Source organism: Alosa alosa, chromosome 2, assembly GCF_017589495.1.
Source record: "Alosa alosa isolate M-15738 ecotype Scorff River chromosome 2, AALO_Geno_1.1, whole genome shotgun sequence".
Lineage (NCBI taxonomy): Eukaryota > Metazoa > Chordata > Actinopteri > Clupeiformes > Clupeidae > Alosa > Alosa alosa.
The window spans coordinates 3,781,870-3,891,869 of NC_063190.1; the positions used below are offsets into that span (position 1 = coordinate 3,781,870).

At 42.0% G+C, this 110,000-nt stretch overlaps 7 protein-coding genes across 16 annotated transcripts in view; 5 read left to right on the plus strand and 2 right to left on the minus strand.

The window, feature by feature from the left end:
* Positions 1–3,689: 3,689 nt before the first annotated feature.
* On the plus strand, positions 3,690–33,863 carry mcama (melanoma cell adhesion molecule a). 2 transcript variants are annotated; one of them, XM_048267609.1, is made up of 16 exons: positions 3,690–4,024; positions 24,214–24,338; positions 24,595–24,820; positions 24,909–24,979; positions 26,289–26,376; positions 26,569–26,748; positions 27,149–27,276; positions 28,066–28,210; positions 28,654–28,769; positions 28,997–29,138; positions 29,298–29,428; positions 29,597–29,738; positions 30,243–30,275; positions 31,281–31,410; positions 31,717–31,831; positions 32,024–33,863. In XM_048267609.1, exons 1-16 carry the CDS (start codon positions 3,964–3,966, stop codon positions 32,042–32,044), a joined length of 1,854 nt encoding a protein of 617 aa, XP_048123566.1. In that variant the 5' UTR covers positions 3,690–3,963; the 3' UTR covers positions 32,045–33,863. The 2 variants fall into 2 exon arrangements, with proteins under 2 accessions (XP_048123566.1, XP_048123574.1); XM_048267617.1 differs by having other exon boundaries at positions 3,691–4,024; positions 32,019–33,863.
* Positions 33,864–38,829: 4,966 nt separating this feature from the next.
* Positions 38,830–43,127, plus strand: rsph4a (radial spoke head component 4A). The gene is made up of 7 exons (XM_048267629.1): positions 38,830–39,033; positions 39,228–39,456; positions 39,640–39,939; positions 40,032–40,481; positions 40,866–41,010; positions 41,698–41,815; positions 41,916–43,127. Exons 1-7 carry the CDS (start codon positions 38,933–38,935, stop codon positions 42,145–42,147), a joined length of 1,575 nt encoding a protein of 524 aa, XP_048123586.1. The 5' UTR covers positions 38,830–38,932; the 3' UTR covers positions 42,148–43,127.
* Positions 43,128–43,179: 52 nt separating this feature from the next.
* napaa (N-ethylmaleimide-sensitive factor attachment protein, alpha a) lies at positions 43,180–47,111 on the minus strand. The gene is made up of 11 exons (XM_048267636.1): positions 46,919–47,111; positions 46,483–46,562; positions 46,270–46,386; positions 46,071–46,117; positions 45,766–45,843; positions 45,462–45,517; positions 45,267–45,351; positions 45,075–45,179; positions 44,879–44,947; positions 44,597–44,647; positions 43,180–44,399 (listed from the first exon to the last, which is right to left on the minus strand). Exons 1-11 carry the CDS (start codon positions 47,014–47,016, stop codon positions 44,298–44,300), a joined length of 888 nt encoding a protein of 295 aa, XP_048123593.1. The 5' UTR covers positions 47,017–47,111; the 3' UTR covers positions 43,180–44,297.
* A 1,608-nt stretch (positions 47,112–48,719) lies between these two features.
* Positions 48,720–61,601, minus strand: znf541 (zinc finger protein 541). Of its 5 annotated transcripts, XM_048267660.1 has the most exons (17): positions 61,321–61,601; positions 60,725–60,871; positions 60,196–60,331; positions 59,836–60,061; positions 58,632–59,747; positions 58,441–58,499; positions 57,811–57,922; positions 57,492–57,656; positions 56,965–57,304; positions 56,432–56,486; positions 56,192–56,334; positions 55,614–55,717; positions 54,521–54,596; positions 52,330–52,418; positions 52,009–52,122; positions 50,520–50,659; positions 48,720–49,032 (listed from the first exon to the last, which is right to left on the minus strand). In XM_048267660.1, the coding sequence occupies exons 5-17, from the start codon at positions 58,836–58,838 to the stop codon at positions 48,882–48,884; spliced, it is 1,755 nt and encodes a 584-aa protein (XP_048123617.1). In that variant the 5' UTR covers positions 58,839–59,747; positions 59,836–60,061; positions 60,196–60,331; positions 60,725–60,871; positions 61,321–61,601; the 3' UTR covers positions 48,720–48,881. The 5 variants fall into 5 exon arrangements, with proteins under 5 accessions (XP_048123617.1, XP_048123625.1, XP_048123637.1 ...); XM_048267668.1 differs by lacking the exon at positions 60,196–60,331 and having other exon boundaries at positions 58,632–59,742; XM_048267680.1 differs by lacking the exon at positions 60,196–60,331 and having other exon boundaries at positions 58,683–59,747.
* An 843-nt stretch (positions 61,602–62,444) lies between these two features.
* Positions 62,445–71,562, plus strand: ehd2a (EH-domain containing 2a). 2 transcript variants are annotated; one of them, XM_048267700.1, is made up of 12 exons: positions 62,445–62,559; positions 65,275–65,504; positions 65,659–65,835; positions 66,637–66,734; positions 66,928–67,340; positions 67,448–67,612; positions 67,720–69,825; positions 70,303–70,327; positions 70,593–70,646; positions 70,780–70,854; positions 70,995–71,088; positions 71,272–71,562. In XM_048267700.1, the coding sequence occupies exons 2-7, from the start codon at positions 65,287–65,289 to the stop codon at positions 68,368–68,370; spliced, it is 1,722 nt and encodes a 573-aa protein (XP_048123657.1). In that variant the 5' UTR covers positions 62,445–62,559; positions 65,275–65,286; the 3' UTR covers positions 68,371–69,825; positions 70,303–70,327; positions 70,593–70,646; positions 70,780–70,854; positions 70,995–71,088; positions 71,272–71,562. The 2 variants fall into 2 exon arrangements, with proteins under 2 accessions (XP_048123657.1, XP_048123650.1); XM_048267693.1 differs by lacking the exon at positions 62,445–62,559 and adding an exon at positions 63,907–64,116.
* A 4,905-nt stretch (positions 71,563–76,467) lies between these two features.
* Positions 76,468–93,029, plus strand: akap10 (A kinase (PRKA) anchor protein 10). 4 transcript variants are annotated; one of them, XM_048237714.1, is made up of 15 exons: positions 76,468–76,672; positions 78,573–78,620; positions 79,608–79,793; positions 81,675–82,253; positions 83,173–83,271; positions 83,614–83,698; positions 83,799–83,922; positions 84,619–84,755; positions 84,984–85,128; positions 85,393–85,563; positions 86,021–86,130; positions 88,420–88,502; positions 88,749–88,801; positions 89,043–89,138; positions 91,627–93,029. In XM_048237714.1, the coding sequence occupies exons 1-15, from the start codon at positions 76,651–76,653 to the stop codon at positions 91,630–91,632; spliced, it is 1,944 nt and encodes a 647-aa protein (XP_048093671.1). In that variant the 5' UTR covers positions 76,468–76,650; the 3' UTR covers positions 91,633–93,029. The 4 variants fall into 4 exon arrangements, with proteins under 4 accessions (XP_048093671.1, XP_048093673.1, XP_048093672.1 ...); XM_048237716.1 differs by having other exon boundaries at positions 88,423–88,502; XM_048237715.1 differs by having other exon boundaries at positions 86,024–86,130.
* A 599-nt stretch (positions 93,030–93,628) lies between these two features.
* Positions 93,629–110,000, plus strand: part of LOC125312264 (transmembrane protein 211) — a 99,667-nt gene continuing 83,295 nt past the window's right edge. The window contains exon 1 of the mRNA XM_048270717.1: positions 93,629–94,500. Within this exon, the coding sequence (XP_048126674.1) occupies positions 94,186–94,500 (315 nt within the window). The 5' untranslated portion in view covers positions 93,629–94,185. The remainder of the gene's footprint in view (positions 94,501–110,000) is intronic.

The following is a 110,000-nucleotide window of genomic DNA, read 5'->3' on the forward strand; positions in this document are numbered from 1 at the left end:
CATCAAATAATGCGACTGGCTAGTGTCAGTCGTAAACAGGATGGGTCCTGCCTCGCCTAGTGTTGTTTTCATGCTGCTAAGTGTCTAGAGGGAACCTTCCAAACTGCTTAGAGTACATCCTGGAGAAGCAATGCCTTTCTGTGGCTGAAAATGCACTGAAAATGTTTTTTGCTTCCACAAGCGAATGAAAAAAAAATCAATAAAATGAATTGCTAATGACTGATTTGCATTAGGTTAAAAGCGGTTAGGGAATGAATAATGGATTCCACCACCTCAAACTATCACACCACCACCAAAGGTCCCTATGATCTTCATTGGCATCACATTGTAGTTTTCCTGCACTTGATGAAGTGCTAATTTGAAACGTAGGAATTTCTGTACATCTACAGCCAACCGCTTTCTCTCTCTCTCTCTCTCTCTCTCTATATATATATATATATATATATATATATATATATATATATATATATATATATATATATATCACATTTCACAAGTTGGAATCTCAGTTGTGGTGCCAAAACAGAAACATAAAATCAGAAAACACAAGCATCAACTTTTTCCTTATTGACCAACAAAAAAGGTGTGAAAGGAAAGAAGTGCGAGGGGAAGCATCCTTATTTTAGCCCATGACTCATAGTCTGCTGTGTGTGAGCATGGCCTGCAGGTTGGGTTTAAGGTGACTGCCCAGGTGGAGCCGACAGGTGCCTGTGGGTACGCAGTCTTCCTTTGTGTGCAGAAGAATACACATTCCTGGCTCCCTAGCGCCCTCCCCATCCCCATCCATGGGTCTGTGCTGTGGGGGGCCTCAGTGAAGCAGACACCAGCCTCTCCGCCTAAGATGCAGGGGGAGATCCCAGGACAGATAGCGTTAGCTGCTTTTGGCAGAGGCGATGCTTCTCCAAGAGCCACCCTTGCCTTAGTACTCCTTTCATTATTATTTACAAGAAAGCATGACCAGAGAGAGAGAGAGAGAGATAGAGAAAGAGCGAGATTACCATGACGACTAGCCACCACTGGCATAACAAGATAGAGGGAAACAACCGAGACAGAGACAGGCTCCAAAAGACTTGGAGCTCTTCTGATAAACATTACAGATGGCAAGAGGGATGTGGCTTAACACCCGAACATCTTCAAAGTCCCATCATAAGATATGGGCAAGTTTCCCATCCATGGATTAAGCCTAGTCTCAGACTAAAGCAAAACTTCAATGAATATCTCCACTGAAAAAAAGCTTTCAGTCTAGAACTTGGTTTAATTCATGCACAAGAAAATGGCCTTATATTCTTTAATGTCTGCTTTAGCTATTACGGGTGATGTAATAAGAAATTTATACAAAATTCAACTTTTTTCACTGCTATGGAAAAAAACTTGTTTGATTATGCATTTTAGTGTGACTCACAAGTGTGGACATAGTTTATGTATGTGCCCTCTGGCCTACAGGCATTTTGTTTGTGACATTTTCTGGTTCCCTATTTCTGTCTCAGACTTTACAGGTCAAGGTGCACGCTGCATGTCTCTTGAGACTCAGATTCTAACTGTGCGCAATTTTAAGTATTCAATACTGTCTGCAAAAACCACACGGAGAGTATTTGCCTTGAAAAAGAAACTGGTTGCATGAACTATCGTTTGCAGCAGGTATCTTTCATTTTGCTTCAAAGAAGCTTGACTCTCTGACTCTCTCTCTCTCTTGGATATCCATACTTTTAGAATGTTTAAGATCTTGTCTTGGCTGTTTAAAACCTCCTGGAACATTTCCTTCAACAGTTGTAGAGACACATAAATAAGCCAGGAGAAGAGTTGCACTCTAAAAACTCTAGGAGAGCTCATTACTGATTAAACAAATGGAATTGAACAGAGATTCTGTGTGACTTCTCCTTTTGATGAATATCACAGTTCTACAGCATGCATGCATTTGGGATAAGGTCTGAGATAGACTTGCACAGTATGAATTATCATATATCTTCACATAAATATTTGGCCTTTTGTAGAACAGTCCGTTAGAATTGTCTCCTTATAAAATTTGATGACGAATCACGATTACATTTCAGTATTTTTTTTTTCTTTCAAGTCAATCAGCAAACCTGACTCTGTGTTGGGCTGAGGTGGTCCTTTGGTCGTCCCCCCTATAAAGCAATCTGTGTGTGTGCTAATGGTGTTTGTCCTCTAAATCCTCCTTGTCACCCCTTCCTATCTAGCTAACAGCTCTGTTTGCTCTCTCCTGACACTACACTGAGATAGACAAATGAACAACGGTGGGATGCAACAGTGAAAGCCAGAGAGGAGAGGAGGAAGAGATTAGGAAAGAGAGAGATACGAGTGGAAAAGAGAGGGATGAGGTCAATTTGAGATGGAAAATTAATTAAATGAGGTTCATTTCTAATTTCTCACTAGCGAGAGGATGAGAGAGCGAGAGAGAACATGGAAGGGACTCTGTTCTCACTGGCGAGAAGATGAGTGAGAGAGAAAGAGAGAGACAGAGTATGAGAGAGAGAGAGAGAGAGTATGAGACAGAGAGAGAGAGAGAGAGAGAGAGAGAGAGAGAGAGAGAGAGAGAGAGATCTGGCCTCCATGCCGACTTCAAAGCCTTTTTTCCACTGCTGGCTTATGATCCTTCTCAGCTTCCTCTGAAGAGCCAGACTCAGAAGGCACTGATTGTGTACCCACTGCCTCTCCACTCTACTGTCCTGGATCCAAGCTGCGGGCTGTCCTCCACCCACAACCTTGCCAAGCATTGATGATGAGGGTCTTTATTTCATACAGGTGAACAAACATACTGGAGTGCTGACGAGTCAATTGACAGACCCCACTGAAGTGAAACGAATGAAACAAATGTGTTCCTCTGTGACCTCAGTCTCACTATATCCCCACCGCAAGTATGCGCATTATTCTGCGCACGCATTATGGCTCAGTGGGATAAGGAAATGTTTTTGTTTTAATGGTAACCAAATTAAAGGCAACAACTAAAACCACAACGTGTATAATTTTAACAAAAGAGAAGTTTTTGTTTCACTATGCATTTTTTTAACAACTGATACACCCACCCACAATCCTCGGCTTCCCCTTTTAAACAGAATCTCAGCACTGATATCTGGCTTACTGTGGAGGGGAAAGTTTAAAGGCTGAATTTGAAAAATGGCAGTTCCCCCCTTCCAGTGTAACTTAATATTCCCCGCGATTTTGCATCCCAGGCAGAGGGAATGATCTATGGCAGCCGGCCTGGTTAGACAGCTGGAGTGGCAGAGCCCGGCAGGCAGCCCTCTGCTGCAGCTGTTAGCGAAGGTGACAGCAGAGTGGTGAAAACAGCAGAGGTCGTTAACTACCTGCGAGCCCATACTCTTGTTTGGAGAAGCCCCCATGCGGGATTCAGGCAATCTCCTCTGGAGCAACACACAACAAAAGCTTTACTTATTTGCTTATTTATCTCTTAATCTATTTTATTCTGGTTCAAGGGATGGCTTGGTCCGAGACCAATATTTTAATACAATATACACTCTCTAGTCGACCATAATCATCCTATAAGCCTATAATCATAATCTTAAACTCATAATCAGGCCTTAATCCGTAAACGCCTTTTTTATTTGTTTGTATGTGGGGAAAGATGTATGACCCGGCAGTGTTGAGAGGAGGTAGGCTAACTGGTCATGTCCATCAGAGAAACACAATGAATTTTCATTTGCACCTCTCTCAGCCATTGCCTATTCCGAATATTTTTGGGGCAGAGTGGGGGGTACACGCTGGATAACAGAGGGGAGGGGAGTGATAATTGCAAACCCACCCCTCTCCTCCTCTTCCCTCGTGGAGACAGTACAATAGCCGGCAGACCAGCAGTTCGACTCCCCCTCTCCCCCCGTCCACGTCTCTAAACCACCCACCTACTCACTCAGGCAAAGTCTGTCTAGTTGCGTCCCTGTGCGCGGAGTAAGAACGCTTCATTCCAGTGACTGGTACGCTGCGGAAAGCATGGCTTGCCGGAAAGATACGCTCTTGCTCGTCATTTTGCTCTCTCTCGTGACTTTTTATGGTAAGTAAAATGTTCTTTTGTTATCAAACCTTTAGGATTTAATAATATAGAAACTTCAGAAAGAACTCTGCAGTGTGCTGTTGCGCTCGCACTGTAGCAGCGGGATGCTGACTGTTCAACAATATTGTGTTGTATTTTCTTGATCAAGAGAGTACAAAGCTACTGAAATATGTTCATTTCTGTGAAATTTATGAGCGAATTTTGAAAAGCAATTTAAACACGGCAAGACGGAGACGAAGCGCATCTCTCGCCTTTTCAATGTGGTGTTTTTAAACATGCCATAGTGTCAATGGAAGTTGATGTGATCTTTACAACGAACAGAACGTTCAGTAAAGAGGAAAGTTGATACTCATAGAACTGTCTATTACCATCTGATCTGAAGTAAAAATGTATACAACCTTATCACACTGCACCATCAGTAGGCTATACGTTTTAATCAAAAGGGAGTTTCACCAATAACTGGTTTGCCTCTACCTGCCTCTGTCTTGAGTCTTTCCTTATATCTGAATATCTTGTGCAGGACTGGACAAGCTCTGTTATGGGTTTATTTCTAGGATAAAATATTTTTCAACAAATTTGGCTCTTGCACTTGAACACTCTATAAACTCTCAAATGTGGTGGAGTAAATGAAGCAATCCCTTTTTCACACTCAGAATGAAATGCTGTATTGAGTGTAACCATTATTGGCACTTTAAAATAACAACAGTATGCCTAGTTGCAAAATTGACAGATATTGCATGACAAATCCCAAGTAATAATTATCAGAGAAAGCTCCAAGGGCATTTTATGTCTTTTTCCTTTTTTATCATTCAGCTCAGTTGTCCTTGTTTGTGTAGCCCAGGCCTGGAGATGCTTATCATTCAGACTTCACGTCCCCCCATCAACCTGCCGTATTGATCTGATGAGAGTTTTTTTCCACGTGATGATCTCTGTAAGCCCTGTGAGGAGCCCCTCCTCTCTGCCCCTTCCTCTAAATTAGGTCCCGTCCCCTCCTGCTGACCCCCACTCCCAGCTCCCACCCCCCTCACAGACGGAGCTGTCTGTTTTGGGATTATTGACTAGTTGGAGCCTGGACCGTCCATACGGATAATACCCTCCTGGGGATGATGTAACCTACCTATTAGTATCTGTACGTTTATGTAAGAAACTGCCCTACACCTATAACGGAGAGATGTTGGATGGGCCGAAGAAAACCACATTGACGCTGTCTTAATTCAATTTGAGATTCAATACCAGTGTCCTACGCTAATAACCAGTTTTCAATGTGTGATTAAGATAGAGGTAAACAAGCATAGCCCACAGACAGACTGAGTGAGAGAGGAGAGGGAGCTGATAGAGGCATTCATGCTCTACTCTTAGGCCAAACTCATGGCTTGCAGTGCAGACACCAGGATGCCAGAAATGACATGCGTCTGAGGAGGCAGAGAGCGAGACACAGCTCTAATAATGCATCTGATGGAGGCCAGATTAGGCTTCCGCTGGCCGGGCATATTAATGTGTCCACCGCCTCCGTCCCACCATATTATGCATATTGAGTTCAAGTTCAGAGGAGAACCAGTCTGGCCCAGTGACAAAAGGGTTTTGCTGGAGACTTCCTGCCTCCGAGAACAGCCTTTGACCTCCACTGAGGACAGCACAATTAGAGTGCTGTTTCCCCCATGAGAGAACTCATAGCAGACCTTTCCTCTCAACCACCAAAATAAAGATTGCTTTGCATGATGGACTTTGTTGTCAAGGACAGATGAGACTATAGCTTAGCTGTGTCTGAAAGGTGTGCTGCATGTCATGCGGGTTAAAATGGAGGAACTTGACCTATTATGTAGCTACCCACTAGTGGTCATTGGGGTGCTGGCTTCTTATTCAATTTTTTATCATATCTTAGCACAGAGAATGTATTCTAGTATTCTAGAAACAGTAAAACCTTCCTCCACTTCTAATACATATGATGATAAACATTTGAATTTATTAACAGCTGACAGAACACTGCACTGACTGTGTTGAAAAATAGATTTAGCTCAAGTGGTGATGTCAATAGGGGGCAGCAAAAGGGCGACTCTTAATGGGCTTGGTACCTCTGCCTGAGATAGCGGTGAGGGACCAAAGATCAGGCCTGTTACCCTGTTACTCATATCTGAAACCATTTGCGGTGGGAACTCAGAGCAAAATTCATATTCTGTTCCAGCTTGAGAGAGACAAAAAGTCATTGTAGTTGCCGGGTTGCATAATGTGGGAACGTTTCTGATAATATCATGCCACACTGTACCTTTTTCTGTGTTTTCCACAGTCTGGGGGCCGACAACTGTGCAAATTGGGGGATTTTCTTGGTGGCTGTTCAGAGGGAGCAGCTGGGATTCTTTGTCTACGCAGCATTTCTGCATTAGGCCCAGGGAGAGCCATGCGTGTCGGGCACAAGCACTCTGTGTGCTCTCATGCTGGTGCCCCAATGGCTGCTAGAGCACACAACCTGTCTGTTTGGCGCAATCAAAATACCCCATTCGCGCTGCATCAAATTCATTTTCTATCGCCGCCTTTGACGCATTTCTTATTGCACACGCAAGACTTGGCTTGATCTCAGTAATCTCAAATGTGCTTCTAAAATTACCTAGGAATTTAGCACCCAGGAGCCAGCCAGGGAAAGGGGGTCATAGTTGGTAGGGGCACCTGGCCCTGTTGCTGTTTTAGCCACCTCCCTGGATAATCAGGAAGTTTTCATTTCCCATTCTGTCTCAAGGGCTGGCTGGCCACGACAGGACTCATTCCAGGGCCCGCTTGATCACAGCGGCAGACGCACCTTGTTAGGGCCGAGACCTTGCTGTGCTTAACCTGCTGGACGGTGATGCAGGCAGACAGGGGCTAGACGAGCGAGCCCGTCCACGGGGCTCAGCCTTGAAGTCGCCTGCTTAAGGGCGAACCAAAACAAAAGGCCAGGGGTCCCCTTAAGCACCGCCAGCCGCGCTGAATAGGGGGCTGATTGGTCGGAGGTAATCCGAGGTGTGTCTGTCTGAGACAGGCAGACAGCCTCCCGTAAAGGATGAAGGCCCAGATCTTATCTCTCTGACTAGGCTCTTATCAGTGCTGCGGAGGTTGAGCTGTGATTTTGCTCTTGCCTTGCCCTCATCGCTTATTGCAATCCCAGCCCCTGAGCTGCGTGCAATAAGGGGCCCCTCTGTCAATAAATTGTTGCTGTCTCATCTTTGCAATAAAAATGATGCATTGAGATTTGGGATGGGGCCTTGGACCGTCAGGAGGCCTAGCTGTCCTTGCAGCAAAGCATCTGAATATGATTGGATATTCTGGGTTGGGCTGTCTAACTGATATTTATGGCTGTAAATACAAGGTATGGTCTGAGGCAGAGATGAGGATTTTATCTAATTTTTGTCTCGTTGTGTTTGGCACTAATGTCAGGGTTTCAGCTTCTGTGCGGTGGTGATGTAGAAGGCACCTTATTAAAGTCAGAAGTGCAGACTGTGGTAATTGGGCAAGAGAATGAATAACAGTCATCCAGGTCCAGTGGGGAGAAAGGGGGTAGAATTTAGCTATTATGGACTGATGCCAGACACCTCTTTCTCTCTCTCTCACACTCACACACACACACACTCTTGCACACAAAAACAGCTCTACATAAAGGACAGTGGGGGACATGCAAAAATGGAATCCTCACAGACACATATCTCCTTGTGTTAGTGGTAATTTCAAACAGATTCACAGGAAATTGTTTTAGCAGTGACAATAGTGCATGTGTTGTGAAAATGCACTGTACTGCACACTGCACAATGCACTGTAAGCGAAAAGACATGAAGCTGTTGAAATATAATTGCTTAGTGGTGACAGAAGGTGCATTCACTAAAATATACCTTCATCGTTTTGTTAAATCACCATCCAGTGTATTGATTAAGGCTGAAGTCTACGAGTCGTGCGACCTATTGTGGTGCCTCAGCATTGTTCGATTTTTCTGCTGAGCGTTTTATGCGGCGTGACTGTATTTTTAATGTGGAATATTAGATGGCCAGTGAGAGTCCAGTCATATCGGACGGGGGCCCATCTGTGGGGCACATGGCACTGTCGCGGGCCAGGCTCTCAGCCCTGGCACCAATCCCAGCGACGCGAGAGGGGGATTTGAAAAGCTCTCAGATACTGTCCTCTCAGAGAGAAAAATCTCCCGCTGAATCAGCCCCGCCAATCCTCTTTTTTTTCTTCTTTTTTTTCTGGTTCCCTCCGTTTGGCCCAGATCTCTCCCACACCCCCAGAGCAGAGCTGCCCGCAGCAGCAGCAGACAGCTGCGCACACCTGGCCCCCCGACTCCACTAAGTCCACGGGCAGATGTGGGTGTTTTTGCGCGCGGCGGACAGGGCCGGGGCGCCCTGCTCTGGTTACCAGAAATCGTACACCACAATGCCCACAGCCACAGCTCCTCCTCCTCCTCCTCCTCCACCCAGACAACCCACCCACCCCCACACCCTCCGCAGTCTTCAAGGCAACCAGCCTCCTCCTTCAGCACTCACATGCTTCAGTGCCCAAATATCCCCCCCCCCCTCCCCTCTCTCCCTCCCCTCCCCTCCCCAATCCTTTCTTCCCATTCTGGGGCCCATAGGCTCTGAGGAGTTCACATGTTTTTGGTAGCCGGAGTAAACATTATTGATTAGCGTGAGGCAACTGAGGAAGAATAAAAAGTCGGTTTTGTTTTGACACACCCACAGTAAGAGAGTGAGGGAGGGAGAAACAGGGGCAGAAGAGAGAGAGAGAGAGAGAGAGAGAGGGAGAGAGAGAGAAACAGGAGTAGGAGTCAGAAATAAAAAAATAAAAAAACAAGAGATAGGGGGATGGTTTGCTGGGTGTGTGGGTAGATGGCTGCAGGTGTAGGAGGAGGGCAGAATAAGAATCATCACGAGTAGATGAGCATTTATGATTCATACTGCCTGTGCTTGCAGAGCTGCATATGAAATGTTTATGTCATTGCCCTTCTAGCTTATTATTTTTTACCGCTGCGTTTTATTGTGTGAGCAGAAGAGCTGTCCATTGTGTGGTGAGTGTATGGGATATGGCCAGCACATGACCCATTGTCTTCTCTGAGCAAGAGATCCGTTTCAAAGGGTTGTGTAATTTGATGCAAAGAATGTGTCATGATTTAAGCCCTTTGCCTCAAGTCATTTTCTGAGACCTATTGTAGCAGAAATGGCAATGTTTCATCATTTTACAAAGCATACGTCAACCAATAATGTCAGCCATTCAGATTTTTTTCCACTATCTATATGTCCTGAGAGCAAACCATCCCCCTTGACCGCCATGTTTGGGGATATTATCACCATCTATTTTGTTTCTTAAAATCAATTATTTTTTGATACATGATTTGAATTAGCTTACATATATTCCAAACAGTAGTGTATATTTTGTTTAACATTAAAGTTGAAGATTTGCTGTTGAGGCAGTTTATTCTTCTTTAAATATCCGAATACACAATGAAATCTGGTAAATTACCTCATGGACTGCAACCAGTCCATGGTTGGAGAAGAGTACCAGTCCAACAGGAGAAGAGTACTCACAAACCAAAAGCAGACCAGTGGCTACCATTTCAGTCTGAAACTCTTAAATGTTCCTCTAAACCATGAAATTGAATTGGCACTAACGCCCGTGGTAGCATGCCATCCTCTGAAAAGAAAAAATACATCAACTTTATGTTAGTCTTGGTTCGGATGGTTGGGTTTCACTGTGAAACCACATTGAGTTGTGGTCGTTATGGGTGGACTAAGGGAGAGTTTGCTCCATGACAGTGGTGCCCTGGTAAAACAGTGGGAGTGGCTCCATAGCCAAGCCAGGACACGGGCTGCTTTTGTTGGGTGGGTAGAGCGGGCACAGCCCCCCTCCCCTGTGGACACAGGTGAACTGAATCGTCCGCAGAGGAAGCCTACGCTCCTTCTGGGCATACCGCCAAGCCGCTGACACCACCGGCCCTCAACCAACACACTCACATGCCCCCAGCAGATCTGATCTGGCCAAGCACAAAGGCTCCATGAGCGCAGACACAGATACGTAGTGCATATGCACATGCATATTCATGTGTTTACCCCCACGAAAGAAGAAAATAAAACAGCTGTTGCTCTGAATCGAGGTTCTTTGTGTTTGTATTTGATGTATTCATTCACATTCCTCTATGGCCATGTGGAATGCTATCTACACATATCTATGAACAGTTATTATTATATTCAATTATGTATTCACAGAATTCTAAATTCTGTATCACCTAAAATCTGTACTGTTATGCACAATGAATTGACAGGCAGCATCCCACACAAAGATAAAAATGGAACATTTCAAGAGCATGGTCTTAACCATTCTGCAGGCCAGATAGATTTTTATTCATCATAGCAAATGTGAATAAATAGAAAAAACACTGCGAAAACATTTGGGAGGATGTCTTATATATCCAGCAAAAAAATAATGGTGGTCAAGTGTTTGGAATTCACAACCACTCATATTATATTTGGATCCACTATCAAAACAAATGAATGAGTTTCCATATCGCCTTTTGTTCCAGGGTGAGAAAGAGATGGTGATGACAAAAAGCCAAAGTAAACAAGTCTTTGGTTTATATAATCTACTCAGGCCCTAGTGCATGGACTGAGAGGGAGTAAATGAGAGAGAGAGAGAAAGAGAAAGACAGCAAAGCAGATTGATTACTATAAAGTTACACTAACATGTTCAGCTGTCATTACTGTCCCAATTAGAAACAGAAAGCAAGCATCACAACAGATCCGTTTCCAGTCTTTCTGACTGGCTCCATGTTATTAATCATACAGCTTCAAGAATTGTTTCTTTTGGATGGAAAATTCTTAAATAAACCGATAGTTTCTTGGGGTTAGAAAATAAAGGATTGAGCTATAATGTCAAACAGGAGGAATGTAGCTGATTATGTAGGATCTAAGGATAAGACCAAAATAGTTCTGAGATCATGATCGCAATAAAGTCACTCTTAGGTTTCACAGATATTTTCGTTTTTCCTGAAAATTAAAACCATGCACTGTAACACATCAGGCACAGTAAATATGCCCAGACTCATAGGAGCATCTTGACATGTCTAGCTTTGCCAGGTAATAAAAACGGAACAAATTGACCTGATTCACTCAAAGGCTGTTGTTCTCGAGAACACTGCTTTTTTGTAGTCAAAACCCAGACAGACATTACTTTTTTTTTGGTTGTTGCACCTGGAAATTATTGCCGATCCAGCATGAGCCTCACAGCCCAGTAGATGAGGGCAGAGGACCTGAGGCGAATGCCAAACAATACACAGCCTAATTTAGCCTCATCAATCATAATAGCCCTCTCTCTCTAGATGGCCTTTTGTCTGTGACATTTCAGCCCTGCGTATATAGAAGGACCCCCATTTCGGCACATGATTTAATCACGGTAGCGCTAAAGCGCTTGAAGGCCAAAGTGTTTCTCCTGGCTGCCTTTAAGAGCAGAGAGCCATTTCAGAGTGTCATCAGATCCCCCCAGCTGTCTTCCAGGTTTCATATCACTGCCTCCACCCTTGACAGCATGGTCCTGAAGGAGGCCCTTGTGTTTTTGGACGCGGCCCCTCGGGACACTGAGCGATTGTGTGGACCCAGTCTTGTCCACCCTTCTCCTTCACACGGCCACACAGGCTACTCTCTGACCTCTGAATGCCCACTCCAGCTTATATCTGTGAGGCAAAAAGCTTTGTGTTTACCAAGCAAATGGAGTCACAAGTACCGACATAGAAAGGGGTGACAATGCATCATGTGTGATTGAGACTGTGCAGAGGAGAAGAGGGCTCTCTGTAGCTTATCTTGCATAAACTATGTAGAGTGAATCTTTACGTTACAGTTATCAACATGAGCACTCTCTCTCTCTCACACACACACACACACACACAGTCTCTCTATCTCTCTCTCTCATGCTCTCTGTCTGAGCACCTGTTTGTGTTGGGGTCCAGTCGTGACGACTGATGTATTTATATGTGATGCATTTAACCCCTCACCCTGGGCCTGTGCTTACTAAACTCCCACTCACCAGCCTCACACTCCCTCGTGGCCGAGATTAATGACCTGTCCGTTAAAAGACTTGTCTGCACAGTCTCCTTGTCTGGTGGCCACAACAACAGCTGAAAGTCGGAAAGTGTTCTTGGTGACTTTGCCATTTTCCCTCCCACCCCGTATTGATTTTCATTTAGGGCTAATGCAGTCCTGGGGACCCAGGAGCCAGGTATTGCAGTGGCTGCGAGCCTGCGAATGGACATTTGATTGCTGAGCACATTGTGACCGGCTGTCAGCTCACTCGCTAACCTCTCCCTCGAGTGCGCATCTAATGCTGCCTTTTCCGAGCTGATCATTTTAAATTGGCCTCCATTTTGACTATAGGCCTCTCTGGAAGCCAGCCCTGGCACACAGCCTCATTTCGGTGCGGGTGCGTGCCTCACCAAATGACTGGGTCCCTCTGCACCCCCCCTAACAGCACACCTTTACTGTGGCTTGTTAAACGGTCCGTAACCTCCTTGGCCGCCATCTCATTTCCTATCATTAAGCCCCCTAATTAAAGCCGCCTCATTCCCACACATTCATCAAGACACATGCCACATTCTTTTTTTCTGTCACTTGGTGAGGGCATGCTGTGGAGAGTGGACAGTTACTTTTCTGTTTCTGCCTTGTCTGTTCCTGCTATGCTCAGATGTCATGTTCTACTTTATATTGAGTTTGGCTGACACTTTTTGACCAAAGCGACTCCCAACAGGGGAAACATCAAGCACAAGTGATGATAATGATGATAAGGACATGTTGGTGCAGCACTAAGTACTTCCATACAGTCAAGTGTCAGTTCTAGTCAGGTGGTAAGCGTGCCGTGACATGGTAGATTCATGGTATTGCAAGAGTGCATTAGACAGAGAGAGGGAACAAGAAGAGCTATTTTTCAATTTAATTCAATATACTAATTTTACTGCACAGATGTCATGACCCAGAGAGGGGGAAGTGTCGTTTGTATTTTAATGCATCCTAAATGACATATTCATCATGATGTGATGTCAGCATGGAGCGACTGATGGATGGCTATAATAAAATCACAGCAGCAGCTGCGTCTCTCTAGATTTAGCCTTGATGTACATGAAATCGCCCTCTGTAGTTGATCAAAGATGCATTTCAGTGTTGAGACAAGAGGCGAATTATTGTCATATTTGGCCTTTCCAGACTGAATCGTGCCAAGAACACAGTTGTCCGCCCCAACAGGACGGATCCATACCCTGTACTTCCCCTGAATTAATGCGCTGATACAACGGAAGAGTTTTTGCTTACACAAGCTCGATTAGCCTACTTTCCTTTCAGATGAATGGGCTGTACAAATTCTGGCATATGCAAATGTGTCAGATTCCAAACTGCTGAGAATCAGTTAATGTTTCAGAAGCGATTACACTGTGTCCTCTGCAAGTAGACAACAAAATATTGATGGCAGAATTTCTGAACATGTTTTTAAAGTTCATCTTTACTTTGTGTGTATGGCTTTGCACAACCATGTCATATCGATATAACCACAATGTCATTAGGTACTGTATCTACACTCAGGGCAGTACATGAGCAAAACACAAGGGTATTTACAGTGTGAGTCATTCCCAATGAGACTGAGCTGTGTTGCTTTATTGATACAGGTTGACCCCCCTCTGAGCACACATGATAATCAGCTTTTGAAATATTCATGCCTCCTGAGGCATGTCACAGACAGCCACCATCTCAAGGCTACCTCATTTAAGCGCAATGACATGCAATTATGTCCACAAACAACTGCAGGACTGGGGCAAGTATTCTCAGGTGTGGCATCCCTGGCACCTGTATCCACCTCACACAGGCACAATTAGACGAGGAATGCGGGGGAGGACCAGTGAGCGCTGTAAATAGTAAACAAATAGGAGAGGGCATTGAGGTCTAATGGGAGGGAGATGACTCAGCGTTTCCCCCTGCAGGGCCGGAGGAGCATTGGCACAGCAGGTGCCCCTCCACCCCCAACCGGGTGGCATCTGCTCTCCCAGCTGACACCAGGAACTGTAATATTGACAGGCAGAGATAAACTAACAAGCACCGGGCCCACAGGGGAACTGAGGCGTGTAATCATCGGTAGAGAAAAAACAGCCTGGCCCCATGAGTTCACCAGACGGTACTACACAATGGCACCAGAGAGACACCAGTCTGCTAAAATGAAGCCATTTTGTGTTCTTTATGGCGAGGTAAAGCCAAGAAAGCCCAAAAGTATTACATTTAAGAGATTGCTGGTCATTTTCTAACTCAAATATTGTAATAACAATCCTAAAACTTACCAGGACGATTAATATTAAAGTTAGATTAATGTTATACAATGTTAAAATGTTAATTAATGTTATACAAAGCTGAGCTTTGCCGTAAAAAGAGTTCCCCCTCAACAAAAGCAGATTGAAATAGCAAATGTCTCTGAAGACCCACAAGAAAGACTGAAGACACAGAGATGTCTGCAGGCCTCTGGAAAAAATGCCGGCCATTCTCCACTCTTCCCATTCCCAGTGTCTTTTTCTCCAGCTCAGCCTTTGGCTTGTTTCCAGTTCAGCCGGGCAGAGAGTGTGGTTGACACTGGGATTGACAGGCCCGAAATGAATTGGCCAGACTTCACACGATCGCCCCCCTTGACAGGGTGCCCACCATGCCTAGGCTGCCTCTCGCAAAACAAAAGATTTCTGCACATCCTCGAGCATATAAATGAATCGCCCGACCAAATCACTTCATTTCACAGACATGCCAGTGACGCCCATTTTAACACATTCATTAGTCGTGTGGCTTGTATTTGGCGTTACCCCTAATTTGTAAATACTGCTTCAAGTGGAGAGTTTTCACAGTTCCTGACCACTGAACATTGAGTAGGTTAGGGTACTAAAACTCTCCACCCTGGAGAAAAAATATTCACTGGGTCAAAGATCAGGAGATGCCTTGCAGATACTCCTCCACTAAAGAAACTAATGTTTAGATATGTGTGGATAATGTATAGAGAAGTGATCTACCTATATGTTTTTAACAAAGAACTGCCTGTTGATTGTTGATGGGAACTCAGTGGCCTTCTCTTTAGGTCGTTTTGGCCCACAGATCAAGGCAATTGGCTGTTAACTTTGAACTCAATATTTCAAAGAGACACTTAAGTATCAAGGCGTCCTCCTCCTATGTCTAGTTATGAGATGCTGTTAAAAGATCAGCATTGAAATCAAAGTGGCCACAAGTGTAAGCGCTGATCTATCGGGATGATAACAGCTTTCGGACAGAAGTGATTCAAACCCCCCTCAGCACTTATAAAAAAGAACGCTCTGTTCAAGATATTCGGGCGAGCAGCTTAATTCAATAACCCTAGTAAATGATGTTTAGTTTCTATCTTTGGAGCAGGAATGCAAGACCTGAACATGGCCTCTCATTTCTTTTCCATTTTTCTATCCCATGTCCAAGTAAAACAAACACTAACTGATGAACAAGACCTAGAAGCCAAGGAGCCAATCAGGACCCAAATCACTCAAGTTTAGCTATTGACCGTTATGCCTCTCATGACTTTTGTCTTATGTGCAAATATACACTGTTCACTGTTATGTGGATGATACTCAACTTTACCTCGTTCCCACCTGATGACTCTAAAACTTGTGTTGCCTGCCTGACCCAGGGGTTACAGGATCTGGACCTTGCTATGATCCAGATCTATGTCCCCTCTGGCCTGCTGCAATCCTCTGATGAGCGTCTGCTATGTCGGCCTTCCTTTAACAATAAGAGGTCACAGTCATGACTCTTTCCTCGTTGGTGGATTTACCTAATGCTCTTCGTTCAGGCGATAGTTTTGGGATTTTCAAAAAGCGCCTGTTTTTCTTGTTTCTAACTAATAGATTTTTGCGGTCGCGGTTTGTGTATGTTTATGGTTATTGTTTTTCGCTTTGGACAAAAGCATCTGAGTACCATGTATAAGCTTATACCATTAGTATAAGCTATTTACCAGTTGCTGCTGCACAGATCTAAATGTGCGGTATGTAAGTGAAACTGGAGAGTTGCCAAGTGAGGGACAATGTCCAGCCCAGCCCCGAACTCCTGCTGCCGAGGTCAGGGGACCCCTGAAGATTTAACGGCCCCCTCTCAGAGGGACCTACACTTGGGGGGGATAAACTACATGCCCTGACAGGTTAAGAGGAAGGGCAGGATTTGTTGTGGGCACAGGTGCCTGAGACAGAGGATACAAAACAAGGGATGCGCTTGTTAGTCATGGTGTGTGGTCCTACTCGTTGTACCCCCCCCCCCCCCCCTGTCCAGTGCCCGGCTCTTGCAGGAGCCCTTGTCCAATACCCTGTCACGTCAGTTGACAAATGGCCAGGCAACAGGTGTCAGCGAGAGGAGTTCCTCTTGCCCAGCTGCGACCGTCCTTCACAGGGGGACAGTGAGAGACGGTCCCATTGTTTGCAGCTGTGCATGTCAGTGTAAAGCCACCTCCGGGATCTGTGCTTTAACCTCCAGCCCCCAGTTCTCCCCCTGACTGCTGACTAGCCCAGAGACGTTGCCAGAGCACAGCAGTCACTGAAGGTCTTTTACAAAGTCTTCAAGGTGCTGCAAGCTGGTGCTGTTAATGTTATCATGATTCAGCGAGACTTGTGTCCACCCACTCTTCCTTCTGTCAAGAAAGGTACACAGAATAATCTAGGATGGCCATCTGGTTATAACTCTCCTATTTGTTAATACTGTGTTGAAAGTGAAGTCTAAAAGTACTCCTAAAATAAGTTTAAAACTTTAAAAAATAAACTTCTTGTTATTGTAGTGTGAACATAAGTCACTTTGGATAACAGTGTCTGCTAAATAACATAACCCTCAGATCAGTTTGACCTTTTAAAAAATATATAACTTACAGTAGTTTGCAGATCATTAAACACAAGTATCGTCTTCATTCAGGAGATCAGTCTCAGAAGAGAATCTCGATTTGACTAGAACGGAGGCTAATCTCTCAGCAGTGTCTCCATTCTTTTTTGATTTGTTTGTTTCTGAAAAAACAAACATGAGACAGTAACACTGCCATGCCTGTGCCTGGAGGCTAGAGTGTCACAGCACAGCACAGTCGTGGGGACTGGAGGTTGTTTGGGAGGCTCTGTTTTGATTAGAAACATGGGTGGTTTGTTGTGAAAACAGATGGGGCCCCACAGTCCTGTCGTATCGGCATGTGCTGCCCCGAGCCTGAGCCTGAGCCCGAGCATGCGGTGAGGAGCAGAGCCCGGGGACGGTAGGCTGTGTGGGCGTAACGGGAGAGCTGCACCAGGCGCTCATATTTGTTTAATTGCTTTCACCTTGGGCTACTGCGATTGACATCACGAGCCACTGAAGGAGAAAGGAGTATATAAAAGAAGCAGCAAAGCTGTTTCACAGACCAGCTCGCACCACGGCCAAGGCCAGTAGATCACAAACGGCTGAAGGATTTATGATACCTTCAGCAGTTTAGAGAGTGACCACATCACACCGCAGCCCTTGCCCATAACATCTCCTCCACTTTGGTTTCAGCCTGCCCTCATCCAACGGAAATGAAGTCTCTTTTTCCTGTCCGCAGTGATCCCAGTGCACTGGAGATATTAGGAGCCAGACCCGCTGAGTGAATTCCAGGCTAGAGAAAAAAAAAGAGATGAAATCCCGTGGCGTTAAGGCCTCTCATTAGCCAACAGACAGCCATGATGCCTGGGCAGGCGAAGCAGCGAGAGGAGAGGAGGGAGGAAATAGGAAGAGCCTCTGCCTCATTAGCGCCAAAGTGCACCTGTGATCACTTTGCTATTCTCTTTGAGGGCATTGGGCCCCCGCAGCATGGGGCTGGGTGGTGATGGGGTGGAGTGGGTGTGTGTATGGTGGAGTGGGTCGGGTTGGGTTGGGTGGGTGCTGGTGGAGCCACTCGCTTGTTCGCTCGCTCGCTCGCTTGCTCACTCGCACAGGCCCATTCACGGCGGGGCGCACATCTCTCCACCCCCACGACTGTACATTCTGTCTGATGGGCGCGATGAAAGGCGGCGAAGGGATGTAGATCGGCAGCTTTGTTGTCGGCTTGTTAAGGGGCTTGGGCGCGAGATAGAAGGGGGTAGAGAGAGAGAGACATAGAGAATGAGAGAGAGAGAGAGAGAGATAGAAAAGAGGAGTGGGGGGAGCGCTTCTGAAGAGTGCCAGCTTTGACACACCCTCGGCAGGCGCTGGCACTGCGCCAAGGAGATCACAGAGGTGCTGGTCTGCCAACGGGGCCCGAGGGTGGGCCCTGAGCGAGGAGTGTCTCCTGGGACACGGAGGCATGGCGCAGCGACGCGGGGGACCCTTGGAGTTCCATCACACACACACACAGACACACACAGAGAGAGAGACGCACTACCCCATACAATAAACATGATATGCTGTGACTGTACATGCGGCTGACTAGCCTTCCCTTTGTGCCGAGCTGAGGCGGCTGATGTTTCTGCTACCAGAGGGGCTGCACCGTCCACCATCCACCCTCCACCCTCCACCCCGGCACCGTCCACCCCATCCATCACTCTGGCAGGCGACCGCAGCGTCGGCAGACAAGGGCCCCTTTTGTTAAGCGTGCTGTCATGGGAGCTGATGAGAAGCAGGCAGGCTTTTCATAGTGCTATAATAACAGCAGCGGAGTGTTTGATTTGCTATAGGTTTGCGCCATGGGCCACGTCTCTGCTGACCTTCACTGGGTAATGTCAGGGCGTCGCTGTGAAATTCCGAATCCAGATTAGTCCTTCTTTAAGGGCAAATACAACATTCATGGTCCTGGCTTTACCTGACTTTTTGCCAGTAGTTACTATGGACCCTTATGATATGGTTCTTGAACAGGCATACACATATAACAATGCAATTAAAATTGAGTTGAATGAATTCCCTTATTATCCTATGAGTGTAGCTGTAAATGTTATGATTTTAACTTTAGATTTCTAAAATATGAGTAATATTTCTTAGATTCTTACCATCCAAGACTCTAATTGGCCTGTTGGTCTGTTCTTGTTTTACCAGGCAGGCAGTCTATCATTAATAAATCTAGTGCATTAATATTATTTCAGTCACACTCAGTGTATTGCCAAAACCCTTCAAGTCCAGGAGAGGAAGCAAAGACTCCACATGAGAGTATGTAAGATATACAAGTGTAAATAAAACATTCATTTACTTCTTTAAGGGGAGCCAAAAGGGAAGATGGTGAAAAATTAATGCATGAGTCTTTAGATGCGAGAAAACCACTGGGGATAATTACAGGAGTCAATGGGCCTCAGATTTGTCAGCAGCTGAGTGTGGTAAATAGGAAATTATCTGGGAATTAAGACGATGCATTTTAATGAAACGCTTTTTACAGCATGCTGATGTACCATCAATTAAATGCATGTAGTTTTCTTTGAGGGCTGTGCCAGTGTGACAAGAGGACCCACACACAAAACACAACGCCTGCATAAAATAACCATGCGTTATCTCTCTCTGTGTATGTATAGTTTTAATTTGTCTTTGTTTGTGTATGCATGCATGGGTGCATATATTTGTATGTGTATGTGTCTATTTATGCGAGTGAACAGGCCATGCATACGTGTGTGCATTTTCTGTGTGGTGTGTGTGTGTGTGTGTGTGTGTGGTGTGTGTGTGTGTGAATGCATGTGTGAATTCGGGGGACTTCTGTCTGGGACTTGTGATAGAGGCCCTGCCCAGGCCCATGCTCACAGTGGTGGCTTTGAGGGATTTGCATGTTTGATGTTGACCCTCTATGGGAAAGAGCAAACTTTGCCTGCCTATGTGAAAGAGTGTCTGCGGAAGAAAAGGAAGGCCCTCCTCGGGGGGATTTGTGCCAGTTCGTAGCTCTCAAAGACGAGCTGAGATCGACGGGGTCACAAGGGACTAATCTCCCGCCAGTAGGAGAATGTCTTTTCATCAAAGTGTGAGATAAGCCCTAAGCGCTATATATCCGCCACATGTTTGTGTGATTCTAACCTGTATGATCATGTTTGTGCTGTTTGTATGTGAGTGTGTGTGTCTCTTTGTGTGTGCCACAGTCTGTGAGGGTGTTTGTTTGTGTGGGGGTTGAGTGTGTGTGTGTGTGTTGGGGGGCGTTAGGGAGGTAGTCTGCTGGGACCCTGGTGGCTTTGATCTCAGGTGCGTTCTGTGAGGCACCATCCAGGTGATGCGGGAGATCAGAGCATTTCAAAGAGCAGGGGCTCACAATGCTGCCAGCCCATCACAGAGCTTTACATGGCGAGCCACCCAGTAGCCACCTAACCTTTCTCTCCCTCGAGCCTCACAAATGCCACCAGAGCCATCTTCCTAGAAGAGAAAAAGAAAGAGAAAAAAGGGGTAAAAGGCAAATCGAGTGAAGCTGGAAGTAAGGATGAGCGATGTTTCAAAGAAGAGATCTTTTTAATGTGCCCTTATAATCAAAGAATTGATCAACACCAGCCTGTAGTGATTAAGAGGAGCCTTTAGAGCTTAGAATAGATTTTGAATGGTGTGGCTCCAGATGCTCTCCTCATTACTGGGGCAAGTAGGCCTGGTCCATTTACTTACTCCTAGCAGCAGTAGGAGAGGTGACCACAACGCCTGGTACATTAAAATGTAAAATTCTTGGAAACAGACTCTTTCGGAAGGGTTGTTCCTGTAATTCTCACTACTCTACATGGGTGGTTCCAAGCAGTATACTGTATGTGTGCTCTCTGTCAAGAGACACCATTGACAGCCTATGTATGTTGAGTGCCCCAAAACTATACAGCCTTGATGTACCACCCTTTTTCTGAACACACACCGAAACTACTTTCAGATTCCTTGTTCACGCTTCAACCTTGTTAATTGAATGCTCAGTAAATCTTGTTTTTATTGCCCGTAGAGCTTGGCTGCCATAGATAGACAGACAGACAGGGGTGAGGAGAAAGATGGAGAGACTGTTTGTTTCAAGGCCCTCCGTTTTATTTACTCTGTCGAAGATGTGGGAGTTCTGCGGCCAGGATGAGGAACAGCTGGAGATCTAATTGGGCTCAGCTGGGAGAGGAACGGGAGCCGATTCTTGCTTTGTTAGACCAATGTTGTGACTATGACACTTACAGGCCACTGCTTTTGTCTGGCTATTAGGGTCACGGTGACACACACTGTAGATACAGGCCGCTGTGACCATGCTATGGGGTGTGTCCCATTGTTCCGGCTATTCTATTGTTTACCGCCGAAACAGAAGAAGAAGAAGAAGCCCATTTTCTCCTTCTTTGAACAAAGCGTCTCTGACTTTATGGACGCTGCGACTTGGAAGAACAGAGCCAACTCCTGATGCGTCTCGCTGCGGCACGTCCCCCTCCCCTTAAGCCATGGTTCTGTTTGAGGAGAATGGTTTCAGGCAATTGAAGCTCCTCCGCAGACTCTCTGTCAACACATTCAAATATCCAAGAGTGTTTGGGGCAGACAGAGAAGGAGAAAGAGAGAGAGAGAGAGAGAGAGAGAGAGAGAGAGAGACAGGACGCGCAAGCCAAACGGCGGCCAGTTAATGGAACACATTGTGGCGAAATGACGTGAACGGGCCTCAGGTATGCCGTTCTCTCGCTGCAGTTCGAGATAAGACCGAGACCATGCAGGCAGCTGCCTAGAAATCTCCTCATGACAAGATATTCCGTGCCAGCACTACTAATCGGATTAACAGACGTTTCGAGCTCAGAGAGAACGTAGCTGTCGCTGTCGGTCATGTTGATGTTATGAGTTTTTGGGTGAGCATGCGCAGAAAGGCAATCTGGAGATACAAGATGGCGTCAATAACAAAACAGCACCATTATCAGACAAACTCTCCCTAAGCTCCGATTCAAGTTCAGTTTCATGGGCGGATACAGGGTTTGGGGGCTGAGGGGAGGGGTGGGGTGGGGGGTGATGGGCCCCACACAAAGACACAACATGGGTCTGTGTAGGCAGAGCAGGGGAGGGGAGCAGCCAGAGGAAAGAAGGAAGAGAGGAAGAGAGGAGGAGAGGAGGAGAGGAGGAGAGGAGGAGAGGGGACTCTCAGGTGTGGGGGCACAATGACACAAGTGTGAATGGCGAGGACCAGCTGGGGTTTGGGGATTGGGGCCTCCACACTCACAGCACAGAGGGAACGGCTGAAAGAAAAAGGACTTCGCAAATAGCTCCCGCTTCCAGACCACAATGTGTCAGGCGGATTGCCTTGTGTTGAGGATGGAGAAAAGGAAAGAGAGAGTGGAGGAGGAGGGAGAGAGAGAGAGAGAGAGACAGAGAAGAGGAGGAGGGAGGGAGAGAGGAGAGGAGGGAGGGGTTAGCCACTGAAAGGCAAGCAGACGGACAATGGAGTGTGAAAGCTGAATAGAGCCAGCAGGATGTGACTGAGTTTAATAAGCCTGCATGTGTGTGTGTGTCCAGGTAATACCCACTGAAACACCCAATACCTCCTTATTTATATAGTTCTCCTTATTGTTTGCAGTACGTTTAGTACCATCATTCATAAAAACTATTTACAAAGCAATAAAATGTTATGTAAAACAAAACAAAACATTTACACTGACAAGTTGAAATAGAGTGGTCAAACATGAGTCCAGCTTGGTGCTTTTCATCCCACCCTGACAAGCAACCTGACCTTTCATGTTGAGGTTACAAAGGTCATGGAAGGACACGTCATTGTGTGCCATCCTCTCCACTTCTGTGCCAGCCAGTGTCTCCTGTTTGCCTCCACAGGGCTACCGTGCCAGCAACGTGGAAATCCCATAATAACCCACTCCGACAGCACCCCACCAGTTAAATCCCCCACTTCCCAGATGTTTCCAATTAAAAAAGGAGGCCCTTCAGTCGGGTCGGCTTTTCTCTCTCAGTGCGGAGGGGGAGAGCAGGCAAATAGAATCACAATGGGGGGAAGAGCGAGAGGAGACGGAGCCAAGAAGCCAGAAAAAAAGACACAGCATTCCAAAAATGTCTGTGACTGAGATTTGTATTTGTGACTCCCTTTGACCCAAATGATCGAACTCAGAGATATCTTCTTAGATTCCGTGGAGGTTATCTTCGATCTTCTTGTGGTGGAGACAGTAGTCAACACATGAGGACACACAAGTGGCATTCTTTGAGCTAGCTGAGCAGTACATGTGTGGTTCTTATCTGTGGTTCTGTTGTGTTGAGTGCAGAGAAAGGGTTAACGTGCCCACATCCTTACAGCACCCATTTCCCCATCTGAAAATCTGGTATGCAGTCAAAGCCTTTTTTATGACAGTTTGAAATCTCATTGAGAATGCCTGCCAGCAGTCTACTCGAGGCAAACCCAAAGAAAACATCCCTGAGCTCCCAGGACAGGAACACAGACATGGGGCATGGAACGTCATGTTGGTGTCCACGCCTAGATTTCTCGAATGCTCTTCGATTCGCAGTTGACTTGTTTTGGCAGCCAATTAGTGTCATGTGCCCTAGGGCCATGTTTGAAACAGCCGTTGCCCGTCTCTATCTGGCTGCCATTAATGCCAATCAGTCCTCTGGATGGCGATCCAGGGATGGGCGTGAGAGAGTGAAACGTTACGAGTAGAGAGCTGTCCAGACAAACCCATATCATCATCCCCGGAACCTGGTTTTCAGCCCGTGGCAGCGATCCTGCAAGGGGCGGCTGGTGTAATTATTTTGGTGTTGTGAATACCTTCCAGTAGCCTCTGTGGGCGTTAGGTGTGTTGGTCAGACAGAGGGAGGCTGTGGTGGTGGGCTCTGGGCAGAGGTCCATACAGAAGGACAGGGAGTGGGCTCGACACATTCCTCGCATAAATGCCCTCTGTCCTCTGAAGCGGTGCCAAAGCAGTTGGGCTGTCGACTGCTGCAGGGACGGTGATCCCAAAATATGGGTCACCCTCTCTGGAATGCCATGCATCCCGTTCATCCACACATCCATTGGTCAATCAATCTCAGAATTCCATGCTTGTGCTTACGCAATCTGCTAAAAACTTGTGAGGTCTGATTTGTGACAATGCTTCATTTATAAAAGTCAGAAATTTTAGGGGGAAAAAACTAATCTCATACTTGTCTCATACAAATCTCAGCAACCTACACACGGTATGGATAGACTTGCTTTTGAAAGAGTCAGTTGTTGGCCAGCACTGGTAAGCTTGTGCCTTTATGCTGAAAGTGCATAAGTAGAACTGATTGAAGCTGTTGTTACATTAGATTTTAAATGTGTTCTCCTGTTTCTATTTGCAGTGCGGGCCAAGGTGGACATTGACATGGATGACACCGTGTCTGTGTACAGGGGCGACCCGGCAGATATCCACTGTCGGTATTCCTTCTCCGAGCAGCCCAGAATGATGATGGTCCAGTGGTTTGTTGTGAGTATTTTTGTGCTGTGACATTTTAGCTTTTTGTGCTAACATTTTGAGCAAATAGAACCACAAAGCCAAGTGTACAACACTTAAGTGTATACTTAAATGTATATGTATACTCTGAGTATCTTGAAAAGCACTATAAAAATGAAATGTATTATTATAAATAAAGGTGATACATGTGATAAGTGTAAGCACAAATAAAATGGCCGTGCCTGTTATTTTTGGTGATCATTTGGTCTCTTTCACCTGCTCTGTTTAGAAATACCCCAATGGCACTAGGATGAGGATCTCTTACCGTGACCTGACCATGGAGAAAGTGGACGAGGGTACAGACTACACGGATCGGATCACAGTGACCGGAGACAACAACAGCGAGATCTTGACCCTTCACGCTGTGAGGCTGTCAGACGAGAGGGAGTTCTTCTGCCAGGTGAACGGCATGGCCGCGGGAAATGGCGAGAGGAAGACCCACCTCATGGTTTTTGGTAAGTGAGGTAGCAGGGGCTCACCCAGCATTAGCTGCATGCCTGGCCTGAGAGTGCGCTATCTGACTGTTGATTGGTTGTTGTTCAGATCCACCAGAGGCCCCAGTGATTGAAGGAGTCCATTCAGGGATCTCTGTGTCTAGTCATCTCCTCTCCAAGGTAGGAAAGTAAAGGTTTTAAAAAAACCTTCTCTGCAAGTCTAGACACAGTCATTGTATAATCATTGTACAATAAACAAAGTAGTAACAACTGTGCTAATACAAGCCACGGCTATTATACAATACTGCAGTGATACAACAGTGCTAATATGCTAATAATGCCCCTCCCATTCATCAACTCACCCACAGCAGCCCCCATCATCCCCTCCTAGACCTCCCACACACAAGCACCAGGGGAGAGGCAGACAAAACAGATAGGATGAATAATTAAAAAGGGAATAGAAATTATGCAAATACAATACAGTACAGAGGGTGTAAAAGTGCATAAAGATTAGGTGGTGAGAAGAGAACCATACCTCCCTTCACATACTTATGAAGACTATTCACAGGGATGGGAGCACATCCAGAACAGAAAGGACTGGAGTGGTTTAGTGATGGGGTGGAGGGCATGTTTTCTATCTAAGAGGTATGATGTGATTTAGGGCAAGAGAAAAGGGCAGTTAATGGTCCACTGGACCCAATGAGGAGTGAGGGGGCTGGACCTGATGCCCGCATGGGCTACTGGGCCTGCTGCAGAGCAGATATGTGAGAGAACAGAATTCGGTCTCAGAAGGGATCAAAACATGTGGACCACGTTAGCCGTGGCCTGTCTGCACCTGTTGCAGTTGTTACTTCTATTTTGATGTACCGTGACCTGGCCAATATTGCATTAGTGAGATGGACACAGTCAGAAATCAAAAGCAAAACAAAATGAAAAGGCTGTGTGAAGTACATAGAGGTTGACTTTAGTTAAATCTATAACTCTATTCTGCAGCACATATGGGAAATCTTACAAACCGCATCCATGAACTTTTGAGACATAAAGTTGGGTCAGAATTTAAATGCACTCGTAATAGAGACAGACTTTTTCTGCTTGAGTGAGAGGTAGTGGAAAATCAACTTTGAAGTCTGAAGAAGAAAGAGGAAGTAGGAATCCAGGGAACATACCGGTATGCAGAAATGGCCTGTTCTGAAAAAGGCAAGAAAGATGAATATAGAAAGACTGCATTGGGAGTCCTGTCAGGAAAAGAAGACAAAAAGACACTACTGACACTGCCTTCCACCGTGGATACGAGGGCTTTGGGGACATACAGTATAGGACATACACATGTTTCACCTTTTTGTATAATATAACATATTTTTTGTAAAATATAGTGAAGTGACTAAAATATACACAAATGTAGAGATATGGGTAATTACACATAACAACACCTAAACTCTAATAACTGAAACTATGCATCTATTTTAATAAATGTTTCTGTTGTGGTCAGATTGCATCTTGTGAGGCCAGGAAAGGATACCCCAAACCAAACATAACATGGTACCGCGATGAGACCCCACTTATCCCTATAAATGGAGGTAAGTCATATATAGAGGTCATATAGGTATCTCTATAACTGTAAAAAAAATAAACTGAAGTTGTATTATGCTGGAAAGTACACAAGTACTGACATGTTTTTCAATGATATTAAAGAACTAGTGTCTACTCATGATAGTTGGTGCGCTGTAAACAGCATGCCCAATATAATGATCGTGTTCGCCCCCTCACAGAGATCAATGTGGTCACCTTGGTGACCCGGGAGGCCAGTGGTTTCTACACTGTGCAGAGCGAGCTTCAGTTCAAGGTCACCAAAGAGGACAAGGACGCGCACTTCTCCTGTAAGGTCAGCTACTTCGTGCCGGGAGATGTCAGGACCTCTGCTTCGCAGCCCATCAACATCACTGTGCACTGTGAGCATCCAATAGACCACTCTTCTGCACAGCTGCCCACTCTCAGCAGAATAAATGCAGCCTCTGCACAGCACAACCCTTGAATAATCTTATTGATTATGAAGTGAACATTTAGATAGTGTAAGAATTTGTTATGAATATCACCAAAAGACAATATTAATTTAATTAACTTATTATTGCCAATTGATGAACCATGTGTAAATCCGTAATATACATTAAACCAGTACCTTCAAGTATGTCATTTTGTTGCATCGCTGTGGTTGGACTGTGGTAGTCATGACATGGGTACAAATTCTTAGCATTGTCAGCGCTGACTAAATGGATATACTGTAAGATCAGACCCTGGCTACAAACGGGTGAATAGAAAACAATTTATGGCCTCTCCGTTTTTGTCACATAGATCCCACGACGAGCCTCGAGCTGTGGAGAGAACTGCCTACAGGCCTGGTCAAAGAGGGGGACACAGTGGAAATCCGTTGCCAGGGTGACGGCAACCCCCCACCACCTTTCACTTTCAACCGTGAACAAGTGAGATTGGACCCCTCTTTGTGTCCCTGCTGAAATGAGAATAGCCATAAATCTGACGCACTGCTGGATCCATAACTCTGACTGAGCTTGGAAAACTGAGTGAAGTTCACCCAACTTGTGAGAAGACTATTTTTCAAAGCTACTGACACTGCCCCCCAGCTTTGGGGTCACACAAACTCTTCAATTTTTCATTTTGTTTGACTTCAGTCTTTAAAATACAAACTAAAGAATAGTATTTTTGGAAAAACTTCTGTCTACTATTCCTCTACTCTCTGGTGTAATCAGGGATGTAGTGGAGGCTAAACGCAAGTAAACATAGTTTATCCACCTCTGAAATTTCAGAAAGAGTTTATCCACTTCTCAAAAGAGTTTATTCACTAATTGCAACTTCTAACGTTCAAAAATCCCACTGTATTATCCACATTCACACTATGTAGACTAATCAACACTGTAGGAACCATGAAATACCACTGGTATTGTTACAAACATTGGACAATAGCCTCCACCATCATCAGCATGTTTTGAATGCCTTTTTAAAAAATCCGATACTGCATGGCGCAGTCCACCTTACCGTGATCACAGAATTCATAGTTTACCCACCTCTTATTTTACCACTGGGTGTAATAAAGCGTTTATCTCCATATCCATTGTTCCTGTTTGTAAGGCAATCATATGCAAAGCACATGATGCTTACTTAGCCTTTGTGGCATATCCACTATGTTGACAGTCCCATAGGGCTACCAATGCATGACACAATTTGCTAATGTATTCTCTCCCTTGTGACTGAAGCAACCTGAGATTGAGCTCGACTCCTCCAATGGAAATCTGGTTATCCACGATGTGACCCGAAGGGACGGTGGGGTTTACCAGTGCCGCACTCTGGATCTGGACACAGAGGAGGACGTGGTGGGAAACATGCATCTCACTGTGCATTGTGAGTGAGACCTGTTTTATCCCATTAATATGCGTCTACACCAGGACCACATGTCCTTAATGCACGCTAAGGTCACTGGAGGTATTGGTTTTCATCGGTAAAAGGATGGTTGATCTGATCTTGCTACAATGCTTTTAGAAAAGAGTGTGTTGGCATCTACTGTCTTAAAACAACACAAGCTGTGTTGTTTTCAACACAAGTTGTGTTATTTTCAACAAATATTGTATAACAAATACAAAAAGGAAACAACACAAACTGTCCCTATCTGGACACAGTGATGTGTTAAAAACAACGCAAGTTGTGTTGTTTTCAACACATTCGTTTTAAGCGTGTACTTGTTAAAAGAGTACTGATGGAACTGATGGCTGTGACAGAGAGGATGGCTGACTGCTCTTGACAGCTCCTTTTCATTTCAACGCTCACCCTCCACAATCAATGTATAGATCTCGACCCTGCCGTGGTGGTGCCGAAAGATTCCGAGGTCATGTCCAAAGGCGAGAGTCTTACAGCGACCTGCAATGCTCTGTCATCTCTCAACACCTCCACTGTGTGGATCAAGGTATGAATGGATGCGATTCTTTACCAGGCAATTATGCTGACTAAGCTTAAGAGCGAAACGTCATGTTCTAGCATTTTGGATACGTCAATGACCCTCTTTCTTTTTACATGTGGAGCTGTGTGCTATAAACCCTTTTTATCATCTTTGTGTCCAGAAAATGCACTCATTTCTCTAATATAATTGTTGCAAAATAATTTGTTTCTTTTTATGTTTTATTTGAAATGCAGAATGACCGAGAGATCGGCCGAGGGCACACCCTGCTTCTGGAGGACGCCACGTTTGACACGGCAGGAGAGTATGTGTGTGAAGTCTCTGTGCTCTCCTTGCCAGATCTGCAGACTACTGGTTCTGTTCATATCATTGTTCAAGGTGATTTTGTAGCCTTTCATAGCCTTCGTAACCTTTTACATGCATTACAATATCATGTCAATCATTTTCATTTAGTATGATTATCATTATCATTAAATAAAGAGGACCCACAGGTTGGCACCATCAGTCTAAATACATCGTTGTTTTTTTACGTTACAGGTGCTCCTGAAATACGGGATGCGGAGAATGAAGTAGATATGAAGGAAAACGCAGGCAAATGGGTGAACTTAAGCTGCGAGGCCCGTGGCTACCCCAGACCAATTATTTCTTGGAGTATTCAAGGAACCCAGGCATGTCTACTAAATTCATTTCAACTGTTGTGTATACTAGGGCCTACACACATACATCATCACATACTAAATACATGAAACATACATATTACATATGTGTAAGGGGTGAACATAAACTATATCCAGTAATATGTTTTGTTTGGGATTTTCTATATTTGTCTTTTATAGAGCTGGCGTGAGGTGGTGAACAGGGTCACAGATGACACTGTCCAAAGCTTGGTGACTCTCAAAGTCACGTCTGACATATCCGCCTTCTGCAATGCCACAAACGACATGGGCGTGGAGAGCAAGACATACAACATCAAATCCAGTGAGGGCCCCATTTAATTGACTTAAATTGAATTTAAAAAGAAATGTATAAAGCGCTGAGTTCAGCTGAGAATAGGCTCCCCAGTGAAACAGTACCCTGCGGCATGTGTCTGGGCCGCCCACTGACCCGGGAGGACTAAACCCAGCTGGGACTTGTTTTCCAATTACGTCGGGGACTTACAGCCTTGTATGAGTTTGACCTCTTGGTGTGAGACAGGAGGAGAGAAATGGCCTTTGTATAGTAGCCATCGAAATGTACTTTTATGTTATGCAATAGTATGTTTTACAAAGGTACCCTTTGTCTATATACTGCTGAGTTAGCAGTGTCTATGTTTTGTGTCAAGAGAAAATTACTGCTGATATTTGTGGTTTTCTATCCTGTAACATGTACTCACTCACTGTGTACCTACAATCACAAAAGACAAATTGTGTTTGTGTATAATGTTATTACAAATCTGAATGATTTTTATCAGTCTGTAGTTAAACCTTAATTTTATTTTTGCAGTCTCAATGGTGACCCCAGCAGAAAGATTTCAAGGTAAGAATAGAAAGTCTTACAGACATTACTAGAAATAACATTAGAAGTGAAACCAAAATACAACTGAGTACATTTGTGAAAAGAATAGTGAAATAAAGGCTTACAAAGCATTTTTTCATACATTTGTCCAACCAGAATTTTCAGTCACTCTCTAGAATATCAACTCAATAATGACCGATCAGCTGACAGGAATGAATAATTCATGATTTCCTGATGGTAAAGCTGAAGCTGCATTGCAGTAGGATTGGGTCTCCTCTGCGCCCCTGGGCATATTTAAAATTCTGTGTGAAGAAAGAAAGTCTAAAAAAAAGAAAAAAAAAACATAAGCCAGACACTGCTTAGAAAAATGGAAGGGGATCCAAGACCAAATGTTTTTCCAAGAAGACTATATAATTAGAGTTTGTTGAATATTTTTCAACTGTTTCTGCAGTGCGGAGTTAGTATAATGAAAGTTGTTTGTGTCTCGTACTGTTTTATTGACCGCTGTGACTTGTAAATTCATTCCTAGACGATTTGTTCGCTGTCTCAGTTTGCGTTTATATATAGGACTTAACAATGCTACCTCTGAATGGTAGGCTTTAATTTTCCCCCAAGAGGATGACACAGTTGTGTTAAGGCTCCTGCCACACTGGTCACTTTCTATTATTGTGAGAGTGAGCTATGAGAGTCGAGGTAGCTGGAACTGAAGTCTGGTCTCACAATTTCTCATAAATGGGATAAATGGGGTGATTAAAATGCTGACTGCACAGCGTGATTCATCCTAGTGTGTGCACTGAAATACAGGTCACTCACTCAACCAGCAAATCAGCTTATAAAGTCCGAATCACGTTCACCACTTAAATCACTTTACACACAACATGAGGAAAATCATGACTATCAAAATGGTCACACAATGTACATTCATTAGGCCTATCCAGTGGAATTAGTGATGGTAATAGGCAACATTTTTTATTTATTTTTTGTTATTGTGCAAACGTTTCTTACATTGTTCGGTCACCTTTGCAGCTGAAGGTAGTGGCATTATCATAGTGATCATCATCATCTGTATCCTTCTGCTGGCCATCCTGGGGAGTGTCCTTTACTTCCTCTACAAGAAAGGAAAGCTGCCCTGCGGACGATCAGGCAAACAAGAAATGTGAGTGTCACTGCTCTCACACACCAAGTTCCATATGTATCTATAAGTAGATAAATAAATGAATAAATACATACTGTATATATAGTGTACATACATACATGCATTCATACATACTGTATATAATTAATTTACATATGCATACACATTTTGCACACGCATATACTTAAATATACTACACCACTCCTTGGTGACATTGCTGCTGGCAAGTTCCTGCTCCATTAATGAGTAGTTGTCCCAGCATTCTCCATAGCTGAGTTTGGCCAGAGACTATCAGTGTGCTAATGTTTACAGCATTAATGTCTGCAGCACCACTGAGAAAACCAACAAGGATGACATTGTAGTCGAGATGAAGGCTGAAAAAACAGAGGAGGCCGTTCTTCTCAAGGGTGTCAATGGTGACAAAAAGCCCATGAATGATCAGGTAACTACACGAATAAACATTGAGGTGGTTTAATTGCTCTCTCTTTCTCTCTGTCATTTGGCCATGTGTAAATGCCAGTGCCAATGTGTGCAAGCACGTAACATTTTTGTTTTCTTTCCTTTTTGGCTTCTCCCGACCCTTCCCCCCACCACCCCACCTCTGTTCACCTGCTGTTTTTTTCCTGGAGTAAAGTACATTGACCTGCGCAAATAACCTGGATGAAAGTCAAGTGCCCAAGATGCCAGCTGCAACCCTTGTGGGACCTTCCCGGTGTGGCAGCGCCCTCTGGCTCAGCCTTTGAAGGTTGTGTACGTACAGCAGCGATTCCCTCTCACTTCCTTGGCTCGGTACATCTCATTGATCAGCAGTATTTCCGATTGAACACATTGGACCAATTTGGACCCTCTCGAAAAGATTTGAATAAAAAAAAAACAAACAAGAAACCTTTTCTTCCCAAAATACTTTTGCTATCTTATCTGCCATCTTTGAAACAAAATGAATCAACAATTAGGAGTTCTTTATAAAGTGTATATATTATATATATTTAGTTATTTAAAATATTTTGACATAAACCTTTCTGCTAAGAAAAACACAGTTCATGAGGAAAACAGTGCACTCCTGTAGTCTAGTACAATTTCACCATTTTAGCGAGTGGGGAGGTGTTCTTCATTTCTCCTCTCTGTACAGTCATGCTACTTTTAAGGTTTCAGTACTATTCTAGAAATAACTGCCAAAGGTCCAAGCGGTCCTGTTCCTCTGTCTCTGACCTGGGCTTCTATACTACTACTTGACAGACTGAAATGGTGGCCACCATACACCAACAGACCTCTCTGACACATGCCAAAAGATTGTAAAAAAATAAATAAAAAAGAATAGGTTTGATATCAAAAACTGGTGATGTGTAGTTTAATGTCTTGCCACTGTACTCATAGTTTTCAGCCCCACTGGTTTATCAAAACTATTTTTGTATTATTTCAATGTGTATTATTAATGTTGCTGTTCATTTGTATTATTGAGAGCAGGTGTAGTTAAGTTGAAAAGTTGTTTTTTCTCCAATAAGCCCTTAATAATTGATCATTTTTCCTAATCACCTCACATTTTAAGTATACATGTAGGTGAATATCATCTGTGGTACATTAAATGTTTTCCGTTATTGAAATATTACTGTTGATCAGTGGTCACTAATGGAAATATATCATAGCTCACAGTGACAGCAGAGCAAAGAGCCAACAGCCAACATCTCTGCCTACATGTTTATGTTCAACCATGGTGACTACATCCCTAACACTGATGAGTATTTGCCAAATCCTGTTTGTTTTGTGTTGCCAAAAAGAAATGGCAGAACATGGTGTTTCTTTCTTTTTATTTGTAAAAGAAGAAATCGGTCATTGCATTTGTAATGTGTAGGGAAATCTGGAAGTGTTTGCCCTTGACAAACTACTGCTAAGCTCTTGTATTGTTTGTAAATAGTAGCAAAAACCTGTAGCTGTTATGTTCAACTGCAGTGGGGAGAGGCATCCTCCTGCTGTTGCATGAACTACAGTGCCTGCGGACACGTCTCCATTTTATGAAATGTTTGTAACACTGAAACCTTTTGTCTTTGTATGTTTATGTGTGCGTGCAGGAGAGAGTGTATGTGTGTATGTGTGTGTGTGTGTGTGTGTGTATGTGTGTGTCTGTGATTGGTGAAGGGAAGTGGTATAGTTACAGTCATTGTTTTTAAAGCCGTACAGAAGCGGTATTAAAATATACATTACTGATGAATTGGTAAAATCCTTTCCTGCTTGATCCAATATTTTGATTTCCTTTCAAATCTACACGAGATGCTGGTACTTTGTGTATATACAAGGGGAGATTATTCCTGTACAATTTGAAGTACCTGATTAATGATGATAATGCTTATTTTCAATTAGGGTTGCAAAATTCCGGGAATTTTCAAAGTTGGAAACTTTCCATGGGAATTAACGGGAATATACGGGAATCAAGGGGAATAAACGGGAATTAATAGGAATAAACTGTGAATTTTTAATATGCCAAGTTAGTCTATAACAGGGAACTTAAACGTAGTGGACAAAACCCCATCTTGCAGCATAATACTAGTTAAAACAACCTGATTTAATGCAATTTCAGTCAAATTTCTACCCTGCACATACGTCAATCCCATGCACACAGCAATCATCATAGGCTACTAGACGTAAAGGAAACCTATGGTGCGTTCATGTGCATGGGGAAAATAAATTCCCAGTGAAATGTCATCTCGTGGGAATAACTGGTGTGAAACTGGGAGAAGTTTCCCAGAGTTGCCCAGTTATGGGCTTGTCGTCACTTTTGTCCTCATTCAAATTGGGGAACGTCATTTTGCACTGTAATTAAACTGTAATTAAAATGTAATGGGACGATTAATCTGATTAGTCTGATTAAGATTGACAATTTATATATAACTTACATAATCTATAAGGTTTGGTTGGGGTGGTATGTTGTGTCATTTTTTTTTTTACTTGTTTTACCATTTTCTGGGATTCTAACTGAACGAACTGATAGTCAAGATAGTTAATGTTCCAACCAATTGGATTTTGTTGTTGAGTGGCGTGGTGTATCTTGGGCAGTTCAGTGGTTTCAGTGTTGCTATCTTAGCACGCTAGTAAACCATATGCAGAGAATGGGATTCCCGCTAGCATGGTAGCTAGCTTTTTATGCTAAGCTAAGCGAAAATATGAACAAACAAATCATATTGGTTATTATGAAACAAAATGTTAATGCTTGTATATGAAAAAGTAGGAATTACCAAAAAATCCCAGTTAATTCCTGTAAATTCCCATTAATTCCCATAATTTCCTTTAATTCCATTAAAGTTTCCAATTTGGAATATTTCCAAAATTTCCCATCTTAACTTCCCATGGAAAGTTTCCAGTAAGTTTCCGGAAATTTACCGGAAATTTTCCGCCCCTTTGCAACCCTATTTTCAATGCCATGCAGAGTTGATCTTTGCAATTGAAAGGTTAGTCCCTGATTAATCAAACTCAGCTAGGTTGATTTGCTGAACAGCTATGAAAAAAATGAAAGTACAATCTTATTATCACAGACCTGCTTTTTAGTAATCATTAAATCAAAACATGTAAGTGTCGTAATAGTGGGAATGCTCACTATTTCTAGTTCTATTTCAATGAATACAAGAACAAAAATGAACAGTGCCCTTAAACATTCTGTGATTATTACCCCAGACGGGAACTTGTTTGGAGTTTCTGAAACTCCAACTTAAAATTAGAATGCAATCAGTGACTCATTCTGCTATACACAAAGAACCAACCCTCATGCATTGTGGGAAAAAAGAAAAGAAAAAATTAACCCATTTAATCCAAGTAAGGATTATTCTCAAATTTGACAATTGAAATTCCAGATCTCAGGAAGTGTATATTGCAGCTGGAAACAATCCCATAGGATTGCCTGTAAGGGCTTGAATAAGTGACTGAGGTTTTATGAAAATGATTTTCTTAAAAAAAAAAAAAAAAGTTAGATCCCTCCTTCATTGTGTAGAAATGTTTGAGCTTTGCTATCTGTATTTTATAATGTTCTGGTGTGTGTAAATTGTGTACTTGTGATTTAAGGCTTGCTTTTTTTATCATTCTTTTTTTTTTGCAAAAAACAATGCCAAATAAAAAATATGTTACATACTGTGCTTGTTCTGAGTTCCGTCTTTCACATCTACTTTTAGAGAAGACCACAAAATATTTGGAATGTAAAAGCTGAGTCTCTCCATGCCTTGGCTGTGTCATGTCTGATTTCCAATGTTAGATTTAACTCAGAACTGTTTAAATATGTTATTATTATGTCTGACTACATGCTTGACTGTGGTCTGTATCAGGAAGCCAAATGTGACTTCTGAAGAATGGGGGGTTTTCTTTAAACCATGGTTTCCATGGTATCCTGTAGGGCTGCAGGCCTACTGTAGTTTTAGATCCGAGTGACTCCAGGGGGGCACATATACAATTTTTGCTAAGAAGTGCATTCTGTAGGCCTACATACAAAGAGTTAGCACTTTAGATTTATGTAGAGTTTGAATATTATTTAAACATTTATTTTAGCCTATAATACCAATTTTCATTTCATTTTAATGCATTTATCTATTATCTAATTGCATATTATCTTTTGCAATTACAAAATAAAACCCAGTCACCGTCGGCCTGCTATTCACACAAAACACACTCACTGTGAGTCTAATTTCTCATTTAGCTAATTAAAATAATTATGGGTCGGTCACACAATCAGGAGAGATGCTGGCTCTGCCCACAGTCAGATCTGCGGCTCTGCTCACAGTGCTTCCATGCTGCCCTCTACTGACTGAAATCATCATGATTGAATGGGCTACATAGGCTAGGCTACACGTCATCCATGTAGCCTAAGCTATTAGTCTCACCACCTTTGGTTTCAATAAAGGCAAATTCAGATCCTATTTAGTTGCTTTTTTAAAATATGAATTAAATACTTAAAGAAAAGTATGCAATAGAAAAATAACTTAATATTGTTATATATTGTAATAATAGTGAAATGATCAGAGGATTGAAATGTACACGATTCCACACACTAACACACTTTATTACAACGTTATCAACCTGTGAGCAGCCAGATGTTTTTGTGGCAGCAGCTAGAATAGATGCTGGAATAGGCTACGTTTATGTTAATAGTACGAGTAGTCCTGTATTCAAAATAGGCTAATGAACAAACACACAACAAAAATATAAAATGTTAAAACCGGGTATATTTTTTTTTATGAATGTACCCACATTTGGATGCATAGAGAAAAATCATAGAAATAACATAAAAAAAAAGATATTGACTGCACTATGAATACAGTCTATGACTGCACCATAGCAGAGAATGTCTACCTTCCTGTCTATGGCTCTGACCAGAGCCATATAAAGGTAGAGTTGCGACAATGGGTGTTCAAAATTCGTTAAGGTCACGTGGTTCATGTAAACTTCAAATAGTTCCCGGAAGTGATTGACAATGGATTAGAATGCATTAAATAGGCTACTGTTCAATGATAGACAGAGCCACGATTTTGGTTAATTGACAGTCAATAAATGCATTGATATACAATATTTATAACACAGTGTAATTATTGTGTAAACTATGTAGTTATCCTACCATTACAACAATATTAAATTAAATTCAAGACCTTATATCTTAGCCTGCTATATAAGGTGACGTTTTTTTCCGCCCTTTTACCTCTGTGTCACTTAATATTAATTTCTGTACAAAAAAAAGAGATTCTTTAGAAAACGCTATTGCACACATAAGTGTATCTAAATTATCGCTATATAAAATAAATGACCTCGTACAGTGACTCGAAAAGCTGTAAACAGTGTTTTTGAGACTGCGTGTAGCCTACAAAAGCGCATGGAGCTCCTGTGAAATTTTGATTGCAACGAGAAACTGTAACACAGCTAGTCTAACATAACTTGTTTGAGCTTTCTACCCCGCGTTTCCTCTGGTAGTCACTGATCTGAGCTAATGAGCGAATTACCTAGCCAAGCCTGGCCTATCGTAGCGACAGAATAAAAAAAGTTTAAAAGTTTTTTAACATCTCCAGTGTAATGGTGGGCATTCTAAGTTAACCGTAGCATTAGACCTACCTATTTAGTAACCCCATGGTAATGCGAGTGATCATAATAAAATATAAAACGTGACATGTAAGTCCTTCGATAAATAACCAGGATATGAACTCATAAACATGAACAGCATTTTGTCATCGTTTGTCATTCACCGTGCTGTGAACAGCAGATGCTAGGCTAAAGAGCTTGAGATTCAGACAGGTGAGCACCTGGAAATGGTGTGCATTGTGTCAGAAAATAGCTATTTGATCAGTGATCATGCATCATCAGCGCAAGCTTGGTTTGAAACTTTCTGGGGATGGGGATTTTACACGATCCTTCATCACTGGGCTAGCCATCACTGGGCTAGTGTGCCCTGCTGTGTTAATATGACCTGCAGATGCTAACAGCTGCAGCTCCCTCAAATCTAGGTTCTCTCATGCATAGGCTAGCTTTTGCCAATGAAAATGAATGCAAAATAAAAAAAACAGTCCTGCTCCTAACTGAAGAAACGTTTACGTTATCAACAATGTTAACAACAAACTCAGTTTCACTGCTGCAAGTAGGCCTACAAAGTTGGCTGTAAATATGCTTCGCCATATTTAACGAACCAGCTAGCTTTGTGATAACAAAATCTTACCTTTTATGTGTTTAGTCCACTGAAAGTTATCCACATATCAAACGATTAAATCCACAGTTATGGAGGAATTGTTTTGGGGAAGCAGTTGCACTTTATCCCACTTTTGCTGCCCTTTATAAAATGAAACCACTAATCCATAGCCTAGATGAGCATTGCATAACGTTACAACTATTTTGACATGATGGTAAAGCTAAATGCCCAAGACACGTCACGTCATAAAAGTTGTAGGCTACAAACGCAAAAACTTAATGACAGCTCGTTTGTGGTGTTGCCTAGTGCTGCCTAATTGAAATGGTATAGGCATCTTATATTAGGTTATGTGTGGCACATTTATTGGGCTTTAGCCTCTTTTAATTTATTTGATAAGGAACTGATAAAAACTGAGCAGCAGAAAAGCTGTCATAGTCGATACATAAATAGTTTATTATTATAATTAGGTTATTAATACTATTACTTTACTACTATTACTGTTGTTACTGTTATTATTATTATTATTATTCGGATGAGCCAATAATGTAAATCTGAGTCTGAAATGTTGGCTACAAACAGTCTGTAACTGCACTGCTGCTATTAAAAATGGTTAACTTTCGGGAACTATTTGAGGCTTCCATTAGCCGCCATTGTTTAAAAAAAAAATGGAACATTAGCCTCAATGGAGTTGTCGCAACTCTACCTTTATATGGCTCTGGCTCTGACCATAGGCTGTAAAAAATAGGACTGCACCAGTCTACCACGTGAGGATGCAGCCATGGCAACCATTTTGTTTACTATTACCATAGCAACAGGTTAGGACCGCAACAAGAGGAGGCAAGGAAGTCCCTCCTTGCTTTGACTTAATAAATAAGTGTTAAAGAAAATTTTCGGGCAAATATGAAGACCTCGGAGGATGCAAAAGACAAAAACACGGAGCAGATGGCGGCATGTCTAAAATCATTCATGCTGAAGAGCAGCACAAAAACTAACCTCAACCTGTAAGCCACAAGTTCAATTCTACGCTAACGTTAACGTTAATGCTTGTTTTGACACTTCTCAAACTATCCCGAGGCAATGACATATTTTTAACATGACTCAACGAGTTATCATTTGTATTAATAAATAAACTCAAATTGTGCTTTTAACATGTGGCACTATCACTATCTTAATGTTAACTTTTCATTTCCCCAAGCTATGATCACCTTGCCCGGTTGCTTCATAAGATTCTGGATGAGCGTCCCGAAAATGCAGTTGACGTGTTAGAGGACATGAGCCGGGATTTGAAGCGAAGCTTGATGCAGGAGAAGCAGAGTGCCTTGCGAGATACGCCATTCAGTTCTGCACAGCAGGATCTTGCTGAACTACAACGGATACTGTTTGCACGCCAGCCAAGTGACGATGGGGATCACGACGAAGAACTGGTGAGATCACCGACACAGCTCCAACGTTAATATGTGTTCTAACTGGACTTAAAAATACTAACGTTGGTTCACAAAATCTACATCCAACCTAAAGCTCAAGCAAGAACGTTCTTGTTGTCAAAGGCTCACCATCAAATAGTTGTATGTTGTTTTGAACAGTATGCTCACTGTGCCATCATTCAGGTTGAGGCCCCAATACCCAATGTGGCAGAACTGGCGTTTTACCTGGAGCAGGCTGGTGTAGGGATGGAGAAGGAGGAGATGCAGAGGATCTTCTTGGCACTGAAGCATCTGGTCGACACGCAGCCCCTGCAGCACTGCCGCCTCTGGGGCAAAATCTTGGGCACAGAGGCCAACTACCTGGTAGCAGAGGTGGAGTTGAGAGAGGGTGAGGAAGAGGAAGAGGAGGAGGGTGCGGAGGAAGCGGCAGACGAAGAAGAAAAGGAGCCACGTGACAAGGAAGAAGGAGAAGTTGTGGAAGTGGTAAGCTCAATGTAGGGTTATTTTACTATTTCAATTTAAAAGTCTCCAGATACTGATATCACTAAAGGTTAATTAATGCCTATGTCTTGTAGGTGGACCCCCTTCCAAAATCTGCACATAAACCCCCATCAGTGGTGCCCAAGGAGGAAAATCGAACTGGCACAAACAAGTACACATACTTTGTTTGCCAAGAGCCTGGCTTACCTTGGGTCAAACTGCCCAGCGTCACCCCTGCCCAAATCTCAGCTGCTCGACAGATACGAAAGTTCTTCACAGGGCGCCTGAACACTCCAATCATCAGTTATCCACCATTTCCTGGCAACGAGGCCAACTACTTGCGGGCCCAAATTGCACGTATCTCTGCTAGCACACACGTCAGTCCTCTGGGATACTTTCAGTTTGGGGAAGAGGAAGGTGATGATGATGATGACGGAGCACGTGCCAACTTTGAAGAGAACCCTGACTTTGAAGGCATTCCTGTAACAGAGATGGCAGAGTCATTGTCCACATGGGTGCATCACGTTCAGCACATCCTAACTCAGGTAATTGGATTGGACACTGGATTAATAGGGGTTGTGAACCTTGGGCCAACTGCATAATCTTACAGTTAGTATTCATCTTGACCTTGTAGGTAACATTCTCATTTAAGTTAAATGACAGTGTGCCTGTCTCTATAGCTAACATGGCTACTGTTGCAACTACATTGAAAATGTCATCGTAGATAAGTCATTTATCTTCATCTTTTATAGACATGAAAGTAAAATTCATTATGCCTAAAGCTATTCATTAAGACCTCCAGCATAAATAATAAACACATTGGTAGTGGCCTACAGTAGCTGAGGAGTGTGATTTGACGTTTTTGCCTTGACTCGACAACTGTGGCATTTGTGTGACACACTGACTGACATGAATGATCTGTCTCCAAGGGTCGCTGTGTCTGGGTCAACCTGGCCGAGAAACCTGCAGACGAGTTTGACGAAGATGAGGAGGAAGAGCAGAGAGAAGAGGAGCCTGATGAGCCGGAGCCTGAAGTGGGCCCTCCACTCCTGACCCCTCTGTCTGAGGACGCAGGTCAGCAGTCACTTCATCTCACAGAGCCAAACTCACAGTGGCTTTACTACATTATCATAGACCCAGATACTTACTGCAGTGTAAATATGGAGACAATGTTAAGTGGGGAAAAACAGCATACATATAAAACGGTCTAAACCAATGCCTTGTGAAAGCAGAGCTCAGTATTGTTGCTAACTCTGGAGGGGCGCTGTGGCACAACTAGTTGCAGTGCCCATACCAATTTTGGGTCCACGTACTCACAGGGACACAGGTTCGAGTCCAGGCCAGGTCATTTCCTGATCCCACCCCGTCTCTCTCTCCAGAGCCTGTCACGTAATTTTGTGTTCATGTCCTTCTTAGATGATAATCTGTGTTGAACTACAGAGACCTCTAGTGGACAAAGTATGAGCTCATGTGTGATACAGTATGTCATAGATATTAGAAAGCTAGATACTGCATTGTCCGTCGAGTTCTATTAGTTGGCTTACGTAAACACAACCGCCATATTGCTGGGGGCAACACCTTTACTGCCTATGGCAACACTTGCCGGCAATCAGAGACACTGTCTGATTTCCAGTCAGTCACATGTTTCTCTATCGGCCTCCAGTGATTGTTGCTCCCACCAAGATGGCGGCGCTATTTACGTACGTTCTGGAGCCCAATGCGGTATCTAGCTTTCTAATATCTATGATTATATGTATCTAGAAGTCAACAGCACCTCTCCATGGACCAGTGGCTTATCCTCAGCCCTCATACCCCAGTTTGCCATCGCTACTCTGCGCTCAAATCTCTGGCCAGGGGCCTACGCCTACGCCTGCGGGAAGTAAGGAGCAATTTCACAAATTACACTTCTTACCATGATACAGGTCACCCATGATCAGCCGTTCAAGACAACTGACACACCTGCATATTTTGCCTTTAAGGAAATTTGACAGCATCTACATCGGATGGGGCATGAAGAGCGCCGACTCCAAGTATGGCTACAGCCCCACCATGGTGCCAGGGCCTCAAGCTGAGTACACAAGCGGTGCGGAGGTCACAGAGTCCCTGGACCCCACTCTGGAGGAGGAGCTGGCCCTGAAAGCTGCCCTAGAGGAGCAGAGAGCCGCACAAGAGGAGGCCGAGGGTCTGGACGACGAAGAGGAAGATGATTGAAGAGGAGAGGAGCGCTACACAAACATCTAGAGCAATTTTTTTGTTTTCTAAAGATGGCAACTATACATCTATACCCCTATTTTAAATAAATACTGGACTTCAGCACACAAAAGCATCCTGTTTCACGTACATACAATAAGTTGTATCAAATACAGATTCAGGTGAACAGACAACTTTGACAGTATTTTGTTTTTTATTTAGCTGTTGTCAAAGAATTCATTAGGATACATACATGAAAATTAGCGAGGGCAGTTAAAATGCTATCACATGTTGGTCACAGACTAAAAGGTCGCTGCTAAATTTAATCTAAATTTTATCTAGTTTATAGTGTTTTTTTTTTTTTTTTGCATTTCAGCCTCAGCAATCGCAAGTAATTGCTTAATCGTGTATTTTGCCATAACATTAAGTTAAATACATGTAAGTAAATAGAAAAAGATGGGAATACAGGAAACTTTTCCCTAAAGGGAATGGTTTAAAATCCATGAGGTTAACTTAATGTAACTAGCTCACAGTTAATTAAATACCTGCAATGTTATCAGTAATAGATGCACGTGCAAAAAAAGTATGGTTTCAATTCCTTGGTAGTGCTTAGTAGTATAGTCACAGTAAACACATTACAATTTTGCAAGTTCTCCTGGACCTTGCAGATTGAAATTCATAAGAAATAAATAAAATATAATTGAGTGAGGTCCATGACATTATAGATGGTGTTTTTTTAGATTCTGAAAGCTTAATTACATTAAGCTATGGGCAAATTCCTCAATAGAGGAAATAATTAGTATCTTTCCATATGAAACCTACATAAAAATTAAATGTGTATAGTTTAAACAGAGGACTCTTGACACTCTGCTTCAATTTGTGTTGACCTATGTAATAATGATAAAGAAAGCTTGATGGAAAGATATCATGCAGAACAGATCATACTAAATGAATGTAAGCTATTGTACAGAGGAGTAAAAGTCCGGCTTCAACAAGTAAAAGTCCTACCGTGTATTTTTTTCTAACCATTCACAAAACCAGCTGAATGTTATTATGTGAATTACCACAGCCAGGTCTTCAGTCTTCAGCCAGGTAGATCTAACTTGACTCTCGCCAGATGAATTCCGTTCTGCCTAGCGGAACGAAATTCATCTGGCGAGAGTCAGGTTAAGGTAGATCAGCTAATTTGTGAAATCACCTGTCTTAAGTGCACAGGTGGACCCCAATACAATGGTAGGACTTTTGTTTTCTGTTTCTGTTGTTTTCAGACTTTTATAACTCTGCCTATGATAAAGAATGTTCTCTATATGGAAATATATCATGCAGAACAGATCACACTAAATAGATGCAGGCTATTTAGTGTGCAGTACGTGCTCTTGTATAGTAAAAAAGTCTGCAAGGATGCTACAGAGTCTGAAGATGCTTAGGGGTAGCTTGCAAAGACAGGAATTAAGGATAGGTTTGGAATTCTTCATCCCATGCCTCTTTGAAAGGGTCATTTACTACTGTTTCTAGCCTTTCTCTTGTACAAAAATGTTAGTTGAGTTGGCAACCGCTCCAATTAAAATGTATTCCCACTTGATGACAGTTGGTGAGTTTTACTGATGCTAACTTTGCAGCTATGTGGCAATATGGCAAAACACTATGTCAGGTAAAATAAAGTGAACAAAACCCAGCTTACATGAAAGCCTGGTTTGCAATGTTTTTCTAGATCTAGATAAACATTGCAAACATTACATTACATTTTAAACCAAGTCCACTCAACTGCACTCAATCATACAAAAAGGCTCAAAATGGGGCGCTAACAATTTGGCATTTTTTGATGTAACCACCCAGGTGATGCAAAAATATTAACAGTAGGTGGACCCCTAAATGGCGAGTAAATTGCCACAAAAGTAATGGTTGAGAATTAAAAAAAAAGAAGCCAGCTTGTTCCCTTGCAGAACCAATACTGTGTCTTTAACAAGCATAAAGAATTTGCATAAGCAGCACTTGGCTCTGCTCTGTGTGGCAAAACATACTGTATACTACTGTTCTTTGGAAACATTACCTATACATGCCACATTTGAAAACTATGAGTGCAGTTCCCATTGAAAGGTGTAAACATTAAGACAAAGATACGAAAAAGGGAGTGGGATGGGGTGGGGGGTCACCCGGCAACGCAAGGAGCGTTAGCGCAGGTCACTCTCATCGTCCTGGATGGTCTTCTTGATTCTGAGTAACATGGTGGTCTGCCATTGATCCAGCTTGGTGATCGAGTCAAATTCCTTTATCTGAAGTCAGAGACAACAGAGACCAGCATTCATAAGGTGAGGCAGAAAAATTGCACAGCGGTGATTTTCTCTTGTTTTTAAGGCTACTTTTGTAAGTATTACTAGTTTGCTTAACACCTTAACCTAGTAATGAATGGCGCTGGCATTTTACATCATTCTCAAAACCTGTTGAATACTTTTTATGGGAGCTTACTCACAGCATCAGTGTAAGCATCAACACTCTCTTCTTCATGTGCATTCAGGAGTTTCTGTTCAAAACAAAGATTTGAAGTGATTAAGAAAATTACATGATTTTCTACTATGACAAAAAAAAAAACCCAGAGCTGTGGGAACAAAATTGCTCATAAAATTCAATCCCTCACAACAAATGAATAATGAACAACAGTGAAATAGTGAACAATGAACAATAGTGACACAATATTGAAAGTGGGGCATGTTTGCATTAAAGATTGAGTGTTGCTTTTGTTTTTAAGATTTACCTTGACAAGTTTACACTCTCTGGAGTCGGAGAAAGCTGGGAACATTTCCTCATACCTCTGAATGGCCAACTGTTGAGGAAACAGAGACAAAAATGTCAAAAATGTAAGAATGTACCAACGGTTGAGGGTGTCTTTCCAGTTTCATTAAGAAAGTTAAAAACTCAAAAATCACACTACAATAGAATGTAGACATTACCTTTGCATTCAGCATGTCTACACAAAAGTGACATAGTGCTGCTTTGAAGAAGTAATCTTTCGCACCATACTTAAGCAAAGTGCTATCCATTGCATAGGTGCCAATCTAAAAAGAGACAGAAGGTCTAAATGAGGTTCTCATTCAGGCAATATGCAGATTTATGAATGAAAGTACTTTCAAAATAATATGTACCTGCTCATAGATTTCAATAGCTCTCTGGTACTGTTCCAGTTGAGCTGCATAAGTAGCCACTTTCATGAGACATTTATTGCCAGCACTGCACAAAATGGGATTAAGAAACATTTATTGAATCCTTCAACATGTTAATGTTCAGATTTTTTTTTTTTTCTATTTAACCATACTGTATGGATGTCTGATCCTAAATACCTGGTAGCCTCTTCCATTTTGTAATAGTCAGCTGCTTGTTCATATTGGGCAACAGCCTATGAGGGAAAGGAGTACAACAGTAGAAATTAACAAAAGGAAGATGCACAACAACAAAGAGTTTGTTTAAGAAGATGGTTTTATCACTAGATCCAGTTTAATTTCTGTGACATTTTGCAGATAACTGATTTGATGGAATGCATTTAGCGCACATGCGACTCATGCATGCACCATGAATGTCACATCACATGATGGTTTATCAGTAAAGGGAACATGAGCCTGCTTCAGTTAGCGCTTTTTGCCTCACCTTCTCAATGTCCAGCAGCTCACTTTCATATATTTCAGCAGTGGTAACATGATGTTTAGCTGCAATTGTGAAACGCCCCTGATGAGGGAGAAATACATCATAGTGTTTAAAAAACAATGTATAACAAAACATTTACTGTCCTAAAACCCCATGTCAACAGTGTGTGTGTGTGTGTGTGTGTATCAAAATCCATCTGCTTACTTTACAATAGCAATGAATTATCAACTACATTGTTACAAGGACATTCATGTTCTGATCTAGAAATTACATTTTTAAACACAAGTGTGACAGTCTTTTTTTCTCACCATATCAGTGTAAATCTCAATCGACTGGCCAAGACATTTCACTGCCTCTGTAAACAGCAGAAGGTTAAGTCTGATTAATGAAATCTCTGTAGCTACAATCCCTATATCATAACATATATTTCATCTGATTACGTCGAATTTCATGTTACAATGTTTAAATAACGTCTGAGAATACAGGAAGAGACATGGGGTAGCCTACCTTCAGGGTCCGATTTTTTAAAGGCATTTCCTGCGTCAATAAAGCTCACAGCAGCATTTAATTTGTTGTCCACTCGTAGGTACAGTCGGGCAGCTTTGCAGAAAGCATTACCTGCCGCTGGAGGAAACAGACAAAACGTTAAGTTCCTCTGCAGAATCTAACAAAGAAGTGCCTCAGACAGACATAGAAATCGACCTTAGGACAGATGCTTACCATTCCAATTTTTGGCCATTTTGAACATATTTGCTGCTCTTACATACATATCACAGGCATCTTCGGCCTTTGAAGAACTCCTTAAATGAACCATATGATGAAAAAGGTTAATTAACATTTGCAGAAAGAGCTCGGACGTCAAAGTCTGGATACAGTCATAACAACTACTCAGCATAATACTACTACGTATGTTGTACAAGCACGACAAAAAATGAGTTGCCCAGTATGTGGACGGTCATATTGTTCCCGTTAATTACTCTGTCTATCACTCTTGATTCAAAATCAAGTGACACTTCTGCTCTGGTTGCAGTCATCATTTTCCACTGCACGGCTGTTTGCAATGTAAACATTACTGAGTAGCTGCTGCTGCTGCTGATGCTAGTCAGGCAGACTCTTTGATTAGCTAAGGAAGTAGCTAGCTGTAGCCAATTCTTACCCAAATAACGTCCCCAAAAACGTCCCTGGTGACTTCATTTTCTTATCTGCCTCTGCCACCAAAGCCATAGCCTCCTGTTCTTTTGCGGAGTGATCCATTTTTTAATTGTTTATAGTATATGTTAAGCCTACGGTTGTTACTGGCAATGTATCATCTGAAGTCTTCCCCACTGCCTCACAGGGTTGCTAGTACCAGAGCCCGTCTACGGAGAGCCTGGTCACTCCTTATTAAGTCCCATTGTACCGAATTTTGGATGCAGTTCCACCAGAGTTCCACTGGGGGCGATCGCCATGAGTGCAGAATGAATGGAAGTCAATGTAGCTAGACGGCTAAATGTGTCTCTTTCACCTGATTGTCGTTGACAAATCTCAGATTTGATTGTAGTTTGTATAACTTCAACATGGGTTATAGGTCAAAAGTTGAATGAACGAGTACTTATGTCCTTTTGATTTCTTACAGGTTGTGTCGTTGTTGCCCATAACACGCTAGCATTGTGCTAATGAATGACGTCATTGACAAGTTTGAATGGCTTTTTAGAACAATTAAGTGATTTTAAAAAATATAATACTCAACCAAGTGTATTTTCTTTGCCTCCCCTTTCGAATACAATATTCAAATTACTTGAAAAAAATTATAACCCGAGAAAAGTGGATTTTGAGGGGTACAGCTCCATAGACCTCCATGCATTTTGCACTCGTGGACGAGCGCCCTCATGTGGAACTGCAACCAGTTCAGAAACCGGAAGTTTTCCGAGAGTGGCAGTTCTCAGAGCCCGTCTACAGTTCTCCCCGTATTAGACATTCTCTGCTAGTACGCTAGTTTGCGTTCAATGAGAGGGAGGGGCTTTGCAGCAGCAGGTTAGGGCAAGGAGCAGAAGGATTGTTGTTGTCCCAACCTCAAGTCACATTTCTTTATCAGCTGACAGGTCTTCGTGTCGTCTTCAACAGATGAGTCATGTTGATTTGATTTTGTAGACAGTCTGTGCTTTTGGGCAACCTCCAACTTCAACAGAACGCAAAAGTGTGAATCGGTGTAATTTTAGTATATTTCCTTAAGCACTTTTGAGGAAAGGGTTGGAAAAAATAGTATGAACAAAAGTTAGAAAAATATATTTAAAAAAACATGGTTGGGCCAAAAAGTCTGTGATATTTCAAGCCCTTACCGACAAAAACATTTATTTAACAGTCTGAGACCATTTCAACACCTTAACAATTCCTTTACTAGAACAGTTAACGCTGTCATACACAAAAGAACATCTTTCAACACCCAGAAATCTGCTACATTTTTCCCATTAAGAACATTGTGCTGTTCAACCAAAAAATAATGTCAAACAATTGTGCGCACTTAAAAATTCAGTTTCAGACTGACAATATAAACAAAATGTGTGTACACAATTCTGTACAACCGTTTCCTTTCAGAAAAATCAACAAAAAAAATAAATAAATTCAAAGTGGAAAAGTAATAAATAAAAAAGTAAAATACAATAAATAAACTCAAATTCAACATATGCAGCAACCCAACAGAACATACACACTAAACTGATGTTTAACAGAATGAACAACAGCTTATTCTACATTATATATAAAAGCACTATCATTTCAATGGATATCATGCCCATTTTAATTATCCAAATAATCCAAATTTCAAGGCTACAATAAGCCATAATTTGACATTAATTTGACTTATTCTCAGCTAAAAATATATGATATTTGAATTATTCTCTGTTAAAAATACATATACATATATATATATATATATATATATATATATATATATATATATATATATATATGTTTTCCATTTGTTTTGTTTTTCAATATTTTGTTAAAAAATTAAAAATGATTTATGAACTGAACATTTTACTGGCCAATTTGAAATCTGTGGCTTTTATAATGTAGGGTGGCCGCTATTACAACGTGTTGCTGTTGTAAAAATGCAGAATCCTGAGTTACTGCGAGTCTGACTAGGAGGTGCCAGGGAGCTCTCCTCCAGGGATAGCCTGTTGGGCTGCGTCTCTGTTGCAGGCAGGCCAGCTGTATGCCATGGAGCAATTCCGCTCCTGGTGTCGGTGGGTCTTCATATGGGCACTCCGACTCCTGACCTTCTGGAAGCCCCTGAACAATGACAGACATGCACGGTATTCACAGGGTACATTCACAGGAGTATTTGCCTTTTCCCAAATAAAAAATACAGGACTTTCCTAGATTGATTATGCATGTGACCTTTAACCTTTCAAAAACGTTTTCTTTTCTTTTTTCCCCCCCAATGTTTTTTTCAAGACCTTCACCCATATTTCCCTACTTTTCCAGGTTTGGAAAAACAGTAATTCATTCATATTTCCGTACTTTTCCAGACTTATCAGACCTGTGCAAGCACCCTGATTCATTACCTGGTATACTGGACGTCTGCTAGGTGCGGTCTCCATTCCCAGCTCCGTAACAGAAAGGTGATATTTGAATGTAAGCTATACAATGTAGGCTAGCCTATAGATATTTTATATCATATATAGCCTACACCAGGGGTTCTCAAAGGACCCCTTTTGGAGGGAGAGCATTTTCCGAGGACCCCCTCATAACTGTAACATTTAAGTTTGCCATTTGTATTCTCTAAAGTTGTGGCCAGGTCCATTATCCCATGTTTTTTGGCAGATCTGCAACTTCGTCTTTTGTCAGTTTTGGATTTTCCGTCACTTGAGAACATGGACTGACTCAAACATTTCTACACATTTATCAGCTAGCTGGCTAACAAATAAGCCAAGCTAAGCAGTAGTAGGAATGACCTAGGTGAAGTTAAATGTGGTTAGGAGCAAATAGACACAATTTGCTTGTTTTATGGGTGAAAAGGGACATCATTTGAGACCACTTTGAGAACCACTGGCATACACAATCAAGGGACGGAAGCTATCCTCTGAAAGCAGGGCATCTTCATATTTAGTGTTGCGGCGGAGTTGCGTAAAGAGGTGCAGAGCGCGCACCTGTTTGCTTTTTTTGACTGGCAGTGTCCAAGATCAGATGACAATATGTGAGTTGGATAATGTAGGCTAAAACATAAAGGTAGGCCTAAAGCAAACAATAAAGGACAATGTTTAAGCCATTGGATATTATTGAAAGAAAACAATCGCAAAGATATGCAGAATGAATGAATAATGACCGGCGAACTAGGCTACTTTTTCAGGAAAAACATAGCCAATCCTAAAAGAAACGTGAAGCCTACATGACATGTAGGCTAAATCGGCATATTACCCTTGGTCATATTGGAAACGTACAGTAGCCTACTGTACCATAACATACAAGATTATGCTGTAGGCCTAGAGGTCTTTCCTTCATAAGGTAGGCCTACCCAATTTTTTTTTCTACAAAGTAGGCCTCAACATACTAAATGTTATGTATTCACATTACTGCAAGCAAACGGAATGAAAGCGAGCAGAGGACAATGGACATGGATGGATACGACCTCTTTCCAGAAAGCTTTGCTTGGAAAAAACATAATTAGTTAAGCTATTCGAACTGACGCATAGGCTAGTTAACATCAGATCATACTCTGTGCTGACCACATCAGGGTTTTTTACATGACAATGTTTCGAAAGGCTGCTGTTACTTACCGACCGCACTCCTCACAGGTGTACTCCATAGATGTGTCTGCAGCCGTCTGCAGCTGCTGTATAGGCCTTTGTCTGGTCAGGGAACGCTGCACCCCCCTTCTGCTGGCCTGCTGGTCGTCAGGACCAGTAGGCGACTCTGTCTAAGAGGCAGAAAGGGATCTTTTAGAGAAACAGGCTCTGTGTGTTCTTCGATATTTTTGCTTCCACTGAGTTTGTGGTTGCCACTTGCCAGCTGGCGGCCCTAGAGTCTTGAGTAAGTACATTTCAAGCACATACTCATAATGTCAGTTTATTACAGTACAAGATGTTTTTTTTGTGTGGTAAAATCAGTATACTTCAATCAAATACACATTCAGGGGCTCGTTTCTAGAAAGTGTCGTTTGCTAACTTGCTTCGCAACCTTGGTAGTTCGCTCCGTCGTTCTTGGATTTGGTGTTTCTAAAAAAGGGTAGTTTGAGACTGACTCCTCTACTTGGCTCATTCTTGCTATTTATGTTAATTAGAGTATTGCCTTGCTTTTTGATAGGCTAGTATTATAATCTTTACAGACTCTTAAAATCAGCACAGTGATAAATGGTGTAGTGGCTAAAGCAGGTGACTTGTTGTCCCAGCGTTGTAGGTACAATTTTCTTATGAAGTGAGAATGTCCTCTTGCTTCTCGCTACCTGCGGGTGAACTAGTGTGACACGTAGATTCAATTGTTTTTGACTGATGTCTTGTAGGCCTACCTATTGGTCTCTCGATGTAGAGTATACATAAATATGTATGGTCAAAACCTATTGTTGTGTCTCGTAGGTCTACTCTTAATGAAAAGGAGAGATAGGATGCGAACTCCGGCCGAGCGCGCAGAGCACCGACGCGCTGCCGTTAAGCCACAAGACAGTTAATAAAATTTGCGATACCCTGAAATTCTTGTAAGCTATATATTTTTCCAAACATAGATATTTAACACAAATAATGACACATATTGGTCGGCTTAAGTAAAATGTTTTATATACTTAGGTTTAGGTTTTTGCAGATGGCAAATACAATGCCAGCATTAATCTTATTCAACTATTAATCATTTAAATTAGAAAAATGTCGACATAGGCTGTGGCAGAGAATTTCTAGAGGGTGGGGTATTACACGTTGCCACTGTTTCCACCAATGATATGTATCGATGCATTATCAACAACGTTGTTGGAACAACGGTGTTCGAACGCCGGAGGTAGCGAATTGCGACACAGGTACGATGTTTTCTTGAAACAGGTGTAACACTGTCGTTGTTTTGTCGCAAGTTGCAACGTACCACGGTGGTTGAGCAACATCGTTGCTAACTTTTATAGAAACGAGCCCCATCTTAACACCCTTCCTCTTGGTACTGTGCTTGTTTATCCATTCACTCTTGATAAGCTTGAGGTCAGGTAAAACATAATTTTCAGCCAATTTTCAAATTTCAACTAAATTTCACATTTGATGTCTTCACTTGTCATCTAGACTTAACACTCACAGAGTCTAGTCCACCTTCTTCCTTCTTATCTTCTTGAGTACGCTGTTTGAATTTCTTGAGTTTCTTCATGGCATAGTAATACTCAACACACTGGTACACTGTCTTGCTCTGTAACTGTGGCACAGACTACATTTCAGTCTGACTACACTACACACATATGCTGACAAAACTACAGAAAGTTTATTTCAAAATGTTAAAAGGCCATATTATTCATCCGAAAAATAAATATAAATAAAAATATATCAAGTATAAAAACCTCTATTGTATGGTAGGTTCCCCAATGATTATAACTGACCATCTTGTTAGTGTTCCAGTGCTCACCATGTTCTGAATACGCTGGAAGTCCTTATTCTCTGTGATCACAGCTTTGCGGAAGACTCTCTTTTCTTGGGCACTCCAGAAGTCTGACCCTATAGTGACCCAAAAGTATACAGAACTTTTCAAAAACCTGTCCATGTTGCTGGCTATTGACAATGCTATGACAAATAATCCGATATCGAGTGCTGTAAATATTTGTAGATGTCATACAGGCTACTTTCCCAACCCTGATTGCAGCTTCGGCGTTAGAAAAAATAATCTGAACTATTTTCTCTGATGTGGCATCCATTTACTTAACTGCGTGATAAAGCTAGAAGAAAGATTCTAAAATTCTGCATTCATTTATTTAAATTTCATTTTATTAGCCTAGTGTCAGCCACGTTTCTGCGGCACCCCTGAGGATGCCAGACAGCACCCCGGTTGAGAAACACTATCTTAGTCGATGTAAGATGTACAGTACCCTCCAGAATTATTGGCACCTCTGCTGAAGTTGACAAAAAAACGGTATAAAAAATAATCTCTTGGTGATTTATTGTAATCTCACAATTAAAAACAATTAAAAAATCCAACCTTGAAGGGAAGCAAATTTATTTTGAGAAAAAGGAAAATCTCATAAAGAAATAAATATTTTTTAACTAAAACACATTGCTCACAATTATTGGCACCCCTGAAAAATCTTATAAACAAAACCTAGCATTTTCCTATCTAATTTCAATTTATTTAAGTTAATCAGAGGGTCTGTGAACTTTCAGAAGTAGTTCATGACTTTCTTTTTCACTAAGTCATTACCAATGTAAACGGCAGTAGTTACTAAATGGTACAGTGACTTTGTCTGGAAGTGTGGTCTATTGTCAGATGAAATGAAAATTGCGCTCTTTGGCTAGAAACACATTAGGTGTGTTTGGCATATATAGAAGAATGACTATACTAAAAAGAATCCCATACCTAATGAGAATTATGGTGGAGGCGATGTGGTATTGTGGGGCTGTTTTTATTCCCAAAGGCCTTGGGAACCTAATTAAGGTGCATGGTATCCTGAACAAAAAGAAAAACCTGAACATATTCAAAGGAAATCTGTCAATCTCTGACAAGACACTAAAAGTTGGTCATGATTGGATCATTCATCAGGTCAGTGAACCAAAACAATCGTCCAGATCGAAAGAAATATGGTTTACTGGTATGGTTAACACAAAATTAATTCTTAAAAAAAGTGGGGTGAGTCAAAGAGGAGAATGCACAAGTGTGGACCTATAGCCTGGCGGGCCATCCTATATCATTGAAATGTATAGTCTGGAATCGACCTATTCACCTCGCTTAATCCAAGGGGCGGGCAGAGAATTGTCTTTCAAACTGCCTAGGCATGCAATAGGCCAGCGCTACGACCAATCAGATATATCAAACTTTTACCGTATCCGGTCGGCAAAACGCAAATACATCCTTCTTCGAAAGGAATGACTTAAGTGCATTGTGTTGCTCAACTTTCAAAGAAAAGCACAAGTCCAACTCCTCCAAGGTTGACGCCAAAGCCGATTCAAACAACCGCTCTTCGTTCGCCATAGCCACCTTCCTTGTTGTTCAACGTCGCAGGACTGTCGTCATCCTGTTAAGCCCGCCTTAAGACTCTCTAACAAAATAGAGCACTGTGATTGGATGACGTCCACGCCGTCAGCCAATAGAAATCCCTATGGTTTGATACTAGACGTACAGGCTGAGCAAATTAATTTGCCGCCGCTAGGGTGCGTCTAGATTTCTAGGCTAGTGGACCTAGGAATCTGGACAATCTGGGGAGATTTTGCAAAGACTAACGTTCTTAAATCTCTTGCTTTGTATTCTTTGTATGTCATAGGTGAATATTACAAGCTGTTTTATTGGCAAAGGGAGGCTTAAGAAGGTATTATAAGCAGGAGTGCCAATAATTGTGAGCAACGTGTTTTTGTTAAAAATATTTATTTCTTTATGAGATTTTTCTTTTTCTCAAAATAAATTTGCTTCTCTTCAAGGTTGGATTTTTCCTATTTTGTTTTTCATTGTGAGATTACAATAAATCACCAACATATTATTTTTTATACCCATTTTCAGTCAACTTTAGCAGAGGTGCCAATAATTCTGGAGGGTACTGAATACCCCGACAACCCAAAATGAACCACATATACAGTCACCATTGCCATCTATGGAGTGTAATTACAGCTGATACCTGTATAGTGATAGTCATTTAAGGGGTGTGAGGAGGAACGATAATCTCCTCTGACCAAAAGAAGATCAAGAGCAGCCTAGAAGTGGAAATAAAGAAAAACATACACACATAAAACATCACACACACATACACAACATATGAAACAATTTTCTAATATGAAAACAGTAATCGGCTGTTTCTCAAAGTCAAGAGCGTATCCTAGACAGAATGCTTTCTTGCAAGTCGGGTGCTAGAGAGACAAGGCTACGCACCTTCCCAGTACCTTAGCCAGTGGTTAAGATCACATGCAAATGAACAGCCTAGCAAGTGTGGAAGTGCATGTCATCAAGGTCCCGGCTACGCGCTACATTTGAATCGTGGAAGCGGTGGAAATTGTGCTGCTTTACCAGATGTGGGTTGACGTGGAGGAGGATTTGGAAAGGGAGTAGCCTATCAACGGCAGTCAGTTCGTAGGAGGAGGATGTAGGCTACTGTCAGCATCTCCTTAACTGTGCAGCTGCACTTTCCGCTAAACAACCTTTTTTGAATAGCCTACAGTATTTTCACACTCGACTTGGTCTTCACATATTACAATCCGTAGTTCATAATTATGTTAGTGTCAAAGGTAGGCTAAATGTTATAATTGATGACGGTAACGGTAGCCTAGTCTGTTAAGTCTCTACAAACTTTGCATTGGGCTAAGTTACTTACAGATAAATTGATAACAAAAGTAATATTATAAAAACACATTTATGAACATGCACATTTACTTGATATAAATACCTGAACAAATGGTACGATGACATTAACAAAACACGTACTGCTTCTTTGCATCCTCCATCTCCCTGTTTTTTTTTTTTAACTCACACCGTCAGATAATTTCTAATATGCCTCGTCCATACGCAAAGGATTGTGAGCGTTTTCTGAACGCCGAGGATCCATTGATCCTCGAAAATTCTCAGAATTTCTTAGAACGCAGGGCTCAGTACTTGATAGAATTTTAAAGCACCCTTGACATTGGAACAGTGCTTGGCGAGATTCGATGATGTAACGTCCTTGAAAGAGCGGTCTTGAAGGACCCATCCTTGACTTTGAGAAACAGCACTCATCTCACCAGAACATCTCCTTGCACTTCATGAAGGCAGTGAAGGGCCAGTTCCGTGTTGGTTCCCCCTCCTGGGAGAACACTGGAACAACACATGTTCAGGAACTCTGTAACTGAGTCAGGAGAAAAACACAGTAGTGAAGTGAAGAGATGCACAGCTATGCAGAAGCCTCGAGGTATGTTCATGACCTAAAGCATGACGTTAATCAGCTTAGATCATGCACTGCACATGCACTCCTAAAACAGTGACACAGAGCAAGTCTCTGGAAGTAGTCCCTTCTTTGGAAGTAACTAATGGTGAGTTACTATGCAATATTCTTTTACTTGCCTGTGTTTACATGTTTGTGAAAACATGATACATTTTTAATCATCATCAATCTTGAAAAACTTGTATTAATTAGCTCTTACATGTATCATATAAGAAATGGCACAGACACTAGTATATCCAGCAGGACAGAATAGGGTATACAATCTTTACACTAAAGAGGCAACAGAGACAAGAAATAATTGGTGAAACTGAATCAAATGCATGTCCAGTATGTGTGCGTCAGTGTGTGAGTGAACCAGTCTGTGTTTGGTAAACACACCTCTGTCTTGTGTGTCTGTATTACTGGCTATGTCTCCCCATGGTAACCAGACGATCTGGGCGGGGTGCTCCTCATACAGCATCAGCAGCCGGTTCCGCAAGGGCGGGATCTCCGCCTGGAAGCGTGAGCCCACGTTGATCCTCCTGCAGTTGACATGAATAGATATGGAATGGATGTGATGCCTCGACTTTAAATTAGCTATGCAGAGGTGCACAATATAGGACACAGGAGGGAACTTACGGCTCTATGCTGACAACGGTGTCATCCACTACCATACAGATGCCATCTTTTCTGTCTGGGGATGAAAAAAACTTAAAACAATCACATTAATGACTACAAAAGGCACCTAATTAGTCTTTATGCTTCATTAGTCTGTGAGTCAGCGGTTATGATGTCATCTCCATCATTTTCATTGCGATGCCAACTCTCACACATTGAGAGTGAGATTCATTCATTTGATTGGCTCCATGCGCTCTTACACCAATCGAATGCGTGAGGGTTGGCAGCTCTAAATCACATTCAAAAGCTTGTTTTTCTTTTTGTCCAAATTTATTTGATTTGCGTCTGCTACGGTCCAATTACTTTTCGCTGAAAACAAACTAAACAAATCAAACATTTTTTGGCCGTCTATTTCTCTTGCCTGTACAGCTGTAACCACAAACACCAGACTAGTGACGTGCTTAGGCGTAGGGAAGAGCCAAACCTCCAAGCGTGTCTAAGCCCACACACAGGTCCGACATGATGAGGATGGAATGAAGGAGGAGCACACAAACCCATAGCACTGATGAAGGAATTGGCCAGGGGTGGACAGGGATGCTGCTGGGGCAGCTTGTTGAAGTACAGGCCACTTCCTGGCCTCAGCGGGCTCAGCATCGGTGGGGGGGTGTAGGGGGCGAGCTGCAGGTCGGGGTTCATCAGCTGGCCAGCCAAGTATGGGGGGGAGCGCAGCTGGCTTAGGTAGCATCCTGTCGCACGGAACCGCAGGCTGGCCAAGGCCTCCTGCTCTAACAGCTGCCGGGGCTGACGGGGGGTGGGAATGATGAGGGTTTTCAGCGACTCCAGCCGGCGAGTCTTTTTCAATCCCACTCCCTCTACCGACTGAGCTGCTTTTTCCTACAGAATACATTTGTTTTAGTTTCACACAATAAGAATAGCCACTTTAGTTAGATTTACAGAACCACAGACCCCCTCAGGGTATGTCACTGCGATATTTTCTTGTCGAGAGAGAGCTGGTGAAAGGAATTCAGAGAGTATCATGAACAGCGTTCTTTCCGGAAACAACAGTGATTCCTTTACTTACAGTGGATAGCATAAAACTCTGGTGAATGCTGTTCTCCGTTGAGCCTTTTGTGACAGGTACGGATACAGGGATGATCAGGGGTGATAGACACTTCTTCTCGGAATACTGGGGTGACCACTGGGAGACCGACAGTTCATCAGCAGTGGTCTCCACTGTTTGACCATGCTGTTACCATAAAAACAACACGACCAAAGAACTCTTTGCATAATTCTGAATTGCAAGATGCTCTAAACTTGTAACTAGTAAGTAAGCAACACAGGCAGATGTCATATAAGGGTCACAAACAAGCTTGTGTTGTTATGAATCATAAGTATGGCACCTGAACAAAGGTGGGTGACTCTGGGGAGTGAGAGTCCACATGGTCACCTGCCCTAGAGGAGGCAGGATGAGCCCAGGAAAAGCTATCTTCAGAGAGGTCTCCACAGTCTGACCTGCAGAAACAGGAAGTACATGAATGGCATACATATAACTGATGGATACTGTCACATGCAGCAAAGCCTACAACTGAAACAAAATAGAACCCAACTATCATTGCAATCTTAGCATGCATAAGATTGTGTATTGACCTTGATGATTATTTTGTAATATTAATCTGCTGTCTGCAAGTGATAAATATCAGATGGTTTAAAAAAGTAGTCTGACAAAAGTAGTCAGACAAAAGTCTGAGAAAAAGATAGACCTCAGAAACAAATATTTATACAATCAAACCTGAATAGTTATAGAAACAGTGAGTTGACAAAACATACATAACAACATAACAGTTTAGTTATGTGAGATGTTCAAACTTTCATAGGTTACTAAAGGGCTCATAAAGCCTATAAAAACATACCAACCTTTAAATGTGAATACCAGGATAGGATCACATATTTAGTATTTCTTATTTCATTATTTATTAAGCTGTTATCTTTACAATCTTGTTAGAAATGGACTTGGTTCACTCCTCACTGACCTTTCACAAGACTCCTGTCCTTCCTCTGCTCGTGTGATGACAGAGACACTACCTCCCTTCTAACAAAACCAGCATGTTAATATCTGCCTAATCAACAAAATGCTAATAAACCGGAACAATAAATAAATACAAATATTTATTTTTTTCCTTCTACTAAAAACAAGGAAACTGAAAGGAGGTGCGACACACACCTTAAGAGACAGGTAGGGGGCACTCTCTGAGCTGAAAGAAGCCATCGCTACCTGGCTTGGAGATATAAGGAACCCAGGGCGGGACCGTGGACGTCGGGAAACTGATTCTTCGTGACAAATGGGCAAAGGAAGGACATCGTCAGTTGTGATCTTCTTCTTTCGTACTCTCTTTTTGGCCTTGTCAGCCATTTTAGGGACAGCATGCATTTCTTCTAATACACTTAATTGAGTTTGTGGGGCAGGTGGTGGGGGTCTGCTGCTGAGCTAAATTCATGGCCAGAGATGGGCCACGGAGGCAACGTCTCTGACTTTATCTTTTTGACCTGGGTAAGACCTTGGGTTATGTGAGTGTGCTGACTCTGTTTGGCTTGACTGGAATCTTCCAAAGACACTGTCCTTTCCTCGTTGTGACAGTTGGCCGTCTCCCGTGACGATTGTAATGACAAGATGCTATCGAGGACCTGGAGGTCCGTCACAGGAAACTCATTCAACGCGTTTTCCCAGCAGGAGTCGCTCAGGCTGTCCGCCCCATAAGTCTGTGCTGTTGCAGCCTCTGATGCATTGACACTACTCGGCCCTGGCTCCAGACTCACGGGCCACTGTGAAGACCCCTGCATATCTTGAGAGGTCACCACTTCATCTCTGCTCATGGCATACACACTCTTGGCAGTTCTTGGGATCCACTGATCCCGGCCTACCAGGGACTTCTCTTGAGAGGCGCTCTCAACCGTGAACTGACCCACTCCAAGTCCTCTGACCACATTAGAAAACCCTGAGTAGTTGTTGTAATTAACATAGCTGTGGTAATCCGAGCTTGCGGACTGGGTGTTGGTCTGGATGACAGTTTTTGGGGCGGAAATGTAAATCGTAGGATAGCCAGTTTGGTCACTGTTGCTTTGCGCACTTGGAGCGTCCACGGCCTTGGCTTCCCACTGTGCTGCAGGGTGGAGGGCGGAGTGGGTGGAGGTGCTCTCTGATGGCATAGGCTTGGGCTGAGCGCCATGCTGAGACAGACAGTGGCGTTTCAGGGAGTGGGTGTCACAGTAGCTTCGCTGACAGCCTGGCTCTACACAGGTAAACAGCTTCCGCTTTTGGTGTGTCAACATGTGGCCTGTCCTGTATAAAAACAAAGTGACTGAGCACACACAGCAAATGTACGCACTACACATACAACACTGGCATTTTAATACAAAAGTGTACTTACAGATGATCATGACGTTTAAATGCACGCTGGCAGATGGAACAGACGTGCGGCCGGTCTGACTGGTGCGTCAAAAGGTGTTTATTCAGTGCATTTGTATTTCCAAATACTTTGCCACAGAAAGAACACTCATAAGAGGAGTTCCGGGCTTTCTGTCTGTCCACAGATTCATGTTCAGCCTGTTGGTACCTCTCACTCTTTGCTATAGTGTTACTAGCCTTCATGAAAACTGAAAACATTCAACAATAAAACAATAAAAGGAAATAATTCATATATTAGTTACACAATTGCACTTAAAGAAGCATGATTTTGCACTCAACAGTGAACTACATTTTACCCCTCTCTTTCATGGTCCTAAAGTACCTGGTCCAGGGTTTTTTGCTGCTTGTAAGGCAGCCTGCAGTTTGTAGAACAACCTAATAACTGAAGCTCTTTCGTTTGTTGTTGTTGTTATTGGTGTGTTCTTCTATGTTTCCTTGCAATCGTTTTGATTCCCTTGCTAAAGGGGAAATGTTGCATTGGAACTCAAAAGTATTGAGAAGTAATGCAAAAATAGCTCAGAATAAAAATACAGCATAACATTAAGAAGGCTGCACATTCCCTCGCTAATTCAAAATCAGGGAGATCATGGTGGTGATTTGTTTTCTGTGCTATATTTGTGTTCCCTTGCATTCCCTTATACTAGTTTTACCTTCCCTCATCACACTAATTTGCAAGGAGATGTAAACATATTGTGAGGGAATGCAAAAGCAGCCTATGAAAAAATCACTACCATGACATGTTCAAAAAATAGTTAAAAATAAATAAATCTGCTTCATGATTTTTAAGGGTCTTCATAAATCTGACAGTTGGAGAAATGATTGCTACATATAAAATCTACAAACATACGGACCATCTTGGTTCTGCCATTCCTCAAAGTTTGTGAAGTGCAAGAAAGGTTCAGATGTCGAGTTCATTTTGAGACCTTCATCAGAGACATCAGTGAGGCGGTGACTAGAATGACTGAGGTCCACGACTTCATCCATGTAACAAAACTGGCCTGCAGTATATAAATAAATAAAAACTGGGTAATTGCATGTCACCACACACATTGTAAGGAACATTGGTGTCACTCAGTTCTGAATGACATGAAGCAAATTACTTGATACATTTTACACTTCAGCATCAGTTTTATTTTGTATCACATTTTCTCACCTAAGGTTTGTATTCACACCATTATGAATCAGGTTTCTCCAACATTGTGTTAGAAAACAGATTTCACTCTCAAACTATTTTACTCAGCATTAATATCATAAGGCATTTATAAATATAAAGTTAGCACAATGCTTAAATGCTAATTTAAGCCTCAAATTAAGCTTTAACATAGCAAGAAGCTAGTATTACTGCTGAGGCATATTTTGTAACATTGAATAACAGCTAATGTTTGTAAATCAATGCATTCAAACATGTACACAATTATGATTTGGAAAGGCACAACATCCAACTCACCTTAATTTTAGATGACAATCTCTAGCTAACGTTACCTCACTAATCTTTGTTACCAATAGCAAACGGAGTAAATTATGTTAGCACTATAGACTGCATCATGTTCAACTATTCTGATTAACGTTACGTCTCGAATTAAATTGATCGATAAAGGTATTGAATCCAACACTGTATATGATCAAACAAACAACAACTTGTAAAAAAACAACAACTCATAAACAAAATTAATAATAGTTTATCTAAAAATAATCTGACTACCTATCAGCTAGCTTCCTGTAGGTTTCTTCTGCTTCTTCATCCAATCACTAAGTTTTTCGCTCTTTCCTTCTCAAAAACCAACGGACACAACCATTCTCATTGGCTCTCATTGGCTAAAAACTGAGCGGGAATTTTATTTGGATATACCCGTGGGAAAAGAATATGCTTTTCTTGTAGCTTAGATTTAGTTTTTGAAGCCTATCTTGTTCTTCATAGGCCTACCTGGAATGGAAAAGCGGCACGTTTTTAGGTTTGTGCAATAACCAGCAATGCAATATTTTTAACTGCAGCTAGACTCCTATGAAGCTTCTGAAGACAGCTGGGTACTGGCAGTTCATGTGGTATGACACTGATCTTCTGGTTATCAATTAGCCTTCAGTTGGATTTTCCCCATTAATACATATGGCACATAATTAACAGAAGTTGGACACACAAAATTATCCGCTTGGCCTGAAGTACAACCTAAGTAGGCATTTATGTGTTCCAACAAACTTTGATATTTATGGTAGTGCATGTAACAGCTCTTAGCACATTTCCTGAAGTAAAAACTGCTGTCACTGTCTTGCAGTGTAAGCTACTGTATCCTCCTACTGCATTGGCCCAGTAGTCTCTGGTAACAGCCGACAGGCTTTCTTTGCGCAGGAATAGTTCTCCTGACAGTCTTACACCCTTAAAAAAGATAACTGCATTGCTTCAAGTGTCAGAAGTTACTACAGTTTTAGAAGAAACATTTGCAGTTCATATGCAGGAAATGCAGTATTTTGGACATTTCACTTCGGGAATCGGGACAGTTTCTGTCTTTAACTGCCAGTGCTCTGTTTCTTTGTCTGATGCCATGCCTGAAAAGGCTTCTCAGTACAGGTGCCTGGCAGGCTCCACACAAGCAACAGGTCTTCAGCCGTGCCATCTATGAAGTAACAAGACTCTCTACCTTTTCAACGTCCTGGACCTCTGCTTTTCTTTAGCAGAGGTGTGACACACAGGGTGGGTTATCAACTTCAAAGTCTTTCTTGTGTGTATATCGATTTTTCATTGCAATGTGTCATTGGAACTCCCAACCTTCTGTGTCCTTCCGTCCACATCTATGGCAAACACGTGGGGAATTCTAGCAGTTTCATCATAAGAGGACGTAAAAATTATCAGGGCTATGTCAGTTGACACCGCAGACATTAATAGCTGGTCCCAAGTCTCAGCCTGTTGTTCAGGACGATTAGTGATCTGCTGCGTTCTTGATGAAGTAGTGGTCAGTAAGCTAGGAGTTGGTTCCCTGGTGGCATGCTGTATAGGACGCAATACAGCCAGAAGCATGATGATAGCTTTCTCTGCTGTTGGCTGATCTCCTTCCCTGAGTTTTGGTATTTTGTCATTGAACGTCATGCGATGTTCAAAAATGGTACCATTTACATTAGCATACATAATGTGATGTCTCAGGATTTCCTATCACGGGTTAGCCTCTCTCACTCCATACAATAAGTTTGAAGAACCTTTACAGCTTGCAGCAGTGCGTGGTATTTCTCATCCATATGCTGATATGCTTTTAGTCATCTCAGTGAATCTAGGGCATCACCAAGTGCGCTTGTTGCACATGTGAAAGTTGAACGACATGTTTGGATAAGGACTGAAATACATGTGTCGCTGCAGCTTCCATTTCAGTGTAAACGACTGGTGCTGATTTGCAGTGTTGATACCAGGCTCCCTCATGCAGTGATTTTACCAAGAATCCTGACATGTCACGGAAGAAGTGGGCCTCCAGCTTATCTGCAAAGGCAACTGAATGCAACATCACACAGGTGCTGCCTTGACCCTCCCAATGGAACGTGCATCTTGTGGCTATGCCATGTCATGACCTTGACCCATGTCTCAGCGACTCTGTCTTGTGAAGCATAATATAATGATGATGCAAACAAGCAAAGCTTTTTACAGTTTTTAACAATATTTCATGTTTATGTCATAATGTTAGCAACTCTTATGTTGTAGGGCTGGTATTAGACTGGCTGGCAGCAAAAGTGATATACTGCAGGAGGGGTTGCATAGTTTGGACCCACCCTGCAGAGTTCCAGTAGTTAGCTGACCAGGTTGTGCACCCAGGTCATAGTCATTGAAGGTCCTAAATCTCATTTCTGGCCTGGGTCCCAACCTTTTCTAACATTCTGATTTCTGAAAAAAGGGGTGTTGCCCCCCTGGGTATTACGTGCACATACTTACACACGCACAGCTTTTGTGTATGTTGTCATAGCAGAACTTTGGTCCCTAGTCAGAGGTATGACTCCTCCTCTTGCTCAGGCCCTCGGTCCATAAAACATCTGGATTCATTCTGAGGACCGAGTTGTGACTTACAATGGTGAAGCCGATCAAGTGAAGTTGAAATGCTGCAATAAGGAGACTTGCTGTTGCATTGGTCCTTGTGAATTTGAAAATAGGACTCAAGTATGTGCACCATCCTAGATGCATCCTAGATTTAGTTAAACTTTTGTCTGTATACAGTCAGAAAAAATCATCTTCACATCACATTTTACAGAGGGAGGTGAAAATCATCAAAAGGTAAGTTACTTCTTTTACCCCTGTATCTGCATAGAACTAGACACTTACACTGTATGAATGTTATAACTGGACACTAGTGAAATATTGGGGGTAAGTCTGTGTTTTTGCAAAACTCTAAATGCATGTGTCCTTAACCTCTTGTAGTTTGAATTATTTTATCATGATTATATAATTATAATATGATGCAGGACTTAAGAATTGAGAAATGCAGTATCAATGAATTTACAAGTATTAGAAAAGTTGAGTGAACATACTTTCTTGCACACTGCATTAAGATTATTTAGAATTTATCTCTTCACTGTGAATTGAATAAGAAGAATGAATATTGTACTTGATTGTACTTTATTCACAATTAAATGATGCCATATTTCTCCCTATTGATTTAGCTGAGTTCTCTTTTCTTCTCAAAGAGGGATATTCCCCATCCTGGCCACTGGCCCCTTTGTTCATTTCCTCTCCCCACCCATAATAAGCTATGGGCCCTGATTCCCATTTTGATTGGCATTTAAATTCTGTAAGGTCTGTTTCACCAACCCCACCCTTTCCCATGTCTCATGCACTCGCTCTCTCTGTCTCATTCTCTTTTGCACTTAAAACTTCTTGAGCAACTGTGGTTTACACCCATCTATGCTCCTGCACTGTCTCAGGGGCTTTACAATGAAGACCAGCTGTGAGTTCACATGGTCTCTCACTCTCTGTCAACTCATGCAGCAGCCTACTGCTAATACAGGAAAGATTAATGAATTAACTATACACTCGGGTGCTCTGTGTTTTCTTTCGGATGCATTTGATTTTTGGACTGCGTTACTTGATTTTAATCAGGCTGGGTTGAGGGCCTCTGCAAGGTTCACCAGTTATTCCGTGTCTCTTTGCAGTTTGTAGATGGTTGCTTGTTCCCATGCTTTTGCAGTGAGTCACACAGAATTTTGTTGTCTTATTGTTGCTGTTTATTGTGCAGTTTTATATTTTGCATACACTAGTCTGATGTCTATTACATACTTAGTCTAGCTCTCATGCATAGCCCCTGCTAGATACATTTGCTCTTACCCTCTATAATCTCACTCTAAGAACAAAGATAATCAGTGGCTGTCATTCTGCAGCAGATTATGTTATGCCCCAAAACACTGATCTGAACACTGAGCTGATCTCCACCCACAGACACAACCCACCATGCCTTCATGGGGGCTAGGAGAGGATAAATCTTTGAGAGAGATCCGAACAGTGACCGATGGCCTGAAGAAGTTGTACCGGGAGAAGCTTCTGCCCTTGGAGAAGCAGTACACCTTCTCCGACTTCCACTCTCCAGGCTTAGAGGATGCAGATTTTGACAATAAACCTATGGTTCTATTGGTGGGCCAATATTCCACTGGAAAAACAACTTTTATAAGGTAACAACAATTTTAGAATTATGAACACATGTTCAAACTAAAAGATGTTTATTGCTCTGTTAAGTATATGAATCATAATTTAACAAACAAGTTATTTTGTCTAATAGCAGTTAGAACTAACGACTTTATGAGGGGTTCTCTTTTACATCCTCAGATATCTGCTCGAGCAAGACTTCCCAGGAGGTAGAGTGGGGCCTGAACCGACAACAGACACCTTCACAGCCATCATGTATGGGGATGTGGAGGGCATCATTCCAGGAAATGCGTTGATTGTTGATCCCAATAAACCCTTTCGCAAACTCAATCCATTTGGAAACAAGTTTCTTAACAGGTAAATAAAATGGGTGGTGGTAGCATAGTGGACAAGAAGCTGGACAAGAAGCATGCAGTAGCCAGAGAAGCTGTGGGTTTGATTCCTGGCTGCCACCGTAGTGCACTTGAGCAAGGCACTTTACCCTGAGTGGCTCTGGGGCGACTGGGCCTTGCAATACTTGAAGCGCATGTCGCTTTGGATAAAAATGTTAGATATTTGGAATAGGGTAAGGGTGGGTGAGAAGCACTATGTAGAAGGTGAAATACTTCTGAGAGAGGGTGTAATAAGAAATCAGATATTCCCAGCACAACAGAAATTCTTCATTTTGAACTTGTGGGAATGTTTTTTTATTTATTCTTTCCAAATATTCCAGATGTACTTTTCTGTCCCAAAAAAATATAATTGTACTAAAGAGCACAAAAACAAAGAGCACTTTGTCAGATTTATTTGCTCAACTATTTTTCCAACAAATATGGACAATGTTCCAGAGGCTCCAAGTGCTATGGCAAGACAACAGAGAAATGTTATCTATTTCATCAAATTAATTAGGTGACAGAATATGTCTGACAGACTTATTGACAAAATACGTTGCCAGATGTTTTAGTGTTTTAGTTGAGGTCAAAATGATGAAGTAGACATGTTTTTTTCTTTTTTTTCTGTTTTCCTGGTAATTTCTCTTTTGGTGTTACAGTATTTTTACAGAATGGTTGGTTATACAGGGTTTTTAAATTAAGCATTATCCTCTCCTATCCATTTTATTTAGTGTCATAAGTAACATGCATCAAACACTTGTTGGTCTTGTTGTTAAACTTCTTGCAGATTTCAATGTGTTCAACTGCCAAATCAGGTTCTGCAGAGTATCAGCCTCATCGACACACCAGGAATTTTGTCCTCAGCCAAAAAGAGACTGAGCAGAGGTAAGACATTGCAACCGTCAAACGTCTCATTCCTACCTCACTGCATTGTAAAGTTGACATGCCATTTTCTGAATTGGTTGCTGTGATATATCTTTCTCAAGCATACCCTGTCTTCTGGAGGTGGAGTTGAAGGAGTTGGAGTTGTTCTAGAGCTGATGTCACTTACACCCCTCACATTTAATTCTCCCTGCAGGATATGATTTTCAAGCTGTCCTTCAGTCATTCGCAGAGCACGTTGATCGCATTATACTCCTCTGTGATGCCAACAAACTGGATGTTTCCGATGAGTTCTCACGCACGATAGGGGCGCTGCGCGGTAATGAGGACAAGCTGAGGGTTGTGCTCAATAAGGCCGACCTAGTAGACACTCAGCAGCTGTTGCGGGTCTATGGCGCCCTCATGTGGTCGCTGGGGAAGGTGTTCCGCACTCCTGAGGTGCTGAGGGTTTACATAGGGTCCTTCTGGTCGTCGCCGCTCAGGGTGCCCGACTACCGTCGAATGTTTGAGAAGGAGGAGGAGAGCCTCTTCAAAGACATCCAGGATTTGCCTCGCAATGCCGCTCTGCGCAAACTCAATGATCTGGTCAAAAGAGCTCGTTTAGTGAGGGTGAGTGCCAAATCTCCACACTATGCACTATTTTGAAGATCGGTGACAACTTTTGTATTATTTATTTTTCGTTAAGTTTGACCCACTTTGTGTTTGAACATGTACAGGCCCATGTTTACATTATTAGCTATCTCAAACAAGAAATGCCCTTGATGTTTGGAAAAGAGACCAAGAAAAGGGACCTGATCTACGACCTTCCAGACATATTCGCTAGGATCCAACAGCGGCATCAGATCTCTCCTGGTGACTTCCCAGACTGTGCCAAGATGCAGGTTTAATGACCTTTACTATAAACCAATGATTTGGCGGTAATCTAAACTATGCTCATCTCTAATGAAAATACTTCACTTACACTTCTCTTTCTGTTCCCTCTCCAAAGGAACGACTGATGAGTCACGACTTCACCAAGTTTAAGGTGCTGAAGCCCAAACTAATGACAGCTTTGGATGATTTTCTGACCACTGACATTGCGAGACTTATGCCTCTCTTGCACAAGGAAGAAATTGAAGTGGCCAGCCAACCAGGGGTGCAAGGGGGAGTGTTTCTGGGGCCACACAGAGGCCCTTTCAATAATGGCAACCCTTTTGTGCAGCTTCAGGAGAATATAATAGAAGGGGACATAGCAGACTGGATAGTTGCTAAAGATAAGGCCAAATACGACGAGATCTTTTACAACCTCTCCCCCAACGATGGCAAACTGAATGGCACCAAAGTTAAGAACTGGATGATAAGCACCCAGCTGCCCACCTCAGTCCTGGGCCGAATCTGGAAGCTTTCTGATGTGGACCGAGATGGCATGCTGGACGAGGATGAATTTGCCCTAGCGAGCTATCTCATTGAGGTCAAGCTGGAAGGTCATGGCCTTCCTCCAGTGCTTCCTGCTCATTTAGTGCCCCCATCAAAGCGCAAAAGGAAGAGTGGGAAAGATGAAGAACCAGAGTTGGTTGCACCAGTTGAGTCAGAGCAACCCACGGCTGTAGATGATGATGATGATCATGATCATAATGATGATGACGATGATGAACAGTGAAAAGGAGACATAGATATTGTTATGTTACTGCTTAACTTAATCTCTGTATTTCTCCCCAATTTTTATATGGACTTAACATACTGTTATTACATTTAGATTGTACATTTATTCATTTAGCAGATGCTTTTAACCAAAGCGACGCACTGAATGAATAATAACACTCAAGCTGTGGTGCAGAGGAGAACCTAGGTAGGAATTACTAGTGCATCCAATACCATTCCTAGAGGGTGAGAGTGCAGACGTCATAAGTACTAGTCAAAGTGTAGTAAAAGGACAATGAGGTAGAGGGAGGTGTGGGTGGGAAGTGGGAAGTGCATGGTAAGTGTGTGTTAGGTGGGCCAGGTTGTTAGAAGTGTTGAGGGAGGAGGTGTTTACCATCTTGGTATTACCATCAAATAGCCTATTGCATGTAGAGAAGTGCCAAGAGAAAAATAATCACGTGTAAAGGTATTGCATGAATTTTGGTAAGACTAAACCATTAGAAAACCAATTATCAAGGTTTGGTAATATTCACAACAATGAGTGAGTCTCTGTGCAATTTAATCAAATTTATATGTTGAAAATAAACTTTCCTTCTCTCTTCCTGTCATTGGATTCTAATGGAAAAACTTCCTTTACTGGAAATTACTGGAATGTCTTAATGATGTCTCAAGAGTAAACTCAAACTGTTATACCGTATATTATTGACCATCAATGTGGTGTTTTAAATTGCATGCTGCATTAAGCCAACATTCTGGAGTGGATTGGTTACATTTGTTTGTGTACAAGAAATTAAATGTATGACTTGGTGAAGGTGTAAAAAAGATCCCTAGGCCGTATAGAATTAGCCGTAAGACTGTGACATGTAAAAAGTATTGTGTCCTGCAAGTTTTATATGACAGTGGACCCACGTGTTTAATGGAAATACCTTATCTTTAAATAGGCTAACGTTACACCTCATTCGTGGAAGTCCGATAGAAATAAATATCCTTGAAGATGTTTGATTCACAAGACACCCCAAAGTTCAAAGACATGGCAAGCAAGGACACCAAACACGCATGCGTGAAGCTATCATGATTAGGCTACGCATAATTCACGAATATGCTTAGTTTATTATACGAACGAAACTGAGGTAATCTACAAAATATGATTCACATACCACAAAAGAGTAATTGTTAGATAAAAAAAAAGTAATTTAATCGACGTGTTTCCCTTTATACAGCTGTGGTCGGAAGTGTGCTTACGTTTTACATGTTTATCTAACTACGATTTCCTGGGCTGATCCCTCAGAATGTCTCGGTCCTTGCTCCGCCTTGGTTACATAGTAGTTAAGGAAATATTACCTACTCGTTTCCCCAGAGTGAGTTCAATATCCAATAGTTCCCTACCAGTTTATAGCTGCTGTCCGGATCCTGCAGTTGCATTTAGAGCTAGTTCGACCTGCGCCATGGGTGTGAAAATTCATGTTGTTTACTGGTACGTACGGTTTGTGTGCAGATAATTTATTTGCATGATTTTTTATATACATAACGCTTAAACGCTTAAATCTTACATTGTGAATAAATAAGCTGTCTGAATTAAGTTAAGTGATGGCTATGTGAAAATGTTTGATTTGTTGCGTTCTACGATTGTTGTTGCATAACCAAACGTTAGCAGCAAACATGCATGCACGATTATCCCTGTTATATGAGACGTTTTTTTTTTTTTTTAAAGGAACGATTATGACCCATGTTAGTGCAAGGCATTGTTTAATGGTTTGACCAATGTGTTTGGCACACGGATTGGATTTGCGAGCCTTGTATTGTTGCCCAGCTAGCTAGTACACCACAGCGTTGCTTCTCAGATCAGTGAGTGTTACTAACCTTTAAGGACTCAAAGCAATTTGTCCTTACAGATCTGGTTTCCTTGATGGCCAGTAGTTGTTATCACTAACAATGTTGTCTTTACTTTTAGTGGTGGATGAGGGTACAAGCCCAAGGTAAGTTTATTTTTTATATTCTATAGTTATTTTTTATATTCTATTCTATAGTATACTATAATGTGGGAGATGTTTTGCTTTTCAGACTTCTGTAGGGCCTAGCCCTAGGCTATATTATTAGGCAAACACATTAAATCCACATCCAATTTTCACTGGCATTCATGTGGGGAAGAGCCGCACCCGCTGGAGCTTAGTGTCCCAGATTAGGACAATTTAGGATACACTTTCAGCAAAAAAACATGGCTAATATAAATATTGTTCACAGTTCACCAGATTCAAGACATTGCTTGAGGATGAATTCCCGGGCGAGCTTGACATAGTAAGTTGACTTATCAGAATACCTTTAAGTAGTTTAAAAACTCTTCATAGGAAATGTTTTTCTAGAAAGAAAAACACTTTATTTTCCATAAAAACTATATCTACGACATAAATGTTATTTTTAAACCTTGCAGACTGGTGAAGGTACCCCTACATCAACTGGATATTTTGAGGTGGAGGTAGAGGGAAAGTTGGTGCACTCCAAGAAGGTTGGTTTTGTTTATTGTCATGTGTTTTTTTTTAAATTTTTTTATCTGTGTTCTTAACATTCTGCCAATGCAGTCAAACTTGAATTGGCCTACTAGCTGTATGCTGCTTAAAACCTGAAAACCCTGTTCCTCTGTTTTAGAATGGGGAAGGGTTTGTAGATGATGCCAAGAAAATGGATAAAGTTGTGAGTGCCGTCGAGAAGTGTCTGGGCAAATAAGTGTTTGCTGACAGAGGTAAGAAACCTTTCAATTACATGTTCAGTTACATTTTTAATGAACATTTTGCATTGTCTGCATGTCTGCTGCTTTTGTTACATCTATGTAATATGCATACATATAAGTGTATATGTGAATCTGTAAAACTTTTCACTTATATTTAGCTATTTGATTGTTTTCTTCTCTGTTCTCTGTCCGCAGTTTTACTTCCTCTGTTGTACTTCCTCCTGGGAATTGCGAATGATGGTGTTGCCTAAAGTGTCTATGGCACGGGTAGCATTTGATGGTTTAGACTCTTCCTTTGAGAGGGCCGACAGTGTGTGTGTGAAACTCCTACAGTTGCACTACTTTATGGGAATTCAATTTATAGACAATTGGAATTTATTTAAGGGCATTGTATTATATCTGCTACCATCCAAAAAAGTAAATATTTGATGTTCAAGGGTATATATATACACTATCTCAAAATAAAAAGAAACCACTGTTTTGAAATTTTGAGCGTGAATATTTTTGTTGCAATAGAGAAGATTTCTGAAGAACCTGGGAAAAGAGTGCAGCATTTGTTTCTATAGAACATTTTGAACAGGCATGCCAAAATGTCTGTTTCTAAAACTGATAGTTCCGGTCCTTGATTGTAGTTGGCTGAATCGCGTTCGATGCCGTTGTAAAATCCAGCATAAACATATACCTTGACCGCATTTCGTTCTATATTACTGCGCTACCATAACTTCATACAAAAGTTAAAGTAGTTGCCTTTGATCGTTGTTTCAAGAACCATTCAGATAGAGGAAATATATTTCTTGGCGGAAGAATGATTATCTAGGAATAAGTCCTTTTATTTCTAGTTGCTGTGTCTTTACTTTATGAAACTTTGCCAGGTATTTATAGTAACAATTTTAGAAAAGCAATAAGCCATAGGTTACACTGATTCTACAACAGCTAAGGGGGGTTTTAGGCACTAAGGAGCGTCGTGCCTAACAACGCCCCTTAGCTGTTGTAGAATCAGTGTAACCTACTGCCTCTCGGGGCTTAAGTAGTTGTACATCCTGGTTGGGTTACACTACTGGAAATCTAATGATTGTTTTAAATGGGAGGAATTATTGGAAAGATCCAAATACTTTCTCTTTGGGACCCTTCTTGGCAGCAGGTAGGTAAACAGTCCTGTTAGGCCTAATCAGGGTGTGCCCACTTTTGTCATGCTGGCATTGTCATCATGACTCAGGTGAACCTTACAAACCTACAGCCTTACACACCTACAAGGTTACACTCTGCATACAAAAATGCACTATATAAATAAATTTGACTTGTGTACCAAACAAATCATTTGTTACCATGCAACACAAATAGCCTAATGCAAACAAGTTGTGGCATCACATTTCTTAATAAGGCATGCAAATAATGGACCACACCAGTAGATTTGTCTGACTTTGCATACTGTAGGCTTGTTGTTTCATGTCATCTGATTCCCATACCTGCGGAATGGAAGAAATCCTTCCCTTACAAATAAAAATTAACTTTGAAGTACAGTGCAGTTACACTCCAGTTGTACGAAGTAGAGTTCAGTACAATATTACTCTCATGTCCAATATTGCATTTTTGCAGTAAAGTACAGTACTATACTGCAATGCAGTTTTTTCATGTCCAAAATATTGCATTTCCTGCATAAGAACCGCAAATAATTGCTCCAAAACTCCAGCTGCAGTTTTGACAAGTTAGTCAGGTACGAATCTTCAAGATTGTGTAACCCTGTAGGCATTTTTGAGGAAAAGTTATACCAGATTTTTAGAAAGTTCCATGTCTCCTGAACAAGGATCCACTGTATAACATTGAAATAAGGGTCCCATTTTCTTGTAATTGTTATCGAAAAAAATGGGTGCATTATTCACGGCCGAAGATGTGCTAATCTGCATAATACAAACTTTTATATCGGAATTGAAATCCACAGACTCGAATAGACAGAGTGTAGTGAAATAAGCAGTTGTGCTCTCTATTCTTGTGTATTTTCTTTGCACTGATCTGAAGGAATACAAGTTAAGGAAGCAAAATAACATGAAATCTCACAATTGATCGCTGAATGAAAAAAATAACTGTTTTTGGTTGTACTGTCCCCTTCAAGTTAAATAGTGCATTATGCAGGAATCAAATGTAACAAATTTGATGCAGTGCCACCAAAACGGGGACAACAGCATTTGGATATGTCAGTGAAGTCTCTTTAGCATTATATCACTATAAATAAGACCATCAAAAACGGAAAGCCTTCAGGTCCCTGAGGTGATGGAGATGCTTTTTCCAGCTGGAGGTAGCTAGAAGGTACAGCCTGTCCAAAATCAACAGAAAATACAAAGAAGAAGTGGTGCAACAAATCAAATGAGAATGGATCAACTGCAAAAGCAACTGCCATGTAGACATGCATTTTTGACTTTTTGACTCATGACTTTTTCAAGCGTCAGGATGAATCAAGGCTGGACAACCTTTAACCAAAATCACAGTGAAAGGTGGTAGGAGGTAGATTAGAACCAAAATTGAATGTAAAAATAGATGATAAAGAAATGTAGTCAAATAGGTCACAGAAGTGAAACTACTGGGTGTTTTGATTGATAGCAGGATGTCCTGGACGAGCCAAGTTAATGAAATGGTAAAGAAGATGGGTAGAGGAATGGCTGCAATTAAATACTGCCGAAAATACTTGCCAGGCTGCTTAGTTAAGCAATTAATGCAGGCTGTAGTTCTGTCCCAGATGGACTACTGTACTGTGGTATGGTCTAATACATCAGAAAATAATCTCAATAAGTTACAGGTTGTTCAGAACAAAGCTGCACGTATTGTGCTCAATTGTTCATACCGAACAAGTCTCTGAAATGTTAAATGCATTGAACTGGTTATCAGTTAAAGACAGGTTACACTATACTCTTCTCAGTTTTGTAAGAAATGTAATTATGAAAAAGTGTCCAGCTACTTTATTTAATTTTTTTGTGTTTTCCTGTAGTACACACACATACTCGACAAGACACTCAGTTGAGAAAAGATTTTTGTTACCTGCGTACAGAACAGGGGCTGGACAAAGAACACTGCATTATAGAGGAATGGTTGCATGGAATTCTCTACCTAGTTTTTTGATTAAGGAAAACAGTGCAAAGGCTTTAAAACGAAATTAAAACTGTATTTGTTCATACAAAGTACATGATTATTTTACTTCTTGGATGTACTTTACTTTTTTGATCTGCCCTATTCATTTGTGTTATCTTTTTATCTTTTTCGCCCTCTGTATATGGTAAAAGGCAGTAATGGGACCAACGTATAACCTTTATGAGTGATAAGCCTTCAATTCCTTTTTTGTGTTTGGTTTTGTTTTGTTTTGTGTGTAAGTCTTGTGTTTTTGTCCTCTGTTGTGTGTGTATGATTTGTATTTGTATGAACACACAGAGCGCACAGTAAACACACAGTGAGGTGAAGCACACAACAACCCAGAGCAGTGAGCTGCCTTGCTACAGCAGTGTGCAGGGAGCAGTGAGGGGTTAGGTGGCTTGCTTAAAGGCACTTCAGCCGTTCGTACTGGTCGGGGATCGAACCGGCAACCCCTTTGGTTACAAGCCCGAAGCCTGTGAAGAAGGAGTTTGAGGCTGGAAACTGTAGTCAAGCTCTTTACATCACTTCAACCAAGTGGATCCCAATCATAGTCAGGAGTGGCTAGGCTGTATTGGAAAAAAGGGAGGAGGAATTGTTGGTATCACAAAGACATCTTCAGCTCTTGGCAGGTGGGCTCTGTCTTTCAAATTGCCCATCTTGCTCATGACACTAAAGTTGCCTTTGGTCTGGGAACAGATGATGACTACATCCACAAGGAAACCACAAAAGAATGAAGAATGCAGAATGAATGGGGACTCAATAGATGAAGATGCTTTGCTTGCAGTCTTGCAGAGATTTGGTCTCTTTTTGGCAAACCTGCCCCAGACACAGCAAAACATTGCAAACAAAGACTTTGCCACCCAGGATATTGAAGATGAGCTGTTGACAGCTACACAGAAAGGGCAAAGTCAACTGGATACATTTGTAGAGGAGAGGCTGTTGCCATCTGAGGGGAGAAGAGTCACTTTCAGGGACAAACTGAAAAAGAACAAGTATTTGACTTTTGCTTCCCTGTTTGAAGTTCAACAGTCAGACCCAATCACTGGGAAGGCAAAAACTGTCAAGGAAGACAGAAACATACTACAGCGCCTCATTGCTGCATTTGAGGCAGGACGCTCAGTCAATCTCAAAAGCATCATGATGCATGAACTGTTCATTGTAGTGGAACAACTGCAGATGGAGCCACAGGTCCTCGAGCTACTTTCAGGTTTCCATGCTCTCACTGGGAGTAACTCAACTTCATACATTGCAGGACATTCAAAGAAGACATGCTGGGAAGTTTTCAGAGAGTATTCCCATCTACTAACGGGGCTTGGCGAATGTCCTGAACTGAGTGACCACACCATTCAGAATGCAGAACAGTTTTTCTGCTATGGTGTAAAGGATGCTGATAACATCAATGGCGTTCGAGCAATCATGCTTGTCAAGGGCATGACAATAGAACCAATAGAACTCTACCAGAGACGCTCTCTACTTTCCACATACAGCGCTCTCACTTCCAGGCTTTGGTCTAGCGGCAGGCCCACTTGCAGCAGCCAGTTCTGCCACCCCCTGAAACCATGGGATGGAAGACAGATTATTATTATTATTACAGATTCCTCAACTCATGTCACTACCCCCAGTTCCAGATGCCTGTGAGGAGTTAATCACCTGGGCATGCACCACTGGATGCAAGACAGCCCAGCCTTATCCATGCACAGCATCTTGCAAATGCAGAAAGTCCAATGATACTTGTATGAACAAATTGCTTTTGGAATATCTATGATAATATATCATGTTAATGTTGTTTTTTTCATTGTTTAGATGTTTAAAGATTCTGAGAAAGCACAGTTTAGTTCTAATGTTTAATGTTTAAACTGCAATAAATGCCATAAAACGTGTTTTTTGTCAGATATTTTGTAAACAGTGACGTTTACAACTTGTTATAGCCTACGGCAGAAATTGATTCAGCACCTAAAAGTTATAGAAACAACACTTGAAGTACTTTTCCTCAAAAATGCCAACTGGATCTTATCCAGGCTAGGCCTATTTCTATTTTGGGACTCGACTAAGTAGCCTATCCTAGTGTAGCTTTTTTCTGTAGGATTTGACAAGATAGCGGTGCGTTGCAGTGGTTTTAGAGATAAGTTCTCGGATAGTCCATTTACAGAATAGTTGATTTGGTTCAGAAATTCAGAGCTCTCTTGTGTCTACCAAGGAATTTAGATAGGCGGTTTCTACTGCCCTCGTCTGTTTTGATCGAGTTATTGACGTTTCCCACAATGCTGCCGCAGCATTCCGGAAGTGAGACGTTTATTGACAACATGGCGACCGGGCCAACTGAGAAAAGGGAGGAAAATTAGGATTTGACTGCTTCTGCACGCAGTTTTACACGATTGTTATGAATGAGGGGACACAGGATTTCACGGGATGCTGACACTGAGCTGAGAACATATTCACAGCGTTTTTTCAACGATGTCGTTTTTTAAACGGAAAGGTAAGGAAGTAGCTAGCTAGCTATATTCCCTTTCAGGCTAACGTTATCTCTTTAGTAGCAGCTAGGCGTAAAGATAGGCAACCTGACCCAAGCCCAGCAGTACCCGACAGTGAATACCGAATCTGGGTCCTGCCCGGTTGGTAGATGCTTGTGTTGCATGACAATCGTTCAGTTTCGTCCGGTGTTTAAGCACCATTTAACGAACAATGTCGAGGCTAATCCGGGTTATAACCAGTGTCAGTTTAGGTTATCTCAAATGAAAAGTCATCGAAGCTTATATGTACGAGAACTCCCCTCACCCCTAATGTAATTTAATTTCATGTTTCCATGCTACATCAACATATCTAAGGCGTCCTGTTTTACTGTGTGTCGCCTTTTCCGAGACTGCTCAACAACGGAAAGTCTAGGGTACATAAGATGTGTGATGCCGACCGAAAATCAAGTCGTTTTACAGTCTGGGCAGAAATCGGACAGATGGACTGGTTTCACGCCTGACTGATCTTACACCGAGATCCACAGAGGTGTATCTGAATCCTGTTGAATCGTTGGGACATAGCTGTTAGCTGCGAAGACATAGGATAATCTCATAAGATTGGCACAGAAACCAAAAATAAAGTATTCAAAGTTCTTAAAGCTATCAGAAAGGCCTGCTTTATAGATGATCTTTCAGTGAACTTCTCATCACTTACAGTGAAATAGTGTTCTTTTTTGTAGAGCGAACAGGTTTGTTGTAAGGCTTAAAGATGCAATGTGTTTTCCTGGCTAAACGGAAAGTGCAATATGATTTTCTATTAACTCTACCCTGACCACTGTACTTTGTTGACGCATTTCAACCATGTATTGTATGCTATATTCTTGTTCTGACTTGAATATGCTATCCTAAAACAGGCAAGGACAAAGCATGCAGTGCTGTTCTAGATGTGAAACCAACACATTTTTTGACATCAAAAACTACAAACAGCACACTTAAATAAGGATGTAGGCCTACTGCTTTGTAATATCAATTGATATCTGCTCTGTAATGACAAACATGTCTTTTCTAAATATGATTAATTTGCTATCAATCACCGATTGTCTGACTCTGAACAATACGAGAGACTTTACAATACTCATCGTCATTGTCACTAAATTCATCAGAAATCCTCAGCACCTTTGTGTTCAAATTCACCTGTGTAATGTGACAGTTTAAGGTAGATGCAGGCTTTATGATGCTGTGACCTTGCAGCCTTTTTAAGCTGTATAGCTCTATGTAGTGTAAGATTGTTTTATGAGTAAACAGTTGAACAGAATGAACATATGGTGCAAAATGTTGAGAAATCCTATCCCTCTTTCACGACTACTATGAAATGAGTATCTATTTTGCCCATCCTTTACAGTTCGGCATTGTATTGGCATCTTAATGTGTATTTTCGGATATTCTTTGTATTCCTGGAGCCCATTTTAAGATTTTTCCCATTTTGATTTTTGTCTCTACTTATTCATATTGTCCGGGAGTGAGGATAAGTTTGTGTGTGTGGGGAGGGCTACAAATGCCTGTATCATGTGAGTGAGGCCTGCCTGTCCAGTAAGGGAGCACATTCACAGATAGCTTCCACTTTAACTCATGCATTCTGGTAAAGCAGAAATGGTTTATTGCATCATATTTGCTTCACACAGATACAAGAGTGCATATTTGCCTCTGAAGTGTTATGTAGTTACATGTTTTGTATGTGCATGTTCTTTTGCCCACATATGTTTTCTATTAGTTGCATTGTGACTTGTGAAATAACTTGTTTTTAAACTCTCCAGGTCTTTAGTATGGTTACTACATGCATATGGATGCATATACTCATGCTATCTAGCATACTGTATAGGCTATTAATATACATGTTCAGTTAATGTCCTATTTGTTTCTGTGCAGCAAAAGGAAAGGATCTTGAGAGGCCTGCCGAAGTTAAAGCCAGTCGAGGTAACTGTTCAGCTGATGTGGAGAGATATTTCTGCTCATAAATGGTCATTATTTGCTGCATAGTATGTTCACAGCCCTCTTGCCTTGGACTGAGGGCAGCATGCAAGTTAATTTGACATTTTAGCATGGATTACAGAGTCGAGGCAAACCCTGCCACCTCAGCTCTACAGGGATATACTGTATGAGTGGGTGCTCATCTCTGTTACTGAAAGGGGAGTGAGAGGACATCAGGGCTATTTTTAGACAAAGTTGTGACGAATTGAACTTATTGGATTTGATTTGGATGTAAATGTTATTATAGAACCACTTAGTGTGGTTAATATGTCCCCTTCATATGAAACTGTTTGTAATGAAATGTAATAAACAGACTGTGTCTTCTATAGGCGTTGAAGGGACACCAGGCAACGTTTTCGTGTTAATTACTCATCTTCGTAAGTCGGTATATGGTTAAATGACTCATTACAGGGCGAATGAAGACTCTCTCGCCCGCCCCTACTGCCTGTAGGAAGAATATCCCGCTTGCAAGTTCAGTGTATTGTACCCGCCGACCGAAGCAGGATCAGTTTACATCCTGCATCCACAGCACAGAGGCAGACGAAACGCTAGCGATTGTTGCAAACGTGTGTATAATGGCAGAGCTGGCAAAAAAGCAGCGAAAATCCTTGACGGAAGCCGCAAAGAAAAGGAAAAGAGAGAGAAAAGCATCAGGCTTGCCTGGTGTCCCTTTAAAGCCAGGATCACATACACAAGTAAATCCTTTACAAAACATTTATGCTCCTTCTAACCAATTGTTCTCTATTATTCATTCTCTATCTCTCTCTCTCTCTCTCTCTCTCTCTCTCTCTCTCTCTCTCTCTGTCTCGTCTCGGTCTCTGTCTCCCTTTCTCTCTGACTGTCTCTCTCTCTCTCTCTCTCTCTCTCTCTCTCTCTCTCTCTCTCTCTCTCTCTCTGTGTCCTCTGTCTATCTGTTTCTCTCTCCCTCCTCAGGTCCAGTGTCCCCACACTCCCCGTCCGTCAGCCCTCGTAATCAGCATGCTATTCTGGAGGCAGCCGGCCCTAGTCATGTGGCCATCAACGCCATCTCCGCCAACATGGACTCGTTCGCACGGGGTCGCACCGCCATCCTCAAGAAGCAGCCCAGTCACATGGAGGCTGTGCACTTTGGGGACCTTGGTGCGTTTCCATTTTACCCTATCAATGTTTATCTCTTAGCACTGCCGAGAACTGCTTAAAACGGCTACCGCCACTAAAGATAAAAAGACTTTACTGAAACAGACAGTGAATTTTCTTTGGTCTATCTCTATTTTGAATTCAATACATGTTGTCCCTTCTTTATGGTTATTGTGTGCTGTTTAATAGGTTATCCTTTTTCTAAAATGGAAACTGTTCAGTCATCTATGGAGAATATGTAACAAAGTTGGTGATTATGTAGAGTGCTTCTTAATTTATGGATTCAATGTCAACACTATTCAAGGAAAGCAGAGGACTCCAGTTTAATCATGAGATTAGTGATTCCTGTTTATTGGTGTTCTGATCTGACAGTTTGACAATTGTTCTGCCCTCAAAGAACGTACTGGAAGTTTCTGTAAAGTGTGATCATTTTTTGTTCAGATTTAACTTAACGATAGCATCAGTGGCCCTCTACAAACACGCCTCCCTTATTTTTACTAGATGACCTAGGCTTATGATTCCCATGCTTACCATAGCCTAAACACTTTGATATATATTCACCTCTGGATATAGATGAATTTCATCCTGGTAAAAATTTAAGTTCTACCTAAATAAAAAAAAAAAAAGGTTGACCTTTGCATCAGCGTGGTTTATAATACTTCCCTAGCATACTTGTTAGCAAAATGTGGCAGTTAGCACTGTAACAGGTGTGTGTGGTTCCTGCTGTAATTACTGTAGTTATAGGCCGCTAGTTGGTACTGTAGCCGTCTCATTGATGAGAGGCGAGGCAGGATACCTGAGCTGCACATTTCTTGTGTTGTGAACTGGGAGGTGGTGTTGAATACCTCAACAGACGATCCTCCATGTCCTCAAAGAGTTCTGAGGCTGCGCATGACTTGGCTTGACTTGACCTCCAGGTGTTTTAACTGCAGTGCCTTTTATGTTTGTTAATGCTACAGTTGCTGTACTTACCTGAACCAGAGGCCGGCTAACAATAGGTGTCTGTTACTGTGGAAGAACCAGTGGTGCAGTGCGGGGGTGTGGGAATGCTGCGGGGCCACTATGAGCTAAGTGGCTCGCCAGGCAGTCGGGCACGCTGCTCTTGTTGGATTACTAATCCTAGTGTCTACAGTCCGCGGCGTGCACACCCTGCCTGGGACACTGGGCCAAATAATAGACATTATGTTGGACCCTGTGTCTCTGGCGGCTGCCATCGCCCCTTTGTAGACAGTGACTGACCTCTGTCTGTGGTTTCATGCTGTAATGTGATGCTGGGTCTCAGGCGAAGGGCTTCGCGGCAAGCTGGACTTTGTGACCTCCTTTGGTTGGGTTTATTGTTGTTTCTGTGTTTGGGTGTGTTGAGAGGGGCAATGGCAAAACTGCTTCAATGTGAGGCCACGGTTGACATTTGACTGCTTATTAAGTAATGAAAGTGGAACCTCCGAAGAGGCCTGCCATTGAATTTACATAGAATATGCTGGAGTTCAAAAGAGGTCAAAACAGAGGTTGTTAACTGCTTACATTTTAATAAGGTTTTGAAATCTTTGAATGTGGTGTTCATATTACTCCTGTTAAACGGATTTTCTTTGCACTTTGGCTCATGCAGCATCAGTGTTTCCCATCCATTGACTTATTTGTGGCGGCCCACCACAATATCAACATTGACCACCACACAAAGATTTTCCAGGTCCACTAAATTGTGCTTAAATCTGGTTCATCATAACCACGCTACGCTAATTTGTTAAAAACTGTTGAATTCAACTTAATTCTGCAAACCTACCCCTAGAATTCAGTTTTGTGGGAAACACTGCAGCATGTATAGAGCAGCAGGTTGTGGTATGCAAAGCTGGTTTGTAATAAAGTTCAATGACTTGTTTCATGCAGGCCGCTCCAGCGTGAACTACCAAGCCCAGGACACTCGCTCACGACTGTCCAAAACGGTGGACCAGGTCCTCCGGGACAATGTGGCGATGCCCTACTACATCCAGTTCATGGAGACGCGCTCGGCCGACCACCTGGTGCGTTTCTGGCTCGAGGCCGAGAGCTTCCGTGCCACCAGCTGGTCCCGGGTACGAGCGCACAGCCTGAACTCCGTCAAGCACAGTTCCCTGGCCGAGCCCGCGTCCGGCCTGTGCTCCCCGGGCTCGCCCGACTCCCCATCCGATGTCCGGCGGACCCTCGGCGATGCGGAGGTCGACATCCCCGACCCCTTCTCCTCACAGCCCCCATCGCGGCCCCTGACGCCCAGCCCGCAGGACGCTAACTCCCACGGCGGTGCCGCCACCGTCCTCGTCCACCGGAACTCCTTCAGCTTGGACGTGGGCCAGCGGCCCGGCACGCCCCAGCAGCTGCAGCACTCCAGGGCCGACACCCCGACCCGACAGCCCTCCTCCCGCACAGGCACCCCACTCAAGGTCCCCTCCACCAGTGCACTGAGAGACCTGTCTGACAAGCTCATGAAGAGTAAGTCAGAGTCCTGGGCTGGGAGCATGAATAGCCTCTAGGCCTCCAGACTGCTGAGGGGTATCATAAAAGAGTCATGAACACAAAGGAGTTGTATAATCAGGTTTCATTAGTGTGCCGAACTGGTCGGTACCATTACACCTTCTGCAGATTATCATAGCTATGGTGGCAGTGGAGAGAAGGGAAGAATCTGATGTTCTGCATCATGAGAGAGAGAGAAAGAGAGAGAGTGATGTGGGGTTTGTTCTGACATGTTCTTATCGTGGTTACTTTAAGTGAGTTGTTGGAACAGAGCTGATAAGTGTCAAATCGTAGATGAAATATGTGGCTACTACAACTGATAAGCCCGAACAGCTTAACAGCCTGTCTGTAGTCCTGTTTGTTGCCTCCATTATGGAGGGAAGTGATAAAGCCTGGGGCTTCTGAGGCCTTTGAAAACTCACTGGAGCTTAATGACATCACGTCAGTTCAGCAGGGCTGGTCAAGGCTGTTCAGCCCTGCTGTACAAAACAGCTAGCTGTGCGTGTGTGTGTGTGTGTGTGTGTGTGTTTTACTAGGCTGTCGGAGACATTTCCTCAGTAACCTTAATCACACTCAGCAGTACTAACACCAATGGTTAGATCTTTTTAGGTCACAGAAAGTGTACCATTAACTGAAAGAGAAAGAAAAAAACCATAATGACACTTGAAGGCTCACAATGTTCAAAGTTTGTGATGCGTCTTTCCCAGAATGTACAGTATGTAAATCTAGTATATAACAATATTTTAGAGTTTGAAAACGTTTTGTCTTTATGAAAAGAGAATAGTAGTAAATGCTGGGTCTGGTATGCCAAACAATCTTGATCAAAATGGTGCGACCCAGTGATCTCAATCTTTAAGGTCTTTGTCATTTTTAACGTGATATTCCCTCTCCTCTCCAGGTATAGAGAGGGATGCCGTGAACATTTTCACCAAGTATATCTCTCCAGATGCTGCTAGGCCTATTCCCATCACAGAGCAGATCAGAAATGACATAGTGGGTAAGGCCTCCTGTTTATTTGCAGCTCTCGCATCTCATCAGTGCGTGGTGAGCTGAAGGGTTTTGATCATGTTTGAATGCTTATTTAGACTGGTGTGCATATGCTCCAGGCTTACAGCCCTTTTGATACTGACTTAGTGTTCAGAATGTTTTTATTGATACTACAAAGCAATGTTGTGTGTGTATATATGACTCTGTGTATATGACTCTCTCTCTCTCTCTCTCTCTCTCTCTCTCTCTCTTCTCTTTCACTCACTCACACACACACACACACACACACACACACACACACACACAATGGCTTTGTTCTGTTCCTTGCGTTTCCCTCTTTTATCTCCTGTAGCTAAAATCTGTGGGGAAGACGGTCAGGTGGACCCTAACTGCTTTGTTATTGCACAGTCTGTAGTCATCACCATCATGGAACAACAGTGAGTGTCTGTCTGCGTCTTAATCCTTTGAATTACTCGTCATTTTTTACCCGTATATTTTTATGCGCGTAACATTGCCTCTTCTTAAAATCCATAACAGGCACTTGAGTGAATTCATGCGCAGCCACCACTTCTGTAAATATCAGATCGAGGTGCTGACGAGCGGATCCGTCTTCCTGGCGGACATCTTGTTCAGCGAGTCTGCCCTCTTCTACTTCTCTGAGGTGAGAGCAGAGATGTTGTCAGATGTTGGGGGTCTGCTACTAAGACAGCTGATATTGCAGAGACTCGATTCAGACCAAAATTTGTATACACTTTCAATAAGAATGTCTTAGTAATACCTTTGATTTTATGTTTTCACCCACATTTAAGAAAGACAGCAGTGTAGCAGACCTACGTAGTTAACTGAAAATGTGTTGACACTGACATTTACAACCTATCTTACTCATGTTGATTAATTAGTTCATATTTTCCCCGAAGTGTGCATTCATGAATTGTCTCCTTAGCAAAAAAATATTATGTCGTGCTCACATGCCTCTGCCCTGTCAAACTAACGCATGTCCAAGTACACTCAAAACTAAGTTGATGGCATGAATGACTGGAGAGCAAACACCAAGCCAACAAGCCTTGAGCCAAGCAGCTTATACCACAAAAGAAAGCCAATCATTTTGTGAGATAACTATAAGGGCCGTGTAAAATAAATAATCTTTCACAATTGTCGTAATCAAGGTAAAAGTTTGAAATAATAATGTGATTTGAAGTTGTATGGCCCAGCTATACTCTGTTGGCTTCTCTCCTTCATTTCATGGAGACCGATAGGCATTAGAAGGAAGCCTGGCCTAATGAAGGGTGTGGGCTCCATGCAAAAGGGAAGTTCTGGGAAAGCAAACGCTCTGGTTTCCCCTCTGTCCCCTCTGCAGTACATGGAGAAGGAGGAAGCTGTTAACGTGTTGCAGTTCTGGCTGGCTGCAGACAACTTCCAGGATCAGCTTGCTGCTAAGAAAGGCCAGTACGATGGTCAAGAGGCCCAGAACGATGCCATGATCCTCTATGACAAGTAAGGCTCTCTGTTTCTCTGTTTGCATATAACTGCATCCAGGGGGGAGGAATGGAGTAATTCCCTGCCATCTTTTTAGCTTATGTTATGTGTTAGCAGTACAAATATTTTGACACCCAGCCTAATTGTAAAACAGGTCTGAGTTCAATCTGACTTCCCCCGCTGATCTCTCTCTTTCTCTCTCTCTCTCTCTCTCTCTCTCTCTCTCTCTCTCTCTGTCTTTTGCAGGTATTTTTCTCTCCAAGCCACCAACTCTCTGGGGTTCGACGACTCGGTACGAATGGAGATCGAGTCCAACATCTGCCGGGAGGGCGGCCCTCTCCCTGACTGTTTCACCACTCCCCTGAGGCAGGCCTGGACCACCATGGAGAAGGTAGCGTAGCACCTCAGATTCAGAACCCACCAGGACAGTTTGTGGCCTCTACATGTCAGACTTGCGTTCCCCTAGTTTGTTATTTGAGCTAGAAAACAAGGTACAGCTGGACTTATACATTTATGAAAAAATAACATGCATGAAGCAAAAGAAAAATAAACATCTTTCTCTCTTGCAGTGAAGGACATTATATAGATCAATCTTGCGTTCTGTTCCTGTTTCAAGTTCATTATCATGTAATGTTTGTTTTTGTCTTATCTGCAGGTCTACCTGCCTGGCTTCTTGTCTAGTAACCTTTACTACAAGTATTTGAGTGACCTTATCAATTCGGTGCGGGCGGATGAGTTTGTCGGGGGGAACGCGGGCGCCCCTGGAAACAGTGTGCCCTCGGACAACGACCGAAGCACAAATGTCTCTGAGGGGTCACAAGCCCAGGTAACCACCCCAGTCCACCCCAGCTTCCCGGTGATGGCCACTTGCTCTCCATTCGCTGACCTCTGAATCTGTGACATTTGATTGGCCTGCTCTCATGTGACCTTTTAGTTCAGGTCACTGGAGAAATCCTCCTGTGTAAATGTTAGTGGACCAGAGATAGAGAGGGCACACGTAGTATCCACTGTGTTGAATAACAAATGACAGCCCTTTGTTTTTGTTTTACACTGTAAGAAAACAGAGATCGCTTTAGGACGGATATCTTATGCCAAGGTAACAAGGGGACACCATGTCTTCTCCATAACCTTTCAGCTGTGTAGTTGTGTGTACATCCCACCTATTTTGAGGCAGCTATTCTCCTTGTCCCCCATCGCTGTTCCCTAACATAGCTCTTGTATTGACAGTGATTGAGTGTGCTGTAGCTATGTCTATCTCTAATATATGACTCATCTCTTGACAGCAGGGTACCAAAAGAGCAGCCATTAAGATTCTGAAGAACTTTGATGAGGCAATTACTGTCGACATCGCAAGTCTGGATCCAGAGTCATTGTACCAGAGACCCTATGCTGGGTCAGTATTAACTCTTACACATTTAATTCTCTGTATAATTATTATAATTATTTATTGTAATAATTATAGTGTAATTATCTACTTCCCTCCTCAATAGCAGTACATCAAGATCATATATATATATATATACACAATCTATGAAACAATTAATGTTTCATTGAAGAACATTATTTACATTACTACTGCTTCTCAAGTAAAACTCCAACACAGACAAAGTTGGGACATTGTGTAAAATGCAAATAAAAATAGAATGTGATAATCTACACAACTCATAAACCCTTATTTAGCTGCAAAAAGGACGTAGACAACACATCAAATGTTGAAAATGACAAATGATGACACACACACACACACACACACATTGTACATACATACATAAGAACATATGCCCTAGATTCAAATAAAAGACTGAGGGCTCTATTTTAATGGTCTGAAACGGCAAAACGCAAGTGACTTTGTGGGCGGATCTTGGGCGCTGCTGCTATTTTACCGGCGGGATAATTGACTGTTGCGCCCGACGCAAATCTAAAATGGGGTGGTCTGAAGTAGCTACATTAATCATGGGTGTGGTTTGGGCGTAAAGTACAATAAACCAATCAGAGCGTCATCTCACATTCCCTTTAACAACAGGCACGCTTGTTCCATAGCCGATTGCTATTATGGTGGCGTATTTGCCAGGCGCAGCCAGGAGCGTTCACAGCGCTATAATCACTGTTCAGTTGGGAACGGTTAGCTATTGATTTTTCCTCTTGACAAAATGTAATGCAGAATTGTCACAGTCATACTTTCCGATGTTTTGGGATCACTCTCACTGAATCACAAGGTTATGAATGCATGGTGATATTTTTGCAATGTACAATGTAATCTAACATACTCTCCCGTGCTGCCGCTGGGGCATTTGGGTTAAATGGCATCGGCATGCAATTTAACATCATGTCACCTTAAGTCCTCTAATATTTTTCATAATTTATGTCATCAACACATCCGTGATTCGTGAAAAAAGGGGAACGCTAGATTTATGCCTATTTTTTCACATCTTAATGGACACCACACTGATTACCCTGGAGTGGTAATATTTTTCTTTGAAATTATGTATGGTTTACAGAAATGGGAACTACGATGTATAGATGAGAGGAGCGAAGTGTGCGTTGCGCAGCACAGGCAGCCAAGCAAGGGCTCCTTACCCTAGGCAACTCAACAACGAGAAACAGTTTCCAAGTTGACCTAACTTTCAACTCTGCACAGTATCCCATTAACTGCATGACAGTAGGCTATTTACATTTATTTTCTGTTAAGTAGAGTTTGTAAACACGTTATCATCAACTTAATGCACGCACAACATTTGTTTGAGCAGGAGAGAGAATAACAATGAATGGATGCAGCAACTACAGAAATTGTAGCCATACTTGCTGCTTTCTTGTACTATCTATGGTTGCTGGTTAACAGCACATAAAAGCTGATTTAGGCTAATTCACTAACTCAAGACTTCAAGGCCATCATGGATATAAAACGTTTTTTTGAAAATAACGAAAGGATGGAGGGAACATAACAAAGATTGGCGTTATTTCAGATGGGCTACAACAAGGTAGGCAAAATTATGGTGCTTAAAACCTTAGCGCAGCTGGAATAATGTTTAGGCTGATGTTAAAGCGCACACGATGTTTAAAGCCATACACAACAGTAAACTGGAACAAAACTAAAGGTAACTTTAGCCTTTATATGGCTGTATAAAGTTGTCCAAATGAATAGGTCATAATTAGGCGTTGTTGTTGTAAAGATATTGCATGTAGATGTTGTACTATATAGGCTACAAAATTTTTAGGTCACCAATGCACAAACAAAACCGGGAAATGGACAAATATTATCAAGGCTTTGAATGTTTCCGTCTGTGCACGGGGGTGTCTGTAGATTGGTGTGCATAGCATTCATTCATGCAGGCCTGTGGTCATGCATGCGCCCTTAAAATAGCATCTGCATTTGCGCCACAGACTTTAGACCAGGGAGTTCAGTGAACGTTTGCGCCGGAACACGCCCCGTCTTTTCGCTGAACCGCCCCCGTGGGCGCAATCGAATTCCCTAATTTACAGGCATGTACCTGTGGAGGGAAATTCCAATATGCGCTGACTGCAAAATAGGAAAGACAAAAGCGTGAGTATACAAAGTCAATTGTGCTGGGACGCAAGATAGAGCCCTGAATGTCTGAGAGTGTGAGAGTGGCCTCAGGCGCTGTAAGTGGGAGATGTTCTATGTACTGTTCATTAAGAGATGCCGTCTCGCCCTTCTGTTTAGAAGAATGACGTTTGGAAAGGTGAACGAGCTTGGTCAATTCATTAGAGAGGCTGAACCGGAACCTGATGTGAAGAAATCTAAAGGTGAGACACAGACACACACACACACACAGTGGCACATAATGGGAGACATCAAGTAGACTAGAAGAAGAAAAGTGTGCCATACTTGGAAAGGAATTTATTGTTTCCAGCCAGTCCATAGTTTACTTACCTCTGAATGAACATGAAGACTTGTTAACTCTGAAAGTGGGGAATAAAATACTCCGATTCATACAGTCTCTCCTTTTCTCTCTGTGTGTTTCTCTTTGGCTGTATCTTATTCTCTCACAGGTTCCATGTTTTCTCAAGCAATGAAGAAATGGGTGCAGGGAAACTCAGACGAGGTGAGTCGGTTTGTCATTGTTGCTCATTATATTGTCTGAACAATACAGTTTGTACTTTTCAATTCTTTCATTTACTGCTATCAGAAGTGCCCATTATAAAATAGATTATAAAATAGAATAGTGTAGTCATTCAGGATGAACCACAAATGTATCTCTTTGACCACTGTGTTTGTGCTAACTCAGAGGAGCTGAGGGTTGTGATGTGGCCTCATTGTGCTGTTGTAATTGTGGGCAATTGTAGGCGCAAGAGGAGATGGCCTGGAAGATAGCGAAGATGATTGTGAACGATGTCATGCACCAGGCACAGCACGACAGCCCTGGAGTCAAATCCACTAAGGTACAACGGGGATGTCATTTGACTGCACATTTACATAACAAGCCACACAACTCCAGCAAGCCAAAGCCCTGCTTTTGGTGCATAACGGGAATGAAATCTGTTCTGACCGTGGTATCAGTGTTTTGGATATTAATTGACTGGATTTGTAAACAAGCACTTACAATATTTCAATACCAACATTTTATTTGAAGTCTTTGGTCTGCATAGCATATGGAAGAGAGATACACATTTTATACTATTACCGGTATTATGTACTAACCTTTGTTAAAAGCAGGAATAGCAATAAACTCTTTAAAGTACTGGTGGGATGTTGATGAAGTGAAAAGTGAGCAGTCTGAAAACAGTTAAGTTACATATACAGTTGGGCTCATAGATTTACGTACCCTGGCAGAACTTGCAAAAAATGTGTACCTTTCGTTAAGTCAAGTCAAATAAGTCAAGATTCAACAACATAGCAATTAAAAATATGATAGGTTATCTCTGTTCAAAAGTTGACAAAAGTAGTTCTTAATATTGTGTACTGAAATCTTTAGCATGAATGACGGCTTTCAGTCTTTTGTGATGGTTGTGTATTAGTGTCTTTATTTTCTCAGATGGTAAAGATGGCCATTGTTCTTGACAAAAAGCCTCCAAGTCCTGTAAATTTGAAAGCTCACACCCCCCAAACATCAGAGATCCACATCCATGCTTCACAGTAGGGATGGTGCACCTCCTGTCATAGGCCTTGTTGAGTTCTCTCCAAATGTAGCCTTTATAGCTGTGACCCATTTAAATTCAATTTTGGCCTCATCCCTCCAAATGACTTTGTTCCAGAAGTTCTGAGGCTTGTCTAAGTGCTGTTTGGCATACTGTAAGAGTGGTGTTTTGAGGCATTGGCGCAGTACTCACTTTTTCTGGCAACCCGACCATGCAGCCCACTTTTGTTCAAGTGTCTCCTTATTGTGGATCTTGAAACTATCACGTTACTCTCTTGCAGTGAAGCCAGTGCAGGGGTGTCCCTCTCTGCCTTCAAACACTCCTGAAGACCCAGCTCTTCAGAGAGTACCTCCTCTCTTAGCACTACCAACAACTGCACATGCTTAATCTAGCACTTATCACTAGACTATCCTCCTAAAACTGTCACTTGATTCTATGCCAGAAGTACTTATTGCTGCACTATGTCATTGCTGTACAAATGTCTGAAGCCTGTATTTCAGATGAAGTAGCTTGAGGGTTTTCCTTTGCATCCTGACCAATTTTCCTGGCAGTTGAGGCTGAAATCTTTGTTGGTCTCCCTGACTGTGCCTTAGTTTTAACCAAACCACTAATTCTCTGCTTCTTTATCAGACTTTGAATACTACTGACTGGTATTTTCAAATCTTTGGCTTTATATACTTCATGCCGTTCGTTCAACTTTTCTTGCAAAACTGTTACAGCTCCTTTGCTTTCCTTAGGACTCAATAGCAAACAAAGTCAGCAGCCTTGGGTGTGATGTGAAGAGGTCTCATAAGAGCTTACAGAACTCAATGACTATTCATACACAGGCAGTAATTACAATCAAACCGGTCACAAGTTTCAAAACTTACCTAGTAGCCAATTAAACCTGGGTGAATCAATGTATGAACATTCAAGAGTATATAAACTGTTGATCACGGCCATTTGGATGACCATCTGGGTTTCCATCCAACTTTTTAACGCACATTTTAATCATTCGAGTAAGAAATCCTGACTAGAAACACTTAAATTGTGCATTCAATAATGGATTTGCTCAAAGGATTATCTCTCGATTTGCATAAGGCATAACTTCATGGAAACAGTTTATTAGCGTTCACACTTGTTGCCTTTCTACCAGTGTTTCCATTAACATTTCCCTGACGACCTTACGTTTTGATCCCACAGCTGAAGAATCTCCATTTTAAACTTGCGTATCATAGTTTAAATGTACGCAGACGTGCATATTCTTATGACACATGGTATATATAGGCTATAATTGTAATTGCAATAATTTAAATTGTGAATTAAGCCTTTGTCAGTGTTTGTTTGCCTTGTTTTGTTTGCCTCAATTAAAAAAAATGAACAAAATGGCTACATCACATATTACAGTACGCTGTTAGCTATGAAATCAATTATCCGCTAATTTAATTTATAGATGTAAGCATTAGATTCTAGCAGCAGTTATTTTTAGTTTTTCCTTTTTCAGTTCACTTAATGTGTAAGGACTAGCTGAGGGTAATGACCAGGATATACCAAATACCAAGATGGTTTAAAGGATATGTGATTGGGTTAGTGTCAGGGGAGAATGACCATCTTCCAACCCAGTGCAGCTCTTGTGTCCATGGATGGCACTGCATGACTATATTTAGAATATTTTATCGGGAACATATTAATAATAATAATAATAATTATTACATTTTATAATAATAATAACATTTTAAGGAAACATATTTTCCTGATTGTGTGCTTGCATGATGCTTCCATATCCTAACAGTCAGTTTGCTTCTGTGTGCAGCTATGACCTTTGTATCATGAAGAACCAAAGTCGCTGTCCTTCCCTTCCCCCTCGCTATAGCCTGGAGCTGAGCGGCGACGTGTGTCATGTGATTGACCTGCACACTCCACACAACTGCTAGAACAACTTTCCTTATGAAGATGTGATCAAGGCATTCCATGACTTCCTGCATTTGGCTGCGCTCTATTGGAAGGAGGTGGTGTGGATGGAAGGGAGCATGTTTCTATCTATGTTTCTCAGTACAACAACAAAAAGAAGAAGAAGAAAAACAAAGAATCATCCACCGTCTCCATATCAAGCACTAAGAAGACTTTTTTAAGGATGTGAGACAAAATCAGTGCGCAGCCAAGTGAGAGAAAAAACAAAGACGTTGCACAACAGCATCAGACGTTACTGAACAAAGGCCTGAGGGAAGCGTGCTGGGAGGAAAATTTGTAGGCTGCAGAACTTCAAAAAGCCTCGGTGTTGATATTCTGCTGTTACTATGCCAACCGGGAAGGAAGGGCACAGGCAGGGACGTGAAGGAGACTTCCAGTCGTAGTGATGTAGACCAGATCATTCACCATATTCTCCTCTCCCTCCCTCCCTCCCTCTCTCTCTCCCTCCCTCCCTCTCTTACTCCTTCTTTCCATTTTTTCCTCTCCCCAGGCCATCTCTTCTGCTCTTCCTCCTGACCATTCATTCCTTTTAAAAGAAATCCTTGAAATTGTGATGCATTTTTTTTTAATGAAAGAATTACTATTTGTGGATAGGCTCCATGTCCAGAATTATTTACAAATGTAATTCTTTGCTCTCCTGGAGTAAAACTTTCTTTGTTGTACTGGTCATAGAAGTGAAGTCATTTCCTCTTGTGTAAGGTTCAGGTGAGCGTTATAGAGTCTCTATAACACTGGAATGGACATCACTGATCTTCAAGTCTGGCAAAAGCTCTGCCTGCTACTTGTAGCAACTTCCTGTCACCTTCCCACTGATATAGGCCATTGTTTTTTTTATGTAATGAAAAAGGTTCAACTCCAGTGGACTGAAGTGCTAGTTGCAATGTAAAACTCCAGGCTGTGTTCTATAAAGATGTAGATTTCTGGTTTATCCCATGTATTAATGTTAGTTATTTTATGGTGGTTGTTGTCCTTTTTTGTTTTGTTTTTGTATGATATGGAAAACCAATGTTAAAAACATGTCTCATTGATGACTGTTCATTTACAAAGTGTACTCAGTGAATATAATGTTAAGATTACGTTGGACCTCATTGAGATATGGAAAAGAACCAGAAAAAGACTTTTGGTACTATGTACCTGTAAAATGTTTTGACATATATATATATATATATATATATATATATATATGTGTACCTAATCTATAATATATTTAAATTGTGTTTGATTTAAATACATATATTATTGAAATGCTGTATCTTGTCATTATTTGGAGTGTGAATTTGTAAAGAACTAAAAAGCTCAGACCATTTGTAAAACTGTAAAAGATATACTTAACAAAGTACATTAAAATAAGCATATTCATTTTGTACTTTCTATAAATAGTTACATCCTGAAAAAGTCAAAAGGTCAAGCAGGTGCCTCTTTCAGAGAAAGGTTACATGAAGCACCCAGATGATGGCGCTCTGGTCCACGTCGTGTGAAATGAGTCAAATCATGTTGAAAGTGAAGCTGTATATGGATCATCATACCGCGAAGGTAAACTAAGGTAGACGCCTTTACGGCTGGTGCAGAGACAGCTGACAGTTAAGCAATAGGAAAATATTGTTTCCCCTCAATTAGGTTGTTTTTTTACCAGCGTAATTGCCTATGGTCATTACGCATGGACTATGCACGTTGTGGTAAAGATTTCTAGGTAGCCCTACACTTGTCACAATCACATGAATTGTAAAAAAAGATGATAAAAGATAAATGAAAACAATGAGCGCAGGTAGGTTTCCGTTGTCCTGTGAGGATACTCACGAAAACATCCCACTTGAGGAGGAGACGCCCACTCCAGCGCGCGACGCTGGCCATGTATTCTAAACTTGATCAAGCCTCCTGCTGGAAACCACGCTTACGCACAAGCTCTCTCAACTGAACTGAACCTACAAGTCAGCTGCCGGGACAAGTGGACCGTTGCAATAGAACTGAATTGGAATAGCCCTATTTTACCTTTTATATGCCAGCAAAGAGGTCGAGACCAATATTCTCAAAAGGCTAGGAACTACACAGCCGCAAGATGACAGTTGCGCGTGCTCCGTGAACGGTGTTTAGCTTATGTTTAGGGTGTGACAAACGTTTCCGTCTGCACCTGTTAATGACTATACAATTTTAGACATTATATCTAATGGAAAATGTTTTACAGAAGAATCCTAACCCTGGCAACATGGGACTACTCATTCTTTAGAAATTGAATTTGTGAACTGAGGCGGTAGTTTTATTGAACACATGCGCGGGGCGTTCATTTACCTTTTTGGTGCATTTGTCGATAGAAGGGCAATATTTTTCACAATACGAGTGATGGTTATCTGATTTTAGACTACTGGAGTGCTTCTTTTTGTCTACCTGGGCAAGTGAACTCCAAATGCATTCATTGCTGGATAGAAAGAAGAAAGAAGCCGGGGTTGGGTTTGATCTGTCTCCGAGCCTGTTTCCCCAAGCCGCGAGGATGTTCAGCTGTGTTGGTTGCTTTTGGGTTCTCCTGTCGTCCGCCCTTGTTGCTGTCTGTAGTTTCAGTTTTATCTCACCTGCATGGATAGTGAAGGACCACCTGAAAAATAAGGATTCTGTGAGCTTCGGGTTACTTTGGCATTGCTCCGAGTCTATGGACCATATGTACAGATGTTACACTTTTGGCGGCCTCGGAAGATTTGATGAAATTCCGTCCAGTTCGTGGCAGGTAAAGTGATGTGAAAAATATGATGTTATTTAGGAATGGACTTGTGTGGACGGACTGTCACTTTTACCTCTTGATAACTGGTAGTTCCACTTTTCCATAGTCTTGCAACGAAAACACCTTATTTTCGAGACACTGTTCTTGTGATATGACTGTAGCCTAAATATGGCGTCATACTGTGCAAAACAAGTCCCTATGGTCATAATATGCATCTGAATTATTTAAAAGGCTAGGAAGAGGATGCAGTGTCGTGATGGGGCCAGTGCACTTATGTAAATCAGTATGTGGCAGGTGCCTCTGAAGGTGTTTATGTAAATCAGTTTTTAAGATTAATCTCCACAGTTCCAGATGGGATGCAGTAAATCTCAGAACCCAAGGTCTGTTTTTGTCATGTCACATCATATAACTTCCCTACTCAAATTTATTGTGTGTTGTGTGTACTATGAAAGATGACCAATATTCCATGCCTGTCACCTGTGCCAAGAGTCCAGTAATTTTCACAACCACATTTACAAGTGTTCTGACTGACAGATTTGAATGTATCTGCCAGAACCCATTAGAGAGGAAGTCATTGTGTTTTGTGAGTCTTGACTAGCCCTTCGTGCTTATTTTAAGCAAATATGCACTGTAGAGAGGTATGTCCCATTGTCTCATACTGTATTTGACTGACAGTAGGGGAGAGGCAGTCATTTTAAGACACTGGCTTCCCAAATGATTGAAACAATGAAGATTTTCATGTGTTATTTTTCTTGTAAAATATGTGAAACTTGTGATACAGATTAGAAAGATGTGATATTGTTTGAACAGAAATGTGTTGGCCCATGCTGGCCAGGTGTGTAAGCTTTGCATGTCTGGAAGTTTCTGCAGTTTTGAACACTTCAGTAACTTATTAATTACTTTTTGTTGGCTTATCTGTGCAGCTGGCAACATTTAATATGGACTGATAGTCATCAAGGGCCCACATTCACATTTGTTGATATTATCATCAGCAATTAAGTAACTACCTGCAAATAAAATGCCCCCGCAGAGATTATTTCCAGTGTTTATAGTTTAAAAAAAACTTCTCTATCATTGTCATTAAAAAAACATTACAAGTATTTAGGCAGAATATTATGTATTATATATATATTAGAATATTATGTATTATATACTGTATTCTGATTGAGTTTCTAGTTTAGACCTCTAGCTATAAGGTCATTTTCCCAAATAAGAATTAGTTCACTTTGCATTGTAAAACACGCTTACTCTTGGTACTCTTGGAGACTTTGGTCCATAAGTTATATTCTAAGGCCTTGATGTACACTTCATAAGGAATTCGAAAATATAAGGCCAGCCCTGGCATTTGACTGCATAGATCAGCATATTAAAAGGCTTCCTCTAAGCTCAAAACTCCACAGACAGACAGAATTTCTTCACAGTTCAGCCTGGATGCTTTGTTGTTGCAGATTCCTACAGAGCTGGCCAATTCTTAAATAGGCTCTTTTTATTTCAGATTACAGAGCACAGAGAACAGGCCGGTTAGACCCCCCTTTGTGTCAGAAAAAGCACTCACTTGCCTCTGCTACACTAGCAACCTTTCCAGTTATGATTTATGCATGAAGACAAAAAAATTAGCATTTGAAAGGAGATATTAATAAGTTGCCATTTTTTTTATTGTGGGATTATGGGCGGAGCAGAGTAAGATGCATCTTTTTTTTTATTCTCAAGGAGTTCTTCTGAATCAGGAAAACAGCAGTCTGTTTATGGCTGAAAGTTATGTGAATGCAGTTAGTGGACAGATCCTCTGGCTGCATTCACAGTAGACGCCTGGCATCCTCACTGTTTTCTTTCTCTGCTCCTCTATCTCCTTATGCAGTACTTCAGCATATGTATTTTGTCAGTTTATCTGGGTTAGCAGGTTTGGCATTGGTATGGAGTGCAGCGACATGCCCTCAGTGTTTGTTTTGCTTTGCATACATTTTCTCAAGCTGTCTCAACCGCTTTGCCATACAATCAGCAACACCTTGTCATTTCCAGAGCGATTCCCATTCTGTCCCTCTGTGTGAATTGCTGACAGGGGCAGTATTTTTGCTATATCATATTTTGTACGTGGATGCATCCATGAGCACCATGCATGAAGCACTGTGGTGGAGGGGAAAGCAGCATACCCCCATGGCCATTAATAAAGGTGAGGAGGGACCCATTAAATTTTCATCCCGCGTACGTCTTGGGGTCCTGGCACGACTCATTGATGTGCAGATTATTCTTCTGTGTTCTCGGCCTCCTTTTCAGCGCGCTCCGTCGACCTCTCGCCATTCGTTGCCACTTTGCTGGCGATGTGTGGGTGGCCCACCAACACATCTCCCAAGCCTCCACAAGGCCCGAGCAGACTCTCTTTTCACTGTCTGTCAATGAAGGCCTCGGACCTTTGAGTGGTTGGAATAGTCAAACGTAATTCCCAGGGCCCCCGTGAATAAAGGGCTTCGTCTAAACACATGCCTCTGCTAGAGCATAGATATGAACTCAGCAGACTCAGAGATTACACACCTGCCGAACATAGTCACCTGGAGCTTCTCTCACCTGCTCAGATTCATGTCCCTTTAAAAAGGAAGCACTTCTGTAGTGCGGTGTGTGGCTGACATGATGGATAGGGGTTAAGCTCTTTGGCACTCTGGGAGTAGTATATTCTACCCATATAGAGCCCATACTTTGAATGATCCTCTGCCTCTTTGGGTCGACCTGTGTATCCCCTCTCTCCATGTTTTTGAAGCCCTCATATGAAACCCAGTCACAGAACAGAGTTGGCTTGCCCTCAGGTCATGCTCCCAGCCTGTAGGTGCAATGCTGACTCCCTGAGTGTCCCTCATGGGGCCTGGGACGCATTAGCTCTACTCATTCATGAATGACTTGGATGACAAAAGCAAGGACAATCCAGACAAGATGGCTGATTCCATGACATACTCTTAAGACCAATGATGTTTGTAAGTTGCTCTTGATTTTGTCAGTATTGAGTCGTTTAATTTCTGAACATAATGGCTTCCATCAGTGCCCCCGTCCCTTGAGGCTGTCTTAATGGAAATTGACATTTTGTCCCATGATGGCTGTCACCGCATATTGTAGATTGCAGTAATCCAGAACCGCATGAATTCTATCCTCCATAATCTGACTCTGTTGCTTTTATGGCTGTTTGAACTCCTGGACCCTGGTGCAGATGGCCTACCCTGCTGTGTGTTGATGTGAGTAGGAGGATGACGAGTTCTGTTGTTAGTGCCAGAGTGAATTTCTGTAATGTCTCAAAAGTTGCTCATGTTGTTGTTTGGCCAATGGCTGATATTGGCTTTTCTGCTGCAAACCCCTGATCAGGAGCATGCCGGGTAAAACTCCAGTGCTCTTGTTGCTCAGCACTCAGAGAATAAATACAAACTATTGTATCTTTCCAATCCAATACACTAGCCTTTTAATAGGATTCCATTCTCTTCTTGTAATTGTAGACAGAAAGTTTGTCATAGTCTCTCTTGTCACTTTTTATGTGAGTGGCCATGAAATAAAAACAGTACAACAGATTACTTTACCCTGACTTTCTCTCACATGTACTAATTCATCAGGTCATTTTTCATTTTTCAGGTAATTTTATTCCAGGCTCAACCGCATAAATAACCAAAAATTCTTCGAGAGAAAGGGGTTCTGTCTGGTTTGTGGTTTGGAGACATATTTTGATATGACAAATCACCAGTTTAGGTTATTTCCATCTCTTCCCACCTTTTCCCCACCCTTGTCTTTGCTCTTTTCCCTGCTGTATATCATATCACAAGGAGCCAGTCATTTCCTTCTTCTGAACCTGTTAGAGTCTGTGCCTGCGGAACCGAACTGCGCTAGCCGTGAGTTTTTATCGCGCTCGCTCACCACTCTGATGGCTAATAAAATGATGGATGAGACCCAGTCTCTATCTCCGCCAGCCGACCCAAAACAAGGGAGCAGAGTGGGGAGTGGCAAGAGTCGTGCACGAGCAGCATCAGAGAGCTGAGGACCCTGGGCCCAGCATCCCACAAGAGCGCACATATTAAAATGGACTGGGGAGTCAATGGATTCCCTGTCAGGCGGAGATATACAATGCCTTGGCCTGTGCACATTCACAGTAGAGGCCATGGATAGAGAATAAGTATTGAGATCGAAACCATTCATGGCACCCGTCATAGAGAGTCAAAGGGCTTTTCTCTCTATAGATTAACAGCGTCCCAGCCCAACATCTTTCACCTCAGGGTATGGTGCCTGTTGTTGTTGGATCTGTGCCATGCTCACTCATGAACAGAGACCTCAATAGACTTTGGCTTTCAGCATGGCCAATGGAATAGTCCCACTTATGGTCAGAGTTGTTGTTTGTTGGTGGTGTTTCAGATAGACATGGACAACATTTCTAGATGAAATATAGAGACAGTCTGTGTAATGTTAGTCTTTTTGTTACTTTAAGAGGATGTCTCAGAAAATATTTTAAAGGGAAAAAATGAAGAATATCATTTGAATATTAATGTTAATGTTGTGAACTATCAGATGGACAAAACATTATTGTCACAGAAAGTGTGGTTTACTGATATCAGTAATGAAGAATATCATTCGAATATCTCACTGCAGATAGATAAAATGATGCTGGGGAAAAGACAGGGAAGTAATGTGTTGCATTATTTCACCACATTCACTATTTTACCCAGAAAATGCACAGATTCAGAGCATCCTCTTTGCACTTGAACCAAATCAACCAACAGTGAAGGAAACAAAGGTCGCCAGACAGACCATTGTGTAATAGCAGGGTCATTGCATTAGATCACTGCATCAGATCCCTTCACATGTTAATCATTAACTTCCTAAATGCTTATCACTATTATTATCATTACCACTATTATTCATATCACATGGCCTGTGGATCAGTCACAATGTCCATCCCACGTTTGGTTCAGCTTTTTTGACTGGCAACGGGAACACAGAGAGAGAGAGAGAGAGAGAGAGAGATTGAACAAAAATATGGAGAACATCTTCTAAGGTGTATTTTGTATGCATTATTAGGAACTTGCAGTATAGAGCCCTGTATCTCAACATAACCCCAGTTCACCATTAAAAACATATGAGTCACTCAGACTGCATTAGCATGACTTCTCTGTGTCCTCTCAGCAGCACAGTGTTGGTACAACCCCGAGGAACAGCGCAAGTGATTACTTAGTCATTTCATGTCATGGCACACTCACTCCAAATCCATTTTGTTTCACAAGCCTGGCAGTGATGCAAAACTAGCATTAATGAAATGATGCACTAAAAATGTGTCAGGGAAGACTATGCTGGCAGCCTAAACATTTCCCCTTCTGGGGCATCTGTTGGTGTCTAAACGGTTTGTTGTCCCCCTACAAATACATGGCCAGTGAATAACTCGATTTGTTTGGCGGTTGCCAGGAGAGTGTTGATGTCTCAGATTATCATCATTCCAGAATGACAAGCCCAGGTACCCTCAGTGAGTAAGAGACTGAGAGAGGAGAAGCGTCACAATTATCCAAGGAAGCGTCTAAATAAACCGATAAATGCCATGAGTATGTTTTGACAACTTGCCTTGAGGGAAATCAGGTCAAGAGATGTTTGTGCCATGAAGAGATGTGAGTGAGATGGGGGTGGTGGGAGGTTTTTGTGGAATGGCCGATGGATGTGAAGATACAGGCTCTGGCACTGGCAGCTCCTATCAGGCCCAGGGTTTTCATTTAAATTTGATGGTGTTTTAATCCGGTTGCAGCTCCATCAGTCGTGCACACTGAATATGAAAACGCCTCTGAGTCTCCTGGGCATGGTGCTGTGTGTGGATCCTGATGGATTGGACTCACACTCAGCATCTGTTCAACTGAGGCCCCTGGAGAAGATCAGGAAGGGGGCTAATGTCATGAACTACCAGATGGACAAAACATTATTGTGTATGTGTGTGTGTGGGGGGTTAATGTTATGAACTATCAGATGGACAAAACATTATTGTGAATGTGTGTGTGTGGGGGGTTAATGTTATGAACTATCAGATGGACAAAACATTATTGTGTATGTGTGTGTGTGGGGGGTTAATATTATGAACTATCAGATGGACAAAACATTATTGTCACAGAAAGTGTGGTTTACTGATATCAGTAATACCAGCAGTAAACCCACACTCACTTTTGGAATGAATAGAGAACTACTGCATATTGACATCAGAACAAATGCCATGCATAGATCTGTGGTTTCTTTAGATCTGTGTTCGGTAACTAGGCTACATAAAGCTTTAAACAGCCTCAAGTTGATACCAGTGGAAGTCTATAAACTGTATCTGTGAGTACGTCTGAGGCACTCCTCAGAGACTGAACCACCATTACTGTTTTATCACAACCTTGCTGTCTGCAGGGTCCTCAAAGGTTCATTTGGGATGTGACCGATTTTTGTGTCCACACTCCAGAAGGCAATCCAATCTGAAACCAATTTGGCACACACAATGGAGAGAAACCAGAGCATTTGTCACCGGGCTAAAGTCATTGGCTGTGGTATTTTAGATTTGTCCTGCTTGACTTAAGATGGCTAAAGTGTTTCAGGGTAGTGGTTCAGGGTTGCAGCTCAGACTGAAGCAGGTATGGAACATCTGCCCTCTCTGTGAGTGACTTTGTGTGTGTGTCTGGGTGTGTGTGTGTGTGTGTCTGTCTGTGTGTGTGTGTGTGTGTCTGGGTGTGTGTGTGTGTGTGCGTGCGCGTGTGTGTGTGTGCGTGTGTGTGATGGATTGATAGGCCATGCAGGTTAGAAGCACTCATGGGGTGGGGTGAGTGAAGCACAGCTGTGAGAAGCTGCCTGCAGAGGTGTTGCCTGCATCCAGCATGACCCACATGCACAATTAGAAAGGCAGCATTGCCAATGAGGACTAATTCCTCTAATTCCCATGTATATACAAAGCTTAACAGTATCTGAAGTGCATCCTAAGTCTTTTTTCCCCTCTAATTGATTGAAGGGTAAATTAGGGGCTCCACAAATGCATGATCAGACACTATAACACCCTCAATCGCTTTTTTTTGCTCTCACTCAGACCAGAGTAGAAGATATATGATAACAGAAGATATACGATAAGATGTATGACGACTGTGGAGGTCATCAAGAAAGATCAAACAAGCTGATGCCAGAATGATAGCAGGGAAAAGCAGTCGAGCCGTACAGTTGGAGCGACAAACACAGAGAGTAAGATGGATACGGAACGACAGGGAGAGGCTGATAGAGTGAGAAAACGAGCGTGAGAGCACCGTGCGGTGAGGTCTTCCTCTCTGCGGAAAACGCTGAGTCAACATTTCCAGTGTGCTTCATGTCCATCCCTTAACTGCCTTGTCACTTTCACTGCCTCCATTGTAGAGCGAGAGGGTAGTTTATGTATTGATTTAACTGGGAGTCCAGCGCCATTTCTCTGTGTAAATGATTGTTCACTTTACTTGATGCATGGAGCCTAGACGTGGCCATAAACTGGATTCCATCAGTAGTCTTCATACTGAGTCCATTTGTAATGAGGGAACCAGGTACAGGAAAGAAAAGCACTGTCGGTTGGATTGCCAGATTTAAGAAATAACCTCCCAACATTGGGAACTGCATGTGTATCTCCACCAAGAGAAGATGTCCAATGTTGTTATTTTGTGAAATATATCAACTTTTTTGCTGCATGGTTCACTAGACCTCCACCCAAAGATATTATGGAGGTCTGCTGCTGTCGTGCTGAGGTAAAAGTAAAACTGGGACAGCTTAGAATGTTTTTTTGAAGGGCGTAAGCCTGCTAAATGTTAATTATTTTTGAGCGAGCTTCATCAGTTTGAACATTCACTGGAGCTTTTGATAAATTCACAAGAGGAGAGTACCCTTGCGTCGCCTTCAGGCTAAAAATGCTGACCACTGAGATTTGGTTTGGAAATTAAGCTTTTTCATCTGAAATCTGCCTCTTAGTTGAACATTCACAGAGTAGCTACATAAACAATTTAACTTTTCTATACTTCTTTGGATAAAAAGTAAAATTGTACCTTGTCGGCTTCAGTCATGGTATGATATGGAAATGTAATTTTTACTTAAGCCTAGTTTGGATCAGGTTCAATATTTGTAATACAACAATGTCCATTATATTGTGTGTTTTATAGTCAGGTTACATTACCGCACATATAGAATTGACATATTTCCTAAGGGTTATGTGTTGTCAATCTTTTATTATTAAGGTGACCATGTTATAATTACTGAAACTATCAGCTATTTGATACCTTTCTGGGAAAAAGTGTAGGTAAGAAAATGAAAGGCTGCTTCTGTCAGTTTTATTTCGTGGCAACTGCCAGTTGTTTGAAATATCATTGGAGAGTTCTTCTTTAGAGACAGGAAATGATTGGTTCGATCGGTCTGATGCAAGGATTACTCTCCACAAGTAATGCGCTTCATTTTCAAATTCAAGGCGGAAGAGCGCCATTACAGCCTTGCAGGTTTGTATGCTGAGGTGAAATACGTTATACACACAGTTGCGGGTACTGTCATCAATATTTGAACAAGGAGACTATTTCAAACGCATGCTTCATTTTAAAGGTGCAGTTTTTTTTGTTGTCAAGAAATAAAAAATGCTTCCTAGACCTATCATCCTGATGTAATTCTCAAGAAAAGGAAAGAATAGTGCTTCATAATGTTCTTGTACATTCTACACAGCTTGATTCTTAGTTTTTAATGGGATTTGAATATGTCAAGGCCTGAAAATTCAATAAAATGAGCAAAACAGGGCAAGTACTGTAAATGCTATCAATGCACAGGAATGAATACTGGCATCATTATTGTAGATTTCATTTTTTACACTGAAAATGTAAGACATCTTTAGAAATTGCTGTTTAAAATTCAGTTAAATCATTATTACCCTTAGTGTTCTATAAGGTATTTGGTTCTTGGTGTGGAGTTTATGATATTATGATGCGAAATTTCATGTGAAAGCATCCATCTAAGCTACATCTGTTTTGTCCCAGAGTGACTGCATGAAGAAATGCAGGTCAGCTGTCCATATTTTAGTGGCTTAAGTAACCTATTTATTGCAGTAGATATGCAGAGGGTGAGCAGATTTCCTCCCCTGCAGACTGGAGGATGTCTCCAGTTGCTGAACGGAGCAGTGAGCGGTGGCCGTTTAAGGTGGTTTATTTGGGGTGGAGAGGAGGTGGCAGGGCTGGGTCAGAAGCACTCTGGTGCCAATGGAAGTGGATTAGATTGGCTCCTCTTGAAGTTGCTGATGGCCTCGGCTGATTGAGCTTCTCTCAGGGCTTTGGGCTTGTTCTCTCCTCACCACCAGTGCCAGCAGCACCCCACCCCTTGTTTAGGTCTCAGAGAGTTGGAAACATCCGCAGTGTGTTGATTGAGCTTGTTTGTACCATAGTGGGTTCCCTTGATTATTGATGGCTGTGTTGTTGTTGTTGGGTTGTCATCACTCTGTGTGTATCAGAGGGCTTGAATATTGAAGGGGGCTTGGGGGGGCAAGGAGGGGAGGGGGCTGTTGGGTGGTTGGGGAAGTGCTGTGGATACTGAAGCATTTCCAGTTGCTTCAATATGCATGAATAATGTACGGAGCACATGGGAGCGGTGGCAGGCCGGATCATGCATAAATGCAGGAGTGCACAGTGAGTTTGGGGAGCGTGCGTGAGAGGGGCACTCAAGGACACTTACCTCTGAGCAGAACACGTTCTCTGTCACTGCCGCTACGTCCATAGGCTCATTCTCAAGAGTTACTGCCTCTGTGCAGTATGCCGTTGCTGCCAGTTGCAGATGCAGTTGAATAATCTTTAGCTCAGTCTTTTGATATGGGTGACATTTTGGTGGGTTCACATTATTAGCGTGTTTCAGTGCATTCATTAATGATTGAGGATGTATGTAATGTAATGATGAGAATGGAAATTTGCAGCCCAGTGGCCAAATGCAGGCAGAGTGTGTGTGATGGTTGGTTTTGTAGGGTGTTGGATGTTCTGCTCTTATGGCTTGGTCAGATTACACTTGATGTCGGAAGGTTGTTGGTCGGAAGATTGGCCACATTACAAGATCATCTGTCATTTGCGTTGCGTCGTCATAGTGTTAACACGGAAGTCGTTGGAGATACCCCCAAAATTCGAATGTGCTAGACATTTTGTCCTGGTGTTGTGGAATGTCGCAAACAGTAAATCGCTGGTTGTTGAATATGTTGCATTACAAGATACATTCCTCCATGTCCTCCATATTTGGGCACAATGCTTGAAATTGATTGGTTATGACCAAATTTAGCTGAAATTGTGTAATCTGACTTTTAAGCTCAACAAACACACACACACACACACACACACACACACACACACACACACACACACACACACACACACACACACACACACACACACACACACACACAGAAGCTCAAACACACCCTTAGGGTTTATAAATGCTTCAGTTCCCATGTGTACGTAGTCCCCTACCACCCTAGTCCATCTTGCATTTAGCACTCAGTACAGGACCTGTTGCAAACCTAATCAGAGAAATGCTGACTCATCATTGTGACTCATTATCCGCACCCTCTCTTTTATGCTCAGCCATCCATTAAAGTGGCCAACGTCTTTCTCAAAAGGGCTACACCTCTCAGACTGATTCATTCTTTATTTGTTTATTAGTTGATGGATATGTGTAATTTCCTGTTCAAGCTGTTGCAAACAACCAATTTATTTCTGTGTACATTATTCAACATATTCTTTTTTTGTAGAACTGACAGTAAATCTATTCTCGTCAACACCATGCTTCTTGTTTTGCCCGTGGGAACTTGTGTCGCTTGATCAGATTATTTTAAAAAATAATGATGTACTGTAAAGGCAAGGTTCAGTTAAGGAATAATGAATGGAGTTCTTTTGAGTTCCCTTTGGAAGGAACTTTTCCTATTGGGTAAAGCTTGCTAGCCTGCAGCCTAAGGGCTGTCTTTAATTAAAAGAGCTCTTTTGGCATCCCAAATCTTTCAAACTGGCTTGCTGTGATCATGTCATCATTAACTCTCCGCTCTGGCCCTTTGCGCAAGTTGAAATCTCTCATTTAAACTGTGATATGATCTGCCATTTTGATCTATTATTCACCTCCCATAGCCCAGGAGGGACAGGAGAAGAAAAGAAAGGGAGGGAGGGAAGGTGGGGGACTATGCACAGGTGCTCAGCGGAAAAGGGAGCCCAGCCAGCACTGAACTCAGAGACATAAAACAAATGCTTGGCCTCATCTGTGTGCGCTTGTTGAGCAGTGGATCGTGGTAAGAGATATCCAACCACATGTGAAATGGACAAAACAACAAATGTAAAAAAAAAAAGATCTATATATTTGTTCATTTGTATGTAATGTTCCATTAATTAAACTAATTAACAAAATGCTATATTTCAAAATATTGAAAATATTATTATAAATGTATTCTCTCTACTGTATAGTACAATTTAAATGCTGTTATAGCCTAATACTTCTCTCTTTTTGAAATGCAACAAAACAGAAGCACATACAATAACTAAATGAAATCTTTCTGTGTTTCACTTGGGAACATTCAGGGTCTAAGATCCTCCATCTTTGGCCTAAAGAGTAGGGACCCTGAGTTCATTTCAGCAATGAAAGATGTTGGAGACATGGTGTAAAGGAGATGAGCCCACTGGCTGCCCCCAGGTTATAAAGAATTAGTTGTTCCATCTAGTAAGCTAAAAGGTGTAACACAAGGACGAAACTCAGGAGGGATGCTCATCTGGTATAAATCAGAACTTGCAAAATCTATAGAAATGGTCAAAAAAGGAGAAAACAATCTGTGGCTGAAAATTAAAAAAAAGAAACAATAATGACACCCCAAAATCTCTTTGTCTGCGCAATTTACATCCCCCCAATAGAATCCCCTTATTTCAATGAAAACACTTTCTATGATCTGGAGAGTGAGATCAGCCACTTTCAGTCCCTAGGGAATGTTATGATCTGTGGAGACCTAAATTCTAGGACTGGAGAGGGACTAGACTTTATCAACCCACAAGGTGATAGTTTCATTACAGGAGACAACATCCATTTCCCTGTTTATTCTCCCAGACAGAACTATGACAAAAACACAAATGCACATGGAAGGGAACTACTACGACTGTGTCGAAGTCTGAGTCTGTACATTGTCAATGGTAGGCTCCGGGGCGACTCCCTTGGCCGGTATACATATAGCTCTGCTCTTGGCAGTAGCACTGTGGACTATGCCATAACAGATTTAAATTAGACTTTTCTGAGAGCCTTCACAGTCAAGCCACAAACCCCATTGTCTGATCACAGTCAGATAACTGTTTATTTCAATAGAACAGAAACCCCCAACACTTTTATAAAGCCTGGAAAAATGTCAAAAATAAAACCCAGCTATAATTGGGGTAAAGACAGTTCTGAAAATTATCAAAGGGCAGTAGCCCACCCAGATACTCAGTCACTTCTGAATGCCTTCTTAGTGACACATTACCCACACAGCAAAGAAGGCATTAATCTGGGTGTATACCACCTAAACCAAATATTTAATCATGTAGCCCAAATCTCAAATTTGCCCATAAATAAAAACAAACAAAAGAAAATAAAATCAGACGAATGGATCGATTCTGAATGCAAACAACAAAGGAAAGACCTGAGAAAATTATCAAATCAAAAACACCGCCAACCAGACAACCAAGAGATACGTATCCAGTACATGGAACGCCTTAAAATATACAAACATACAGTAAGAACAAAGAAAAAACAATATATACAAAACCAGCTTAATGATCTAGAGGAATCAATCAATTCAAACAAATTCTGGCACCAATGAAAACATCTGAACAAAAAGGCCCAATGATGACTTAACGATTCAGAACGGTGATATAGACCCTTTCATCAATAACAACAAAAACAATGCTTGAACGTTCTATTTGGGCCCCAATCTACTTCCTCTGCATTAAGATAACATATGGAATGTTAAAAAGGAAGTCTTGTGGGGCCAACTATGATGCTGATAATGGAACTCTCTTGAAAGGGTCCATATGGAAAGAGCACTTCAAAAAACTTTTCAACAATATCACCCTAAATTCCGACCAACAACAAATATCAGATAGATTAGGAAACCTTGAGACAGTCATAAAAGAAAATCAAAACCCACTGGATTTCCCAATAACTCCAAAAGAACTTGATGAAAAGCTACAAAAACTACAGCCCAGAAAAGCCTGTGTTTTAGATGGCATCCTGAATGAGATGCTCATACATTCAGACGTAAAGTTTAAATTGGCTATTCTAAAACTCTTCAATCTTATATTAAATATTGGTTAGTTCCCTGATTCCTGGAATGAAGGACTTATCACGCCCATATATAAGAGTGGTGACAAGCTGGACCCAAACAATTACAGGGCATCTGTGTCCACAGCAACCTTGGTAAAGTGCTCTGCAGCATAATTAACACTAGAATAATTGATCATTGATCACAGAACACAACGTCTTGCATAAAAATCAAATTGGATTCCTCCCAGACCATCGAACATCAGACCACATCTTCACCCTTAACACCCTCATTGATGAACATGTAAACCAAAATAAAGGAAAAATATTTGCTTGTTTCGTGGACTTCCAAAAGGCATTTGACTCCATATGACATAAAGGCCTATTATATAGACTCATCCAGAGTGGCGTGGGAGGCAAACTGTATGACATAATTAAATCTATGTATTCAAGCAGCAAGTGTGCTGTTAAAATAGGATGTAGCAGGACTGATTTCTTCCATCAAAGGAGGGGAGTACGACAGGGCTGTAGCTTAAGCTCTACACTATTTAACATCTATACAGACGAGCTGGCAAACACATTGCAGAACTCTGCAGGTCCAGGACTCATGCTGCAGGACACTGAAGTCAAGTGCTTGCTCTTTGCAGGCGATTTGGTTTTGCTGTCACCGAGGAAAGAAGGCCTACAACATCACATGGATGTACTGGCAAAATTCTGCCAGACATGGGCCCTGAAAATAAACCCTCAAAAAACCAAGGTACTTATCTTCCAAAAACGTTCCAGGCTACAGGGAAATGCAAACAACTTTAAAATAGGCAACATTAAAATTGATCGTACAAACAACTATACCTATTTAGGTATAAGCCTAACTTCAACAGGACACTTTGGCTTGGCTGTGAAGGAACTAAAAGAAAAGGCAAAAAGAGCATTTTGTGCCATCAAAAGATCAGTTACACTGGAACTGCCAATTAGAATCTGGATTCAAATATTTAAAACTGTAATTGAGCCAATAGCACTATATGGCTGTGAGGTATGGGGGTTAGGGTATGAGTTTTCAAGTTGGGATAAACATCCATCCGAAGCCCTGCATACAAAGTTCTGCAGAAGTATCCTCCGGTTACAGAGGAGGACGCCGAACAACGCATGCAGGGCAGAATTAGGCCAATACCCCCTAATAATCAACATTCAAAAAAGAGCCCTTAAATTCTGGCAACACATTAAAATGAGCCACCCCGACTCACTCCACCATCTAGCTCTGAGAAGCCAAGAGCAAAACATGGGAAGGAGCCCACTTAGCCAACTTGTCCTGAGACTCAGTGACCTCACACCATCCCACATCACTGAGGCCCTGGACAATGTTACAGTAGCAAGAACAATTAGACCCAACCAAATTACAAACAATGAAAAGGAAAATTACATCACCTATGGGAAAGAAGTCACTAAAACACAACCTAAATTACAATGTTATTTGGCCCTAAAACAGGAATACACTACAGCTACTTACCTGAGTACACTAAAAGACCCAAAACTCAGGAAAACCATGACAATGTACAGACTCAGTGAGCACAGTCTCTCCATAGAAAAAGGCAGACACAGGCAGACCTGGCTGCCCAGAGAGGAGAGGCTGTGCTCACACTGCAACTTGGGGGCTGTGGAGACAGAACTGCACTTCTTGACAGAATGCCCGAAATATGAGGAAATTCGAACATTGTCATTCAGTAAACTAAATTCAATCCTCCCAGAGTTTCGAACTTTGACAAATGAGGGTAAATTACCTTACATCCTCGGAGAGAACGAGGATGTGGCCATTGTGGCTGCAAAATTTGTAGCAGCCTGCCATAACCTGAGGGACAGCCAGTGAGGCCACAGCCATACACAATAATAGGATTGTTATTATTATTAGAATTGTCTCTTAACTTTTATGTCTTACTTAATTTACAGTTCTGTTAAACATTATTTTATTTATATTTTTGTGTGAATGTAATTGAGCTTTGGCAATAATGTTATTGAAACGTTCATGCCAATAAAGCTTTCTTGAATTGAATTGAATTGGTAGAAGAGAAGAGGAGAGCAGAGGGGCAGTGGAGGAGAGAAGAGGAGAGGGGCAGTGGAGGAAAGGAGAGGAGAGGAGAGGGGAGGTTGAGCTGTGGCTGTGGCTGTGCTCTGTCCGAGCCTGTGCTGGTGGCAGAGAGAGAGAGAGAGAGAGAGAGAGAGAGAGAGGAGGTTGAGCTGTGGCTCAGCTCTGTCCGTGCCTG

What these genes read in the sequence shown, in the direction of transcription:
- akap10 (XM_048237714.1), top strand. Translation starts at nt 76,651, where the DNA reads ATGTCGTTTTTTAAACGGAAAG. An exon ending in CGAAGTTAAAGCCAGTCGAG is followed by an intron (nt 78,621 to 79,607) that starts GTAACTGTTCAG and finishes CTCCCTCCTCAG; the next exon opens with GTCCAGTGTCCCCACACTCC. An exon ending in CTGAGGGGTCACAAGCCCAG is followed by an intron (nt 85,564 to 86,020) that starts GTAACCACCCCA and finishes ATCTCTTGACAG; the next exon opens with CAGGGTACCAAAAGAGCAGC.
- ehd2a (XM_048267700.1), top strand. Translation starts at nt 65,287, where the DNA reads ATGCCTTCATGGGGGCTAGGAGAGGATAAATCTTTGAGAGAGATCCGA. An exon ending in GGAAAAACAACTTTTATAAG is followed by an intron (nt 65,505 to 65,658) that starts GTAACAACAATT and finishes TTACATCCTCAG; the next exon opens with ATATCTGCTCGAGCAAGACT. An exon ending in GGAAACAAGTTTCTTAACAG is followed by an intron (nt 65,836 to 66,636) that starts GTAAATAAAATG and finishes AACTTCTTGCAG; the next exon opens with ATTTCAATGTGTTCAACTGC.
- znf541 (XM_048267668.1), bottom strand. Translation starts at nt 58,838, where the DNA reads ATGCATGCTGTCCCTAAAATGGCTGACAAGGCCAAAAAGAGAGTACGA. An exon ending in AAATGACTATCACTATACAG is followed by an intron (nt 52,419 to 54,520) that starts GTATCAGCTGTA and finishes GGGTCACTATAG; the next exon opens with GGTCAGACTTCTGGAGTGCC. An exon ending in AAGAAGGTGGACTAGACTCT is followed by an intron (nt 50,660 to 52,008) that starts GTGAGTGTTAAG and finishes TCTGCCTCTTAG; the next exon opens with ACAGAGTCGCCTACTGGTCC.
- napaa (XM_048267636.1), bottom strand. Translation starts at nt 47,016, where the DNA reads ATGGATCACTCCGCAAAAGAACAGGAGGCTATGGCTTTGGTGGCAGAG. An exon ending in TTTTTGGGGACGTTATTTGG is followed by an intron (nt 46,563 to 46,918) that starts GTAAGAATTGGC and finishes GGTTCATTTAAG; the next exon opens with GAGTTCTTCAAAGGCCGAAG. An exon ending in TAGACATGCTGAATGCAAAG is followed by an intron (nt 44,948 to 45,074) that starts GTAATGTCTACA and finishes TTTCCTCAACAG; the next exon opens with TTGGCCATTCAGAGGTATGA.
- mcama (XM_048267609.1), top strand. Translation starts at nt 3,964, where the DNA reads ATGGCTTGCCGGAAAGATACGCTCTTGCTCGTCATTTTGCTCTCTCTC. An exon ending in TGATGGTCCAGTGGTTTGTT is followed by an intron (nt 24,339 to 24,594) that starts GTGAGTATTTTT and finishes TGCTCTGTTTAG; the next exon opens with AAATACCCCAATGGCACTAG. An exon ending in CTAGTCATCTCCTCTCCAAG is followed by an intron (nt 24,980 to 26,288) that starts GTAGGAAAGTAA and finishes TGTTGTGGTCAG; the next exon opens with ATTGCATCTTGTGAGGCCAG.
- rsph4a (XM_048267629.1), top strand. Translation starts at nt 38,933, where the DNA reads ATGAAGACCTCGGAGGATGCAAAAGACAAAAACACGGAGCAGATGGCG. An exon ending in AAGGAGAAGTTGTGGAAGTG is followed by an intron (nt 39,940 to 40,031) that starts GTAAGCTCAATG and finishes TATGTCTTGTAG; the next exon opens with GTGGACCCCCTTCCAAAATC. An exon ending in TACGCCTACGCCTGCGGGAA is followed by an intron (nt 41,816 to 41,915) that starts GTAAGGAGCAAT and finishes TTTGCCTTTAAG; the next exon opens with GAAATTTGACAGCATCTACA.